General features: G+C 37.3%; 1 protein-coding gene across 5 annotated transcripts; it reads left to right on the top strand.

The window, feature by feature from the left end:
* Positions 1 to 53758: 53758 nt before the first annotated feature.
* TFPI (tissue factor pathway inhibitor) lies at positions 53759 to 136673 on the top strand. Of its 5 annotated transcripts, none has more exons than XM_050899770.1 (12): positions 53759 to 53808; positions 54434 to 54565; positions 70028 to 70139; positions 89290 to 89370; positions 106118 to 106237; positions 113792 to 113992; positions 123196 to 123234; positions 126445 to 126621; positions 127722 to 127793; positions 128279 to 128371; positions 135778 to 135960; positions 136331 to 136673. In XM_050899770.1, exons 5-12 carry the CDS (start codon positions 106123 to 106125, stop codon positions 136441 to 136443), a joined length of 993 nt encoding a protein of 330 aa, XP_050755727.1. In that variant the 5' UTR covers positions 53759 to 53808; positions 54434 to 54565; positions 70028 to 70139; positions 89290 to 89370; positions 106118 to 106122; the 3' UTR covers positions 136444 to 136673. The 5 variants fall into 5 exon arrangements, with proteins under 5 accessions (XP_050755727.1, XP_050755726.1, XP_050755728.1 ...); XM_050899769.1 differs by lacking the exon at positions 53759 to 53808 and adding an exon at positions 54119 to 54175; XM_050899771.1 differs by lacking the exons at positions 53759 to 53808; positions 89290 to 89370 and adding an exon at positions 54119 to 54175.
* Positions 136674 to 144179: the final 7506 nt, after the last annotated feature.

The raw sequence follows: 144179 nt of genomic DNA, 5'->3' as shown, positions 1-144179 counted from the left end.
TTTGTCTCTCTAGGATGAGTAAGCCCTCCTTATCCTAGCACCTGAAATCAGTGGAGTTCTTCAAATTAAGCGACAGCATAATTTAACTGGAAGACTGATGTAGCAGCAGACAGGCAGAGTAAGTTCACTTAAATTGCCATAGATACCTCATAGCTAGAAGTAGGACAGGAAATTGTTATCTGACAGTTATGAACTTGGGCACTTCGTAGTAATGGCACAAGGCTTCTTCAGTGCATTTTGCATAAGATAAAAGGATGATGGTTTTGATGATATTAGCCTTTACTAACTGCAGGGAATTGGTTTGTTTTTTTCATATTTAGAACTGGCAAATCAGTGGAGTAATGCAAGCATTTGCTTTTGGATCAGAGATGGGGAAGGCAAGGGAGATCACCCATAAGGTTTTATTGGCTTAAGGGAGCAACATCTACCACCATTTAAAAAGAACTTGGGTGCTGTTGTAGATGTGCAAAGATATTTTTATTTATTCAAAAGCAGTTCTGCTGTTATGAGTATATGCCAGGAAGATTTGTAGCATTCGGGTCATCAAAGACAAACTGATCAATCAAATGTGTGTAACAAAAAGGGGTAAGAGAACTAAGGTGTCTACAGTCTGTTACAGCGGAATCTCAGGAAAGGTTTTGTGGGAGTTCTGTATAGCTGAGAAATCTTCAATGCTATAGTCTATTTTTCACAGATTCAAAAAGGATTGATCCTAGATAGAGCTCCTTGTAAGAATGTGATCTAGGTTTACATGTGGGCAATTCAAAATTGCAAAGATGGGATATGGGATCCTATTTTTTCAGATTCTTTGATGTGATCCCATTATACTTAACAGGAATCTTGCTGTTGCATATAATAGAATGAATTTGTAGTTGTGATGAAATTTGTGTCAAATTCAAGCTTGTGGCTAATTTTGGTCTATATTGTGAGGATCTCCCAGAGTTTTCTTAAAAAAAAAAAAAGGGGGGGGGGAAGGTGATATATAATTATGGCTATCTTAATGTTTCAGTTTGTGGAGGTTTTTTTACATTTCAGATGTGGATAGGTCTGTGTAAGCTGTACACAAAGAAGTTCTGATGTAGAATGAGATATTTTAATCCTTTGATACCAAGTCAGCTGATTGACAAATTTGGAGCTACTTCCACGATCACAGTAACAAATCTAGAGGGCACAGTGAAACTACTTAAATTGCAGTGAGACTTATAGAATGTGTATGTGTTTTTCCATTGAGTATGAAAATCTCTATTGTCTGCGTTTCATCTCGTATTGGTCATTCTATACACCGAACAGGATTTCTATTTCAGCTTCTAGAGCCTAGGTAAAGAAATGTATGCCACAGCTGTCCATAAACGATTTCATTTGGACTTGTATTGTTTTGGTTGCCAAGAATGGAACTTGCATTGGAAAAAACAGAAGAGTACTGAAGAGAATCGCTTATTTGGTTAGGTTTATTGATGCTGATCCCTTAGGAGGTTTCCTACTTTTTAGCCAAATTCATTTTGTCAGAGATCTATGCACTGTGACCCTATTCTGTCTTGAGTCTGGTTTTGAACTTCAGTGAGCTTTCCTCCAGGTTTATATTGTCTTTGCTTTGCTGACATAGAGCAATCCCATATGTAGTCTAATCCAAATGTCTCATGTGTAGTCTAAATCAAGGGTTCTTTGATCCCTGTTAGTTTTCCAAAATCTAAATGATTTTTCACATAAAATAGTTTCAAAACAAGTGTTGTGTTTAAGAGATTAAGAACAAGGCAAGGCTTATCTTTTCCAGAATATGATTGTTTGTATGGAGCTATGATTCTCTGACCACTCTGCAAAAGCAAGTTGGAAAGAAAATTATGCAAACAGTATGTGTTTACTAACTTACTGCTTGCTTAGGGACTCCTAGGAAAATTCCTTTAACAGAAAAAAGTATTACTTGAGTGAATGTAACCTGTAGTATTCATTTGCCCAAGAGAATGTCTATTGTAAATAAAGGCTAAACAATGTAGTTTTTCTTTATTGTCAATAGATACCTTCTCATCCTTTTTTTATCTTTTATGTTAAAGGAATACTTCAAAAGACTTGAAGTAAAAAAGCTGCTCTTTGCATGTCATGAGCACAAAGTTTTAGTCTGAAAGAAATTTTGAAGGCAAAAGGAACTTAGTCTAGGCATTAATAGAACAGGTTTGGGGTTTTTTCTCCAAAGAAAGTTTAATAGTTTGCAACCTGAAATTGGCTCCTAATTTTTGAGATTTTGAAGTTCCCTACTTGCTTTACGAAGAAACTTAAGCCTTTTTAAGTTGTTGGCTGAGACATGTCTAGATTAATTGTCTCAAAATAAACTGATCAAATAAGATGAAAAACCTGTGATCCACGGTTCTATTTGACTTGAACCTGTGTATTGTAAACTGCAGGAAATGGCTCTAGCTTTCTTGTGGGTCTGTTTTGTTGTATAAGTATATGATGTCTGACCAAAAGATTCTATCCTGGCCTGAGAAAGTCTTTTCCATTTTCCTTATGTGCTCTCAAAATTATTTGATTGAATGAATCAGTATTTTCTGATACAAAGTCAGAGAATTCCCAGGAAACTTTATCTTTTTATCATCCTGAGAATTTTTGTGGGAGATTCCATTACAGCAGGTGTGCTGAAATTGTAGACTGAGGTGACAAGCAAGAAGGTGGCATTGAGGGTTAAATGAGAGAGTGGCTTAATGTGAGGGACAGCTGGAAAAAGGTGGATGAATCTGAGGGAATAGCCAATTGTGAGGTTTGCCACAAGCAATGGGAGGAAAAGCATCTAGCTAAACAATAAAAGTCTAATAATGAAAGATATTTGCATACTACACTTCTGCATGGCACTGTAAAGATGTAAAATGCTGTGTAATTGCTATGACTTATTAATGCATTCATATACTTTTGTAATAGCTCTAGTATTTTCTAATAACAACCAATACATTTATAAATGCATTGTTGGCAAAGCTGTTTTAGTCAACCAACTGCTTCTAAATTTATATAATTTTTGACACATTATTTTAACATGCACTTTAGAGTTTTCTGCGTATAAAAAGCTCCTAATCTCTTTTAAATGGGAGCCTAAGGAATTCAAGCCCAGGAACAAGATTATTTAATGGCTTGCTGAGTTGCTAACACACACTGTTTTATAGCTACTTGAAAGTAGTATGTGATTTGCCTTCTCCTTTATGGGATTGATTACAGTTGTTTTCTTTTGTGGAACTCAAGGTTTAACAACCAGAGCTGTGAATAGGTTATCTTCTTCCAAGGAACCATAACATCAGAAAATGGAAGTTCTTCAAGCAGGATAAGGTCTTTAGTCTGCAGAGACTAACTGGACTTGCTTTACACAGTTCTCTCGATGGAACCTAACGGCCTTGAAATCTGCTTTCCATTTCTCAAGCCTGGCAGGTTTAGCTTGGCACTGCATGCTGCTGTGGCAGCTGCAGAGTTTGCTCTGACTTCCCCAACAGCTTCATGGCAAATTCGCTCTAGTCAAAACTTTGGTCACAGCACAGAGAAAAGAGCCAGCTCTTCAGTATTTTGTTTACCGGTGTGTTAAATTTAAATAAAGATAAATTTAATAACAAAATATTTTGAAATGAAGAAACTGAAACAAAATAATATTTCTATTTTCAACACTAGTGATATTGACATAAGTTTGATGAACACGTTTGCCAGGTGTTTCTGGTAATTTTTGTTTTTGTATTTATTCTTGGTAACTCTGGTAACTCATTTTTGTAACACTTTTTAAATCTTGTTTTTCCTCTGTAATATTTACTGGAAAATGTGGCCCTGTATTTCTAATTTTAATCTCATGGCTAACTCATCCTGTGGTAGAGCAGAACTCTCTCTCTTCCCTGACAGATCTTCTCTTGTAGCAGAATTTATACACACTTTTGGTTTTCTCTTGAGAAATAGATAGATGTTGACTAAAGCCAATTTACAACTAAATTCTTCTTTGGGCTGTGTTTTATGTTTTTTCTGGGGAGAAGGGATAGCAGTGAGTGAACAAAAGCTTAGATACTATCTCATGTTGGATGGTTGGTTTTAAAAGGATCTTAACCTAGAGATTTAAATGGAAGCACAGTATCTGTAGCTTTAAAAGGTGTATTGGAATTGAGGTTTGACTCGTAGCTTGACAATACATAATAGGCTTATCAGAGTTGAATTCAGGAAAAAAATCCAGAAGCTCATGTCTCTCTCTTTAAATGTTTTAAAATATAAGCCCTATTTCTTTTTACATAAAGGTTGAAATGGGAAAATAATTTAGTACAGATGGAAAACTAGATTTTGACCATAGATCAAGATTTATTTTTTTTGTTCCTCCCCCTCTGTTCAAGACACTGAATATTCAACTACATCTGCTACATGATGCTTTGATTGCTCCATTTCAAAATAGGTTAAAAAGGACGTTGGGGAGAATGGGATGTGAAATGTATTCCTAATTATTTCTGAAATGTGAAAAGTAGAAACCATTAGAAAACTCAGCCTATACTTGTCAGCTAGCATGTTAGAGGAAAAGAACAATGCTAAGAAATATTTAAAGTACACATTCTTGGGTTTCTTAATTCTCAAGCTGGTTCACAAAACTGAGAATGATTTTGGGTTGATAGGCATGGCAAAGGTAGGGAGATCTATTCAGCAGCTGTATGCCATTATAAGTTGATAATTCTAGGCAGATTTGTCTAAAGGAACAAAAGGGCTGTGAAGTGCTAATTACACTTAAGGACACCTGCTCACACTCAGATAACTTCAGTATGTTCCCACTTATGCAATGACTCTGTTTCTATCATTTCAGTTGCTGCTATGCAAATGTAGTGAAATAGTGTCAGATAACATTTGATTGCTGTTTAATGCTATCTGACATGATGTCACCTGACGTGATCACCTTTGGGCAAATGAGAATTTTCACTGTTGCTCTTAGCTTCAAAATAAAAATTCATCCTGTGTATGTGCTGTACCTGCCAAGTTCCCTCTTTAATCTGAGTTAATAGTCCCTTTGTATATGGTGCACTAACCATTCCCTTTCAGAGGCATTGAAGATAAAGCCAAAAGTTAATGCATCTAAATTAAATAATGATAATTTTTCAGTGTACAAAAATGACCTTACTGAAATGGGATGAGTAAAAATCCTACTTTAGTATGGTCAACCCCAATTGCTTGCATAGTACCCAGTGGAGGGCTTGGCACCTCAGGATGGGGTCCAAAGAGGCCAGTTATCTGACCAGAGAAGGCTCCTCAGAGCTATCTGTGCAAGGATATAGAAGGGTTTGAAAGCCAGTGCCCCTCTGAGATTTCAGCTCCTCTCCAGTGTCAAGAAAATAGCCTCAACCTCCTGCAAGATTGCCTTACTTGAAGGCTGATACCCTTTCTTCCAAAGAAGGAGTTCTTGAAGTCTGCTTTTGAAGAAGATGGTGTTGGAGGAAGAGCAGTACATTCAGGATTTAAGCACTGTTCCAGAGCAGAGGAGACCTGGCTCCTATACCTGCTAGCGGTGTTCAAACCAACACCTCCTGGCCTCTGGGTAGTGCACTAAGCACAAAGGTCTGAGCATTCTGCCTCAGTGCTGAGCTGGGATAAAGAAGGTGCTGCTTGCTTTCTTTATGCATTTATATCTTAGGAACATTTCTCCCATATATATTACTTTATAAATTGCTTAAAAAATAGGCTGAAGGCAGCCTGAAGGCACTTGGCAGAGCCTTAGCTTCATAACAAATTATTTTTAAGAAAAGAGATGATATTGCAGGTGACTTTAATAAATGTCAGTGAGGGCACAGCATTGTGACAGAGGGGCTTTCAAGCTCTTGAGAAAACTGCTTCACCCTATGGAAATGTCGCTGTAGGGTTCCTGATAATTTTCTGCACTGTGGAGGGATTTGCAGGCAGCTCTCTGGGGCTGAATACCTTTCCTGCCCCAGTTAGTGTAAGCAAAAGCTTTCCTTAGTCACAATTATCATGTTCAGATTGCAGTGTGATGATACTTGGAGCCTCTGGTACACTTGACTATTGCATATGTTTTCACTGATGAATTGGTGGAGAAACTGGTCAGCTTGCAGGTAGGTGGTCTCCAAACACTGCTGTGTGTCACTAGGACCAATTTATCTAGGAAGAAAAGAAACAGTATACAAAGCTTGCTTTGGAGTATTTTGATGCTATTTTTGCAGCATTCCTTCAACTGTTTTTTATATTTCAGGGTCAAGAACATTTAGCTTGTGGCTTTGTGGGCAGAGGCCTCTTTGGCTTTTTGTACAATGCCTTGTGAAATGGTACAATGGTGTGCTGGTTTTGGCTGGGGTAGAGTTAATTTTCTTCATAGTAGCTGGTATGGGGCTATGTTTTGGAGTTGTGCTGGAAACAGTGTTGATAATACAGGGATGTCTTCGTTACTGCTGAGCAGTGCTTACACAGAGTCAAGGCCTTTTCTGCCTCTCACACCGCCCCACCAGCGAGGAGGCTGGGGGTGCACAAGAAGTTGGGAGGGGACACAGCCGGGACAGCTGACCCCAACTGACCAAAGGGATATTCCAGACCGTATGGCGTCATGCTCAGCATATAAAGCTGGGGGAAGAAGAAGGAAGGGGGGGGGGGTATGTTCGGAGTGATGGCGTTTGTCTTCCCAAGTAACCGTTACAGGTGATGGAGCCCTGCTTTCCTGGAGATGGCTGAGCACCTGCCTGCTGATGGGAAGTGGTGAATGAATTCCTTGTTTTGCTTTGCTTGCGTGCGCGGCTTTTGCTTTACCTATTAAACTGTCTTTATCTCAACTCACGAGTTTTCTCACTTTTCCTCTTCCGATTCTCTCCCCCATCCGACCGAGGGAGAGTAAGCGAGTGCCTGTGTGGGGCTTAGTTGCCAGCTGGGGTTAAACCATGACAAATGGTTATCATAAAATGATAAAAAGCACTAGCCATTTTGGAGCCTCAGACTCACTTTATAAATGGAACTGTGAATAATTAGAGCTTTATAAATGGTTTCTCAAGAAAAACAATTGTCAAAAGAATAAATGCAGGGAAGAGCAGTAGAATATTCAAGTGTATGTTTTTCATTTCTTTAGAAGTTATGATTAATGGAGTTAGCCCACAGAATCTTTTCTATCTGTTCCTGGTCTGCAAAAAGCACAAGGAATCAGCGTTGTCTGAAGCCATTTGAATTGTAAGAACTGAACTTTGCATTTTACAAGACAAATGAACTTTACTTTTGAAATTGCTTTCAGTCTGAACTTGTTCTTGTGTTTAGCCACGGACTGCAGTGTCAGGGAAACTGGATATAGTGTTTGCTTCTACAGTGACACAATGAATTTAGTAGAATTAAGTAGAAATTTGATTGGGTATTTCAGTATTAATCACAAACTTACAACTCCTGGTGGTTTTTTCCACTTTTTTCTTCTTGTTCGGTATGCTGAGTAGTTCCCATCGACACTAGCCAGAAATTTGAGTTTCAATTGCTTTTTTTCCCTTAGTGATTTGCTATTGATAGATAAAAATGAAAGAACCATCTTCTTAACTATTTTTTTTTTTAATTTCCAGCTATTCCCAAAAGGCTCAAGGGATTTGATTTAAACTCTGAAAAAAGTGACATTAGGCCAAAAATTTCCATGTTCAACCATGAAGTATAGTTTAGAGAAAGTCAATATACAGTATAAGCTCATGCACAAGCTGAGTAGGAACTTATTTATTTCTCTTCATTAAAATCAAGAAGATACTGTGTTTGTAGTCTTACACTTGATTCAGAGACTGAACTTTCTTCCTGATGAAATCACTGGGATTTGGCAACTATTTGCAGTTTCTTATCCAGCTCTGTAATATTCGGAGCTGTATCAAAGTAATTAAAAATAAATATGTATCCAAGGCTTAAGTGCTGGTATGTATACCTGAGTGCATGCACCTATTCAAAGTGAAAAAGGTAGTTAAAAAACATTCTTTACACAGAATTGTTGTTTATCTTGTACTAGTGTCAGTTTTGTAAATCTTATTATTTCTATAAACTTCAATAAGAATGTGGAGTATTCTGCTACCAGAATGTATTCATCACTTGCTCTGTACACAGATGTTTTCCTCATCACTCAAAAGACAAAAAATTCCGATAACTGGTAGCCCTTTATTCTCAGCTGCAGAAGATCTAAAATATTGTAAGCTGGATACCTGATTGATTTCCCTCTATACTTTGTTGATTTTTGTAAAATAAATATGCTCTTTGGGAAATGTGCTGTCTGCTTACTGCATTTGGAAACAATTATGAATTGCAGCTTATTTTCCTACAAGAAATAAACTTCTCTAAGTGCGTTCAGGTTAGAGTGGTCCTACACCCAGCAGTTTCCAGTTTAAAGAGTCTTTTCTTAGTTTTGGTTTCTAAGCATTGCCTCTTTATATCATTCCCTCAAAGCCCAAAGCCCATGAATTCTGAAAAGAAAACGAATTATTAGAAATGGGTAAAACCCCATAACTTCCACTCCCAAACTCATAAATTCTGTTCTTCCCCATCTTCCTCCAGGATCAATTCTCTCATAGGCCCGATTTTCTGTTTTCATTTTGGCTGCTTTATTCCTTGTGCTCCTAGTTCGTGTGGTTTGCTGACCAAACTGACCCCCAAACCGTTCTGGGTGACATTGCCCAACTCGGACAAAAATGCTGGACCTGATTACCTCAAAGGTCAGCATTCCTCCTTAGTTGATAGAAAGCCCACAAGGCTGAGCTGGCAAGTCCTGTGGCTGTGCAGACACAGACAGGAAAAGGGGCTGTAAAAGTCAAGGGAGAAGACTGAGCCTCTGTCCTCTTCTATGTCCATGAAAAACAAAGCAGTTACTGTCTCTGGTACTGCCCTACTGGTCACACCTCTTGTTCCCTTTACACCAGGATTTCCCACAATTTCCAAAAGTCCAAATCTTGGTTTACCTGTCTTCCTGCAGTATTTAGAGTCAAGACACCACTATTTTTAGCACAGCAGAATTAGAACCAGGTGTAATTTCTGGCTACCACAATACATACTTAGTCCTCTGACCTAGGAAAAAAATGTAGAAAATCATGAGCAGGTAAAAGAAGGCAGCAACTCCTGGCTCAGAGAGACATCCACAGCTGAGAAACTGCAACACTCTTCACTCTCCAACCCCTTGCCGTAGTTTAGGGGAGCTGAGCCACTGCTTTAAATTTTTTCTACTTTTTATTTACGTTTTTTTCTAATCCTTTGCAATGCCGTTTGAATTTTTCTCTACTCCCTAAGGGGTTTTGAGACATAGTTTGAAAAATACTGCTTACCCCCAACTGTTTGGCACTGTGGGAGCAGAGTATCTGCCCTGGGGCTAGCTATGTTCATCTGTCATGGACTTCTGAGATCAGGAAATTGAAAATGTCCTTGAACAGACTCTATGTAGGGGAACACCCACATCAAGAACAGGAAAGAAATCTGGAGGAAAAAAATCAGTTTATCCTGATGGTTGCTGTTGTTTATGTCAAAGGAAAGGAAAGACCAATATTTGTTAAGGACACAAGCTCACAAATGTCTTTTCATGTGAATAGCAAACCAATTTCTTGATTCAATTCTTTCTCCACTTAGTAGGCTATATTTAGGGTATTTCTACTTTTTTTGACCCTTTCCACAACAGTAGTTTTTCAAAAGCCATCTCTCTTCTTTTTTCTTCCTCTGAATTAAATAGAAATTGATTTAGTTTCCAGCATCTCCAGGCATTCCCAGGGCTGACTTTGCATTAACAAGATAGATGTATTATACAGAAGAAACTTTGGAATGAATACAGATGCATGAAACACTTTCTGTAATGTAGGATCCCCTTATGCCTGGAACAGGCTTTTTTTTTTTTTTTTTTTTTTTCCCCAGCCAAACTAATGCTCCTTTAAAATTCTGAAATATTCAGTTAAATAGTCTAATTCTCTCTAGTTTCTGTCTCGGCCTGGGGTCAAAACAGAAATGTTATTGGACTGGCTTTTCTCAAGATACATAACATTCCAGTTTAGTGGACTCATGAAACTTGATAAGATCCATGTGTTTTAATGGGTATCCAAATTAAACCTTAATTCAATATCCTTTAAGTTATGAAAAAAAGTCCTGAAAAAGCTTGTAAGATTCAGAAAAGCATAACCTATATTTTTTTGATTTTTAATTATTCAAGAAGTCTCAGCCTTTCCCCACCCCTCCTCCCCACCCCCCCAATCCCCCTCCAGAAAAGAATATTTAAAAGAGAAACATCTCCCTTTTTGGTATATTCCTCCTCATGTTAATCATGCATGCAAAACTCTTATAAAAATTGTATGAATGAAATCTCCAGTATTGAGTATCCAACTTTTCTCTGATTAACTAAAATGCATGAATTTGTGAGCTATTTATTAGTGTCCGTTGTATGCTGCATGTGTGTTCTAAGAGTTTCTTTTTCAGTGTCTTACTCTTTGGAGCAGATAACACTTTCTTTGTTCTCCCTGTAAAACAGTCTTACTTATACAACGCAGATAAGTCATCCTGTAATATGTATTTTAAGTTTTTTCATTATATAGTGTTCTTAATATAAATCAAAGACAGGTAAGACATCAGTAGATTAATTTTTTTTTTAATAGAAATTGTTGTGCTTCATAGTCCTTTTGATTTGGAGAAAATTAGAAGTTGTAACTGATTCTTTTCCTGACATATCTGAAGTAAGCATTGATTTTGGGGGGAGCTCTCTCTTAAGCTAGCAGTATCATATTGCCCCATCTCTTGAAAATGTTGAAGGTGTTCTGGTATATTCTAGTCTGTCATGAGGAAAATTAAATGCAATTGCCCACTTTGAGGCTTAAGAAATACTATAAGTGAGATTCGACATATGCAGTGGCAGATGTATTTAGGGATAATACTTAGAATAGATGCACTTTCAAAAAAAAGGAAACCTGTGATTTTATCAAGAGTTGGATAAAACTCCACTGGAGTCAACACAATTTTTCTACATAACTCATTGGGACAGAAAGGTCAGGGCTTCGCAGAAGCATTTCAATTTCTTGCATGCCAAGAAAAGCTCAGAGGGACCTTGTTCTGCTCAGTTAGACTTAACGGGTAATGACTAGTTCTCTTGTTTTGCAGCTAGATGTTTGCAGAGCGCACGTATTACAGAAATTTAGTGTTGTAGTGGGATATAAAAGTTATGTAGCACATGATCTATTCCAGGACATCAGTGCTCTCCACAATATGCATAGATACAGTTGATACTTTTCTATAGATATGGTATTTGTGACATGGTAAGTTAGAGATTGAATATGTCTTTACTTCTGGCCTTGCAGAATACGCCCACAATAAAGCGAGGGAAACAAGAGGGTCAGAGCCCTGGGGAGTCCTCTGTAGAAGAGTTGCTGAGAAGCTGTTTTGTTAGCCAGGTGAGAGAAAGCAATGGAGCAGCAAGTGCTAGAAGCAAAGCAAAAGCACTAGAGACTATAGTATTGAAATTCTTCACTACTGCTTGAAAGCATCTGTACATACCTAATACTCATGACAGAAAATACTTGTGAGGATAGTTTCCTCAGAAAAGTAGATTTTGTATCAGTTGTCGTGGTTTAACCCCAGCCAACAGCTAAGCGCCATCCAGCCGCTCCCTCACTCCCCCCTCCGGTGAGAATCGGGAAAGAAGGTAAAACTCGTGGGTTGAGGTAAGAATGGTTTAATAACTAAAGTAAAATAGAATACTAACAATAATAATAATGAAATATAATAATAATAATTGTAATGAAAACAAATATAACAAAAAAAAGAAGGGGGGGGGGAGAAAACGACGAGTGATGCACAATGCAACTGCTCACCACCCGCTGACTGATGCCCGAGCAGCGATCTGCCCCTCCTACCCAGCTCCCCCCAGTTTATATACTGGGCATGATGTTCTATGGTATGGAATAGCCCTTTGGCTAGTTCAGGTCAGCTGCCCCAGCTCTGCTCCCTCCCAGCTTCTTGCACACCTGCTTGCTGGCAGAGCATGGGAAAAGGAAAAATCCTTAGCTTAGGATAAGCACTCCTTAGCAACAACTAAACCATCAGCGTGTTATCAATATTATTCTCACACTAAATCCAAAACACGGCACTGTATCAGCTACTAAGAAGAGAATTAACTCTATTTCAGCCAAAACCAGGACACGGCATAGATCATTTAGACTGAGATCAGTTCTGACATCAATTGGTGTCGGTTTTCCTCTCTCCATACAAGTAGCTTTTCTTTTTTCTGTTGTTGAAAAGCAAAATGCTGGTTTGGGGGATTCAGTTAATGCTGGTACTAAAAGCTTACCATATGGCAAATCTGTCCACTGAATCACAGTTTACATTCCCTGCTGCAGTACTCTCACAATAGATATTTTAAAAATTCAGTATTATGCTGTTATTTGTCCTGAACAACATTTTATTGTATTGTCGTGGTAGTTTAAAAGAAGAGCTGTGCTGTGGATATGTCTTATAATTAATGAAAAGTCTAATTAATTTTTTAGCAGCACAGTAGTAAGAATCTTTCCACAAGCTGCAAAGCAGTCTTAAGCCTTTCTCATTTCAGTACTAGTTAATGGTACTAGTTTTGCAGTACTAAACCTAATGAGTAATAAGCAGCAAGGAATTGAGACTTTTACGAATAAGTAGATCTAAGCCATCTGGTTCCTCAGCCTGGAAGAAAATGAGCATAGAAGACTCCTGAAAAGTATTTATCCTTGAACAGGTTTTTCACAGGAGGCAGGGAGTCTTTGTGCTCTAGAGGCATGAAAGAGAGTTAGAGGTTTTATTATGAAAAATCTCGCAATAAATACGGCTTCTATGTATACTAAATTATTTCAAAACTGTTTACACATAAGTCAATCTCTTGTGGATGCACTGTTTGCTTTAAATCTCCTTGATGGAAATCTTTATATCTTGAGGCCTAAACTCCCACTGTTGTGCTGCAGCCTTATCATTCACAAGGAAGTCTAATGGTGACCAAAACCCAACCTTTTATTTAAAGAAGCAAACATGCAGTTAACACAAGGTAGAAGAAGACAGAACCTTTACACAGCAGAGCAACTTGCTCTTCATTAGTAACATGCAGAGAAATATTCACTATAGTATGTTTCCTTAATTTAACAGAACAGTTTTCCAAGACATAAGTTAAACAGGAGTGCTTTATTGACCATAAAGCTCAGTGTCTGTATCTTAAAAGGGTAAATCTATGATTTATTTATTTATTTATTTATTTTATATCTCTTGGTTCCCATTGCTTCTAAAGTACATTGTTCCTTCATGGTTTTTTTTTTTCCTGAGTATCACTATTGGATATAAAACTTAGGCACAAGAATATCTAAATTAAAGCAAAGTGGGTTTTGAGATGTTTATGGCTTTATGCATCTCTCTGAAATTAGGAATATATACTTAGAAAGTCTGTGCTAGGTTTGAAATGAAATATCAACACTTCAGAGAAACTAGGAATAGCTACTTTACGTAAAAATGAGAAATTCCAGGAAAACGCTTAAAAGATTGGGTTCCAGATCATATCAAGACAGTTGTCAGATATGGCAGTTAATCAAAACAAAAAAATCAGTAAAGCACATATATGGATAGAACTTAAATCACGGTAGGTGATCACATTTGCTCTCTGCCGGTTAGAAAGCTGTTTTCTCTGATTCTCATTTCTTCTATACCTTCTTGTTTGCAAAAAAAATACTCTCTCTTCATTCAAATACTTTTACTGAAAACAATATTTCTGTAAAGTCTTGGACAATGAAACTGGATGGTTTACGTAAACTGGCAAGGGAGGAAAGAGGGAGGAGTTGGAATTTATTTGCTTACAGTGTGTTCAGGTTTGAGTCCTGGGCAGGTGATGTTATGACCTTGCCTTATATCATAGTCCTTGAATATGCTATCAGTAATCAGAAACAAAACATAACTTTAGAATAAGCTACACTTTACAAATCATTATACTCTGTAGGGAGAAGAAAGCCCAAACCATAATCTGCTGTTATTCAATGTTTTTCGATTAGACTTCCATTTACAGGGTTAGTTCATCATTGCAGTCTGGAACCCTAATTTCATAATGTATTGGGCGAGGGGGAGGGCAGAACTGGATGATAAACAGAATTGAGGGTGTTTCTTTTGGCAGCTGCATATTTTCATCTTGAAGACTTTTCAAGTGACCTTTTGATTGTTCTGCTTCTGATCTTGAATCTAAATCCAAGTAATAGAGTAGTAATATATAACATTTGCAATAGTTGTGTCCAAACATTTTAAAATCAAATAATATTAATGTTAATATTGTTCATTTATACATCTGCCATTGAGGCTATATTATGAGAAGTTTGTATGAATCAGTGAAGTAATTCCTGCCAAAGTATTTTTCAGATTAATGTTGAGGAGATGTTCATCTTATTTCAAAGGTTTCAAAGACCAGAAAAGAAAGGATTACACAGAATAGAGGAAAGATTCAAAATTTTGTAAAGGCTTAAAACCCTTTGTTTCCACAGAAACATGATAGTGGTTAGAATACAGCAATCTAGAAAGCAAGGACTGTTAGACTATAAGAAACAAATGAAACTGGAAAGAAGCACAGAATGTAGAACTGATAGTGAAATAATTATGTAGAGCTTAAGTGTAAATTTAGCATACAAGAGTGTCAGTCAAACATTTAGCAATGTAATGTGTGCTTAAACAGGAAAAAATACAGACAGCAGCACAATAATAAACCAACACACTGATTCATGTTATGCTTGTAAGCACTAATTAAATTTGTGTGAACAGCCTGCTTGGGTATCATTATGTACTAAATCATGAATTTGTCTTGTTGAGATAACATGATGACTTCTAGATGCAATAGAACCTAAATAAAGGCTGTGATTCTTCTGTTTGGGGAAAATAAAATCCTCAAGGAGCCTCAGATCCAAACCACTATTCTTAATTGGGTGAGTCTGAAACCAAATAGAAGTGACAGACTATCATTGAATAATTAAAGGTTTGCCTAGAAGTGTAAGGATAGAATTAATGAAAACAAATTACATTCCTTTGTTTTAGAGTGACTTGGGCAGGAATGCTATAGAATAAGGGATAGAGAAAGGAATGAGATGAGTAGAGGTTGTCTGAAATAAGCAACAGAGTTCAGTACAGCTCTCAGAGGACTGTACCAACCCTTTTCCTTTAGATTAGCAGAAGTTGACTAAACATTCAAAACACCGTGCTGGGTTTTAAATTCTCCAGCTGAGAGCACCAGCTTTATCCATGGCCTAGAGGGACTCTGAGCTCTTGGTTCCAACCTCCTAATTTGGGTAATTTAAAATAGGCCTCTAAGTTGAGTGATGTGATTATCCAGTTTTGTTTCACCTTCTGTTTTCCCAGAATCTTCTTCAAAAAATAGCTACTTACTTATCAGTGAGTCAGGTATTTCATAATAATCTCAGGGGGTTTCTTGTGATCTGCTTATGATTTTGTGCAAGGATGCATAAGTAGGTAGGGAATTGTTTTTCATTTCCATGTTTATTTTTTTTAAAGAGAGATCTGTATGGATTTTTGAGGAACTCTACGAGACAGGCGTGTCAGTAGGATTATGACACTGAAGCAAGATCTACGTTAAATAAAAGGAAGATAAATAATTTCTTTTAATTAGACTTTTGAAATTGGATGAGCTTGATTTCCCTTTTTTGGCGGGTGAAAAGCACTGATTTGATCAGAGCATGTAAATAGCAAGATATGCTGCAGGAAAAGATGTATGTGATTAGCATGGCTTCCTCAATTTAAAAGACATAGTGACATGAACCACTTGTATGTCTCTTGTAATATCGCTCCGGATAATCTTCAGGAGAAACATGACATAATGTGAGTGCCAATGTTACGTGTGAGCTGTTAGGAACAAGAGAGCTCTGAGAGCTCTACCTTAAAACACTCAGGAGTAAATTTAGTCATGTAAAAGTTAATGAAAAACATATGCATGAGGATTTGGGTGTGACTTGGCAAACTGTTCATGTATCCATCTATCGAGGATCTTTAATAGAATTTTGATCACTTTCAGTGGAAAATAACAAAGCCGGAGAGTACACTTTCTTGCTTTTCCTAGTTTTTCTCAAGATTTGAAATGTGGCAGGGTAACATGTTGCTGAGACAGCTTACGAATGCATAGCTCCTGAACTCTGAAGATGCACCCAGAAAGCAGAAGGTGGAAATATCAGACATTCACAGCTCAGAGAAATAAAACTTTGCATCTCCCCAGCCTGTAGTGAGATTAGGAGAGAAGAAAAAAAACAGAAAGAAAACAAAAAACCCAAATCTGGAGGTACAGCTCAAAATATACCACAAAAAATGTAAATTTTTCAGTCAACCATTATTTAGTAAACCAAAATCAAGAAAGAGGTAATTAGATATCCTTTTAATATGGGAATGCTAGAGGAGAAACACCACCAAAATAAAATTTTATTCTTTCCAAATAGAATAGACTAACGTATGCTTGTTTCAGGAGTATGGCAGTCATTAATCACTAAAAACCTGTTAGGAAGGGAAGTTTTACTGCCCACCTTAACACAGGGAAAATAAAATATCATAGTGGCAGAGTGCACTAATCCCTCCTTCAGGCACTAATTCGAAACCCACAAGACCAGTTCTTTTCAGTAGGTACCAAAACTTTGAGGTTGAATATCCTTGTATGGTCTATGCTTACTACCTATGTAAGCAATAAATGCATTCATTTTTTTCATGATGGTGTTGCTCCTTAGCATAATCCTGCAAGTAAACAAAATTGAAAGCATGTTTCGAATGAAATTTAAGCCTAAATGTTTATTGACATTTTTCTGTCCTGCATTTATTCAGTGTAAATCCTAAAGAAGCTTTAGAGCAGAGATGTTTAAATTGAAGAGAATTCCAACTTCCAGGCATTTTCCTATGAAATGGTGGTATGTGTTCATGCTGCTGCCCTCTTGATTAGACATGGTTTCAGAAAGATGAAAAAACTTCCCCAAATATCTGATAAAAGAGTATTTCAGTAGAACTGTTGCCAAAAGCAGACGCTAAGGCTATCAAGTGTGAAATGAAAATTAGAAAGTCATTGGACATTGATTTGAATTAACTCATAATGACCTGGTTTATGTTTCTGGTCTCTAGAAAGATGATTAGAACATAAAAACAACTTTCTGTGAAGGACATGGGACTATTAATGAACTAGTCATCCGAACATGAGCAGTAAATGTCTTTAGTTAAGGTCCTCAGAAAACAGTCATCCTGCTAAGATGCTGCACTGGGCACTGGAATGGGATGGAAAGACCAGAAGAGTCTAAAAAGGAAATGCTTCAATTACAGAAGCAAGCACAGTGGCATAACTAAATCAAAAAGCTTTTGCAGCTTTTAAAAGTGTAACTTAACTATAAATACAAGAGAGAAAGCAGCATATGGTATTGTGGATTATATGATCTTGGCACCTCTGCAAACTAACTGAAGGTCAGGTTGTAGGAGAAATGCAATGAAATTCAGTGTTTTTCCGTTTGAAGTGTCTTGGGTGCCCCATATAAACAGTTGTGTTGTCAGTGGAGCTGTAAGAGTTTGTAGGTACTGAAGATCTGTTACGTGATTCTGGTTGACAGAACATTATTCTTTGAAAATACATTGTAGGAAATGAAATGTAAAACCTGAGAATGGTTCTGTGCTCCTGGAAATACCCTCGAGATTTAAAAAGGAAACTGATGTTTATTTATGGGCTACCCCATTGCATTTCTTTAGTTTCATTATCTTTGCATTTTTTTTAAGTTTAGTGGAAAAAAACCCTGAATGTAATCACAATTTAACTCCAAGGGCAAAATGTCTAAACTGGATTCCCCTTTTTCCATAGTGTCCTAGCTTCGAGATGATAATGGTCTCAAATGCAAATGCAACAGTAGAGCATTCAAATGTTGAAATAAACATGTAACACTGATAATTTAGTTGATTTCAGGGTTAGCTGCTTGGAAGCACTATCAGTTGTATTTGTAGCCTCTACTTGGGGGATGTTATCCTATTCATTCTTCAAAAGAGTTCATGAAATCAGATTTGATATAGACCATATATAAGCATTTTAGAATTCCATTGGACTGCTTAATTCTGTGCTAACTCAGTGGATTTTAATGGTGGGTTTTTTTACAGTTTTTGGATAAAATCTATACGTTCCACAAAAAAACCCCAATAAATGTTAAAAAAGCTGTTAAAAGGCTTTTTAAAAAAAAATCCATAATATTGTGAAGAAAAGGTGTTAAGGTATCTGAGCTGTAGTATATTGTAAAGACAAAAATAATAGCTTTTAAAAGCAAGGCAAACTTTTTTTAATAGGATTTTTGCGTTTAGATATTTGGTATTGAATGTGCTGTCACTAGGAATGTCTTTATTTGGGAGAAGAAATGTTTGAAACTGATAGCCAAAAACTCTCTAATTGACCCTTGCTAATTATAATGTTGATTTAACACCTCTGTCATTCTACTTTTGTTTTATTCATGAGTTTTATGGTGGAGACAAGTCTTCAGTGTAAATCTCTCCTTGACTGACAGCCCTTCATCATTTATTCTTTGTGTCTAATTATTGGAGCAGAATAAGAAGTATGAATAGTAAATGATATGAGTTTTAGCTGTGCTGGGATGTGGTCTTGTCTATCCAATAGGCTGTAGTCAGGTAGTTTTGTTTAAGACTTTATATCAACATCATATTAAAAGGACATCTTTTCAGTATGTGGGACCTGATAAAAATGCTTAGTTAGCAACAACAGCTGGAGATTCAATTCCTGTGCACTATACCCCTGAAGACCTTCTGAAAAATTACATCTAGCTCACAATTCCCAGTCAGAGCCTTTAGTGAAGGAGGTGTAAAAATACAGGAGCATTATTGCAGCTTCATTCTACAGTGATTCATTGAATCACCCCTTCCTGTGATCATGGTGTCTTTGATGGTCTAAACAATGTTTTGGAGTTTAGTTGTTATAAAAAGTACCAGGTTTAGAGTGACAGAGAACTTCTGATAGCGGGGAAGCTGGTATCTCCAACTTCATGAGGTCTGTGCACCCAATATGCCTTTAGCACTTGGGGGTAGAATGGAGGGGAATAGGTAATTTTTAAGTGAAAAGGTGGTATATAACAAACATTCAAAATCTGGATTTAGAATGTTTTTACTGAGGTGTTATTTCTCATGCATATCTTCTCCAGGTTCAGATTATGGCTCAGGATGTCTAGCAGAGGTTGACCAATTCATTTGTAACATTCATGTAATATACAACACAGGGAGAAAAACACTGATGTTCTGCAACCAAACAGAGTATCTTTATGAAGTCATTATCAGTTTGGGCCATTATCTTCAGTTCAGAAATAGTGTGCTATACATTCTTTAAATGACTTGCATGAAGTCAGCATTGATGTGCATCAAATGGAGCATTCTGGAATCTTGTGGGATATCTGTCATGAATTAATGCATAGGAATTTAATGTATTTCCATAGATCTTTGAGAAATCCTATGAATTTAATTGTAAGCTTCTCTGAAGAATAGAAGCTAAATGAAAATGCAAGGATATTGTAGAAGGGCTACAAAGAACAATAAATTCCAGAATTTTTTATCACAGGCTGCACATGGATTGTGTTTCCATATATAAGCATTACTGCAAATCTAGAGTTTATCTAATCTGCGGCTCACTTGATCATTTACTGCTTTTTGAGACTTTTTAAAAATGTGTAAGATTTTAGAAATTAAATCTTACATTCAAGACCAGACAAAAATGCATTTGTTTCTGATAAATATGAAAAGAGAACACTGGAATTTTCTTGCTAACACAATTTCTAAATATGTTCTGGCTGATGTCTCTCTCTTAATAATGGCCAAAAGCTTAGAGAGATTCTGATCTCTCAAAGTTGAAATTTGCAACAGTTTAAAAATCTATGCTGTATAATTCCCCACTTCTCTTTCTGTTGATCTTTTTCTCTCTTGAAAGATAATAGAATAATAGTTCAACTCTGTTTCTAATTAGTTTCACTTTCAGATGTTTGTTTAGTAATGCAAGATTGCAAAGTATGAGAAACAAATGCTATCATAGATGCATCTTCGATTGTTTGTTTACATCTTATTTCCCATGGTATTAACTCCTCAGTAAAGGCATCTGTGCTTGCATCTGAAGTTTTATCTAAAGATTTATTATGGCAAAAATTCAAATAGGAGACAAAACCCTAACAACGTACCTTGAAAAGAAGTATTTCGGAAAGGTATATTCTCAGAACCAGGTTTCTGTATTAGTACAGTGACGGGGGTGGCAGGGGAGAGAGGAGGCAATATTGTACTTTGGTTTGAGACCAGTAGAACTGACAATTCCTAGGGGGTCATTGTGCAACATGATGGACCTTTAAAGAAATTCATAGAATTCTCCTGTATTTACTCATATGATATTTATTTATTTATTTGCTTGCAAAAGCTTCTTTAGGTAATTTCCTTGGATATTTATTTTAAAAACATATGGGCAATTTTTTCTTTTAGGGCTGCAGAATTGCATTTAAGTCACTAGCATAATGTTAAAAATAGCAATAAAAAGAAAAAACCCAACGTTTTCCCCTGCCATGCTAGTCAATATTTTTTACTTGGACAAAACTGGAATAAATACTGAAGATTGGCTATGAAATGAGATCTGGGACCTAAAGGTCCTTGCAGTAAAATCTAAATTATGCTCACAAAAACTTCTTTTACTTCTAGAGCTTCTCACAGTGAAATATCTTGTGCCTCCTAACGGATTTTGTCTTGGGAATCTAATCAAGCAACAAAACCATTAAAAAGACCATCAGTTTAAACTGAAAAATTACTGTCTATGCAGAAGCTGAGGCTGGTTTAATTTTAAGAGAAACTGCCTGTTACAGTGAAATAGCTGCAAGATATTTGGAGAGAGCAAAATACAGAATTTCAGCCAGAAAAACAGCTGGCCGCAGCATCAGGTGCATGATATTTCAGAGTTACTGGCACCTCATAGGAAGGGGAGAAGCACTACTTCAGTATGAAATAACAAAGATGTAGCTTTGGAGAATGATTATGACTGATAATACTCCTGATCTGGTCAGTAGACTATTCCGTTATAGATCATGATAAAAAGTAGAGTTTTCTCATTTTACATGCAATAGATCCATTGCCTCAAGATCTTTATTATCTTTCAAGTCTCAGGAGATGCTGTTTGTGTTCCTTAAAGGAGACCTTACCTACACAGCTCCTGCGCAGGGATTCTTGTTTTGTATAAGAGAATTTTTCTATTTAATGTAATAAAATATAACAATTCCTCTGGAAGATTAGGAAAAGTTTCTTTCTTCTTAGATTGGTGCAATACACTGTCTTTAACTTGACACAGGGAAAAAGAGGAGTTGTTTAGTCCAAAGCTATTTGAGCTAGCTATCTGCCAGCTATTTGAGCTACCACAGTGGGGGAAAAAAGGTATACAAACATTTGTCCTTATCTCTTGTTAAATTCTTGTCCATGCAAGTTGCCATTTTCTTTTCAGAAGTCAGATTAAATGTGTAGAACAACAGTTGTAAAAATGTTTTATTTTGGAGGAAAATATAAAGTCCTAAATCAAAACTCTGTAGTTATTTTTAGAATTATTATTACTCTAACAACTTCCTACTTAGCACAGTTATTTTCTGCTGCCTTATGTCTAAAGGAAAGACAAGCAACAAAGAAAGAAGATGTATTACAATGTTGATTGCTGTAGTGGTTTGGGTTTGGGGGTTTTTTTAATCACTCCAGTTCAGAGAAAATGGCTTCTAAGAGTTTCTTACAGCAACTTTAATATGAATAGTGTTTTGCTACAACGTGAAAAAATTAAGAGAAATCATGTTTGTAAAACTGGAAAACATTATTTAATAAAAGCAGCACTTTTACTCAAAACAATTTTCAATACTGAACCTGCCAAATGTAGCCCAGAATTGGGCTGGATGTTTTATACCTCTGTATTAATTCAAAAATGTGTCATCTGAATGATGATAATTTTTTGTGATGGATGATATGGTGATATCATTCTTTTACTTTTGTTTTGCTATTATTTTAGGGAGTGCATTTTACATATTTCTATTTTTTCTGTTTTAAAATAATTCAATTACTCAAGAAACTTAGTCATTGGCAACTGTTATGAGTGACGCATAGCAAATATTTGTAGTGGGAGCATAACATTGATAATAACACATTTCGTATTGTAGTCAAGGAGGGGGTGGGAAGGGACCCTTGAAGGGAAATGTTGCAATGCTAAATGGAAGAATTACCATCCCAGAAAGGATATTAGGAAAAAAAAAAGTAGCCTACGGAGAAAGATATGTCCCAGAAAGCTATATCTTAAAGGTGAGGGACTATCAGACTTAAGCAATAATTGTCAAAAGACAAACACAATTATATTTTAGGAGGGAAATTAAAACTGATAAAAATGGTCTTTTAGTCATAAGATAGAATGGTGTTTCCATGCTTTGACAATGAGGATGAGATTAGAGCTGATGAAGATATTGCTCCTGAACTAAAGGAATACATTAACTCAGTTTTCAGTAAGGGTGATAACATGGAGCACAAGGATGGAGACAAGATAACTAGTGGAAATGGAAATAACCATATCTGAAGAAAACGGAAATTAATTCAGTCATAATAAGTATGAAGGGGAGATAGACAATTTCCATTCTAGAATACTGAAATTGCAATGAAACTGCTCTTTCAAAAAAATATATTAATAAATCTATCAAACTGGATGTAGTATTCGATAATAGGTAGCTAACAAATATACTGAGGTAGGAAACTATTGATCTGTTGTTTTGACTTATAAACCTCTAAGACTATAACATACTCCAAAGAAAAAAAATTTTAAAGACTTTGAGGTTAGGGGATGAAAAGAGAATTACTAAAGGCTGATCACGCAAGACTCTTTATTGTACATTGGGTAGAAAAATAAAAGTATGAAACACATGCCAAGAAAGTTGGTCTGCATTGTTCAGCTGAGATTGACTCTTACATCCAATATCATCAGCATACAAATTTGTAGAAAAAAATTTCATCACCTAGGTAATGCATTCTTTCATGCATACATTCTCCTTAAGGCAATTACTTCTATGTCTTTTAAACTATTTTATACTAAAAAAGAAATAGGGAATTAATATAGGTACATTTACAACTTGTTCTTATGTCTTGCAACTGTAGAACATAACTTAGTTCTACATTTTACCACTGTAACTGTTTAATTATTAAAATAATGTTAATTTTTGCAGGCCTAACTCATATATTTTTCCTTAATCTCCACAGAGGGAATTGCAGTTCTGACAGCTGTGCTTGGGTAGAACTATCTGTAATTATTAATTGCTGTAATATGTATACTTTTTTGGATCCCCATGTCAATTCAGAGTATCAAAAAGATAAATAGTTTGCTGGGGATTTTTGGTGCAACTGTAGTACAAAACATGCAAAAACTATTTTACTTTTTTGTCAAAAAAGGCAGTTCCACTTCCAGAGGGAACAATCAACACACTTATAATACAGAGTCAAGAGCAAGTCAATCACAGTCCTTTAAAATTGAACATAGCTGACTTTTCTGTATGCAAAAGTTATTATAACAAGTATTTTTCCATTTGTTTCCTTCATTTTATGATTAAATGTCACACTTGCTCTGTGTAGGAAGCTTTACTTTTCTTCAGAAAGAGGAAAACAAGGGAACGCCTTTTTCTGAATATATTGCTGGTTTTATACACTCAGAGTTTACAAACACTGATTTTCCTTTAGTTACGCATTACAGCTTTTCTGTTTTAAACAGACTTTTGTGCATTCTCTTTTTCTCAGAAATTAAGAATTTTCTAGTTAGAACAAATCAAATGGGTTTTTAGCCGTCTTATCCTACGCAATTCTCTGCTTACAGATTTTGATACTATCTAAGTTCTCTGACATATATGGTATTTTGACATATCTGTTGTCATGCTTTGACATATATTATTAAACACATGGAGAGTGCTATATCTCCCAGCACATTAATACTTCCCTCAGGTTCTGAAGTAGATCTCATTCCAGAGCTGTTCATTTAACCATAATATTTGCTTTGAGCTGTTGCTTGTTTATCTAAGATGCTTAAACATGTGTCATTGCAGTGAAACATTTTCAGTTGACCTTGAAGTGCATCCATCTTTATAATCTGGCTTTCTAAAGATGTCATGTTTTATTTCTAATTGTGCACAGTAGTAATACAGTTCAAAGATAACCTAAATCTTGAAACCATAAAACTTCTTTTGTGAGCATTCTGCTGCACAACAATGCAAAACTCAGATTGTGATGGGGACACCACCTGGCCATAGTAGATTAATGATATTGTGGTATTGCTTTAGAACTGGCAATTTACTAAAAAGAGGGCTCACAAAGGCCCATAGCTCAGATATGGCAGAACTAAATATTTAATTCCGATGAATAGTTTATGCTAGCTGCAGAGCAATGTTTGTCAAGTAGACTCATTGCAGAATAGAACTGCCAGACACTTCCAGTATATTCACAGCACTTGTATTCATTTCAGTTCAATTAATTTCACAATTTTTATTACCCTTCAGCACCTGCTGTTTTTCAAATGAAAATTTGTTGTTAAGTAATTCATGTCCTCCTGTCTTTCTCTCTGTTCTTCCCCCTCCACAATTGCACAACTTCTCACGTTTTTTTTAATGTAATGTTTTATGTAATTTGTAAGTTATGGATGCGATCTCACATACATGTTAGGGAGAGTCAAGCTGAAGTAGCTACAAAAAATTGTAGTTGCAGCTGTTTGTTCTGTTGTTTACTGTTCGTTTTTAATCTGGTGAAGCTTAACTTAAAAAATGCACAAATTAAAAATCTCTGACAATGAATGCTGTATCATCACTTTCTAGTTCAGAGAGGTACATAAATATTCAAACATCCATTTATGTTCCCTTTAAATTACTATCATGCATTACTTTTTCATTAATGACTCTGCAGTTAAATTTAAAAAGTCAGGTTCATGATTGTTTGATAGAAGGATGTTAACTTCAAGAAAAAAATCAATACATAAACAAGATTATACAATCCCTGTATACCAACCTCCTGATGAAAATGAAATGGCAAATGGTAGTTGTGTTGATTAGCAGTGCTCTCAAACTACGACAGCAGAATGTGTGTGAAAAGGATGAAGATACCATCCACAGGGCAGATGACCAAACAATTTAAAAACATTTTGTCTTTTCTTTCATTCTAAAAGAAACCCAAATTGACACTGAACTGATTTCTGTTCAACAGAGGGGAATCAAGTGAGAAACAGGAGTTTATCTTTTGTTTTGTAACATTTATGCACAGAGGGACATCTAGCCAGAAACAAAAGGTGTTCACAATATCTCTATGAAAAGTAGTGCTGTTAAGCCATGTTTTCATTCAGTCATTTACATAGGATTAATATTCTCAGTGTCTAAACAGCAGGAGGGTATAATGGACACTTCCAGATAATATATAGCAAAATATATACCAACTTATAGAAAGTCAAATTGTAGATGGCGTTACTGATTGAAGAGTTCTAGGAAAAGTTTTGTTTTGTATTTTCCTAATTCCACTGCTCACCACCTAAGTGTCTGTCTTTTGCGGCTATATGTCAGTGTAACTCCACAGATTTTAGTGAATCCAAGCATATTTCCACCAGCCTCATATGGAATGCAGCATCAGATATTCTCCTGAGTTGTCTAGGTATTTGCCACAGTCCTCATGCCAAAATTACTTTTGATGGAAACTGTAGTGAAATAGCTCAAATATCACTAGTGTTTTTCTGCAAACTATGAGAATTAGGAAAAATTATTAAATCTATAGATGTTAATACATGTAGTACTGATATTCCTCCTGAATAATATAATATGAAAATTGAACAAATCATGAAACTGCAGTTGCCTGTTCAACTACCATGAAAATGTGTATCAGGTGAAGAGACTTTGTTGCCTCACTTGTCAGGAGTTATTAGCCCTTGCAGAGAGACTATGGCACCTGCCTAATCTGTTATGCATTTAGTTGTAAAAAAAATGCTGAACAGATAAAGGTTTACCTTCATACTATGGAGAAAAATGGCTGGAGTGTTCTTATAGTATTTATTTTGTTTGTTGCATTTATTACTATTGAATATAAACAACGCAGTATGCTGAGGGGAGGGAATGGGATGTCAATTCCTAGTATACAACATTCAAATTCATCCATGTCATAAGGAGTATGTTAGACTATGTGTAGGCTGAATTTTTTTGTTTTGCAGCTTTATAGAATTAAAATCCATTCCATTTTCTAATACTTTTTAGACACAGCTTTCTGAGTTGTATTCAAGCTATATTATAACACAGATACCCTAAAGAGACTGAGTAAATGTGGAATTGAAGTATGAGAATCTGAGATTGGTTTGTTACGAAGTATTAATGAAAACCAGCTCACTTAAGAATTTGCATATTGTTATACTAGCTTTTTCCCCTACGTAATAGTCTGAATTTGTCATGGGTCAATAGCATATGAAGTCTTTGCTATTGTATGCATGTTCCAAGCATGACAAGTTGGATGAAACATGGTCATATGTGGAATTATGAATCAGTCCCCAAACATCTTCAATTTAAAATGCCTAAGTCAACTTTCAATTTAAGCAATATACTATTTTTTTAATAGTTAGAATTTGAAAAAGGAAATAACATGATACAGTCCAACAATGTACTGTGCATCCTAAGTGGAAGTGCATAGAAAATAAAAATGTGGGTAAAGCCGATATGATGCCGTTTAGATGCCCGTGTTCCATCTCTCCACAACTGTGTGGGTTAGATGGCAATTTTTTTTTCTGATTCAGCTGCTGATTCCTGTGGCTTAAAGTGCGAATTTAATTACAGTTTTTCTCACGTGGATCAGCATGAATCACCAGCATGACTAAATTAACACTTACAGCAGAAATGCTTCAATTATCTACTATGTGAGCTAAATATTTAATAATAATATCTGTCAGTAAAAGAATGGTGTCACCTCACTGTGAATTAGCCAAAGAAAAATGAATATATAGGAGGTTGAATTAGTGAGTACATTCACAGATATAGCTTTGTTTCACAGCATCATATCTGAGCACACAGGGAAAACAATTACTTTTTAAGAAAGTACAAATAAACTGGTAAATGTTAAGACTTAATACATTGAGGATATCAGGTATAATAATTTGCTGGAATAAATGTCAATATGCTTATTCCCTTCTTTGTACCAGAATTATCAGTAAGTAACATCTTAGTGTCCCTTTAAATAAACACAGAGAAGAGGAAACTGATAATTCTTTTCTTAGATAGAAGTAGATAAGAATTTTCCTAGATTATCACCAATGAGATTTAATGATCTGATTCACTGGTCCTGCGCTTATACCAATTACAGTGAAAATGACATGCGTTGAGCACCACTGAAAATCAGCCTATAAGCAACTGAGTTCTGAAAGCATTAAACCTTACTTGGAAACTTTTTGTTTCAAAGGTATTCTTTGTGCTGTGTGTGTGAGAAATTATATCTAGAACCATAAAGTGGGAATGGTTATATGAAAGGCTACAGATCTTAAATGTAATACAACCAAGTTTAAGCTTACTTTAACTTACCTAATGAGTACTAAGATGTTATAGAATTTTTTTTTTAATCATGTCTTGGGGAAATAGAATACATCTTTTAACAAAAGAAAAATTACTCTGACCTGGTTTGCTAATAAATTATACAGTTTTGCTGTTATCTGGTGTCGTGGTTTAACCGCAGCCAGCAACTAAGCACCATGCAGCTGCTTCCCCTTCCCCCCTCCTAGTGGGATGGGGAGGAGGAGAAAAAAAAAGTAAAACTCGTGGGTTGAGATAAGAACAGTTTAATAACTAAAGTAAAATAAAATACACTACTAACTAAGAATAATAATATAATAATAATAATAATTGTAATGAAAAGGAATATAACAAAAACCAGAAATAACACCCAAGAAAAGACAAGTGATGCACAATGCAGTTGCTCACCACCCGCTGATTGATGCCCGAGCAGCGATCCACGCCTCCCGGCCAACTCCCCCCTGTTTATATACTGGGCATGTCGTTCTATGGTATGGAATACCCCTTTGGCTAGTTCAGGTCAGCTGTCCTGGCTATGCTCCCTCCCAGCTTCTTGCACACCTGCTTGCTGGCAGAGCATGGGACACTGAGAAATCCTTAACTTAGGATAAGCGCTACTTAGCAACAACTAAACCATCAGTGTGTTATCAATATTATTCTCACACTAAATCCAAAACACAGCACTGTACCAGCTACTAGGAAGAAAATTCACTCTATCCCAGCCAAAACCAGGACATCTGGCTATAGCTCAGCCATAAAAGCTTTCAATCTACTTTAAGCTATTAAAAAAAGTTGCTATCTTCCAGGCTTGGCAATCAGCCCTGAGATTTAGTGCAACTTTGGGAAGTATCATATGGGGTGGAGATTCTGTAATAACTCTTTAGTCATCTCCCACCTGGTATTTGCTAGTTCTCCAAGGTATTGCATAACGAACAGCACAAATGGAATGGATACATGCAGTCAGGTAGCACAGAAAGTGGCTCCTGGTTACCTTTCAGGGAACAAATATTTTTGTTTTGTTTTTAGGAAAAGTTGCCAAATGGTTGGTTTTCAGAAGGTTGATTCCCTCCCCCCCCCCCCCCCCCCCCCCCCGCTTTGTCTAGGAATGTACTGGAGGTTTCCTATTTAGGGTGGGAGGATATCCCTCACAGTGTCCCTTAGCTCTGTTATGTAGCACTTGACATGAAAGCGTAGTTCAAGGTTTGCCTGAGATTCAAACTCTGAACAAATTGGAGCTGTTGTTTTTGCACTGGGCTTGCATCTGACCCAGCTTCCTCTTCCTTGCTGAATTTATATGGTTGCTGTGTCAGAATGTGACCATAATGTAGTTAGACTAATTGAAAAATTTGGACAATTAGTTCTGTTTACAGCGCAGCAATACTGTGCCATAAAAAGCAGAATCTTGCCCTCTGTATTGCACTGAGATCCCAGCAACAAGCAAGATCTATGATTTTGTAGAAAGCTTGAATGTCTAAACAAAAGTGATGGACTGTATAGACAATCTTTCCAAGGAATATCTCTTCTGCGGTCCAAAGTGGACTGTAAGTACAGATTCAGACACTTTTATTCAGAATTATTAGCTTGTTTCTTGAGTATAGCTATTTGTTTGGAATGTGACTGCACATACATTAAATGTGACACCTAGTAACACATGCCAGTTTCATGTCCCTGCTGATTTTGAACAGCCGTCAGAGACTCAAAGTTATGGGCTAGGTAGTAAAGCGAGAGCTATGTATTATTCCATTGTGAGGCACTTCTGATTCAGTGTGATGACAAGAACATTAAATTAAATTCTCCTCTCATTTTCAGCTTTCTGAACTGCTTGACAAACCTCAGATATTGTTCAGAAAACTGGGATTCAGCAGATAAGGAACTAGTACAACAGAGGAACACGCCAGCAGTTCATTCAAAAAGAAGGTTGGGACAGAGGGTTTCATTATTTTAAGGTATTTGCCTTAAAGATTTTTCTTAGCTCTCAAAGTTGCAGAAAAGGGGCTTATGTTTGAGTTTATCTAAGGTCAAAAACGTCAATTTTGTATGCTTTATTTGCAAGTAGTCTTATTTTCCAACTTGAAGTTTGGTGAGTAACTCCCTTATTTTTTATTGTGCCCACTTCATGCTTTTAATTTTATTTCTGTTTAAAATGCTATGTGGAAACACTGTGATTTATCTGGAAAACTGTGTGGAATACAAACTTGATATTCCAAATTGAGAGGATATTTTTTAAACTAATGAGTATATTTATTTGTGAATGAGTTCAGATTGACTTTACAATATCTGGCATAGTTAAACACAGAATTTCCAAGAAGCACATTGCACCAGTGTCACAAACTATAGTTGTACCCAGGCATCTAAAATTTCTAAAACACACACAAACAATTCTGAATGCTTATGCTCTATAGCAAAAACTTTTTACCTCCATTACAAACATGTGACTTTTATGACTTCTGGGAAAGCTGCTAACATGTATCTGGGAGAAAAATCTGCTCTTTAAAACTGAAGAAAAAAATTGCAAAGGATTTTGAAAGCTTAAGTGCAGCAATATATCAACCAACTTGCCTGCATGGTCCTATTTTGTGAGCAAAGTGAGAAAAAAATAGACCGATATAAACAGAAAGATTGGAATTCTTGTTTATTTCATGCAGAAAGATTGTAGAATCATTTCCAAAAGCAATGTGGGCATAATCCTGTCTATCTTTTGCTGCCAAATAAACTGAGAGACTTACTTCAGTGAGAGATTTCCTTGCATACAACACAGGGCTGAATCTGCAATCATGCAATTTTAGTATAAAAACCAGAGATTTTAATCTTTATATATAAATGGTTAAAGCGAAATGTTTTTTCAGAATGCAACCAAGATAAAATGGGTCATTTTCCCAATTAACTGTAAGGGTCAACAATGAAAATAATCACAAAATTTATGGGATTAAAAAATCAGTATTGTTGCATAGGGCTAGTGTTTTGGAGCTCAGAGGGTCATACCAGCAGGGATTCTGGCATTTGAACTGGTATATATGTTTTGTTGTTATTGAAATACTGTTAAAACCTATGCTTCCTGTATACAACTATATTTTCCAGTTTAGGTGCTTGGAGGTGAATAACAAAGGCTGGGACAATGCTTTTTGTTATCATACACTGTCTTTTTTTAAATCAAAAATTTTCTTTTTGTTATCATAAACAGTATTATATGCTTCAAATAGTGTTTTCTCTGCACATAGGTATTTGCATATGTTATGTAGGTCACAAATGCAAATCATTTTTATTTTGTCATTTTGTTTAGGTTTGAATTCATGTGCACATCCTAATCTCAGAAACCCGTATGTTGTTCTGTGTGCTTAGGCTAGACTTGGACACACACTCTCACTAACTTTATGGGAAAAGTTCAGCTTGAAAGTGACAGCTGGCTCACACGTCAAGCCTTGCCCTTCAGACAGACAGTGTGAACACAACCTTTTGTAACCTCCTGAAAAGGCTGTTTTCACAATCACAGGAAAGAATAAAGACAGCACATTGGAGTATTTTTGTTATATTTTTCTTGTCCAACTCCCACATTAGTCAACAGAAATTTTCCCTTGTGAATAGATGGATTTTTTTTTTTCCCCTCCCTTTTGGATTTGTTTTCTTAACTGTGTGAGTACTGCTCTCTGACTCTGGACTTAGGAGATGTTTCATTTCTTGTTTTAACTCTGGTACCATTTTCAGATAACTGGAATGAATGCTATATCTGCCTATGTACTTATTTAAACAAACACAGTTAACAATATCACAGGCTGATACTTTTTCAGAAATAATACAAATCTATTGGGAAAGCAGTTGCTGTATTGATACATGGGTGAATTTGCTGTATTCGTACTGTATTTTTATTACAGCCACCAGTCTGTCTTGTTCCCTGCTCTTTCTGAACATTTCTCAGGAGTCTGACCTATTCCAGTAATAGAACCTTGTCTGTTGTTGAAGAGTTTTTTGTGACGTGGAAAATGTGGGGGTTTTTATACGTTCTGTCAGCAGTTCAAACTAACGTAACATCTCTTTGTAGCAGAAGGCATTTAAATTTTTAAAAGTTTTGCAGCTCTTATGGCAGAGAAGAATCAGGTTTTCCCTGAAATGGCACAGACGGTAAGTAGGTAAACTTATGGAGTAAACCCGTGGCTGCCTTAAAACAAATAAACAAAGCTGCAAAATGGAGAAGAATTGCATGGTTGCGATGATGAGCCAGTTCAGGGCAGTGTTTCAGTAGTTGTAGATGCAGCCAACTTCTTAAGGCTTTACTCAGGCTTGTAGTTTTTTAATTCTATACCACTTTTCCCGGAAGCCCAGGACAATGCGAACAGTTTGCACACACTAATCCATAAAAATGCTAATATAAAATACTTCTCTGAGTCGCCAAAATGGCACATACACATTTCCACCAGAACCTGTACTAGCTATGCTGTTCTGGGCCTCTGCTGAACAGCAGCTCCTGGCCTCCCTAACTGTGCCAGAGAAGAATGTGTTACTGAGTGCTTCATTTGCAGTGCTAGAATTTAATCTTCGTGGTCTGGCAGCAATATTGTTCAGTCTTGCTGTACACAATGTATGTCTCTTTTAGAAAGAGTCTGTAAATACTTCACTACAGATTCTCATGCCCTGTTGTGAAAGCTGGTCCTTCAGTTTTTTGATATTACTTCTACGTCTTTCATTTAAGTTGAATGATTGCTGCAATCCATTTTTATAATCTTGTGATTTTCTCTGGAGCCAAAGCCCAGAGTTTTCCTTTCTGATCTCTTTGTAGATTGTTCCCCGGATAGTATAATAGTAGTGAATGGTTTTTTCCACAGTTTTTAAAAGGGCGCACTTTAGCTTGGTACATCCATTCAGGTTCCTATTTGTTTCTGTTTACACAAAATCAATTTTTATCCCTTTTCAGCTTTAAAGTAGGCCTAGTCTAACTTGTTAGAGCAACTGCTTAAAGGTAAACTCAGGTTTCTGTATTTATTCACCATATTCTGCCTATATTCTTGCTGGTTCTACAGAGCCCTGCGTGGTGTTGATAAACACCGTATTTTCTTTTCTCAATCTGTTTTGATGCCAAGCCCGTTGCTAGAGTTATGTTCCGTGGATTGATGAGGAAATATTGGTGTCTCTTAAACTTTTTTCCATTTCTTTCATATCTCTCATCTTAGTCTGAACTGGTGTTAGGATCACCCTAACAAAAGACTGCTCTAGGAGTGCTATTGCAGCTCTTCCTCCAAGCCATCAGCCAATGTATTGCCTTAGGCTACTGCTGTGCTAATGTGATTACCTGGCTTCATCTCAGATAGCTCATATGCAATTACTTGTGACATACCTGTAATTCAACATGTAGCTGTACCTGCTGAGATCACTACTCTAAGGCTTTGTGCTGCAGTATCAGCTTAAGGTTGTAAGTTGCATTTTAGGGACTGGTGAAGAAATAAAAAAAGTAAATCTTATTACCATAATAGAAAAGCTATTTTTTTTTAAAAATTTGGGCCATCAGTTTATTGCCTTAGTCGCTGACTTTTTGTTAGTAATCAGGGAAATTTTGTGCTACATTTGTACTTTGTCTGTTTTCAGTGCACATAATGCAGTCATGATTCAGGGTATTGGTTCAATAACAGTATTCAAAATCAGAGACTTCAGAAAAAGCTGAAGAAATAAAGTGAAATATAATTACTGTGCATCTAATCAGTTGTACAGTTCTGTATATGCTGCACCAAAACAAAGAATGGAATAAGTATCTCTTTACCTATGGAGGACATTCTGCAGATGCTTGCAAAACATCCCAAGTATTAGCATGTAAAATTAGCGAGAATAGAAAGACTACAAATAGAGTGGAGCTATCAACCCACAAGTAAAATGCATGATTACTGTAGTTATTTACAAATATATGCAAGTAATTACCCTAATCATAATCTTTTAATTATTTTTAATCAAATTATTTGCTTTTGCCTTCAGAATTTTTTTTAAATAATGGTCTGGTTCTTGGCCTGTGCTCTCAGCTGGTGGTACTCTGTTTCTATTTTTACTTTGTTCTGCTTATAGTAACTGGGTTTGGGTGTGTTTGGGTGTGTGTGGAGAGCTATTACTGGAGAATTGCTTTCCTTGGCATGAATAAATCACAAGTTGACAGGGATGGCTCTCTTGCTTCTCCACAGACTATGATGTTGATACAGGAGAAAAGGTTCTTGAATTTCAAAAATTTCTAGAGAGTTTTGTAACTCTGCTTAACAGGTCAACACTAACTACTAGAGTCTGAATTAGTCTGTGGAGAACATAGAGATCTGGGGAATGGAAAAGTGAAGTACAGGTTTACATTTTCAGTCCTCCTGTTCCCTGCCAAGTGCTCTTTGGCAGAATCTGAGGAGAAGATGCTTTCCTAAAGTTTCCTAGGTCACAGTGCAGCCATTCCTTAGGGATGGCATCTTTAGGGACATCCTTTGTAATAAAATTCTAAACTGTCATGTGGCTATTGTTATTTATGTGTCTTATGACTTTCACACAGATTATTATTGCCTAATTACAATATTTGCAGTTCAGTGCTCTCAAGAAGTGGGCATGGAGTTAAAAATGAATTTATGTACCTTAATGAATCTCTCAACTGTTTTTTAAAATTTCTTTTCAGGGTTTTTTTTGTTTGTTTTTATAAACAGCTGTTTGAGTTGAAACAAGAATATGTGAAGTCAGTACATGAAAGACTTTTATCATAAAGCTTTCGGAGTCCAATTGGCTGAAGTAGGACACAAAAGCTATTTCCCTCTTGGGAGAAATTGAAAGTTCATTCATAAGGGCTATGCTGACTATAGTTCTGCTTCTTTATGAGCTGGTCCTCATCAATCATATTTATTATTAGCAATCCAAGCTGTGCATGTAGTAAATTAACCTCTTTTCAATCCTCTTTCACTAATCTTTTACCACTCTATCCAAATGCATAAAATGAGTATTAAGTAATATAATTCTCAGGCTGAATCCTTACACTTATATGAATATATCCAAAATAAAACTAACTTCTTGGTTATGTTCTGAATAAAGATGCTGATGTCTTAAGTCATACCTCTTCTCACACCATGCCAGAAAATACATTATTTCTGAAAAGAATTAGAAAACAAGTTTGTTTCCATTTCCCACACCATATCACAGGAAGATACAGCTAGCATCTCTCTTTTGAGAGGACTGTTTGATTGCATTGGCATCTGAGCACACCAGATATCCTTTTGGATACCCAGTGGCAATAAAAATAAGATATTCACCTACTTTGAAAGATAAAAAGTAAAAAATAGCTCTCTCAAGTAGTCAGTTTCAATATCTTTTGAAAATATTTCTGTATATCACAGACCTTTGAATTTTTTTTTTTTTTTTTTTTTTTTTTTTGCCTCTAGGTACAAGAGACTCCCTAGGGTGGGTCTTCCACAAGACTCCTACCACCTCTCCTGTCAGTGAAATATGATTTATGATGAAGATAAATGATTACAATAGCATTTGAAACCAAGTCAGTTCTCTCTTTCATGGAAAGCCTTCCTATTCATCAAGTATGCAACCGCGTGTACAATGCTATCAACAACTTTAGTGGAGTTGTTTATCTGCCTAGAATTAGATATAACTCTAAGCGGTTAAATGGAGTGGATTTAAGACTCAAAAATATATATATAAGCCGGTCATACATTGAAATGGCAAAACTGTACATGGGCCTGAGCTATCCAGATCTCCTAATGCTTCCTGCAGCTGCCATTTCACATTTGGATCTGTATAAAAGAATGGCACAGGAACCTTAAATCGGAGATTACTTTCAGCTCCCTTGCAAGCCTCTCTCACTGTGTGACTGAGATTTTGCTTGTCTCTCTTACTTGCACAGATTGATCTCTGACAAAAAGACTGAAAAACATGAGAAACCTTCCCTTTTATTCTCGTAAATGTGACAAAATTCATCTTCTACCCTACCAAGAACGGCTGAGATTACCTGAAACTGTTGAAGGAGCTTTACCTTTCCTCAATACAGCACTACTTTGGGAGCTGCTGAAGGAAATGGTATTCCCTACAAATTGCAAGCCTCTTTTCTCATTATCACAGACAGCAAAGCTTGGCTTACAGAAATCAGCTATGACATGAGGTAACCTTAGCAATGAATTACTGTTTTTCTCATCAGTGAATTTCTGTAATTCTGTACATTTCCTCTGTGTATTTCATGGACAAGGTCATGCCTGTAGGGGGATGAATAAGCAGAAACACTGTGGAACAGCACCCACAGATTTAAATTAAAATTTAAATTAATTTAATCCATACTACCAAGATGGATTAGTCTGAATAGCACATGCACTTGTTTTTTTAGCAGTAGAAGGATGAGAAGGAAACAACTCGTACTTTCCTTTCAGATGCAAAAAACAAGAGGCAGAAAATGAAACTAGCTAATGGGAGATCCAAAACAAATGAAGTCTGGTGGTCCTTAACAACACAGATCATTACCTGCAGAGGCCCATCTTTTTTTGGAGATAGTGTTGAGCTAACAGGACTCCTAATCTAGTATGCCTGTTCTTCTCTGTGCCATATGAAACCAACTTTTAAAGAAAATTCCATGATTAATTATAAGCCCCTTTGCAGCCCAAAACCTAATGTCAATGGCGCACTTTCTTCCTATTTTTGTTTTCAAAGTATAATTATATATGAGGTTGATCAATTCCAGTTTCTAAGTAACTGACATTTAATTTCTTTTGTGTCTTCTGCACAGGGATCAATAGAGCATTCAGCTCTGATAAATGTACCTCTTCAGACATAGGGTGTTCTGAAATTTTGAGCTATATGAGGTATTTTAGACAGCTTGGTTTTTAATAAGCACATTCTGCACAGGAGGAATGTGTCCTTGATTTTAAAAGGATCCATTTTAAAGAAAAAAAATGAAATAGCTGTAAAGAAAGAAACTGTAGAATGCATGGAAGTAATCATAGTTTCATTAATTTGATAAGTTCTTTGAAGGAAGGGAAGATATTCTGTGATTTTTATATTTTAATTAAAATAAGAGAGACCAAGGTCCATCCTTCCTCTTGAGTCTTCTGCCAGCTGTTGAGTTCTGTGAGACCAGTCAAGTTAACCCTTTCCCAGATAGTCAATGACAGCCTTTTGTGTGTGTCTGCATTCAGTCGTACTAAGTTATTGAAGTGGACAGCTGGGGGCAATGATTTAGAATTTGCTTGAACTGCAGAGTTTGCAGCTCACTTAAGAAGTTTTCTGTAAGTGTCCCTGAAACTAAGGTATTTGAAAAATATTCAAATAAAAGAGGCATCAATGCTCCCAAAAGACATCTGCCCTAGTAGTACCCAAACATGTAATGATTCCTATTCAGAAAGATACCATCTGACTCCACACAAATCTGCTGTGTAGTAGCAGTGCTCTAGTAGTACTGCTACTGCCAAACATCATAAATGAACACTATGAAAAACGTCTTAGGTGTGCTACACAGGGCATGTAATTAAACTGTGAAGGCCCAGATTTATTCATGGAAGAAAAACATGCATCAAAGGGTGCTAACTACAAAGACACCATCTCTGACTGAGAATGAGCCTGAGCTACAGTTTGTTGAAGGCAGGAAATGTATTTTGATGCCTCTTGTATGAAAAATGTCATCAGTTGTATCATAGATGGGTATCATATCACAGATGAATACTATTCCAAAAAGCACATTAAATACATTACTGTATTAGGACCAAGTTTTATTTTTCACTTTCCTGCTTTTCATTATAAATGAAGAATGTTACATGACAAGTTTTTATGTCGCATTATCATGCCTAAGGCAGGTAGTGATCTCACTTGCACAAGTCACCACACAAGTCGATAGTGACTCCATTCTTCAGCAGTATAATCTGACTTGTGTTCTGGAATAAATTCATACCCACTTTCTCTGCTATATATACTCAACCTGAAAGTTTCATCATCTCCTTGATAGGTAGCTTCATGTCACTGCTTTTTCTAAATCTGGTAAGTTAAAGAGACCGTTTGATTGAAATTTTATCTCTGCTTACGTCAGTGAAGAATATTTTAGCTGGTAAGTCTGCTTCAAACAGAGTGAGACCTCTAATCTTATTTGCTAATGCAGTGTTTCATACATACAATCAGTTAAACATCTGTTTTTCCAGTTGATTCATTAGCTATCGAATACATGTGTATAGATGCTCTCATTTTCTCCAAAGCTTGAATCACACTCATTCAAAATCTTCAGTTTTCCATAAACAGTTAGCAGGGACAGGTGAATTTGCAACAAGTCTTTACAATAATCCTTTGCTTTTATTCATTCATAGTATGATTTTTTTTTTCGCCAGTCTTTGTTTAGTTGTTTTTCTCTCACCCAAATTTTGGGAATATTTCAATAATGCTTAAGCCAAAAGTAAATGAAAACAAAACATAATTATGCATGGCAAAAGTGACGCATTCAGCAGAGAAATGAACATAGGAAATTTTACAACAGATCACTGCAGAACCAGGGTCCTCATTAACATGTATAGACTCAGGAGATGCCTCTAAGTTTTTGATATGGTAAACTGTATTGCAGTATTTGTATCAGAACTTAAAAATCTGAGAGACTTTCTATATAATGTTGTCCAGATAGTACTGAAAATACCAATAAAGGGTTTGGAAAGCTAAATAAATTTAAAGACAATGTTGATGAAGTATTTAGTAAGCACAGAACTGATAGCCGATAGCTGCTGCTGAGAGGAGTATTCTTAGTCAAAAGTCAAGATCAGTGGTTTCTGTTTCATAGGCTCTAACAAAACCAAGGAGCTAAAATGATCAAATAGAGGAGGAGACTGTGCATTTAGTTAAATTATAGGAGATTTCATGCCCTTACTTATAGAAAGCCAGTGTAAGTTAGACGTAACCAAATTTAAAAGGGATCCAGCAAATCCTGGAAATACAGAGATAATTTTACAGTATAAGTGCATGATTTGAAAGTTGAATATAAGCCTCAGAATCACTTAGTAGTTGTAGATGCAGTCCTAAAGCAATAGGAAAAACTATGCTAAAGTCCAGAGCTAAATATAATTTTGATACATAAATCTCACTCTCAGAGGAATTGCACTTTTTAATTGTTTTTATGCTTGCTTCAAATGAACAGTGGATGATGGATGCTGAGTTTTGTCTTCATATGACACCAAGTAAAAGAGAATGGCTTTGGTGACCTAACAAGAATTCCTCCCATGAGACAAAACATATATTTGTTTATGCTGATTGGAAAAAACCCTGTATTTTAATTTAATAAACACAATTCTCTGATCCTCTTTCTCTTCTTTACTAGAAGATACGATGGTGGGAGAGAAAATTACTTATGCAAACTCTGCTTTTGCTAGACGTAGTATACTTAACATTATAACGTCTGATAACACACAATTTAATGAACGTGAAGTTAAGTAATCTGAGTCGTACTCGGGTAAAGACAGGCTTTTGGAAAACCATAGTAAATTAATTAAGAAAAGCAGTAGAGGCAAAGGATACCTAATCAAATGTAAAGCTGTAACAAGTGATGTTAAATTGCAGGCTGCCATGAATGGCTTTGTCATCTGCAGATCTGCATTAGAAATTTAGGAACAAGAACACCTTATAATAACAGAAATTCAAATGCAAAGGAACAGAGATTTGCCTATAATATAGAGACAACACGCTTTTCATTTCACACTCAAAAACACAAGTAAAACAATTAATAGTATGACACCAGACTCTTTCCAAGAGAGTCACCTAACATTTACAGGTCCATACCCTTGATTAAAACAAGACAGTTGTCATACCACAGGATTAATGTCTTTCACAGGTACCTTCACATTGAAGCCACTGCTGAAGTAGGCAAAAAAAATTCTACTGTATATAGTTTAAATCCTTTACAAGAAGTGATCAGAAGATGCCTGTCTCTGGGACAATTTGTCTTGATTTCCTACATGAATTCCCTTGTATTTCAGGATACTTTTGTGTCTGAGCTCATATGTCTTTGCAGAGTTTTCATGGTTTTCATTATGGTTTAATTTTACTCTCCAGAAAAGTGAAGAGAGGTTCAGCGTGAGCTTTTGGCTTGTTCTTTAGTGATTGTGATTTTTGCTTGATCTTTATGCAAAGTAAAGAAAAAAAGTAGTAGATCTTAAATTTGATGCCAATGATGCCGACGTAAAGTTTAAATTACTCAGATTCAGACCTTGGCTACCACACATTTTCTGTGTGATTTTAGGTGAGACGTTTAACTCTATATTATAGCTCAACTAATAGTCATAGTTCTGTCTCACTGACTTCTAACGGATTTTTGATCAGAATCATATCCTCAGCTGGTCTACTTTAGAGCAGCTTCACTGGAGTAAAAAGAGTCTTCATCATTTGAGGCTATGGCTGGTTCTGCGTTCGTAACTTTCCACTGGAGCAATGATAAAAATACATCCCTTGCTTTGAAGGGGGCAGTAAGATGTCATCCAGCAACATAAAAATTCATCTAAAAATAAGAGACTCTACGTGCATTCACCTTTTCTTTTCATTTTTTCTTCTTTGCATACGAATTTGAGAATGTGCCCATGAGAAATTATCCATTAAAGTTGCTTTCTACTATTTTACAGTAAAATTCTCATTTAAAAAAAATCTTTCCTAAATGAAAGTGCTGTTTTCTGATACCTCTGGTGATGTGGAAATTGGAGCTCGTTTATGCTCTCTCTCATCCCTTCAGCATTCTAGTTATACAAGAGCTAATTTGTGTGGAAATGAGAGAACTGATATTCTAGCCAGCTCATTAGGTGCAATTAAAAGAAAACCATCCCTCAGGGTCAATGAAAATCACTACCAGAGAAATAATTGTTCATGTTAGAAGGCCATCTTCCCTTAAGTATAACAATGTTGTATTGGCGTGTATTTTTCATACACTTCTTGCGGTTCCATTAGAAACAACACACGATGAAAGAACACTCACTTTCTTGAAAGGAACATTTGAATCTAGCCTTCTGTCCTTTCTTTTTAATAGACCCTATCTACCACAGAGTGGAAACCTACATTTAGAAAGTTGATTTTCAAGTGTCACTTATGTAGTTTTGTAATTCAAGATTTTTTTAAATTTTATTTTTAATGTAAATTTCTGTGATAGAAAACAGAATGTTACAGAGTATAGTATAATAGCTGGATGAAGTTAATGACTGTGTATACTTATACTGAAAGATAAAATTTTGCAGTATAGATAGTATTACAAGATATCTAATATAATGATGCTTGAAGTCATTAATCTGAAATGATTCCTCAAAACAAAATTATGAAAGTTATGCTGAGATTAGTTCTTCTGAGACCTGCAACTCTCCTGCTTCTCTTCAATCACAGGAGTATTTTGAAGCACACAAGTGCAGAGGAAGAGCTTATGTGTTTCTGGGTATGCAGATCAATTCACTCCATCCATCCTTGAAGCTCTGACGTGTGCCACAAGAGTGTTTTTTTCTTCTTTTTTCTTAGACATTTAAAAACAGAACAAACATATTTTCATCATTATGTTCAATATAGACTTGCTTGTTACGATATGCTATCAAGTGTTTTGTCCAGTTTCTATTAAATGGGCTGCAGCCATTTCCTCAGGGAGACTGTTTAGAATTTAGCAGATCTCAGTGTTAGTAAAACATTCTTAATGTTCATCCTAAATGTTTCATTTGTTCTGTTTCACCCTACTGCTTCTAAAATTGTCCTCTTAGACCTTTCTCAGTGATAGCCAGTGCTCTTTGGAAAAAAACACTTTTTCTTTTTGTCCTTTTTTTTTTAAATCATACAGAGCATGCTTCTAATTTAAAATTCTTCCCTCCTCCATGTTGTAATCCAGTGTTCCACAAAAGAATGACAGGTAACTCTACAGAACTGAAAAGAATTGCTGTGATATGTTAAATACTGAAGTATAATTACTATCTGAAAGCTACAAGAAAACGTATTTGATCAGTTGCTTCTTTGCAATAAAAGACCCACTCTTTCCAGAACAGCAAGGTGACTTAATTTGGTGTATAATAAAGAAAAACATTTATAAATGACAGATTTTTTTTTTTTCCTATTGATCAAAGTTGCAATTGCTAGAGCAATTAACTTTTTGATCTCCATTAGGGTGCAAGTGAAATCAACAAAAGTTAAAAATGACACAGTGTTATTTTTTTGCAATGAAATGGACTAGCAGTACCTGTCAAGAAGTTTAGCAATGAATCATGCTCTGTTACACATACAGAAATCATTCTGTTCTTTCAAAATGTATGCATGACAAGTACAGAAAATAGTAACATAATATCTTGAGAGAGATACTATATCTGGTGTTCATCTATTAAAACTGAACCAATTGGCCTTCGGATTCTGAACTTTTTCTTCAGGTAAATCAGTTAACAGAATTTTACACAACTTGTGTATGGTCACATTTGACCTCAGTTTGCATTAATCAGTATCACTGTGCAAAAGCTAAGTTATATGATGAATATTTTATAAGGCCAAATATGTATCGTACACATGTGCTGCATAAGTTTACAACAGATTTATCTAGATAAGTGACTTTAAAGGAGCAGTGTGATTAAAAAGAGAATGCTTTTGCCCTATGTTATCCAAGGCAAAGTTATTTGAATTTAATATCCTACTTTTGCTAGTGAGCATGAAGTTTAGTTTCATGGGCTCAGGCTATCACAGATTTTCTCCTTCTAAATCTAAACCTGGGATATCATAGAAACACACAAATTTAAAAATGAGAAAAAAAACCTTCCATGCTCAGGGTAAATATGAATTATGCTCACTCCTATTTTGTTGCTATCAAAAATGGAAATTATTTTTTTCAACTCATTGAATATATAGCCCTCTAGAGTAATATAGCAATATAGTCCACTGTAGGATCTTGTAGGCTCCTGAATCTTCTCATTCTGGCAGCAAATAAAATTTTACATAAACTTATCCTAATTCTTTGCTTAAATCTAGACATATTTCTGTATTCCTAGTCTTATGGGAAGGCATTTCTAGATTATTCTTGCTCTTCTTATTAAAAATTTCTTCTAATTTTAGGTTACCATTTAACCATAGATCATTTATATTCATTTGTTCTTGTGCCAGAAATGTCTATTAGCATAAGTATCTTAAGTAGGTCTAAATCAGTGATTTTCAGAATGAGGAAGAAATGTCAGCAGAATGTCTCATTCTGCTTCTTACATTGTGATTGATAGATAAAAGAGCAACAATATTAACCACCTTTCCTCATGACATGATATCCAACAGGACTGTCCATTATTGTTAACCTATGCATAAAAAAGTTAAACTTCAGCTAATAGGATGTAAAAAAGTTAAGAGCTAAATATACAAATCCTCTTTGAAGATCTAGGAAAAAAATAGTTTTTGAGCCAAACATGTTATGTCACAGCACCTGGGGAAATTTCCTAGTTAAAATCCCTGAAAATACAAATTTCTGTCTGAGTATCACACATAACTTATTTGGAAATATAATGTTGGCAACAGCTCTGATACAAAATCTTTTGTTCCTCAGTTCCTGTGCCAGGATCAGTGATTGCTGATACTATTAAGAAGCCTATGAAAATACTTGCCCTGGAAAGACGTTAAGAGTGACAAAATATTAATGTGAACTTTAGGCAGTGAAGAATACAGAAAAATCAAAAGTTAGCCTTAATAGAACTGGAGCATGGTCTTATGATTTATTCTGTTTCTGTAGATTACTTCCACAAACCTTAACCTAATAACATGCCTTACTTCTCTTCCCCCCGCCCCCAATTTTAGTTCCGTTTTAGAACACAGATGCATGCTCTAATAGACAGAAAATACACACATAGGTATATTTACTTTCTCGTGTAGCCTGACTCTAATGTAATGCTTTTTATAGCTCACTTGGTCTTTTTTACTCCACCCACTTTTTGTTCCATATAACTGTGCTCCCTTCTAGATGTATATAGGCTGGATGAAATTTAATATACACAATAAAGTATTTTGTGTTTATTAAAAGCATTTCAACCAATACACAATTATTTAAAATTCTCAAGGTTATGAACAGTTGGGCAGAAAGTCTTTATGCTACTTATTGGGCTAGGAGCAGGAACTGCCCCTGAGAATTTACAATATGATTTCATGGAAGATTAGGAAATGTCTCTCACTTAGGGTACCCATGGTATCTGAATTCATCATGTCCTCTATAAACTTAATGCAGCTATATCAGTCTTTACGTTGTTATTATCACTCTACAAATGTAGTTGGTGATGTATTTATTACAATATTCATTTTAATTATCCTACCAATATAGTAGAAAAATAGGAAAGTGATATTGTCTTCATTTTGCCAAAAGGAAACCAAAATGCTGAAAGTGTATGTCTTATCCCACACAAAATAATTACGGTCTCAATTAATTAGTCTATGATGTAATCCTGAGTACCACAATAGTAATTTACTCACTGCATTATCTATCATGTTGAAAGAGAAAGAAAGGAGAGACTGAATTTTCTTTGCTTTTGTTTTAAATTAAATAATAGCAGTTTTTCATTAGGAAAAAAGGGATCTTTCCATTGACCATGAATCATGGTCATTGGAGAAGGCTTTAAAAGATGATTCTTATCTTCTAATACCTCATGGAAAATGGGATGGCTACTGCTGTTTTCATACAGCATAAATATAAGTTTACTTTAGCTTCTAGTTAAAGTGGTGCATAGATAAGTACAAAAAATATTTATTAACATGCAGTACTATTAAAGCCAGCATGTTTGCTTTCTAAATGCTAATACAAATCCCTTGACAAAACGCAGAATTTCAGCAATAGTGATAGTATCTCTTGTAAGTTCAGAGATTAAATAGATAATGTACTGCAGTCTAGGCAGAATTTGGTTTTATACTGGATAAGCTATTTTGCACAAAGTTGAACTAGCCATTTGTCCTAGTTTCAAATGATTTGCTTCACTTCAAATGCCTGTCAATAACTGATAATCACTTTCAACAATGAATTTTTCACACAGCATTTTTTCCACCAAATAAATCCAAAGCCATATTAATTTGTACTCATTATAGTACACTTTTCTGCTAATGTCAGAGAGTTAGTTAAGCATTTGAAGTCATACCAGCATTATGGTATATGAAAAGTTGTTCAAAAGGTGTACTCTAACAGACTATCATTCAATCTTTAATTAAAACTCTACAGAAGATACTTTTTTCACTAGTATACTGACGCACAGCCAACTTTTTATGCAAATGTTCCCAAGCTGCATCATCACCAGCTGCTCTTAGTTCCAGCTTATTTCAAAGGGTCTTATATGGAACCAAGAAACAGCTGAAAATCACCAGTTACTAGTGAGCAGAACAAAAGAGATTACTAAATTGGCATGGGCTACGTTGGACAATGAATAGATCACTTATTGCACTCACTTTACACTCACCTTGACTTATATCTTAAGAAACAAGATATATGGAGGCTTTCGTTTCTTACAGAGGATAGTCTGAAATAGTTTCTTTACTGTGTATACACCCTATGTGTTCACATGGGGTGTATAATACTGCCTAATCTAGAATAACTGTGATATTCACTTGCTTGACCTTCTACAGGACATCTAAATTGGTAGATTTACTGCGTATCAGAGATTGCACAATCAAGAGCAGTGCCTTCTCTGGGGGAGTGGTTTCAGTAAGAACCAATAAGGACAAGTCAGCTGATGGAACGAACTCTTAGAAGGTAGCCTCATTCAATCTGAGCATCACTTAAGTAAGGCAAAATTGAAGGGCAAAAAATTGAGGACTATGTTAATGAAGCAATTGTTTATCTCAAGCACTCATGCTATGAAAAACTAATTTCTGGAGAGATGACTTAGTGGATAATTCTGTAACAACTGTGATTTTATCCTTCATATAGCTAGTCTAAATATAACAGGGACTAATAATGACTAAATGGCTATCAATAGCTCCTGTTAAATGAATTGGGCAAGAATGAAGACTGCTGTGAAAACAGTGTGGTTCCCCTGCATCTTCTTCATAGACAGAGGAGTTCTAGTCCTTAAGACTGCCAGTCTACCATTTTTAGAGTATAATTTTCATTGCTGTTTCAAAAGCAAATATGAAAATAGAGAGTTCTATCTCTTCCCTCTTGTAAGTTGTATTTAATGCAAAATTAGATGGCATTGTTTCTATAGCACATACCAAGTAATTCGATGGTAACATTAACTCATGTTTCCCACAGTGAAATGTATGGATGGCACAAGCATTCTCTTCTAACAGAGTAAATTCTCAGAGTAAAAGCAGTAATATTCAAACATGCTGAGAAACAATATGAAAGAGATAATTTGTATTTATTATTCTTACGTGAAATCAATCAAAACTAGCAAACGCAGCAAAACTGGCTTAGTGTCAGTATCATGTAATTGCGAAATGCTTGGTGAACGAAGATACATATTTATTCTCCATTATACTCTAATCAAACTGTTGTGATGGTGAGCTTTGCACGTATGGAAGAGGATAAATACGTTAAAAATGTGTTTTATCCTGGGCCTTTTTGATGTGGCATTGTTAGTATTTTATGAGTAAATAGCCCTTACATTTTAATACTGGTCTGGGTCCTATAGCAGCATTCTTTTACCTTTATTTCCACAATAATTTTTCTACAAGGATATTAACATTAAGATACGTTTCATTAGCATGAAGCTACATAGATTTTCGGCTTTGGAATAATGTGTGTGCTGCTTGAGTTTAGTGGTTTTTTTAACAGTTTGTCACTGTGGTATGTCTTGTATCTAATGGAAACAGAACAACTGTTATGCTCCATCTCAAAATGCTGGAGGCTAACATAGAACTTTGCTGTTTCTAACACTGTTTAAGGATTCATTATATAGCTCTCAAGATACCCACCAGTTCTTAAGAAGCAAAGTGAACATGTTAAGAATATGGGAATCAAACCCGCAATTGGAGAAAGTGTTGGCAACTCCCTTGCTACTGCAGAGGTCATTACTAGTCTTTGCTGCTTTTCTTTGTACTCTATTAGATGTGTAAAAAACACAGGAAAATTACTCTCAAACTGAATAGGAGGCTTGTACTAGGTGTAAACCCAGGTTGGTAATATCATTTTCAGTAAACAGTTGGCCAGGGTGAAAATACTTACATTATGCCACTGGCTAATTGAGCTACGGTGGTGGCCACTCTTTACACTCTTGTGTCTCGAAGTCAGTGATTCTTCAAGGGCGCACAAATACCATCAGGAAAAGGGAGTGAGCACACACTGAGTAAGATTATCTAAAGAAAATAAATGAATAAAGCTCTCAGGGCTCAAATGTGTACTTTGCATGGACAAGAATAACATGGATTTTTTTTGTTTGTTCATATGTTCATACAATCTTTAATACTGGGATTAACATGAATTGATGAATTTTGTCATGCTCTTCACAGCCTGAGTTATGGGAGCTGACACAACGGAGAGTTATACTTGTTTTATGTGGCATACAGGCTTTATGAAGAATGGCATAATATATTTTACTCACATCTCTATAATATGATTGTAAACAAATATAGTTATGAATGTATTCCCTGTGAGGAAAATTTGTATAGAGTCCATAAGGGGAGGATTATTGATTATTGCTAGAGCTGAGAGTAGCAAGTATGTTAAATAAATCGGGAACCCATTATACCAATGCATTACTGCCACAAACACTTGCTTGAATTTTATTTTTTCCTGAATAGTAGATTGTTGCTATCAAGATATTTCTTTTATTGCTTATGCGGTGCTTTCCACTCCTTCACCCTTAGGAACAGCTGCAGAGTCCCCAGGGCAGTACATCGTCTTCTGACCAGGGACAAGGCTGACAGCAGAGGTCTACGACTCTGAGTACGCTTTCTAGGGCTGGGACATGGTGGTGCCAGAAGCAACGATAGGAAGAAATTTCTTCCATCCTCACAGAGTCTTCCTTCTGTCCTGCTCGCTAAAGCAGCCAAAACCAAGGCACAAAGAGGGGACATCTCTCGTCCTGTCTTACAAAGCTATCCACATTGCTCCTCTTGTCCCTCCATAGGGAGGGGAGGGTGTTGGGCCCGTGGCATTGTTACAGGGCTGCCATGCTGGCTTGTGTGCCAACAGGGCGTGAAGACCCTAAGGCAGGGAGCCAAACCCTGACAAGAGGGTCAGCTCTGGGGTTGAGGTTACAAGAGTCTCCATGCATCCCACAAAGCTGAATCTTGTGACACACCCTCACAGGGAAGGGTAGGCAGTGAAGCCGGCTGACAAGAGGGTGCTGATGCCCCACAGACCTGAACCCTTCTTACAGGGAGGTCGAGGTGCTGTTTGCACAAAAAAGGGCTGCCCCGCTGTCCCACAAGCACAAGCATTGTGAAATACCTCCTTTGCAGAGGGCATCCACACTCTGTACAGCACTGCACTGCAGCAGGGCATGAAGCCACAGGATAAGTGTCCCACCCCAGAGATGGCAGTAATATGAACAATCCCCATGTGACTCTCACCCTCCTTACACGGCCATCACTTTCACTAGCCAGCTGAGGGAGCACAAAGACAGGGGGCAGAGAGAGCAGAGCCCCGAGCCCTGTCTGCAGGGAGGTTGCCTGGATCAAGGTAACAAAGGTAACCTCCTCCCAGCCACTCCAAAGTGCCCCGGGGACCAGGATCCCTTTGCTCAACTCACTAGTCACTGATTGTAATGACCCAGCCTCCGTGAGGAGAAGCTGCCCAGCTGCCTTGACAAGAGCTGTGGCTGCAGAATTCAAGTTGGTGTTGAGGCTGGCACTCTGGGCATGTTCAGCTGGGCAAGAAAAGCAGTGGCAGAAGAAGCTTCAGCTCTGCTTACAGGGGGCTTGCTCAGCAAGCACTGGCTCAGCATCATCATGCTGGGGACCCCAGGGCACAGGCCAGTCCCTAAATTACAGGGCAGCCCTGGTCCCAAAGGGCAGAGAAGGCTGCTTTGACCAGATTTAAGGGGTGCTCACACCAAGCAGGCTGCCAGCCAGGCAGGAAGCTGCAGAGACCTGGACCCTCTTTATGGGTAGCTCAGTGTCCACGTGGAGGTGGTCAATGGGCTCTACCTTCCCCCAGAGCAACAGGAATGACTCTCAAAAAAGAGGCAGTGGAGCACAGTAGCAAAGGGCCACCCAAAGAGCCAGGGCCCTAGCCCTGACTACAGGGAGGGTACAGCCTGCTCCCCAGACCTCTGCCCTGTGCGTCAGTGTGCTGCTTTTGGCTGGAATAGAGTTAGTTTTCTTCATAGTAGCCAGTATGGGGCTATGTTTTGGACTGGTGCTGGAAACAGTGTTGATAATACAGGGATGTTTTTGTTATTGCTGAGCAGCGCTTACACACAGTCAAGGCCTTTTCTGCTCCTCACCCCACCCCACCAGCGAGGAGGCTGGGGGTGCACAAGAAGTTGGGAGGGGACACAGCCGGGACAGCTGACCCCAACTGACCAAAGGAATATTCCAGACCATATGACGTCATGCTCAGCATATAAAGCTGGGGGAAGAAGAAGGAAGGGGGGGACATTCAGAGTGATGGCGTTTGTCTTCCCAAGTAACTGTTATGCGTGATGGAGCCCTGCTTTCCTGGAGAAGGCTGAACACTTGCCTGCCGATGGGAAGTGGTGAATGAATTCCTTGTTTTGTTTTGCTTGCATGTGTGGCTTTTGCTTTACCTATTAAACTGTCTTTATCTCAACCAATGAGTTTTCTCACTTTTACCCTTCTGATTCTCTCCCCCATCCCACTGGAAGAGGGGGTGAGCGAGTGGCTGTGTGGGACTTAGTTGCCAGCTGGGGTTAAACCACGACACTCTGAAAGGCCGGGGCAGGATTCTCCTGCCTGTTTACAGGGGGCTGCTCCAAGCACCTCCAGTTCAGCATAGGGGACACACAGCAACCTGCTGACAAAGGGGGGTCACCCTGGCTGCTCGGTGCTAGCACCAAGCCCCCCACAGTGGGAGGCTCCAGCCCACAGCCACAGGACGGGCTGGCCGTCCTGGCTGCAGCACAATGTGTCTTAAGGAGCCCAGGTAGAAACCTTGACCCCGTTGGCAGCGGAGCGGTCGTACCAAGACAAAAAGCAGTACAAAATCCTGGACTGCCCCTGCATGCAGCAGCAGTTCCTCCACCTGCTCCTTATGGGCACAGGGGTCGTTGCTGGCTAAACCAGCAGGCTGCAGCACTGCAGCCCCTGAGCTCTGCTTACAGGGCAATCGAACGGCTGCAGGTTCACAAAGGGCTCCATGATGTGCTACAGACACCTTGCTTACCCGGCTCACACACTGACTGAGCTCCTAGGACAGATGGCTGCGCAGGCAGAGGCTGTGAGGCCCTGATTACAGGGAGGTCCCACTGCCCAAACTATTACGAAGATGCCTAGGTCTGTCCCACAGGAAGAAGGGGCAAGCCTGAACTCCCTCTGTTCAGCCTGCGAGGCAGGACCTATCTGCTAGCACATAGGATTCTTCTCCCGGTGTTGGGAAGCCTCATTTTTCTATACTGCAGTGATTTTGAAACTCAATCAAAAGAAGCTCGCACATGCAGCCAGGCACGTGCATGCATGCAGGCAGCCACAAACACACACACCTAAAAGGCCTTCCCAGCAGAGGAAGAGAAGCCAAGGCAGCCAGCGTCAAGGCACTGATGCTCTTGCCCACAAGCAGGAGGATGAGGTCAGACCTGTGCCCAGGCGGCATGGAGGCTAGGCCGCTCATGGTGCCCACAGGGAGCTCCACAGGTTGCACGCTGGCCAATGCTGCAAAACACCCCACTTCTTACAGGGTGCTCACCCTGGCCACACGGCCAGCAGGCAGGAAGCTATGGGGGTAAGGACTCTACCCTGCTTGCAGGGCAGGCAATGGGTTCCAGAGAGCTCAATGTCCCCCTCCAGTGAGGACAAAGTGACATTCACCCTCCTTACAGGGTTGTCACTCTCCTGAGGCAGCACCTGGAGCAGCAAAGCAAAGGGCCAAAACCAGGCCAAGACCCCAGCCCTGATTATAGGGTGGGTCACCTGGCTCAAAGGCAGGCAGGCCGTCAGTGGGGCCAGCCATGCTCTTATGTGACTCGTGCCCTGATTACGGGCCAGTCCCTGTGCCCCAAGTGCCATTCTCCTTTCTTCTTCTTTTTGCTCTGCTTTCTTACAAATTTTCTTTCTGTCTCAGCCCCATATTTTTTTCTTATTCTGTAAGGATACAAAATAATAAAAATTTTAAGTTGGGAGCTCAAGGCTTACTTTCTCAATTTTTTAGGAATTATTGCTTTTATAATTCAAAATTCTTGTCCCCAGCTGGTCTGAAAAGTCTGATGAGATTGTTTTCTTTCCTTGATACAGCATTATTTTTTTCTAAACTGTTTTAAACAAAGAGGTATGGCCCTTGATTCAGCTCTAATATATTTTACTTAGCACCTAGAGTTAGTAGTCAAGAAAGCTGCTTTGGCATTTCCTGCTGAAATCTTCATCCTGTCTCCTGCTTTGTACACTTACCAGCTTAGACCTGTCCCCTTACACACTAACTTATATTTTCTTTCCCCTTTCCAGCAAAGATTTTCCTCAGCTTTTTGGTCCTACTCATACTGTTCTTCCTTCAAGGGCTACCTGTTCCGTGCTACCCCTTCTCCCAGAGGATTAATTAGATTTCTCATATAATTCTTCAGATCTTTTTGCCCAGTGAATCAGCTGGTATACTCTTTATATCAATTATGTACTAGCTGTCACCCAAATGCTTTTGCAGTCCTCAGATAACTCAGTATTTCCTGCCTAAACACAGTAGTACCACCTCAGTCCTCCTGCTCAAAACATTCTGCTTGCTGCACAGAGGCACCTCAGGGATTCCTGCTCAAACTCCTCTCCTCTCCCTGCTGAGGAAATTCAGGGCTTCCTGCCCAAACCCTTCAGTTCTCCTGACTGACATACCTCAGGGCTTTACCCAAACTCTTCTGCTGTTCTTGCTGAGGTAAACCATAGCTTCCTGCCCAAACCTTTCTGCTGTCCTTCCAGAGATACCTCAGGGCTTCTCACTCAATCTCTTCCACTCTCCTTGCTGAGGTACCTCAGAGCTTTATGCCAAACCTTTCTGTGGTCCTGCTGAGGTACTTCAATGCTTCTTTCTCAAACTCCTCTGCTATGCCTGTTGAGATACCTCAGCTCTTCCCAACAAAACACTGGAACTGCTTTCATCAAACCACCATTTCACCGTGGTGCTGTACCCACTAGGCATCGCAGAGTTTCCTACCTAGATACAGGAATTGTCCTTGCAAAAGTACCTCTGCTCTCCTTGCTGAGGTTCCTCAGGACTTCCCAAACAACCCTTTCTGCTGTCCCTGTTGAGGTACCTCAGTGCTTCCATCTTGAACCCATCTGCTCACCTCGCTGAGGTACTTCAGGACTTCCTGCTTAAACTGCTCTGCTCTGCTTGCTGAGGTAGTTTCCTACCAAAACACAGAGGAATTGTCCCTGCAAAAGTATCTCAAGGCTTCCCGCCCAAACCTTTCTGCTGTCCTTCCTGAGGTACCTCAGGGCTTCCCACTCAAAATCCTCTGCGCTCCTCACTCAGGTGCCTGCTGAAACTGGCTAAGTCCATATGCTGCCCTAGAGGATAGTACAAAAATCTTTGTTTCCTAGTTTCTCGTCATTTTCTTCAACTTTTTCATCAAAATCAGCATTATGCTTCTACTTGGATTTTCAGGCACACATGCAAAGGTCTTCACTCGATCATTTAAGTATGGGAGGTTTCTCCAGACTCAAGACTCTGGCAAGATAATTACTAAACAGTAATTCACTCCAATGCAAGCAAACACAAATGAGTGTAGAGCCTTACAATGTTATCAGCACAACTGCAATTGTATAATTATTCGCTGATCAACAGAAAAAAAATGAGGTTCCAGGGATTATTCCCTCCTTGGTGTGACTTAAGTTAGGATTGTTGGGTGTTATTGAGCCAGTTTTCAACTTTCAGTAGTATGACCCAGCTTTCCTAAAAGTATGATCTCCACTCACCTAGCGGTGTATGCTCTCTGGCACATTCAGCCATTTAAAAAAACCTAAGCATAAATATATGTTTTGTTTTCCCAAATTGAAAATATTTTTATTTGTGAACATGGAAAGCAAAGCCCTTGTTCAGAACCAAATGAACCCGTGAATGTTATCTTGTTTGCAGATTGGATAAGAGGATGTGGGATGAAAGCAGAGAAGGGAGTGGGAAAGGTAATTATCTCCCTCATGTCATCTCAAATATTTTGGAGATCATCCTGAATGGGCAGGAGAAAGAATCAAGCCCAGGGGTAGTGATAAAACTGGAGGAAACAAGAAGTGCTAAACGGAGTTTAAATGTGTAGTTCGAGAACTGGCTGAAATTCATTCTACTGAACGGTATTTAACTACCTCTGGAACATTCCTCCACTGAACTGCTTCTAAGCAGAGCTGGCCTGTAACAGAAAGCAATGACAAAAGGTACTTTGAACATTATAAACAACCACAACACATTGTGAGAATACCACCTATGTAGTGGAGCCAAACTGACTGTAACTATTAAAATAATGAGATGTTATTAGAGCTCTAAGATATGTATGAAATCCAATCATCAGAGTACTTGTATAATTAAGACTTCAGTTATTCATCAGACATTTGAGTGCTGTAGTCCACTGTGCTAAATGGTGTCACCTGAAATGTTTTTGCAAGAAGCAGCTTGTCCCTGTGGCATGGTCAGGATCACACTGCTGTGCTGATTGCTATGTTGATATTCATGTCAGGTGAACTAATTATGGCTCACAGAAACTCAGAGAACTCAGGAGAAAACAATAACATCAGGACAAGTCAAACTGAGCCACGTAAAGTACAGTGTAACTGGTATTGTATTCTTTGTTCTCTGTTCTGTGTAAAATACAACACCTTCCCAGAGGTGTCAAAACATCTAGCAGTCTTATTCTGTCACTTGAAACCTTGATTCTTTGAAAAATAACCCTTAATCCTGCGAGAAAGGGACCTCTGTCTTACCTTTTTTTGCATATTCCATCATTTGGTCCCTTCAATTTGAAGAGCATTACAGCCTACATCTAAGCCAATGCTTCTGTTGACTGGGTAGGTTTTGACTACTGAGCTGTAGTCATTCTTTGCTAGGTGTTAGCCCCCTCAGAGGGAGACGCTTCCAGCCTCTGGAGGAAGATCGGTATTATCAGCCTCCTTGCACCAGATCGCTTGTCTCTGTACGATTTTTGTGACCTTTACTGCTTTGTCTATATTGCTCAGCAAGCAATTTTGCCTATATTGTTCCAGACGACCAGCCCGGTTCGCCCAGAGGGACCTTGAGTCTGAGGAGCTGGGATAAGGCGCGCGGCGCCACCGTTAGGAACCCGCACCGCGAGCAACGGGAAAGAGTAAGGTGCGCAACGCGCCCGTACCGACTCGAAAAGAAGGGCAACTTTCTTAGCACAAGTGGTTCAGTTTAAGCAATCGGGGATCCTCTTAAATTCAGGATCGCCCAGCTGCCTGCTCACGGGTAATTACGGTAACAGGTGAGCGACCGTTAGTCGTGCGAGCCGCAGCGCCGCACGCGGGCTGCGGCCTGGCGCGAGGGGCAGCCGTTGCCCGGCGGGTGCGGCGCGTGGGAGGCTAGGCGGTTGGGGGCAGGTGTGCCGGCAGGCGGGAACGAGCTGACGCGTTCGTACCGCGACTCGCTGTGAAAACCTTTTAGCGGACCCAAAAGGGGGTGCTCTCGGAAATCCTGCATTTAACTTAGGAAAAAAAAGGTTTGTTTTGTGTTTTTAGTGTGGTTTTGTAGCGTTTGGGGTTGTTTGTTTGTTTTTTATTTAATTTAACTTTAAAATGTAGGTTGCTTCAAGTTTAGTAGTCTTCAGGTCAATACAGTCTCACGGAAGGAGCAGGGCCAAATAATGAGTGATTTACCAGTATCGTGATCAACATTTTACTAAGTGTGTAGAAAAAGTAATAGTTTACTTGCATGTTTGAAGCTGTCTAAAAATGTTGTCTTTGCCATTACATTATAGATGCTTTTCAGAAGAGCAGTCCTGCCCATCACTCAACACATGCTAGTGGAGGAGCATCTGAAATACTGGAAGAGTCACAGCTGATAGGCAGATGGAAACCACAGGAACCGCATGTGCTGTGCTCATTTTCAGGTCAGATTTGCATGGAAATGGGGGCTTTCTGAAATAGTGGAAATGTTAGGGTCAACTTACAGTGCCTTTCACTATGCCAGACTTTGTTAGCTGTGTTCACTGACTTAGCTGATGAGCATAGTAAGTATGCAAATTTTTAAATAATTTGGAGATGTGGTGTATGCTGCACCCTGATAGGAGAGAGAGCAGAATTGTGTATGGTTGGGAATAAGTTATTAACAAAGCAATTACAGAAACAATATCTTTGTTCTGCTTTGTACCTCATGAAAGCTGTTAGCTTCTTTGTCGCAGGAGGAGAAGGAAAGGGATGTTTTCATTAGTGGATATAAACAGTAGCTGCCAGCACCACAAAGTGCTGCTTGGGTATTGCAACTAGAACATATGTATTTGCAGGAGAGATAAGGGATGATAAAGGTTAAACAAGTCTGCTCTGTGCATCTCTAGATATCATCACTGTTTGTTATGAATAGATGAGAGTAGCAGCACCTGTTTGCCATATATGTAACAGCTAAATAAACTCCCTGAAGATAAGAAAAAAATGCTTCTGCTTCCACTGGATCTGCTTTGAGTATGAAACCACCTTTTTGTCTAGGTGTTGATATCATGAATTTAAAAAAATAAAAGGAAGCAATAACCCACATGAACATTTGAACAGTTTTAAATATGCTGTCAGGAGCACTTCTAGTATATAAACTAACTTCTGTGTCCATAAACACAATGCTAAAACAGTCTGACCTCAGTCTGGGTTAATGGGAAATGATAGAATGAATGAAAATTTCAGTTATACCATCAGATGCAATATAAGAGGCAGTTTTATTCCCTACCTAGTTCTGGAAGACTGGATGTGAATGGTAAGCACCTTTAACAGAACTGTGCATTGGATGTGGTTAATCATTAGAATGGAACAGAGTATTTATTAGTTTCCAAGACTGGTAGTAAAACCATTAATAGAATATTGACCAGGCAGTGTGTTTAACGCTCAGGATTTTCTTTCCTGTGGCATTAGTAGGTCCCAAGGCAGCCCATGAAAGTCCCTTTCCCTCCAGGCCAGCCTGTGAAAGTCACTGCTTCTAAACTTTCTCTTGTACTATGTGGTTACTGATGATCAAATGACAGACTGATGGAAACACTCCTAAGAGCTTCCCCCAAATGATATGATGGGATTAGATAATGACGCTTAACAGATTTCTGATGGATTCTACTGGACAGAGTTGTTAAAGGATAAGTGTCGCACAGTGGCTGTTCCTTTGTCTTTCCTTATCTCTCTAGGAATAGAATAGGCTGCATAAGCAGTACGTATCTCTTTTCCCTCTGTAAAAATACATACGAATCAATAAACATTGAGTTCATTGCCTCTGACCGACCCTGAATATATGGACTGATCCGTTCTTTCACTCTCCCTTTATGGAGTCTTACTCAGTTGTGACTCTATAGCTTTGCAAATTTAGGTGTCATGGCTTGTTTTCTCCAAAATGTTAGGCATGGCCAGACTCACCAAAACATGGTATTTGTAAAGTAGAAAGACAAGAAAGTATGATTTTACAACAGCTGTTATCAGGCTACATTTTTCTCTTGCTCAGATTTGGCTTTCTTTTTGTATCAGTGACCTTTTCAGAGAAAGGGTCCATGAGCAGTGGAAAGAATTACTTATTCACCAACAGTATCAGCAGTAACTTTATTCAAGAGAAATAGCTATGTAACAGTTGGAGAGCAGAATTTTATGTGTACTTTAAGATATTGCCATGATAATTAATATGAATATTTCAATTTTAGCCTCTCTTGAACTTCTGTACTGTACTGCTTTGCAATTAGCAGACATGATTGTGGTCAGTAAATTCATTTCAGAAGAGATTTCAAACTTCAGTCTGAGATTAGCACATCAGATAGAAGTAAAATCCTCCCAAGTTGCATCTGAATGAATAAATTCAATTTTTACATTTGGTAAAATAATTCTGTATTGAACAGTACCATTTTTGTTCTGTAATTAGTTAGTAGAATGGTTAAACTTTGCAGAGGATTCATTTTCAAGTAGTCTATCTTGGAAATGTGGCCTGTTTTTCTTACAGTTACTTTGATGTTCCCCTACCTAAGTAATGATCTTTCGACTTCAAAATATCTGGTCTTTACATATGTCCCTTTATACGTGCCATGAATAACATCATGAGCCAATCTGAACTTTGAAAAGATGGCACATAATTTATATCTCTTACTTTATATGTTTTCTTAATAAATACACAGTGATTCTGCTGTGTTTTGAGAGCTGTTTGCTGTTGCTGATACAGATTTCTTGATTGAGGAGCTGATGTCTATATATAGGATATGTGTAGGTAGGGTAGCAGGAGAATTGGTGAGAGGAGTATGACTTATGGTTTTTATTGCTAATCATAGTCATGTAGGAACTCTTTAGAATGGGGATATGCAGAAAAGGCAGATGAGAGTTTCAGGATATTTCTGAAAGCAATAAGGGAAAAAAACCCCACTGGTGTAGTTACTGTGCTAGAGGGAAAAGGAAGGTGAGAAAGGCATGTTTCCTGCTCATTTTCAGCTGCAATTAGATTTAAAACACAGGTGTCTTCTTTAAAGATTTTATAGTGGCAGATGAGGACTTGCAAGGTTGAGAATTAGGTGTTAACAAAAGGTAAATGGAGAACTAAGATACCCTGTGAAATAAGGAAACTGAAAATGAAGTTGCTGTTGTGGTGGAACCAGAGCAGCAACTCACTGTCACCAGAAGGGGAGAGTCCCTACTCCTTCCTTCCCTCACACATCCACCTGGATACATGATCATCTCCCCTTTCTCTGAACAAACTTGTTGATTCTTTTACTGAGCATTAGTGAGTTGAGTGAGGACAGAATTGTGCAAAAGAAGGGTGGCTGCAATGGTTGGGAACAGAAGGAGGAAGAAAGATAGGAGGCTGGGAGAGACTAGGACATCCACCTTTTGGAGGTAGAGGGCTTTTAGACTGTAATATGCACTTTAGCTGTAAAATGCAACATCCCCTGAAGAAAATATGCATCGAGTTATCAGGAAGCAGAAAAGGCAGGTTGTTCCACAAGGGAAGAGAAACTGTGAGCCAAGCATGATAGGGCAGGCAAGGGCAGTGACCTCACCTGTACAGTCCCACAGTATGAGAGTAAGGCAAGCAGGGCAGCTGTGGTAATGGCAGCTAGGGTCAGCTAAGAGTCCAGATCATCAGACAAGTCTGTGGTGATGAGGCAGGTGCAAGGTCAAGCTGGGAATTCAGGTCAGCAAGACAGGGTTGTAATCAGGTCTGGAGAGAATACCAAGGGTCAGATACAGCCCAGTGATTGCCAGGTAAGTTGCATAGTGATGAGGTGGGTCTGAGGTCAAGAGAGGTCAGTGGTTGGGTGGGGATCAATGACTGGGCACAGGCATGGCTGCAACACTGCTGCAGTGTAGCTCAGGTGGGCACCAAGGGTTAGAGCTTCACCTTTAAAGCAGCTCCCAAGGGAGAGGGGCAACCCTCCCTGAGGCTTCTATCTCCTGTTTGAAGATCCAAGAATAAAAACTGGTTTCCCAGTACCCATATGTTGTTGGTCCTAAGAAGTTTTGAAACCCTGTGTCAAGAGAGCTGTGATCTTGACTTGTTTGTTGACAATACAAGCTAGGCAAGACTTAAACTCTAGATTCTGATCTATTCATAGCATACAGTAGGAATAATAACTTACCTCAGTTCTGTCCAGTACCAAGCAGCTTCAGGGGACATTGAAAAAGAAAGTAGTGAATGAAATATCCTATCTGAGCTGTCTGCACTGAGAATTTGACAAATGAGATCACTAGTTCTTTTATAATTGGAAAAACAGTGGGAGTTTAGATACAGTTTCAACTTCAGTGTGGATGGCTCAAATCTGGTTGTAGTTACTTTCTTGTTTCCCCTCAACTTCTCAGATGAATGGCTACATATGTGCCAGATGTTTTCTTTTCCCACCCTAAATATATGGGGAAGTACAAAAAAAGTAGCACACTGTCAAAGACAAGTATGATACACAGAATGGGTGAAACGAGAAGGTGTAGTCATTCATGTGAAGTGATATTTGGAAGGGCAGTCAAGCCAGAAAAAGGGTGATTTATAAACAGCCAATTAAATGAGACAATTAAGATGTTAACTTAGTCTCTTCTAGGTCTCTCAAGATGTGTTTATGAACCCTCGGAGGTGTATAGCTACACCAGATTACCATAAACTTTTTAATGCGTGGTGATTGTTTTGACTTATTTAATTCACATAACCAAACTGGCTTTTTTGCAGATATCATACTTAAGCAGGCTGATTTTTGCATTTGACTTTTTAGGGTGTATTTGGAATATGTGGCTGCCAGTTCAGAGTTCACTTATGTGCTAAACTGATAAAACGTGTTACTGAACCAGGTTTCCAACCTATCATAGAATGGTTTGGGTTGGAAGGGACCTTAAAGATCATTTAGTTCCACTCCCCCTGCCATGGGCAGGGACACCTTCCACTAGATGAGGTTGCTCAAAGCCCCATCCAGCCTGGCCTTGAACACTTCCAGGGAGGGGGCATCCACAACTTCTGTGGGCAACCTGTTCCAGTGCCTCACCACCCTCACAGTGAAGAACTTCTTCCTTACATCTCATCTAACTCTACCCTCTTTCAGTTTAAAGCCATTACCCCTTGTCCTATCACTACATGCCCTTGTAAAAAGTCCCTCTCCAGCATTCTTGTAGGCCCCCTTTAGGTACTGGAAGGCTGCTATAAGTTCTCCCTGGAGCTTTCCCTTCTCCAGGCTGAACATCCCCAACTGTCTCAGCCTGTCTTCATGGGGGAGGTGCTCCAGCCCCCTGATCATCTTTGTGGCCCTCCTATAAACATTAACATTTATTTTAATTAAATTTCACTCATATCAAAAGACCCAGACTTATTTATGCCAAAGTGGGTCACATTTTATACAATTGGATTATATGGATGGCCAAATTTAGCTTTATCTACACTGGTTGGTAAAAGATGCTGTTTAAATATATCCAAAATTGCAGGGGAAAGATAGTGCCATTATGAAAAACATTATGACCCAAATTCAGTTTCATACAAGTAGAGGTAAAGTGACACCACAGTAAATAATGCCTAACAGTTGAGGGAGTTCACTATTCAATTTCAAACTTGTTATGTTCTATAGCTCTCCAAAAATTATACATATAGGGTCTTACCCTATGTAGGTAAGGTATGACCAGACCATCCACTGGGTGGTATACTGATTAATTTACTTAACCTCCAAGTTGGGAAACCTTGAAAGATACCTAATGTAAAATGAAACTGTCAAGTTCAGCTGTATCTTTTTGAGTCAGTAGGGCTTGAAGTTTACTCTGGTTTGGAACTGTTTTGTTTTAGTTTTTCTGATTTTAGTGAAAATATTGAGCTAGAATCTCAATTAATTCATATAATACATATAGATCAGTACAAATGTCTGCATTTTGACTCATTGCTGTCTGACTATGGAAAGATTGATCCATGCCACAGCATTCATTAGCACTATACCTGTACAACCTAAGTTTTGAAGTCCTTTCCTAACAACTTCAGTTAATCTAAATGCTGCCAAGTAATGCTCCTCTATCTGATCTAATGACCCATTCATATTACCTTAAGCATTCCCTTTGTAATCAAACTGTTTAATAGAAGTATAATTAAGTATAATTGTGTACATTAACCACAACTTTTCTGATTTGTGCTGTCTATCTTTTACTGGGAAAGCAATGCACTTAGAACTGTTCCTATTCCAAGAAAGTCCACTTTTTTGCAGCTTCTTTAAGCAACCTAAATCAGTTTTAGACTCGCCTCTAGGTTTATAGAAGTTTGTCAAAGGTCAGAAAGTAGTTACTGGACTTTACTATTTCCCCTTCTTGTTTTTCTCAAGAATTACTTTTCTCTACTACTACCAATTTGTAATCCTATTTTTGCCACTAAAATGTGTGACACCAGGTTCAGGAAGACATTAGGAAGCAAAAGTGAATACTTAAGATGCCCTCCAATCCAAACAGATTTCTGAGGAGAGGTGGGCAAATATAGCTGAAGATTTGCCAAAGGAAATAACTAAGTTGTTCATCCTGTGCAGGTTTTCAACTTTTTTTCAGTGTGATGGCCTTGCCAAATTTAATGATATTTGTTTATATTTTCATTTGAAAACTAGGCCTGAAGAAAATGTCCTTTCACGTTTAGAGCAAGAGCCTGCATTAGCTCTGAAACCGCAGCATGGTCTCTATAGAATTCGTATTCCATTTTAAACCTGCCTGTGTATGCTGCCTTACTGCATCTTAATCGTGTCACACTGTATTTAAACTTCTAAATTAGCTACAAGGAAGAGGTTAATGTCTGGAAGATGATGGGGGAGAAAAGAAACCATGGATTATATTTTAATCAAAAGAACACGCTGAGTGAAAAGGTGGTGTACATCTTTGTGAAGAACTTCCGCATAGAGAGTCTTGCTTCTTGTGTGAATTCTACTTCCCATGCAACCTACTTTTTTCTGAAGGTAGCTTAACTTTGCAATTAAAGGAAAGCTAGAATAAATAAATGTCAGTTTCCATACTATTTTTAGCAAATAAACTTCCTGTTCTTTTAGGGACTTAATGTATCAGTCATATAATTTCTTTCTCACTCTTTTCTTGTTAATTAAGGGCTAAATCTAGCTTTCTGTGTTTCGTTCCTTGGGTTTTATAATACACTGAGGGAAAGTGCATCTGTGGCTTGCAGTTTGTTGCAAGAGGAGGGAGAGGCAATTTGATGTTCTGCATGCTTTGACTTTTGTTCTGTAGCTACTTTTCAAATGGATGGAGCTGGATTCAGGGACTAAGGGGTCCCTTCCCCTTCATGTTTTATGTTGGTCAGTTGTTTTACATGACATGCATAAAACTTTGTTCACAAACATTATAAGCATGTAATTATTTATACAAGTTTTTGCTGACATAATTTTTTAACTGTGCCTTATCTTTAAAAAAATTCTAGAACTATTAAAATTGTTTATTTTCTTACTGTAACTTGTTTTCTTAAGTTTCATAATTTTAAAAGGCTGAATAGATCTTGCAAATTAAGTGTAATGTGTTAGCGTTACAGGAAATGGCTCAAGCTATGACTTTTACCATGAAGTATGTTCATAATTGCAAACACTTCAGTTTTTCTATAAATAATCACTAATGTGTAATTATCATGTATTTTTTGAAAACACAAAGTATGGATTCATCTGGTGTTGATTAATATGTTAGCACATGTTAATTATGCTTGACAAAGATTTTGTTCTTTTCCATTATATGTTTGTGGAGAAGCTAGTTAGTTCTGCTTCGTATCAGCAAACTGGGCTGATGCCCAGAGAGCTATTATTAGTAGCTGCATTGTCACAACTTCTACCGAATGGCAAAATTTATGATTATCAGGATGAAATGTGCAACCTGAAAGGGAAATTCTTGGGAAAACATGTTTATGTTTCTTTATAGTTATGCCATATTAATGACAGCTATGTTTTCACAGTTTATATTGTTGTTATTGGGTATTTCCAACAATTAAAAAATACCCTTATATTTTGCAGCTTCAGTCTTGGAAACAGTCTTCGCTATAAGGCATGGCCATATGAGAAAATCTATTGTAATAAATACCTGAGGAAAATACAAATAATGCACTTCAATCTGATTTCTGATTCAGCTACATTGCCCTGAAGTATATCTGCACAAACAGGAGGGCTATCTGTCTTCATGGGTAGCTTTGCTACAGTTACTTTGTGATTGTCACTTTTTTTAAAGAAAAAAATTGTATTTCAGCACCACCTATAGGTATTTAAAAGAAATATATTTAGATCTGTGACCAGGATTAGCAAATGGATTCCATATTTATGGAAAATGAGACTATTTGTGACAATTGCATAGCTGCTGCTGCAAATATTTTAAATTTTCAATCTCGGGTCAAAAAATTGTTATAATAAACTGTTTTATTGAAGAAATATTTAGTATGAAACTCAATGATCAGAGTATTACAGAAGCCTTAATGAGATGCAGTTTTCAAAAATACTGTAAGTTTTGCAAGATTTTGCTCCTTTTTGTGTAACTAAAGGGCTGGGAGACAAATAGAAGGTTTTTCATAGTGTAAAACTTCCTCTTTATTCATAGCTGGATATCCTATATTTTAAGAGGTGTGTTTTTACTGATTAAAAACACAGAGTTGGTGTTCACCCTTAAACTTACGCAAAGGTGGCTGAGAGTTCTAAGTACCTAGTACAATTTTGATCCAGTCTCTCATTTATATGGAATGATTCATATGTTGGCATTGGGCAAGAGTGGTACAATTACTGCCTTTTAAATGAGCAAGATATGAGAACTCAGGTTGCCTAGGTCTTCCAGAGAAAGTATCTCAAAAGTGACAAATGCACGAGTTCTTTGAACAGAAAACGTATTAGTATGCCAGTGCCAACAGAATTTCATTTTAATGTTTTGTGCAGTATCTGGAATTTACATATAGCTTAAACAAGGGTTTTTGTTTGGTTTTCTGTTTATTTGTTTTAATCATAGGTCAGACTGTCTCAGATAAGACACACAAAATGTATACCAAAACCTGAAGCCTTAAAGTACATTACTAGATCTAAGGTAAAAACTATTCAACTGGATTAAATTTTCTATTTTCCTGGAACGGAGAATATCTGATTGGGGGGAAAAAGGGACAACATTTTGTGCTTTGCTTGAGTGAATTTTTAGAAACTAATCTGTGCTGCAGTTTAAATATTGCATATATTATGTTGTTGAATTTCTGTAGCTATACAGGCTGGCTCTTCAGAGTCATTGTCACTCTAAGTTGACCCTAGCACTGGATTTACTTGAGGGGAAGAGAACTTGTCAGAGGCTTTTCTATGACTGCCTTAGTTTTCCAGGCTAGTAATAGTACTAGTGGATTTATGTTCATCCAGTAATGATTGCTGCACTACCACAGTCCAAATACACCCTAAATATGTGAGAGATACACTGTATGTCAAATATAGCTCAGTAATGCCTCCAGCTCCAATTAAGATAGTTCCTTGTCTACTCTGTTCTCTACATAAAGTAAGTAGTGCCACACAGGGTAGGGTGGAAAGACAGTGTCAATCTGTTTGTGGACATAAGGCCCAAGAGGGTGTGGGGTTTTTTTTGCTTTGTTTTGTCAACAGTGCAAGGAAATAATAAATGAAGGGCAAGTAGTTATGCTTATATGGAGAGAATACTTATTGCATGGGCTGTAATTTTATTTTTTGTTTTACGAAACAGAAGCTTCTTGCTGTGTCTGTACAGTTTCTCTGTATAACTGGCTAATAACAGTTCCATGTGCAATTTAGTTTATCAAGTGGAGACCTGTGCATTCTGATTTATTGATAAATGCGGCAGGGGTGGCCTTTGACTGTACTTTGGGCTTTCTAATTTGTATTTCTGAATGTGAAATTATTAATGACCAAATTTTTCTACAGATCTGCACAGTGAATATAGGCTGAGCCATATCCTTGTCATCCCTTAATCTCTTCTGTGAGTTCATTGTCTATTTAACCACACACAAAGGATCAAGCAAATGCCCTTTTTTTTTTTTTTTTTTTCTCCTTCCCTTTCTGGACAGATGTTATTAGTAGCACAGGTCACCCTTAACATGAAGGAAAAAAAAAAAAACCCAACCAAACCCAACTCTGAAAACAAACTCAGAAGAACAACTACCAGCCTGCAAATGGCACTTCTTATCAAAGTGCTCTGAAAATAAGGTCACTATTTTTATCCTTATAAGATAATGGCATACATGTATTTATTACTGTGTTTAAAAAAGACACACCCAATCCCAAACACCCTAAACAAAAAAAATACGGAAGTGGACCAGTGCTATTAAGCAGTACAACACTAGGAATGTGTGTGTGGAAAATAAAAAGAAAAGGTTCCTGACACTCAAAATCGGAGAGTCCTACTGTCTTCATCTGAACTTTTGTATCTCAACTATTTCAGCTAAGAACTTGATTGTAATTTGTATTTAGGTCTCATTAGAGAACCTACAATACAAAGCTGTTGTTAAATAATTCTCCCTTCTAGATAGTGAGGTCAAACTTCATTGTAAGCAGAACACAGCAGGGATTAGATGAAGAAACAGGAAAGCAATGGGAATATTAATTCCTCTGTAATGTAATCTTGTGTCACTGCTAAGTGATCACTGCAAATTGATGCACCTCATCTTTTGGCTTTTCAAAGGCTGTGCTGTTGGCGTTTTCAGTTGCTGTTGCAGTCTGGGATTGGAGGAGTTGAAAAGGCAGCTTGTCATAACCTTTACAGAAGACATGAGCTGCAGCTGGTGAGGCTTAACGACTCTGAGTCTCTAAAAAATACAGCTAAGTAGCTCTGACTTGACTTTGGTTCATACTGTACAGCTTATAGTTCCCAATACTGTTCCATGCATTACCTAGCCAAAGGGATTTTTTCCTACTAGCATGGTATATTATTTCCAGGCTCCAGGAACATGCTTCTGCTCCAGTTTCCACACGAACAATAAAATAAATCTTATACTACCTCACTTCAAAAACATAACAAATTATACCTGTGGTACCACATGATTCAAGCAAGAATTACTTAATCTTTTGTAATCTTTCCACATATTCTCTTATTCCTTGCCTGTTTAACATGTGTCTTGACAAGATTTTATTATATAGTCTGTAAAAATCTTTCTAGTTTTGATCAAGAATGGTGCATCTCAGGTGAGAAAGTGAAAAGATAAATTAATTTCTCTCCTCTTTTAAGATAATTGTCCTGGTTTCAGCTAGGACAGAGTTAATTTTGTTCCTAGTAGCTGGTATAGTGCTGTGTTTTGGATTTAGTAGGAAAATAATGTTGGTAACACACTGATGGTTTTAGTTGTTGCTAAGTAGTGTTTATACTAAGTCAAGGATTTTTCAGCTTCTCATGCCCAGCCAGCAAGAAGGCTGGAGGGGCACAAGAAGCTGGGAGGGGACACTGCCAGGACAGCTGACCCAAACTGGCCAAAGAGCTATTCCATACCATATGACATCATGCCCAGTATATAAACTGGGGGAGTTGGCCGGGAGGCACGGATCGCAGCTCGGGAACTAACTGGGCATCGGTCAATGAGTGGTGAGCAATTGCATTGTGCACCACTTGCTTTGTGTAGTTTAATTCTTTTAGTATTACTATTGTCATATTATCATTATCATTGTTTTTCATTCCTTTCTGTCCTATTAAACTGTCTTTATCTCAACTCACAAGGTTTTTTTCTGATTCTCTCCCCCATCCCTGGGGTGGGGGGAAGTGAGTGAGCGAGCGGCTGTGTGGTGCTTAGTTGCCGGCTGGGGTTAAACCACGACAATAATATTCAAATTTTAAACTGAATATAACAATGAGCTCCATCAAAGGAAATTAAGCCTTTTCTGATTTTTTTTTTTTAAAGTTTGCTACTAAAAAAGCTTAAGGTGAAATGGCGTTCACCTTATGGGAATTGCTTTTTACCCAGAAAAAGTCACAAGGCTTCCAGACACTAGTAATGTGTTCCTCCTTTCACCCAGAAAAATCCAGTGTAACAAGCTGTGTGATTTAAATGAGTAAGCCAGCTAAACAGAGACTAGAACTCAAGGTAGTAAGTGGTGTAACTCAAGAGAAACAAAGACACTTTATTTCCTAAAGGAATCCAGTCAAACTATCACGTGAAAAAGCAGAGTTTTTGTATGAGGGTGGATGGGGATAAAGGAAGAATGGCCAGTATTCTGGGTGATCACAACTGGGCATGGGTTGTATATCGTGCTATTTTGTAAGCTGGTTATTTCCTCACTTTGTGGCGTTCCAGTCAAAGACACCATTTGGCATACAAACAAAAAAGCAGTTATTGCATCTCTAGTAGATTTTAATTTTGATCTTTGGTAGAAGGGTAAAATTTCATTTTATTTAAGTTGGAAACAACTTTATGGAAAAGGCACTGCAGGTTATTATTTGTCATTGCCAACTATTACAAATGTGAGCCAATTTACAGAGGTAAATAGGTGCAGCAGTCTCCATCTCCAACTCTTCCAAGAAATCAACCTTCCTGATAGTCTATTTCTTCGTACTGCCCGCAGCACGTTTCTCTATCCAAAAAATAAGTAGAGAGATCATATTTGGCTTTTGTATTAGCAGATATAAATACCTCAAAGAAATTTGAGAAAGTCTGTTTGTCTTGCTATTTTTATTTGTGCCAGGCAAATAACTGGTTTGAAATCATGTGTTTTCATGTGGAGCAGGTTTCAGCATAAACAGCTTCCAAAATGAGAAGAGGCTTTGGATAACTGTTATACAGTAGCATTTCTTTTATGATCAGTTGAAATATTTCAGAGTGCTACAAACAAAGCAATGCCAGACTGCAGTGGTTTGTTTCTGTGCTATATAGTTCCAAGCTGTGTGGAAAAGTTTCTAAATTCAGGCACTTCCTTTGTTGGTCTCAATATTTCATGGGTGATGGGGAATCCTTGCTTTTTAAGTCTGCCAGGCTTATATAGAAAAGCAGCTTCTCTGGAGTGAAGGTAGCAACTAGAGTGTGCCTACCTTATGTGAGAATGAACTCTTCAGAAAGAGAGAAGGCAGCAAAGGAATTTAGAAGAGTAGGAAAGGATGCTTTTCAGTAATGTTCTTCAAGGGGATGGAGGTGGAGATAGGTCTCCTTTATGCCCAGTGCTTGGATTGGTTTCCTTTCTCCAATGTCTGAACATCTTAATCCTCCTCCAGCTGCACCAAGTAGAGAAGAAAAAGGTAGAAATAAATAAAATGACACAACTCTTCTGCTGGAGTAAGTTGGCAGAGAGCTTCTGTTAGTGCAAGGTTTTTCTGTCAAGTAACTGTTCAAAGGCTTTTCATATTACTAACAGGCATGTTTGGTTTTCATGGTAAAATTTCAATGTCATGTTTTCAGTAAAATTCCTGATTGTGAATCGGCCCTTAGGCTCTGACCCACAGTGAGCTCTGCACTGACTGACCACTGCACCCACACAAAAGCTCATGGGTCTTGTTCTCCAGGGAGAGACAGTCAGATGAGACAAGTTGCAAAAAAAACCAGACAGATTAATTGCTAGAGGGTAGGAGAAAAATAGGATTATTTTGTGATTATCTTGTAATTACCTTCAAGAATCAAGTTACATTAATGAACATTTTTGAATGAACAACAGCTTATCTTCATGTATTTTGCTAATATTGCAGGTGTTACTGATTTTTAATAATGTCTGTTGCTTCCAGCTAAGAAAGCTAAGTTTCAATAGGTCGCCTCTTCATTTATGGATTGCAGTGTTGTATTATAATTGACTTTTTTTAACATGTTATGTGCTTTGAAGATACTTAGTATGTAATTGAGGTTCCAAAATCTGTTTGAATTTTCTGGTTTTGTTTGTTGCTTTGCTAAAACAAATTTGCTGAGAAGTCTAAAGTGTTCCTTAAAATTCCCAAGAAATAACACGTGATAAATATATTCATGTTTAGATTAAGGTTTAAAATGGTATCAGCCAATCCTATCAGCAGTAATTCTCCAGGGTTGCTTTGTGAAGCTGTGGGCTTTGTGTGCAAATAAGGGAGAAGGAAATGGTACTTGAGGCAAAACACTGATGACAAGTTGTTTTAAGATGATCTTATTAAGAAAATAAGACGAAAAGACTCAAAATTATTTTAGATTGTAATGATGAAAGAATGGGGTGAAATTAATGAAAATACAGTGCAAACAATGTAAATTAAGGGCATACACTGCCTTAAATACAATACCCAGTTCACTTACTGTCAATCAGATGGGACACAAGAGCGCAATCAATAAGTTTAAACAAGGAAAAACTTCCTGAAAATAAGAGATCAGAAAGATAACTTCATTCAGTTTAGATAGGAGTAACAAACAGCACAGCAAAAGCATATTGAATGAATGTTATTTAGAGAAGGTCACTAGAGGATTTTCGTTTACCATTTCGTGTTGGAGAAGGATGTAAATACAACCTCAGAGATGAAAGGATGGCAAACAAATTTTATTTGAAAGTAAAACAAGGTTATAAAAGTTATCAAGGTTATTAAGAGCAACCATTTTTTTTTGTCTCAGAGGCAGAGAAGTATATTGACCACAATCCATTCTGTGTCAGGTGAAGGTATTGCATATAGCTGTCACATTTCAGGCAGAGATATTGGTGAGAAAGCAGCAATTTTGGTTGTCTTGACGTACATGTATATCAGAAAAGGGAGGTCTGTAGCACAGCTGGCTACAAAGGGAGCAGAAGCAGTAACAGGATTAGTTTTAGAAATGTTCCAAACATTGTCTTGTCCAGCAGGAGCAACTCAGACCACATAAGGGTTGTGGGGATTGTGTTAAGAGAAAAGATACAAAAAGCTATTATGCAAATGTAGGATGTGGTGGCAGAAATTGCCAGCTTGAGCTAAAGTGTAGGAAATGGATGCTGTGAGCCCTCAGGTTGCATAAGGCAGCCATTGTCTGCCCCACTTTTTGTGTTCCCATTCCATGTTCACCTTAACTTGGCTCCACTCCTGACACCAATGGTTGTCTGTTCATCCTAGACACCTGCACAAAGGTGTCTTTTAGGGCTTTCCTGTCCTGCATTTTCTATGGCAACTCCTGTTCTTTCCCGTTCTTAGAATGTCTCTTGTTTTTCTCTTTTCTCATCCTAACCTTAGTCCAAGGCAGACTGGATGTAAAAGACACTTTTTGGTTGCAAAGTAATTATTAATCCTTTAGAGACATGCACTGGCTTTCAGCTTCCATTTCAGTTCCCTTAAGAATCCTGATCACTTCTTTGCTGTTATACATCTCCTCATCTTTCTGTCATGCATAAGGTACCCTGTGATACAGTTGCTTGTAACTTATGCCAGTCTTTCACCAAAACATGGCTCAAGAGGTATTGGTCCTGCTAACTTCATTTGCTTTGATAGCTTTCATTCTTGCCATCTCTATAGTCATACCTAGATTTCTACATTTCCATTCTTCAGTCCTAACAGTAAATTCAGGCAGAGAGGGAGGCGAAAGGCCACCTGACTTTTGCTAGCTTTGTTACAACTCCTGATGGTTTCTAAACTTGTTCATCACCTAATGCTAGAAATGTAAATATAAAAAAAATGCATACTGAAGACCTCACACAGTTTTAGTAATATCATCACATAACGCTAAAGAAAGATAAAGCTTTAAGTATTCAATACTCTCTCTCTCCTCTGTTACGGCTTCATGTAATGAGTATGACATATACCACAGAGCAATAATTTTTTGCTGCTGTAGACAAACGATACTTTGAAATATTGAAGTACCTAGCTGGAGGAACACACTTCCTTTTCTAGCTTTGGATAAGTTATAATTTTCTGGAGCTTAAATACGAGCTCTTAAGAAGGTTTGAAAGAAAGAAAGAGTTTTCTGTGTTGTGTAAGGAACAACAGTTTATAGATGTTTATCTAATTACTGAGATGAGTTTCCTATTTAATGATTTTTAATTTTTTTTTAACAGAGTTTCAGAATTTTGTTCTGCTGTGGCAGGTGAAAGCCCAGACCTCTTGCGTTGCTGCTGCTGTTACATTTCTAAGTCACAGAACAAAAAGGACAAAATGAAAAGCAGACTGGTAAGTAGACCACTTGCCTGAGACCATTTTCCCTTTTCAGGTAAGGCCCTAATCGCTAAGATATTGGTACTTCTGGCATCTGTCTTTGGTTTCTGGCTTTCTGCATACATTTGATTGTAGAAATCCATTGGTATATTCCCAAGAAAACCTTAAGTTTTAATGGATTGGCATTTTCTGATTGAAAGCTGTTTCATGGTAAATCATCTCTATTTGTACAGAATATTTTCCTTCCCAAATCCATATATGACACTTTAGGTGGTTGTTAATCTGTATGTAGACATGATTTAATAGCCTTGCAGAGAGAGAAGTATAGGTTAGAGAGAGATTCTTTTTTTAAAAAGAACACCATTAATAAGATTACAGTGCGGCACAGCTGCACAAAGCTTTCATCTTGATGCGTAAAGCTTTCATCTTGATGCACAAAGAATGTAAAAGTTTCACGTTTCTTCTAAGTTCTTTTAAGGGCTTTATTTCCTTTTTGCAGTAAGCCCTTTAACTGTATTTGTGTTAAGAAATACTGCAATAGCTGAAATCAAAGTAGGAATGTTTACGAAATGTAGCATTGGTATCTTGTAATATAGCAGTCTTATAACTTCAGATTTGTACTGGGAAAACTATAATCACTATGGAGTTTTAATTATTATAGCTTTCCTTTTCTGTGGTTCTATGGAATCTGCACCCAAGTGAAAGTTGCAGAAGACATTAATATATTTGTCTTCCCTTTCCACAATTGCTTAATAACTCTTTAATGTTTTATTCCAATCCAGGTAAAATGCCTGTCAATAAGTTAGTGAGTCTGTTTTATTGTGTGGGATGTCAGCTGCATCTTGTCAATTAATAGCAGGGGAAAATTCACTCTATCACAGAGCAGCCATTCAGTGGACATTATTTGGGACTGTACTGAATTGAAGTGGTCCAAAATCCCTAGTTCAAGCTGTACTGCTATTTGAGCAGTTGACTTCTGAGGGATTTTTACTTTAGCATGTATAGAAAATGCAGAAACATGACCTAGTTACAATATTATTTTGTAGCTAGCACATTTATCTGGCTCTCTGTTGTATTTTTGGTCGATTGATTTGAAAAATGATTAGGCTTTTGATAGCACTAATAGTGCCAGTCACAATACTCCTAGTAACTTTAATTATTAGCTGGTCATTGGCTGGGGAGGAAATGAGCAAATAAAGATGAGAAACAAAATAATTTGTATTCTAATAACAATCAAAATTATGTTGTCTTTGTCCACCTATAACAGGTTGGGAAGAAATCTCTGATAGCTGACTTCATTACAAGGTTACCTTTTGGGGAACCAAGAGTAGTATATTCTTTTTAGAAATAAGATGCATCTGGTGAGGATAATCAGCCACCAGATGTATTTGTGAAAGTACACTGGACACTCTTCATGATCTTAAGTCTTTAAATCAAGATTAGATACGTATTTCAAAAATGTGTGGCTGGTAATTGAATTTAGTAAAAGAATTAACAAAATTCTGTGGTCAGAATTATACAAAAGGACAAATTAGTGAAAATATTTTTTTCTGTTCTTATAATCTATTAGTCAATAAAGCAACCTTGCGAGTTTCTCCTTGGAGAATGGAAGAGAAAATAAAAGGTGTAGCGCATGTTTCAATTGCAAGCAGAGGAAATATGCTCTTCGGTATTTAGGCATGTCAGTTTTTCTGAGTATACAACAGAATAGAAGGATTCATAAAACCATTTAACAGTGGGAGGGCATAGTAGACTCCTTGGCTCAAAGCCCCAAACTAGGGCTTAATTTGTGAAAGGTATACTTTATTGGGGTTTTAGAGCTCAATCTTGCTTTTGTTTCTGTAGGTGGGTGAAACCTGACTAGCTTTCTTGGTGCAAAGCCAGTTTTTCAGTCTTGTCACTCAGGAAGTGATGGGATTGACGACTAGCTGAGTTTCTCTAGATAGACCTAACTGCTTGTGACTACAGGGGCCTAGCCTTTCAGCAAAAATTATTCACGTGCTTCTGTAATTTTTTCACCTCTATATTTTGGTCATGTTCTTATACAAGGATAGTGAAGACAGACAATACAGTAGTATTACACACCAGAGTACATACATATCTGCCTCCAGAAAATCATTAAGTGACCTCATCAATGACAGCATTGTTTTAGTGACAGTAGTGACAGTGGAAGTTTTTTAAGTATGAGATTATCACACTGTTAAGATTATCAATAAAAAGGAAGAATAAAACACCAGGGAGGAAACGCCTTTATACCTTTTTTTTTCCCAATACCTCAACATTTTTAATGATGACTGTTCGTGTTGACGTTTTCTGTCTGTTGATGTCATCCACTTGCTTTAAATAACTTTTGGGCTTCTGCAGCACTTTTTATATTTGAATAGCAGGTGTGTTTGGTGTTCTGAGTCTTTCACTGTCTCTGCTGATACTGTTGAATTGCTAATGTGGAAAAGGATGATTTGAAACAAAAGCCAAAGTGTGGTACAGCTGATAATACAAGAGAAGAAAACAGAGAGTGTCAATGTGAAGCTGGTGCTGGTGTTTGTATTCCTTTTTCCTATTTTTTTCAGGCTGGAAATTTGTTCCTCCAGGTTTATTCTTTCAGTCTATGCTAGTGGATTTTGCTCAATACTGTAGAGTTCTAAGAAAAGAAATGCAGTAATCTGCTTTAATTTTAAGCCTTCAGTGCTCTTGGTATGACATGCTTACAGATAGCTTTCTGGGATTAGAACTGCCTTTCTTTTGGGCTGTAAGTGGTGGGTGAGACACAAAACGTTTTCTCTGGGTAATGAGCATCTCAGCTGGAACTACTAGTCTCAGGGGTTACAATTATTACTTATTGTCAAAATTTAAATAATTTTTACTTTCCTTTTGACACTTATGTCACTTTACACCATTGTGAAGTTATGAGAGGTATTTGAATAAAGTAGAATCTTCCTACTAACTTGTCTGAGCAAAAATTGAAAGAAGTAACTCCAAAATAACTTTTAAAAGAAATAATTTCTAAAAGTTTTTTCTGTTCTTTTTTAACTTTAGTGTATACATAGAAATAGCGTGTAGTAAACTATGTATTGTTTAGATGGTATGCGATATTCCTGTCAAAGCTTACAGTAGCATTGAAGTCAAATAAATGTTCAGAACTCAAAGGCATAGTCTGTAACACTTTATCTGTAACATATTTATGAATCCTATGTGGAAATCCACGTCATATGGAAATGATATAAGTATGTGTGTTTGTATGTTAGAAGGCAGAAGGTTTGTGTAAATGCACTTTTCAGAATGTGCTTGTAACATTTGATCTGCGTTTTAATCATTGACTGGTTTTCTGGAATTAATGAACTTCCCCCCACAATGAGATGCCATTTAGGACTGAGACTGAAATTAAAGATTACTGGTTTTCAATTTACTTCAACGCTATCTTCAGCACATACACTGCTTACTTAAATACTGAAATATAGAAGTATATGGGGCCAGGCATTAAGTCTTTCTTTAAAATGCCAGCTTTCATTCTTGACCTTGTAATTTCTTTTGTTATAAATTAGCATTAGTGCATAATTTCTGATGTAATTGAGGTAAATCAAGTGCTGAATGTACTTGAAGTGATCAATGATCTGTGGACAAAAAAAAGGCCATTTAAAAAAATTTGGCCCCAATTAGCTGATAGTTTATTGCTTTTCCAAGTATCAAGGTTTTTTATAAGTAATTCAAGTTTCACATTTTGCTCTGGAGTTAATTTCAAAGTCCAGTGACACTGTAGGTAAACCCTGAAGTTAGCAGCATGAGTTGCATTTTAATAAGAAAATTACATTCCAGACACACAAACTGAAACACAGGTTAAAACTCTGCAAGCTGGAACTTTTCAGCTGAACTCTATAAAATAATAATAATGATAAAAGACAAGCTACCCAAAAAGTTCATTCCATGGATGTGAGCTGGAAGAAGTTTTCTCGTTCTGACATGCTTTGTGTTTCCTGAAGAACTACCTTTATTCCAGTTCTAAATATTCCAGGTTTAACTACAGGCTTGTTGTTATCTGTAAGTCTTACAAACTCCTTATTTGCTCACTTTTCTGTGTGTTAATTTCAGTGACTTCTTGGCGGTTTAATGAAAAATTATTGACTCAATAGTTAGAATTATCATGGTCAAATGTAAAAAAATAACGTAAAACTCACCTCAAAGAGTCCAACTATTGTTGCCCAAGTGTTTTCTTATCCCATTGGCTTAAATGTCACTTTTAAACTATAGTTAAATGATACTGTTGGTACCATGTTGTCATTGCTCTTATGAAGTCGTGGTGTATAGTTAAACCAGTTAAACATACTGTATTATATAATCTGAAATTACTTCTATAACAAGGATTGGATTTCCACTGGCACCAATTCAAGCATGTGACATGTTTAAGTGTATTACACATTTTATGAGAAATTTTGGGGAGGATAAACTAACTGTAACAGACTTTTTCCATCTCTAGAGCTTTAATGGAAACAAAGAACAGGAAAGAAAGATTTGTTCTTCCTAGTCAAGTGCTGTAGTCAGTAGTAAGGGGAATTGTCAGAACTATAGAAGGAATTGTTCCTTTTAGTGTAATGAACAATACTGATGCCAGATGATATAAGGAAACATCACTGCAGAACTTCATGTTTTGTAATAGGTGACATTTAGTTATAATAGGTGTTCCTGCAGCATTACATAATAGAGATATAATTTGTTTCTACAGATATTTTCTGTGCTACTGGTATTGTACTGGGATTTATTTCTTCTTTGGACAAAAGTTTCTGCTGTAAATGTCATTATTTGATCTTCTGTCAGAAAAAGATGGGTTTGGAAAGGTATTGAAAAGTCAGTGGAGAAAGGAAGAAACATAAAGATATCTAAGCCATCAAGTTATGCCATTAAAAACTAAAAGAAGAATTAGCAGCCCTTGCTGCTTGTGGCTTTCTTTTAACAGATGAATACAAATGTCTCACACAGCTGAAATGCTGGCTGAGGACACAGTGGCAGTGGGGAGTTAAATGGTCCCTCCAGCACCGAGAATAAAAAGGATGAGGATATTCACCAGCAAGAATCTATGACACTTTTCTAACTGAAACCAGAAATACTCCTCTTCCTCAAACTCTCTAATGCTTAGTTAGGAACAGATGTTGCTGTGGGTGGAGTAGGAAAGGTCCACTGGGGAGCCTGTGCAGGATCAGACCTATGTTATAAACCTTGTACCTCAGTCCAAGACTGAGGAAGAGGAATGTTGGAGCCTTGGCCAGGGAGTAGTCTGTTCTGCTCCTGGTTTGATGTCTCAGCATTAATGAGGCTTGAGAAATGGTAGTTGTATTGTAGAACTCATCATGGCTTTTGGCCTTCTAGGAGCCACAGAAATATTTGATACCACACTCTCTATCTGTAAGCTTGAACACTCTGTCAGCAGGATTTGTCAGTATCTTCCCTTTTCTTAGACTATGGCAAGCAATGGTGTTTCTTTATTCATTGTTTGATGATCACTGGGACTCATTATCTATAACTAAATGCCTAGCAATTAAAACATACCTCTCTCTGATCATAGAAGTGTGTAAGTTGATTCTCAGCCAACAAAGCTCTTACAACACTGATTCGAGGAATTTGCTCTCATTAGTGGTGACAAGCAACAACACATGAGACACTGCTTCATAAATGTGATATTTATTGAAGTTCACAGTATTCTCTACTTAAATTGTGCAAAGGATCCAGCAAAAAGTTAAAGAAAATTACCTTTTAGCTTGGTTGTGTGTCAAGAATGTGGTTCTTCATAACCAGCCAGCAATGTGAGCACACTGTTCAAAACATTCTTTGTAAAAATAACCAGTTAGGGAATGTGCACCTAGTTGTCTGCTCTGCATTGCTGAAATAGAATGTGTATTTGTATAGCCTTGTGGAGTTTGTGGAAATGAACAACATATTATTCCAATGAAACAGAAAATTTCCTAAAGCTCTGTTGCACAGTCTGGGACTGTGTCGTTATGAGCCTCCTTTTTACTTAGCTTGAGAGCTGTGGGTTACAGAAGTTACTTAATTCCTTGGCCATCAGATTGGTCTTTCTCATTAAGCATGCAGAAAGCTGTGCATGTTCTCACCCTCTGCACAGTGACAGAGTTAACTTGCTTTGCTTAAGACTAGCTCCATTTACATCACATTTTGTCTATGAATAAAATTGCTTATTAATGACTTCACTTTGCATATTCCATGCTGATTGAAAGCCTGTGATACAGTTACTACTTCCAAATCCTGTTCATGCAAAGCAGGCCTGTTCTGTACTTTCACAGCATCAGATACTGCTGAAGGGTTAACTTCTTAATTCCTCAGTGGTTATACTTTGTACTTACCCTGATATCAATGGTTATTTTTCTTTTCTAATTTTCTCTCTCTGATTTATTTTGTCTTATAAAACTTTCTATTGTATTACCAGCTAGTATAGCTTGTTCTATAGCTTGTTAAATAACCATATCTTGCTGAAGTTAATCTTAATTAGGTCTGGGTATCCAAAAGTCCTGAATTGATACATAGTTTCTAAAACCTCTTGCATTATTGCTGGAAGCATTGAACACTTAGAGTTCATTTTGAAAATAAGCAACACGAATAAATCAAAATGGATTTTAATTTAATGATACACTTAATCTGCTGCTGCTTAAGATATTCTGCTGCATAACTATTTTTCAATTACATTATTTCTTCTTTTTTTTCTATGGTTGTCTGGAAGTGCCTGTCTTTTCTGCAGTTTACTCAGTGTAACTGATTAAGACCTGACTTACCCCCAACCAAGGAATCTGTATGGCTGTAATTCAGACTTAAAAAACCTGAACAAATAAACAAACAAAAACCAGTAAAAAATTACAATGATTGGGCAGGGGGAGGGGGAGGGCTTAGCAGTCAGAGAAACTTATTCCTCGATCACCTCTTTTTACTTTTCAAAAGTGAGTTGATAGTAATATGAATATAGGCATCCATTGACCTTCTTATTGTGGAAAACAGCAAAATCTTTTATCTGTTGCTTGTCCTAAGAAAATAGGTTATGTCAAACAAAGGTTTTTGGGTATTTTTGCTTTTTGTGCTGCAGCAGCCATGGATAAACAGGGTACCTCATATAAAATAAAGAAGATTCTTTCAGGTATTTATTTCCTCTTCTCCTTCAGATCTAAAACTATGGGTGGGAACAGTTAGCAGAATGACTTTTGCTAACAAGAAAGATGTTTCTCTTTTTAATCGGAACAATAAATCCTCTTTGTCAGCCATGAAATGTGCAGGCAAACAGAGTAGTGACCTGTGGATTGATCCTGCAAAACACAAATGGGTTATATTCCCATTAGCTGCAGTATTCATTTAGAATTTTCTTTCTGTTGTCTTGGATTTAAATGAGCCAAATGCCATCTCACAAGAGGAATTTGCCTAAACGTATACTGCAGACAAAACCTTTTATTCTGTACAGTAGAATTCACTACTGTTAGACTAATAAATGATTGTTTCTTCTTTGAAGCAGTTTTAGTGATTGAACAGAAAAGATAATAGAAAATGTCAGAAGAACTGGTAGATGTTCCATATGTGGCATTTTTGTTTGTGCTTTTAAGAGCCATGAGTTATAATTTGGGGTGGTTTTATAGTCAGTCATGACATCTTGCATGTTTCCTATGGCAGATTCCAAAGATTAAGTATATATAATTGGAAGCATTTGTTAAGATAGACTGCTCTGTGTAGAAAGCATTAACTGTGTTGCAAAGACTTTAATCATAATGCAGAGACAAATTTAGGAGTAAGGGAGATGAATTTTATATAATTTTCTGGTGATAGTGACCAAATGAGTAACCGCTTTATTTCTAAAGAGATACAGAAGTTCCTCTAGAAAGCTTTTAAAAGCAATTAATATATCTTAGAGTGCTCCAGAATTCTAAGTAGACCATTCTGAGTGTAGAGCAAATCTGTGAGTTATTTACTACTGAGGTCTGCTGAGATACCAAGTCATCAGGTTTTAATTTTAGTTTTGTTTTGGTTATGTTTTCAAAGGCTTAAAGCTTATACCAACAGCAGTAATTAAAACATAGTGCCTTATGAGGTTATATTATTTGTGTCATTCCAGAAAAAATGATTGTGCTGTGAATACTGGCTAGAGATTCTGCATACTTCAGACTTTGGGATTAATAGGAACCTCCATATCTACAGAGAAGTTGTACCTCACAAGTTTCTATATGGTCCAGTTTACTGAAACACCTCTGTAATTTAAGATGTTTAATTCCAAGAAGGTAAAGGATATGCAGATGAAAAATTTTAAAGTATTGAGCAAATGCTACAAAGCTGTGATGTTAATGATTTGCATAAAATACTGACCATGCACTGGCACAGCTGAACCCTCCAGAATACCTCCCCACCCTCTAGTGGTTGAGCTGCTTTTCTGAGCAGTGGACTTTAAAATCTGCCAGAGCCGAACACCTGCAGATATTTGCCAGAGGATGTTGGAGTATCTCCATGCCTGTGAGGTGGTAAATATTCAGCGTTCCACTTTAAACTCTGCTTATTTTGGAGGAAGAGAGATACTCTCACAAGTAGCCACTGTAATACCAGAGTACTAGTGTGGTTCTTTCATATTATGTGTACTTTACAAAAATATACTCAGTGGATAAGTGACTTTTTTCCACAGTCATTGCTTAGTACCACACATACAGAATATTTGCTCTGCAACTTACAGGTGGACAACCTTTTAAAGTAAATCTGAAAAAAGAGTTGGGTTTTTTGAATCTTTTTGAAAATCAAAGTACATAAACAGAAAACCTGCATATATCAGTGAGAAAACAAATCACAAATCCTATTTTCATCCAGTAACATACTCTACTCTTTAACTTTAGATGTGTATATTCTAGTAGAGCAGGATTTTTTTACCTAATCATAAAGCTACACTGAGCAGACTGTCCATTTTCAAGTCCATTTTGAAATAAAAGGTAAATTGGTTCTTTCTAGACACTTTGCAGGCATTAGCGTGAAGCATAAAGGTCTATCTGCAAGCTAGGAGGAAAGCTCCAGGCTTCTTGTACTCTGTACAGTCATGTTTATTATTACAGAGCTGCAGTTACTTTCTTTGATTTCAGAGACACAGAGTAGGTTGGTATGCAACAATGAAGGAAGAAATATAATTTTCCCACTTTAATGGTAGTAAAAGCTACCACCTAAGTCACAAATGATTCTGCAAAATCATTAGCAAGTAATCAAACTAAATATTGTGAAGTTTCATTCTTTTTACCAGAGCAGTAATAAATCACCAAGAAACTGTTTTAATGTTTGGTGTTCTAAGTACATGCGCCTTGATATGCCTTATGCCCAGGCAAGGTATTTACTCAATATTTACTGTTCAGTGCCTCCTTAATTCCATAAGCAGGAAGAACTGGTAGCCCATTGTTCACACAGATATTTGGCTTAATCAGTTTTATGCTGTCTATTGTGAGCAAAGGATTGATAGTTGAGAATGAGATTTTGATAAGAAAAGTGAATATTCTCTGTAAAAATCAAAGGACCTTCTTTTGATGATGTGAATCAGCTATGTTTAGCAAAAAGCAATTTAGTTTCAGAAAAAAATGCTGTTCACTGAGAGGGGACCTAATTTAGCATGAATGTTTTTATTTTCAAAAATACTTACAAAAAACCTCCCTAGGGATTCATCTTTAAATAAATGCGTCTCTTGCTTTGAGCAATTGTAATTTCTGGGTTATTTTTTTTCCTTCTGCTTTCCAGCTGGCCTGTCCACCTGCTTACAGTTTGTATCCAAAAAGCACAGTTCAAAAACCAGTAAGATTTTTTTCTGTTTTAAATGGAACAAAACAGTCATAATAACGCCTGTGTTCATTATTTCTAAAATTTTGACATAACCTGCAGGGAAAAAAAAAAATCACATCCTGATCAATAGTACTGATTGAACTAATGGTCTTTGTGCTAAGAAAGAAAATCATATAGTAAAGTCAAAGATGCCTAGGTTGAAAATGATTAATTAAATTATTATATGTTCTTGTGCCTATGTTACAAAGTATTTTTTTCTCATGAAAAACTGATTACTCTGAAGAACACTGATTTGCTTTCTTGTTAAACTTGACCTCATCATCCATTCCCTGCACCACACTAACAGAAATGAAGAAAAACCTTGAATTCTAAAAATGCTGTTGCCTGTTTACACATCACTTTACATCTCTAGAACAAGTGCTGAAAAACTTCATTTTCTTCTTCTTGCATTTCAGTTTATGAAAAATTCTAACCCTCTTCTGGGTCTGTAACCTATTCAACCCTCTTTTATTTACAAAGCTTCCATGTTTCTAACTATTTTTGTCAGTTCAGCAGTAAGGAAACAAAAATAAGAGAAGTGTGTCATTTGTCACACTTCTGATTAAATGATCAGAGTCATACTTTGCGGAGCTGATATATGAAATGGTAGAGCAGCGCACTTACAAGATTTCTGTACTTAGGTGCAAATAGAGATCACCTGGTTCCTTTCTGCAGGATACAAAAGGAGAGAAGTTATTTCTTTAAAGCATAATTGAAATATTTATGCCAATTTAGTCTGCAAAATTAACCTAAAGAGCTTCTGGGAATGATTCACCCTCAAAACTTGAAGTTGTTCTGTCCTGATCAAGTAGGAAGTACACTGCATGCTATTATAGCTCAATCCTTATCAATGCTTCATATGCTATAGACCTGTGACATCTTTCTAAGTACAGAATGATATTGTAATATCCACAGTGTCCAAGAGGAGTGTGTGTTGAATTCTTCGTGTTCAATGTCTTGCAACAATGCTCTTCCCAGTACTTACCTAGAGCTTCTACTCTATACAAGAATCCAGAAGCACAGAACTGCATGTACAGGAGTGGGCATTTAACAAGAAAAGATAATCAACAAAAGTTACTCAGACTTGAAAGCATTCACGTTTTGCATCTGATGTGCCCTTTTTAGTTTTGAATGAACGTTAACCCAACCATACCTGTTGTATGCAAACATTTATGTGTGAAGAGAATCATGATGTGAAACACACATACTAGTTGACTGCTGTATTTCTGCACAGCAGATCAAGGTTGCATCTCAGTTCATAGACAGATGTATTAGAATATAAACAGCCTCTCATTGCTGGAGGTGGTAACCTTTATAGCAAAAAGTGATGCCAGTTAGCTTCCAATTTCACACTTTATTTATTTTGCTGCTTTTCTCAATTGACTTGCTCAACTATCCGTTATGCTTCCTTAGTTGATGTTCCCTTTGCTGAACCAACCTGCTGAGACAAGTGCCAGTCTTCCAGACTCAGTCGGTGTGCCCCATTGAGTTTAATTTTACCAGTGTGAGTCTGGTTGTGGTGCAAATGGTGGCTAAGAAAGATGAACTTGAGATATTTTGCTTTGAAGATTGCACAGACTGGCTGGTTATTTTACTAACACAATTTAGATTCTGACCTATCTGCACAATGGACAAGATCTTACTTCACAACTAGTTTTTGTAAAATGAAACTGGAAGAAACAACAGAATGAACAGAGCCTTCTTAAAGGAAGTTGGTATTCAGAATCTGTCTCTCTGAATATACAGCTTTTCTCTTAATTTTCATTCCTGGCTGAAATCTATGAGGGCAGGGGGGAGGGAGGGAAGGAAGTATGTAATAAAAACCTGGGTTTCCATCAAAAAGATCTGAAATTGGAAATCTTTCAATCAGTCTAATAGTAACATACTTTCTTTTGCATGTAGTTTCCAAGCAAGCTGCTTATTCTATTTGAATAATTGTAGCATTTTTGTATAAGTGGTTTTGTTTGTGGTTTGGTTTTTTTTTTTTATATGATTACAAAGTATTTGAAGGAAAAATTAATTTGGTCGAATTTTATATGAATTTCTAGATATGATGAAAAACCACCATAAACAAGTATCTCGTATCTATGTATCAGTTATTTCTTCAACAAGCAACAAAATTAAAAAATAGTATCAGAGGGAAAAAGTCTGTTGGGGGGGAATATTTAAATGTCTTTAAATACGGTCCAACAGAGTGCTCTGGTGACTGTAAGAAACCTTTGTTCAGCTTACGTTTATTTATTGAGAGGAAACTGTTTCAATGTTTGAGTTATTGCAAGCAGTTTGTATTAAAAGCTTCCTTGAAACATAGGTATAAGCAATTTTATGAGGGTTATTCCGTGAAAGAAATTTATATGCTTCTATTAGAATAGTTATCCAGTGTATTAGAGTAGGGTGTGTGTATTATAGTGTCTTGGCTTTGGGCGGGTTTTGTTACACTGTAGCATAAGGAAGCAAAAAATATCACCCCTGCTATCCTACATGCTGTAAAGAAATCAAATAAGCTGTCAGGCTTCTGCCAGAATCTAGAGGAGATTTGTATGGTGCTGGAAAGAGATTGTAGAGGATCAAAGGAAAATATAGAGTAATTTTTAATCTTCTTTTACCAACAGCACATAAGCTTTATGAAAAATCCTCCTTCTCCATGTGTTTTCTTATTAAAATGGGCTAATTCGGGGAAGGTGGAGAGGGACTTCAACCCTTGACCAGGTTCACAATGATGTTTAATGAAAAAGATGCATTATTAAAAGGCTTCACAAAATCAGCATCAGGAGGAAATCTCATCTGTAAAAAACATACCTCTTGTAGGTTTGGTTCAGAGAAGCATCCAAAAGTGTGATGGTGGGTTTTGATTTTATACTGTCTTTCATAGTAATTATGAAAAAGCTGTTTATATGATCAGAATATTGCAGTGGGAGATTCTTGCCATTTAAAAATTTGCCACCCAGCAAACTAGGATTTTACAGAAATGAAATTTGGATTTTTCCATAGAAGCCACACAGATTTCTATACGTTGTAAATACAACTTTTATGAGTATTCTGAACAATTGTGTTGAACTATGCTGTACTAAGTATGTACTTAGTCCCCATGAAGCACCTATAAATACTGGTTTTTTCTAATGAGTGAAACAGCATCATTACGTTGTTGTCAATCTTCCATAGACTATACTCTCAGTTTCCTATCTAACTTATTCTCTGGTAGTACTATTAGCAAATCTTTCACATGAACTGTCATTAATTAATTTCTATTAAAGAACTATTGTGGATACAGTTTCAGTTGATTCATTCATCCAGTTACTGACCAGACCAACACGTCTGAACTTGCTAGATGAGACAAGAATGCAGCAGTAAGTACCATTTTCTGTAGCAACCTGTTATGTGTTTTTCTTCTTTTAAAAGTACTTTCTTATTCCAGTGTTATTACTTAACATGTTTAGAGTTAGGCACACACTTAAGTGATTTTGGCTGGTCATCATCCCAGATGTTTACTCTTCATTTTGAAAAGATCAAGCCCAAATGGAAAACTCTTGTGAAAGGCATTATGTTCCATTTCCTGTCTCCTGAGACAGACAATCTTGTGAAATATCTGTTTGGTTTTTTGTTGCCTTGTGTGTGCGCTGTGAAACTTACACACAAGAGATGTTTTGAATCCAGCATATTAGTTGAAGTCATTTTGCTACTAAAGAAAGGAACAAATGATATTAGCAGTGAAAAACTTGATGTATAGCAGTCTTCTAAGGTAGCTCTTACCTAATGAGTTTGGAAGGCATCTCCTACCTAGAGCAGTCTCACAGGACCTGTGACAGGCAACTTGTTAGTATCACATCATGAGTTTCAGTATTACAGTGTACAAAATATTCCATGTTCAGCATAGTCTTCTCTTGACTGATTAGCTTTGAAACAGTATGACACTGGACTTTGAACATGCTTTGGTTTTTGCAGTTTGAATCCAGTACTTCCCCCTTTCTTGAAGTACAGACTGATATTTAGACTTCCTAGCTGTGTCTAATCTGGTCATTATTTATTACTTATTCTCTGTTACTGGAAAAAGTAGTAATAATACTGGAAGAATAAGATTTTTTTTCTCACTGCTAGGCAGCATGAACTTTGCTGAAGATGGATTAGTGTTCTGTCATCTGGGAAAGAAATACGAATTCTTCCCAGCTTCTTGGAGAGCAGGAAAGTGGCAAAGGGCAGACAATTGTTCTGTGCCTTCTAGGAGTTATGAACACTGTGTAAATAATTGTCCTCCATTCTCTGGTAAGCATGTGTACTGCAATAACTGTCACACAGGAACAACTGGCTGGTTTTAGTTGTCTAATGACTTCTCATGAGAACACTTTAAGAGCTTGTTGAGCTTAGAGATGTCGTCTCAGATACTGAATAGCAGCTGAAGAGAGCCAAAGCTTATGCGGCATTTCCCAAACAACTTTTGCCCTCTCTGTATCTCCTAGGGAAGCCTTTTCCTCTCCAAATAAACACCTGGCAGGCTGCAAGCCAGTGAGTTGGTGAGGAAGCAGCCAGCCCCAGGGAGTGCAGGTCTCTGTTACAGTAGTTGTTGGTAATGCTTTGTTTCCTTTTTTAGCAGCCCGGTAGGGCTGGGAAACAGGTTTCCTGCTTACGTGCTTGGATTGCCTTCCCATGTCTGGTTTAGACATTAGGAGTCAGCAGGTGATAGAACAGAAATGACAACTGGGGCAAGGATGCTGAGAGCCACTCTTGGCAAGAGGGTATGGCACAGTGTTGAGGTGGGGTGAACAGAAGGAAGCAGGTCTGACACTGCAGCAGCAGGGGCTGAGGGATGGATACAGGTTTGGCATGTCTGGTGGTAAATGCTTCATTACTAGCTGCTCAGACTTCCCAGAACTGGCAGTGGATGGTGGTGTCCTCAGTTGCCATCTCCTTCACTTACTCATACCCTCAAAATACTTCTCTGAAAGCATATTGTGAAACTCCTGTTGTTGTTCCTTATGTCATAGTTTGAGCATCTCCTGTACCTTCTTTATTTATTCCCCAGCCGTATCATAGAGGAGGATTCCACCTGTGAGAAGCTAGCATATTAAAAAAACCAAAATGGCACAGAAGGTGACCTGGGTTCTGTTCATAGGAACATCTATGACTAGTGTGTCTCAGTCAAATTCACCACAGAGAAAATAACTTTAACTTCTATTCATCCTTTGTCAAGACAAAGGAAGTACAGGCATGCTCACAGCTTTCTGAGAAATCAGTAGGAAGTCCAATGAATAGGAAATTCTGCTTGTTTTGTGGTTGCCTATCTAAAACCAGGTTCCATTTAGTTTCATTTTGTTTTATTTAAATGAGAGTTGGAAACAGTTAAATAATACTGTGATAGTATATTTCTAGTTGATAACTTTGGTGCTGATATATTACATTTCAAGGGGTTTTGGAAAAGCCCCTGTAAGAAGTAAGACTCTGACTTTGTAAGCTACAAGCTCAAGTTACTCAATTTTCAAAATTATGAATATGTAGATTGGCGTTTCTCTTACTGTTTAGCTTTCCCTCAAGCTTGTTAAGGCAAAGGGTAGGTGTTTTGTTTTTGGAGTAATTGATCCTTTAAATTCATTGCTTATATGAACCTACCAGGAAAATTATTTTGGAATGTTTTCAGAAATCTTACGTTGATGTTATGTATGCATACATATACATAAATACGTATATAATTCTGGTACTGGTGTGTATGTATATATGTGTGTATATATGTAGTACCAGAATTATGTACACTGTGTATAGATAAAAATATATTCAGAAATAAAACTCTGATCAGAGCAGCAGAAACAAAGAACTAAGAAAGGGCACGTATTTAAATTAAAATAGAAACAGAGTTTTAAAACTTGAATGAAAAACCACTGATAGAAAAGTCTCCCCTGAAAGCATAAATTGTCCTCAGGCCTGAATGCTTCTAAATACTCAACCTATAATAAAACTCACACTGACTTCAACCTGAGCAGGAATGCAACCCTTTAATAATAATGAAGGAATAAAATACATACAAGTATACTTGCCTCCTGTTTCCAGATAAAATACCTAAGCTCTTAGTGCTGCAACAGTGACATCCAGTGACTAAGCCAGTTAGTTCTGGACTTGATCTGCATTTGGAATGAATGCTAAAGGACATGGATGGAAAATGAGGCTTATTTACTAAGATCCTTAGTGAAGCACTGGACTCATTGAAAGAACAAACAGACACTGTGTGAGAATGCAAAACATGATAAATAGCTAATCTAGAAAAATTATATAAATGTTTAGTTAACCCATATCTATTTCAGAATCAGACATTTGCTGAACCAAGTGAGGCATAAATTATTTTAAAACAAGTTCTTTGTCCAGTGAGGCAATTTGTTTAACAAGACTATGCAGCATTTCATACCCTTTTTTGTTATTTAACAATAACAACAGAATTCAGTAGGTAATACTTCTATTATATTTTGCTTCAGATATCATCTACCTCAGATCTAAATGCAGCTGTATGATGGAAAGTTCTTTCAATTTTTGTCAAATTAATGAAATAAAAAGACCAAAAAGAATTAAGAAACCTTACTTGTGTAGGGAAGGTTACAAAATGCTTACCGCCCTTTTATGTAACAAGTCCCTTATTCTGTTTTGGTTGAAGTCAGTGTGAGTTTTATAACGAAATTCATGCCTCATATACCTTCTGGCTCTAAAAATGAGTGACATCTGGTACTGACCTGGCCCCCTCCTTCCTCAGTTATCCAAAAGGTTTTTGATTGGAACTAAGTCTTGAAATCTCCACAGTATTCAAAATGTTACATGGTATGTTCCTTACTTTCTGGTTGTTGTAATCGTACTACAGAAGTAGCTTATCTCAAAAAGGTAGTAATAGGAACTAATTCTTTAGGATTTCAACTTCAAAGCATGCTCCAAGTTGCCTACTTTTTTACTGTTAAGAAATTGATGAATGAAGAAATAAGTATGAGAGTTATGTAAGCTCATAAGCAAAAAGAAATGCACAGGAAAAACTGATTAAAGGAATTGGTAAGGAAACAACTACCCAGCTGAAAACAAGAAATGTGAGTTTGTCACATCTGTCCTTTGGCAAGAGGCAACAGTTTGACCAGTGATACCAGGAAAAGAACAAAAATTTAAGTCTTAGTCACAGTTGCATTGCTTCTCCCCGCTTGTTTTAAGCAGTTTTCAAATTACTAAAAATACTGTGTATTTAAATCCCCTTAATCTCGTATCCACAAAGTAATGTTATATTCTGCTAGTATGCCAATACTGGATTTCTATAGGATAGAAGATAAACAGTGTTCAGCTTAAAGAAAAGAATAATTTTTAAAATAAAAGGAGGACTTTTTTTTTAGTCCTGGATTTGATGGAAGGGTAACTTAAGAATACAGACTTTTTCCAGGAACAAGCACAGCGGCATCAACTGAATGCAGAACCAGTGTACTTTCGCTGGGCAAAACAGAAGTTTAATTTCAAGAGAACCAGTTGCTCAACATAAGGCAACTGGGCTTGTACATCAGAAAGGCAGATGCTGAATGTATTCCTTGCTTCTTCTCAAACAGGTTGGGTAGTTCAGCTGGGGAAACTTTTCAACCAGTAAGAAATTGATCTGATAATCAGTTTCCTCTCATCCATCACTCACTTCCTTTCCTCTTCTCACCCCTAAAAAAAACAAGTTAGGATAATCCACTTATCCAGCTTAACCTTGTTAGCCTTGCTAAATGTTTGACTTTCAAAGCAGAAAACCCCAAGACATCTGTGATAAGATAAATTTGGGTGCAAAGCTCGAGAAACTTGAAGATTCTCTCCCCTTCACAAATTTCTACATTTCTGCCAGTCAACTTCAGTAATATTATGCCTTACTGTATTACTTAAAGGTATTACTACCTTTGAAGTGAGGACAGAAACAAAGCCTGTGTTTTTAGAGTTTCCTCATTGTACTATCTCAGTATTCTGCTGTCAGCAATAACAGTCACCCTCTCTGTTCATTCTAATGTCAGTCTTTAGAAAACACTTGAGATAGCCATGGTTTTTATAGAAGAACAGGAAGTTACAGGAAAGAAGAACAATAAGGGGGAAAAGAGGAGTGTATTATAGAGACAGGTTTTCAAGGGCCAGCTGCTGGGTTCTGATCTTCCTTTCACTGGAGAAGATCCTTCACTTTCACTTCCTTTCATGTATGTTTAGTTGGGTTTTAAATATTAAATGCTATAAAGACCACAATAAAAATAATACAACAGATATAATATAAAACAGTAATAGAGCCATTTGCAAAACTCTTATTAAAAGGAACTTATCTTAAGTTCCTCTTTTAGAATCTGGTTGGAGTTTTGAAGTTGTATGTCATCAACATGTAGATGACCTCAGCTGGAAAAGCAGGCATATACTTCAATGGCCTCAAAAAGATCAGCTGATTTTAAGATAATGTAATACTTAACTACAAAACTGACTACTAATAGTGCAAACGTGGCGTCTGTGATAGGTAGCTGACTATCCCCTCCTGTAAGTGTTTGCTGTAGCATGCCATTGTACATGGGAAACAGCAACTTCCAGTGCTTTCAGAAATTCTGCAACAGCGACAACCTTGCATTGTGTAAGATGATTAGTGTCTGCGCTGAGGAGAAGGCCCTTGGGAGCTTTTGCCCTGTATGGTGACAGTGACTGCTACATCTTAGTTCTGACTGGAAGCTCACTGGGGCAAGCCAACTATGCTGGTGGTATTTTTCCTGTAAGCTTGCTATCTGGTTCCTTATGAGGATTCAGAAATACTCATGTTTTTTCATCTAATTCAAGCACTAAGTAGAAGTATTAAGTTATGATTTAGAAGTATTAAGTTATGATTTAATTTGTTGAAGGCAGGAGACAGGAAGCTCTTGCCTCTATGAAAATTTTTAAAGAACTAAGCAGTGGAAAAATGAAGTGGCATCACTAGGGGGCAACAAAACATCACAAACATCTATGTTAAAGACCAAGCAATGTCACACCCTCTCTGAGAGAGGCATTTGTGTTATGACCTGAAGAACAGCTTGTGTAAGCAAATGCTTTTGTGTTTTTCCAACTGTTACATAGTAAATCTTGCTTCAGGAATGATAGAGCTCAAAAAATAATATATATGTTATATATGCACACACAAAACTTTTCACATAGTTTTGTGCTGCTTTATCTCTGTTCTGGTACAGTAAAACAATAACGAAATTAGACATTTGTGCATCATTTTCATTTCTGAACACCATGTATTTAGCACTATGGTTAAGTATAATATATTCTGCTAAAGCCCATCCATTTTGTACAAATAAAGATGCACGGTATAGGAGAATTTGAATTTGAAGTTCACTGTCTTTCCCTCCATCCCTTTCAGTCTCGGCATGACCACGAACCTAAACTGATGACAGACATTCCAGAAGACAGTGATGCTGCTGCAGTCCTCTGAAGCTATTAGGTTAGTTATTAGCCCTTGTCTTCAATTTTTCTGATGTCTTGCTGGCACTAACAATACTCCCAGTGTAAAACCAGTAATAGCTTGCCACACTGCGGTGGAAACATAGGCTGTGGTAGTACCATGGCAGATGATGGAGACAGGAGGGTGGAGTATCTGATCTAAAGTCACTGGTGTGACTCAAGAAAGAGTCAGTCGTTTTTGACCTGTGGGTTGTAAATATTTTTCAAATCCTAAGACTTTTACCATTAGGATTGTGTGCCGGTTTTGGCTGGGATAGAGTTAATTTTCTTCATAGTAGCTGGTATGGGGCTATGTTTTGGAGTTGTGCTGAAAACAGTGTTGATAATACAGGGATGTTTTCATTATTGCTGAGCAGTGCTTACACAGAGTCAAGGCCTTTTCTGCCTCTCACCCCACCAGCGAGGAGGCTGGGGGTGCACAAGAAGCTGGGAGGGGACACAGCCGGGACAGCTGACCCCAACTGCCCAAAGGGATATTCCAGACTGTATGGCGTCATGCTCAGCATATAAAGCTGGGGGAAGGAGGAGGAAGGGGGGGACGTTCAGAGTGATGGCGTTTGTCTTCCCACGTAACTGTTACGCGTGATGGAGCCCTGCTTTCCTGGAGATGGCTGAACGCCTGCCTGCCGATGGGAAGTGGTGAATGAATTCCTTGTTTTGCTTTGTTTGTGCACACAGCTTTTGCTTTAGCTATTAAGCTGTCTTTATCTCAACCCACGCGTTTCCTCACTTTTCCTCTTCCAATTCTCTCCCCCATCCCGACGCGGGGGGAGTGAGCGAGTGCCTGTGTGGTGCTTGCTTACAGCTGGGATTAAACCATGACAGATTGTTATCCTTGCCTACCTTCTGCAGACCAACAGTCAAGACAGAGCTCCAAGCTAGGGGGTGTTCTGGGCTGGCACGTTCTCTTCTGTTTTTGCTGTCGGAAAAAGTGGAGCTGTCACCAGAAAGACCTCCACAGTGAGAGCTACCAGTTGAGAACATGAAGTTGAAGGATTTTTCCTGTGGTCAGATGGTAGCCTTTTCAAGCAGTGTCTGTTTGTTCATCGGGCTTGTAATGATGCTGACCTCTCGCATAAAGCTTCCTCCATTTTTTTTTTTATTCCCTGATCTCCCAATTTGTGGGTAGCAATTCTGTGCACTGTCAGAAGGCTAAAATCTAATCATCTCAGCTTTGAACTCTCCAGAGCCAAACTACCTTTGAGGACTGCAAGAATTTGTACAAGACATTTTTTTATGGCATCTCTGTTTTAGTTTACTTTAGCTGTACTTTTGTGTATATCTGCTTACGGATACATAGTGAGGTACAGACGTCATGAAAAATGGAGCTGTAATTCAAATTTTTTTTTGGCAGAAATGCAGTATAAACTGTGCTTATGTCAAATTTCTTTATGGAAGTTCTTGGCGATATGAATGATCTGGAATGCATTCAGTAGCACTGGTCTTGTCTACTGTCCTTCAGAGCTTCCTGCTGGGCCTTTTCTGCCCCTCTCCAATCTGTGATGTTCTGGGCGTGTAATCCCTAAGCTATAGAAGAAGAATCATATAAATTCTCTCTGGACTTGCCTTTGACTGTCAAACCTAAGTCATTTCAAAATAGGCCAGCAGAAAGCAGCTTGTAAAGGCGGCTGGAATATTAGGCTTGTACTGCCCTGCTGCATGCCAGTGTAATCTGTGAAAAACAAGCAGAATTTGGTAGCTAGCCTGCTGTAAATGGTCTTTTCTCACACTGACTCAATAATGTGTACAGTTCCTACTATTGCATAACTGGCCAGAGCTTGACTCTATGGGTTGACCTCAGAAATCATGTGAAAAGGTGATCTTCCAAATTGTAATCTTTGTATTGGCAAATGATTCATGTAGCACATGCTATAAATAAACATGAAGAGAGAACACAGTGATAATGTCACATACTCAAAGGTTAGACATTCTCTAAGTAAGGATTCTATGTTCTTCAGAACAGCAACAAAGCTTGACAAAAATAACCACAGTTAGGTGATCTCTTAAAGAGAAGCTAAGTCGGAGAGTTTTGTGATTTGCAAGTTTTACTTTTTGAGAGGTTTCTAGACTCCCATAGGACCTTAGAAAAGTGCTTTTCAGTGACTAGTTTTAGAGCTCACAAATTTCATCTTGCTCATCTCAAAAACCCCTTCTAAAAAGGACTAAAAAATGTTTTTTAGAATTGTAGGGACTTTTTCCACTGTGGACCTTTAACTATTGACAACTGTCTTAAGCTATCAGCAGGTTTTAGGGCAAACCAGAGGTTAGTGTGATTGTCTAGGCCAGGTCATAGCTGAATGGAATTCTTTGATCCTGCTGTTCAAAACAGTTTTGTTTCCATCTTCAAAGCCTGATTCCAGTTTCAACTGAAACCTTTTATATAATAGTTATAATGCAAAGGAGTCCAGAGACTCTCCTGACAACTAAATTGAGGACTGCACGTGGGAACTGGAGAGACACTAACAGAATAGAAAGCAAAAATATTAATCTTAAAATGAAATACTGTTTCCTTTGAATTTTTCTTTTCAATATGTGTTCTTCATGCACATGGTGGCACTTTTACTCTCATCCTGTTTTATTATTTACCAAAGATTTCTTAATCTAACTTTTAATCAAAATAAGGGGTTTCATTCTCTTATATGTTCCCCAGAGTACTTTTCTTTGTATGTGATTCTCAACTTATTTGACCATAAGAAGACAAATGTCTTTTAAAACTCTAGCATTTTCTTTTTTTTATGTCTGTGTGGACTATTTCTCTCAGAATTACTTTATTATATTGCACACCAAATCTGAGTGACTTGAGCGAGATCTTGCGAGAAAAGAAGGAATGATGCTAACATATTACGACACAAACTGTGAAAATTCTTTTTTGCATGTTGATTTTAAAAAAAAATATATTTCTCATTAAAACCAAAAAAAGCCCACTTGAAGTTTTGACCAGGTCTAGTCCCTAGATTCGGAATATATTTGCATGGACTGGTAAATTCAGACCATTCAGCATCCGATATGACTAAAAATAAAGCAGCTCATCTGTAAATGACTTGTAGAGTGAAGCAAGTTTGAAACTATTCATCCACATAGATGCATTCTAAGAAAAGCAAAATGAAGTAGTATGTCATTTTTTGGAAATCTAGTTGATTTTGTTTCTATTGTAAATGTACAGACTGAGATTTCTTTAAATTGTAGTGTCATTTTAGTACATCTGTTTTGGGTTCTCTTACTTGTGACCCTTGAAGAGATCTATGGATAGCACTGATAGATACTAATTCTTAACACACGGGCCCCCAAAATATGTTTTCCAGACAAATGACAGGCTGACCATTTCCATTTAACTGACTTCTGAACTGGGTTGCTCTGTGCTTTAGCTGAGCTAGAAGTTGGTAATTAGTAACTGTATGGTACAACCCCACCCCCAGCATTTAAACTGCCCCTTTACTTTGTGAGTGCTTCTAATCCATTTCAGGACAGTTAATCCATTTGATTATTGACCCAGTTAATAGTCAGTAGACTCAGCTGACTACTGACTTTGCCCTCAAAACTATTACAGTCATTCTTACAGTCAGGAACAACAGACGGATATAAGACTCTGCCAAGAGCACTTCTGTTTGTGTCAGAGACAGTTAACCTGTTAACTATGAGAAACTTTCAATCTGTTTCAGGGTGGTGATGAACAGATGAATATAAATCTTCAATGAAAGTGATTTAACTCACCTGTTTGCCCAGAAATAATTGCAATTAGTTACAGCTACTAACTGTGTAAGTTACTGTTCTTCAGCTGTTAGTTCTGTCGCTGTTGCTGTTTAATTCACTATCTGGGAAATTCTCATCCTGTGTGTCCAGGACTAAGATTCTGGTTGTCTGTCTCTACATCCACAAGTTACAAGGTCTCAGTCTTACAACTACAGTCCCCATCCCTGTCTTCATCCATGGTACTTAATGACGCTTAATTTTAGTTTTAGCACATACTAGCGTGATTTGTAAATAGATGGTATGTTCTAGCTGAAGGCAGAGTAGCCTTTGTAGTACAGCTCCAGATACTGTGATGAATGCAGCCTGCATCTAGAGTGAATAGCATGGCTTTATTTAAGCAGACAAACAAAAAACAATAGTAAACCACAATGTATCTCTCTTAAATGAGCAATGAATATGGCATCCTCATGAGCTCTATCAAAGCCTGCAAGGTACAATGAGTAGAATATCCTACAGACTGTGTCTCATTCTTTAAAAGTGCATTTCATTTTAGCTAGTGTTGTTTAGAAAACAGTTGCTCTAAACTGCAGGCAGATCAGAAAACTTGAAACAGGAAGCATCCCTGCTGCTGCTGCTGCTGCAGATCTCTGACTTCTACCCAGAGTGAATTCATGCGCTCTACAAAAAGCAAGAACGACTAGCTGATTAAGCCACAGGCAGGAGCCTGCTCTAGGAAGATCAGGTTGCAATCCTGCTTTTGTAGCTTTACACCACACCCCTTCAACGTGAATTGGTAGGGGAGGATCGTATTCAGCACTGATTCAGGAATTCTTTCTTTCTTCAAGAACTGTTGCTAGAAGTTTGGTGAGTACTTTGTAACAGACTTTCAGTTTTACATGAGAGATCTTTTTTTTTCTTTAGCTGGCAGAAAGGAGTATCTACCGGTATGTTTTCTTTAGAATGTGGTAGATGCAGCAGTCAGATGTTTAGATTCAAAGTCCAGCCATGAGTGCTGCAAAAAGGGAGACTTTTTTCTCTGTAAATTTGAAACAGTAGGACAATGAATATACTTTTATGATTACTAATACAACTAATTTTTGGTTGTCAGAATCTCAGACTAAGGTATTTTGAGCTCCAAGACAGTTCTTTGAAAGAAAGCCATCCTAAAGGTGAATATGTTAATTTTGCTCAATAGCTGGAGTTTGAAAAAAAGCTCTTGTTTTTTAAAACAATTTCTCCACTACAGTAGCTCCAAGGGAGGCTTGATTCAGGCAGAGTGGTCTGCCAGGCTATTTCAAATCCTTCTAAGGCATGTAACAATTGAAGCAATTAATATTTTGAGAAGTACAAGAACATTATAGGAGAATAAAATTAAGCTGATGCTACTATAAGCCAATTTCACTTACAATGTATATTGAAATTCTCAAGAAACCAAAACCCCTTGAACAATGAGGAGGGTAGTGAATGAGGCTTACAGTGGTGCCAATGTAACAGACAAACACCAACCCCCATTCCCCCGAAAACCCAGAATATTATTGGTGATTTTTGTAATATTTTACTTGGAAGAATTGACATAAACTTCATTTTTAGTAACTGTGTAATGAAAAACAGTGATATTAGCCTGTATTTTAAAAAGAAAAAGCTTGCTAAAATTTCAATGACTATGTTTTAGAAAATCTAAATACAATTTAAATGAGGAAAAGGCACATAACAATGGGAAAAGTGGAGTAGGGAGAACAATAACATTTTGTATGGGGGGAGTATGTGAAAGGTCAATGTGACTCAGTACTCTAGAAATTAGTCATCAAAGTACTTCATGGAAAACATGCAAAGATATAAACCTTCCTTCCTGAATGTCTTATGGACAGACGCAAAGACAGGAAGTCCAGCTGTCAGTATAGATACGAACAGCAAAAGCATGCTGTAGGAATTGCTAGGCACCTACTTGGGAAAAATCATCAGCCTTTTCCCTTTGTAATTTTCTGCTTATTATTTAATTCTACTAGGAGAGAGTTTGTGATTGTCTATGAAGGCAGCAAGTATCTATATCCACAGTAAATTTATCTGGATTATTTTTAGCTGAATTTGAGAATTGTAATCAAGTTTACCTTGTGTGTAATGCACACAGAGCAATGTTGAGGAGGTGAAGATGATTAAAACACATTCTGCTCTGGTCTTTTCTCTTGTGAAATAAGTCCCACATGAAAGGGTTCATTAAAAAGTAGTCATGTGGGCAATTGCTTGATAAATCCATTTCTTTGACATTTTTATAACTTTTATGCTGGAGAATCTCCAAGTATGCTTTACATTGACTTTCAGTAATCTTTATGTTTATCCTTACATTGTGCATTGCATAGTTTGTAATCTGGAGATTTAATGCATTTCAACTGTGTGGTGTAGTTATATGACCTTTAAAGTGCATTTAGCCTTTTAGCACAGTGCCCATATTTACTAATACTGCTAATGAAAACTCAGTTGTTACTCATCTACCTAATATTCTAAATGCAGAATAAGTATAAGTTAAAGTTTTATGATCTTCTTGACTCAGGACAGATAGAACAATTAATGGCATTGAATTTATCTATCCTTCATCTCATCAAAGAGTTAATTTTGAAAGTCTAGTGGTAAAAACTTAAAAATTATGGGTATCTATTTTAGGGTTTTGTGTCAAATCTAAAGGGCAATGAGGGAGAGTGTACAAAAAGGAGGCAGATTTTTCTGTCAGAGAGGAAATTTTAAGAGATTGGGGGAAAAGTGGTCCAAGATACAGTGAGTCTAGGAAACAAAGCAACTGTGTAAAAGAACAAGCTTCCTTACAGGCTTTCAGAGGACATGTCCAGAGCCTTTAATGAGTTTGAAATCTTGCCTCTAGCTAGACCAGATGCACAGTTAGAGAAGGAGAGTTACTGGATTCCAGATCTAGCTTCAAAGACTGTTTGTATGTTTCTCCAGTAACCCTTCTGAGTTAAGTGTGTAAACAGGAGCAGATACTAGCACTCAGATTGTCTGTTCTCCACTGCAGGGGCACTGATATCCTTTATGCTAGTCTTCTGACTCTGTGGATCTTGAATTACTTTTAGGGCAGAGAACACAGATTGCTCTCGTGGATATACCAATGGGATTAGGATCATTTCTGGAAACGAATATTAAATCTCCTCTGGAAAAAAACGACATTGACACTTTTTCACATTCTGGGAAGCTGCTTTAGCATCTATGTTTACTTTAAAGAGGTGATTCTGGCAATAACTCTCTTCTGCATTTTAAAATAAAGTGGTAGCTGCTTGAAGTGCTTTGTAACTGTCATGATTTTGTTGGTGTGCATTCAGTATGTTCTGAGAATGTCTGCCAGAAAGAGTCAGAGCATGTGTACAGGAACAGGAAAAGAAATTTTAAAACCAGAAAATAGAGCATCAGTAGAGCTTAGGAGCCTCAAGAATTACATGACTCTCATATCTCGCAATGTTGGAGCAAACTGTTTAAAATCTGTCTAATTCCAGTACTTACTATTGCTCTTTGTTTGGGCTACGTTCCGAACAGTCATATTTTCTTTCTAAGAACTAGGCGAGGCTGATGGGGTCTTCATATCTAAAGCTCTTCACACTGAAACCAGGGAGAACTGTCTTAAAAAAACAGGGACAAATTACCTACTTCTGTGTGTTTCTCTTATGAAACTGTTTTTACTTTACAATAGGGACAGAGTGCCCCTGGGGACAGAATGAAGCAAAACCATATGGGGAATTGTATAATTCCTTTCCTCTCATAGTTATTTCACAGCAAAATAGACTTATTTTTAGTCCTTTTAATTTTCTCTTACAACTCCTTTGTTCAGTTTCCTTAATTATTTCCTGTTGCTGTTAATACAGCTGTTCATTCTCCATCTTCAGTATTGTTGCCATCTTCCCTGATGTGTGCCGTTCATAACTGATTATACCTCTGAAGTTAACTTGTTAATTTGATTTACTATTTAGTGAAAAAATAAAACTAGGCATTTGAACGTGTTGACCCAGGGTATGATCTGGACAAAAGAAAGTTCAAGCTTCTTCCAGAAAATAGAGCATTCCAAAAGAACTGATTTTAAAACAATTATATTAAAAATAACAATTGCAGCAAGTAAATTAGAAATACAAGTATTATATGAAGGAAATACTTAGCTGGTACAGTTTTTATGAACTTCACAGAAAGGTCTGTAGAAGTGTATTAGCATTTTCTGTAAACATTTTCTACTTTGGCTGAGAAGCAATCTTTTTCTTCTATATTTGTACAGTTCCTAACATAATGAGGTTCTGGACAATGATTTATGCTTTCATCAGTCAGAGAAAAGATAGTGTAGAAAGATGAGGCTGAAGTTTTCTGTGCTCTGAGACTCATCTGATGAATGCAGTAGGTCCACAGAAGCTGGCACTGCCACCAGAATAAGCAGCACTATCTATGCTATGGTGGGAGGTGAAGGGAATACGACCCTTTCTTTTCTATGGCAGCGTTACTTTTTGTTGGTTTTAAGTGATTGCAGGGCGATAATCTGAGGCAGTGTGAATCTGGGGGTATTCCCACTGATGGCAATTATAGCATTTCTAACCTTTGTGATGATCCAAAGCGCGTACATTCATTGCAGTAAAAATATATGTGGTGTCTCCAGCTGAGAAGATCAGTGTGAGCTAAACTTGCTTGACAAAGCAAGGAAACTTGTATTTTGATCTTTGGTATGTGTGCAAAATGTGATCTATGTGATGATGAGGTTATAAAAGGTTAATAGGTATGGTCAAAATCAGTCACAAGATGCATCAGTGTGGCAGGTAGTTTCCTCCTGTGCCTGCCTGTTATGTTTTCAGTAACTGACAGCTTCACTTTAGTGAAATCGAGTAGTTGTGTTTCTGTAGTGTGTACAATGTGAAATTACACACAACTGGGTTGATAAAAAATACACAGCACTGAAATTACTCTCTCCATTAGGAAAGGTTGTGGTACTTTCACTGACCTCTAAATACATGACTATTTGTCAATAAGCACAGATAAGATTCAAAAACACACACTATACTTTTCTAGTCCAAACTGCTACAAAAAAAACAGGCTAGAGGCTTTATAATGCTAATGTTGGGACTGCTATGCTGTGTTCCTAAAACCATAACTAATATTGCTGCTTGTCCGTTTTGCTAGTGGCTTTTGTGCTCTGAGAGTAGCTGCTATTGGGATGCTGAAGGCATTCCCTGTTTGATAATAGGATTGTATGACCTGTATTTTTTCTACGAACAGGTAGTTTCTGTCCAAGTAGTACAAGTTTGAGTGTGCTGGGTTTGGTGTTTTGTTTTTTTAAGATTTATGAAATTATGTAAAATAGTAATTTGGTTTAGTCCACATTTAAAAATATTTTGGTAGGAGCAAAAGAATATTTCCTTTCCCTGTTGAAAGCTATGTCACAATGAAAACAGGTTGTATACCTGGAGTAGAGATTTACCTCAGACTGGGATGTGGCATGTCTGATAGATGCAGTTGCCACATCTAAATAAATGACTGGCTTATTTATTTCTGTTTGATTCAGTCTTCTATGAGGTGGGAACTGAAATTTAAATAATGTTCTCAGTATGTCCTTTATGATAAGCTCACAATGTTGAATCCTGTGCCATGTGTTTTATGTGGGGCTTTTTTCCCTATGGCTAGTAGAAGTAGCTACAAAATCATTAGTCTTTCTCCATAAAGGTATCACTAGTAGTTATATGATTTTATGTAGGCAAATCCAGTGTTCCTGTGAAAAGTGCAGCTATTTTAAAAAATCACCCTTAATTTCAGAGTTTATAATTCACTTGGACTGTTGCATCAGGTGCTCTGCACTGCACGATCAGGGAGTTGGGAAAATTACTTGCAGGCTACTATTGCCAAGGCATACTCTCACCACCTCTCTGCCTCCCAGAATATATCCAGTTGCCAGCTCTTGGGTGATGGATATCATGGATGTGAGGCCCTGACTGAGCCAGGTAAGGAGGAGAACTATATGGAGGAGGAACTTAGGGTCTGGAGCTGTGTCACAAGAGAAGTTGAGTGGAGACAGGATGGCAAAAGTACCCAGTGCCAGGTGTGAGCTGACTAGGAGAAGGGAATAAATAGGTCCTGGAGCTAAGCTGGGAAAATGGAAAACAGTTTTAAAGCACAAGTGAAAGGAGTTGACAAAGGAAAGTGAAAAGGCAAGAGAGGTCTATAGTTATATGAAAAAAGAAGGGTGTTCTTGTGGTAGGCTTATTAATTTGGGGTTTTTTTTGTTTCAATTTCAAAACATAATGAGGCTTTATTTTCAATTTATTTATCAGTTGTGTTTGCAAAGCAGCATTTACAACCTTAATAAAAACAGAACCAAAGTGGGAGTTTAAATCTGAAACAGTGACATCAGGTCATACAACTTTTCATCATAAAAGCTAATGAAGACCTTTGTTTTTCTAAATTTTCACTTCCCAATTTTCGCTTCACTTCCCAGTTTTCACTTGGGAATTTAAGAGACTGGAATAGTGTAGCAGCAAGTCAACATTTATGTTAAGTGATGAAAGGTAGGTAACCAACCAAAATTCTCTTTCATAACAAGAAGGAATTTTGAAGTTCTTGGAGGAATCTGATGGAGTCTCTGGTCTCAGGACTGATACAGACTATTGGGGCTGCTACTGTAGGGCACAGGAGGGAGATAAGTCGAGGGGGGGAATTTCGATAGCTCGTGCTTTCAATCAATAACATTTGCATGCTGACGATCCACAGTAGACTGCCTCCCTTTTTATTAAGTTACTGTGACACTGCAAGGCTTTGCTCTGGCGGAAGTCAGCTTGAATGACAGACCAGCACTGACTCTGGGATTTACAAAGCTAGGGCATGTATCATCATTCTTGTTCAGAGTTTTGTTCAAACATCATTCAGTTTACATCAGAGCAGAGGTGGTAGAATTCATACTTACTTCATTCTTCATGCTTACTCCAGAGTAAATGAGAAAACATGATGCTTCAAACAGCTGCAAAATAGCACATGTAATAAAATACTTTTAAGGGAACTCACTAACTCTGCCAGCTGGGAGACAATGCTACAGGTATGTCTAAATCTTTGTCATACAAGTCCTAGTAGGTAGTACAAGATATCATAGGGCAAATATAATGCCTCTGAAGTACAGTGAACTGAAAAAGGTCTGCTTTTATGTCAGAGGTGCTATAATCCTGTCTAATTAGACCTTTTTATCTTTAATTTTAGGCTGTGCTAAATTCAACCCCTGATTATGCACATCCTATCTCCTGCTATTCATTCCTCTATTTACTTATATCCTTTGCCTTTTTTTTTTTTTTATGTGTACGCTTCCATTTCCTGGGCTGTCAGTGTGAATGAGTCACTTTTACAGTCATTACAATGTCACTTTATGCCATTTTCTAAAGCTGTCTGGTTTTGGCTACTACTGGAAATGCTAGCTTTTATTTTGCTTTTTCCAGTTAGCTAGTTAGAGATAAATACCATGCTGAAGAAATGTTTGCTTCTAAACATTCTGGTAACTATAGAAATTGGTGTTGAAGAGACTGCTAAGTAAAAAAAATAAAATATATATACACACATACACACATAAAAAATCTGGCTCCAGAGGCTGCAAACTGCACGGAGAACACAGCGAGTTTTATACTTGTCTGTCTTTAGCAAAAAAAAATCTTGAGAGCTTTCTTGTATTTCTGTGTTTAGGTGGCAGGATAAAAAAGGCCTAGTTGTAAGACCAGGTAATAAGGATCTATTACTGGGAACTTCCTTGATTGCTTGTGGTCTGCCTTGTCTACCTATATTTCAGCTTGAGGGAAGCTAATGGCATTATTCACAAATGAAAGCATTTAATTAAACCAGTAAATAAATCAGTGCCAATTATTACACATAGACCTTTGATCTCCTTTGTCAAGTAACTTAGATGTTGTCTGTTATAGATATAAAAATGTCTCATTCAAAAGATAGGTAGTTTGGGAGCAGTAGAGTGCCAGTTTCTGAGGTAATGTCTCAGGAATTTATGAAATTTGCATTAATGACACTTTGATGTAGAGAAAAGACAGTATTAATGCTGGACTGGTTCCTGTGTGTCCTAAATTAGAACCCTTCTGGAGTAAGGCTATATTTACTCCCAGAGGTTTTCAGAATTTGGCATAAATAATCAGACCATTTAACATGAATTATTTAAACTCAAAACTTTTCCTATCTTTCCCATGACAGACAGTCCTTCACAAATGTGTGCATTTGATATCTTACTGAGCCAAATGTCATAGAAGTATTTTGAATTGTGCTTTCCATATAAATACAATAAAAAATAAATAGAATGCATTAAAAAAGGAAATAAAATCAATATCATAAGAGGCTTACAGCTTTAAAGTTCTATTCCTGGGCAGCTGAACATTAAATCAGAAAAATTGGACTTTTATAGAGGGTTTCGGTTTTTTAATTGAAAAAGCAATGCCAAGTTCACTTTGATCTTGGATTTCACTCTTCTTTTAGGAATTTTAAGAAAGAATTCAACTACAGAAGGATTTAAGCATCTCAGTACTAAAACCTTCACCCCCTTCATCCTACCTCCACCCATACCTGACACAATGTTCTGGGAGTGTGTGACCTTGGGGGAAGGTTAGCAAGAAGATAAAGGAGATTGTGTTTGGTCACTAGACTTTGCAGTAAGGCAGATATGCAGTTATACACCCTAAATTTTTCCTCTTGGGAAATTGCCCAAGCATCAAGAAGCACTACTTTTGACAAGATACTCTTTTAAGGGAAATGTAGGAGTCGAGTGGAAGAATAGAAATACTGTACCCTGGTAAGATTTTTGTTCTTTGCACAAATGCACTATCTTGTCATCATAATCACAGAGTGACAATTATATACAGTGGCTCATGATATATAAAATTCTATTTTCAAATGAAAAAGAGAATCTTATTGAGGGTTTCCATTTCTGGCTGATTGTTTCCTATATTTTTCTTCTACTTGGGAACAAGCTTTTGGGAATATTGGATGACTGAGTAAAAATGGATTACTAAATTTTGCAATCTAAATCTATACTCTGCAGATTCCTGGAAGAAGGAACCAAAGCCTCAACCTGAGTGATCCAAAAGCAAATTCGAATAGAATTTTCCTGAACTAGTGAGAGTTTTGCCATCACATTTGGAAAAACTCAAATATAGAAAATGAGAGCCCAGGGGCAAACTTGGAATTAGTCCATAGGCAAGAGAGGTTGTGGATAATTTCTGAGTTCATTTATGAAGGGTCACAACTGTGCCAATGATTACAAAGTAAAACTTCTAAGGAAAACAATATGCTTAGAATATTCCCCTTTCCCATGTCATTTCAAAACCTAAAATTGAAAGTGTATTTTGTAATTTTTCATTCCCATGAAGTCACAGGAGCCAGGCAAAGTGTGAAATTTATTACTATCCAGCTAAGTATAAAATCTGAATATTTGATGATATTTCTGCCTAGCTGATGTCAAACTATCACTACCTTTATTTACATTATAATGCTAAGTACTTATTCTTGTGCAGCTTGAAATTTTTTACTTAATATTTCTCCTCAGACCATTTTTCTTAGTTGTGGATTTATTTTAATTTTAGTTAATGTCAAACTAACATCATAACTCAGATTTCTCTCAAATAATAAAGACAATCTTAGATAACTTCAAGTTACCATGTACAGAGTTGTTTTCTTCCTCTTTTAAAGCATGATTGGACTTTTTCTCGGGGTGAATGAAAAGATTTGCTGTAACTATTTCTCTAACCTTTGGATAAAAAAAGTGAAATTCTCCCAAGGCCATGTACCACAAAGCTTTGCATGGAAGAAAATCTGGTATTAGGCCAAATGCATTGTAAGAGGTACTCTGTTTCTGGAAATTATAGAATGGACTATTAAAGCTGAAAAGAAACATTGTTACCTCTATTCACTTTGTGCGGAAATATAGTCAGTAGAACTTCTTTTTAAGATGTTTTCTTGGTTTATTTTGAATTTGTGTTATACTCTTACATGGTATTATTTTGATATGTTAAAAGCTTTGCTTATTACATATGTGATTTATTTCTAGCGTCTGAAGTCTAAGACACTATTTTTGCAGGTAGTGTATAAAAAGATCTATTTCTGTGGATCTTTTGGCATCAAACTTCATCCACTTTCACAGAAGCTGACCAAATTCAGGGCAAACTTCCTGAAGCTGTGACGCTAATGTCAAGGTTGGCTGTTGCCCTTGGTCTGGAACAGTTACTTTGCTTTCAATTTAAGTTATAGTATGTACTGTACTCAGAAAAAGATGGAGAGGGAATATCTGGTTTTTGATTGACTGGAAAACTAAAAATTACCTGAATAATGACAAGAAATGCTGAGAATATCCCAAAGAGAGAACATGCTAATGCTAATGTCCTGTGCTGTAACTCAAAAGTATTCAGTGGATAGCAATGAGCATTTCAGTAAAGACTCTTCCTTTCCTTTAATGGCGTAATATTTTAAAAAGTCAGTGGTGAGATAACATTGGGACAACAGCTGGGAGGAGGATGGCATTAGAAGAAGGAAATAATTAACTAGTACATAATTATCACATATAAACAAGAGACTTCCAAACAGACTGACAAAAAGTAAGGCAAATGAGAGCAGATGGGGTACACAAGTAAATGTAGACAATAGCATTAATGAATGTAATTAAGTCTAATGTCTGGCATGTTAGAGTGAACTGCTAACTGAGAAATCCGTAGCACGGTGCCATTGTTTTTTTCCCTGTGTTTTAGTGATACTGTAGGGATATCCTGCAGTCAGCAAAGCAGCCTGTAAGTAATTCCTCCAGTAGAGGTTGGAGAAAAATTATTTATGGATTATTCACTCTGAATGGAGCAAACAGATCACCAGAAAATTGTCGCTGGGGAAAGGGGAAAAACAATACCTTATTAGATTAAGTTTTAATATGTAAAATAATATAGGAATGTAAAACTGGAGTTCTAGTTAGAAACATGAATAAGGACACTCTTCTGTTTCTTTGAAAAATACCTGAAAGTAAGCGATTGTAGCTCTTGCATGTTTTCTCAGTTTACATAATGTTTCAGAATTTGTAACAAGTTGGTTTCTATTCCAGGAGTAGTTTTTACACCTCTAGTAGAAAGCAACAATTTCTGAATTTGTTCATAGAAGTGAAAAATAGTCTTTGAGAAAAGTTTGTTTAAAAATCATTATTAATAGCACAAAATGAGATCTCAATTATTTTGCCAAACATTTTGCCAAACTTTATGTGGATAAAGGATTTTATATGTCAATGTAGAAATTAAGCCTAAAAATTGAGCTTAGAAGGAATGAAAGACAAATGTATTCTTTTGTTTATTTTGGCAGGAAAGCATTATGATAAAGTTAACACTGTCATATTTTCTGGCTAAAATAGAAATTCCTTTGATCCCATAATTCTGTTCCTTTACAAAAAAAAAAAAAAAAAGACATCTCAGTGTTTTTCACTACAATATATACTGAAGCCTTCTAAAGGGAATTATCAATTTAAAAAATTATCCAAATAATTAGTGCTACTCATGGTCTGGTCTGTAATTTCACCAAGACTTATTTTTAAGAACGCATTTCTTTTTTACTACATATGCTGCAAGTTAGGAAAACACTGAGTATGCGGGAAGGAAAAATTGGTAAGTTGTCAAGAGAGAAATGAAAATTCTGGCTCTGATTTGGTATTGAAGATATAACTGCACCTTCTGACTCTGGCACAGTTCAGAGTGGCTGTGGCAAATTGGTTAATCTCTCTTTGTGCGGATTTCACCTTTCTGAGACATCGTTGCTTGCTAGTGTTTTCTTAGATACCATAGCTATGATTTACTTCAAACTTCATAGGCAAAGATATACCACTCAGAGAAAAGTTTAATCTGTTAAAGATTACTTTTATTAATGTCACCTGCTGCTTCAGCATCATCTCTTTAGCCTTCCTGCTATAAAGCTGTATCCCAAGCACAGTGACAGGTCAGCTCATCTACTCCCATAGCCCTTCCTGCCCTCACTGTTTTAGGTGATGCAGACATGCTATCTTCACAGGCATGTAAACAAAAACACTAAAGACAAAACAGTGTCTGAAGGCTAGGAACTTCCTAGTCCTTAGATCTTTAATTTCTATTAAGTTACTATTAATTAACTTAACCAAAGTTTAGTATTGTACTTTAAGAAAAGAGGATATCTATAGGGAATCTGTCTGTTGGTAGCTAAAGGAGATATTGAGCCTATTCTCTAATGAGAATTCAGAGGTCCTTAAGGAACTTTTTGTTAGTTGGAAAATAGGTACTTCTAAAAAAGTTAAAGCAAGAGTTTTCCAGAGGTACTCTCATAAATGCATGCATAACCTCATGCCATGCCATGGAATAAAAGTGTTTTCTTCATGTGAATGACTATGGTTGCAGTGATCCTATGTGAAAAATAATAGCCCTGCACTTAAGTGTAGTGTTCAATATTAAGTGAGGTATTCAATATTAAAGGTATCTACAAGATACAAAATACTTCTTACAGCAATGAAGCCGAAGTTGCAAAAAGTTCACTGACTGCTGTGAAATGCAACTTACACAAAGTCCAGGAACTTGGTAACTATAAATTGATGAAATCTTTGTTAAAAATAGAATCCTATGTTTGTGGCAATGAATCTAGGGTCTGCAGACAGAGTAAAACTTATTTGGAAGGATTGGACGGGCCAACCAACTATACATTGTGTAAAACTGATCAGGACATTAAAAATACAAAGTGTTACATTTTATATAATTATGTATTCTGGGAGGTGATTTCAACTGTGGCTTAAAATAAAAGTAATAGCAATGCCTCTAATCTGTACTGGAGATGGGATAGGAGACTTGCAATCAGCTGAGCACAACTATAAATCTTGTCTTGTTATTCATTGTGCTTACAATATAATTGTACTAACACAGCTCACATTATTCCCCAAGTTCCCAGTTCGTGTATCTACCCATATGGCTATGCACTACCTTGCTAACGACTTTTGCAGAGCACTCAAGGAATTTAATTGAAGTGTATATTGTCATTTATATGTTATACAGGAAAGATGAAAGGAAGAAAGAAGGGATGTTCCTTACGTTTAACCTTTATCTTGCTGTTTGTCTGTATCACTGGGCATGCAACTTCTGACTTAGATGACAGCGAAGAAGAGGACGTTCTGGGTAAGAGGTTACAAAAAATGACACATAAAACTATCTCAAACAACAAAAACCACTGTTAAAATGCACTGTAGATGTAATTCTGTACTTGAGAATTTTTCTGGGAAACTTTTGAAAGTGGAACTAAGCTAAAAATGCACTCGTTTCTAACTAACAGGGAGATGCTCAGAATTTTGCATTAAGCTCTAGCAAAACTGCCTTCTATAAAGGATTCTGTTTCCCATGCTTTTTGGAACTTCTAATCCTAATCAAACATTGTGTTAGATATCAAGATTATTCCCTTAAAGCTCTGCTTTAGGACCCATGAAAACTTCAATGTTTAGGGAAAAGAACATACAGCTGGTAAACTCAGGTTTTATCTCCCCACACAAATGGAGCAGAAACATGATGAATAACATTGTAGACTGATGTTACTCTGTCCTGTGCACAGCTCTCGAGTCACAGTTAATTTCCAAAGTTTGGTCTAAAGATGATGCAATTACTACCCTAGTTGTTTTTCTGGGCCTTGAAGAAGCATTTTGTATAGCCCCAGGTGATTTAATATTGCTGGATAAATAAAAACTCACCAGTTAGAGATTTTTGTTAAGAAAAATAATGTCAGAAGTGTGACTGTTAGAACTGGGGAGGTTCTCAGATTCTTACCATTGTAAGATCATTGTTTACTTTCACTTCACTGAAATTAAGTAAGGTGGATCAAACTTCTATACTGGATATCATTGTGAAAGATATTTTAATTTCCTCCCAAACAATTTTGAGAAAGCAGATAAGGAAAAAATACATTTTTGGGGCCGTACTAAAATATTCTTCTTTCCCTTGCGAAAATGATTTAAAACTGTGATCTCTTTCTTAAGCTGCAGAGAACTATGCAGTGGATACTTCTCCAATTTGACAGGTCTGATTTTGAAAACTAACTGGGAATGCAGCTAAGGGGAACCTTTTTTTTAATGTTGTCGCTCTACTTGATCTGCCCGTGTCTTGTCCGATTTCCATCCAGATTATTTCTCTCTATAAGACTTTTGCAGCAGTGTTCCTTGAGACAAAAATATTAATTGTGCACAATCATGGCTATACTACAAATGAAGCTAGTGCTTTAGGACCGTGTCACAATTAGTCACCACAATTGAAGATATGTGCTGTTCCGCATTAAGCGTATGTTTAGCATGGTTGTGTAGTCAAGACTGTTTCATACAGAATAAATTTCTTTCTCTTTAACCCTGAAGTACATAAATGCCCTTCTTGTTTGAGGGCAAAGTCGCATTTATCTTTGCTTTGCCCTGCAACTCTAAGTTTTATAAAAATCCTTAGCCTAATCTTGCAGTTCATGAAGGCCAAATTGTCTTGCTTGTTAAAATAATACACTTCATCACCAGAACAAGAAATCTGCTGGATTATTTTTTTTCCCTCTGTTTACTTTGTTTGTGAAAGACAATAAGAAAATACTCTCAAGGAAATTAAATAGTCTTTTTATTGGGCATTATTTTATCACTGGTTATTTTACAGCTAGTTATTTGAGATTGTACAACCAGTAACTGATTTAATATGAGAAACAGTTCTGAACTTTTGGGCTGGTATTCCAAAGTAAAAAACAATCAAATGTGATGCTTAGAAATTAAACTAGGACCCTGTTTTTGTGACTACTGAAGACTCAGTTGCAGTGTTTAAAAAAAAAAAATAAAAATTGCAGTACTCTGTTTCTATAAAATGATTAGATTGTTGGTAATTAAAATTATATTTGTGGTTTCTTAAGAGTGAAATTCTGGTCTCAGTGAATTTAACTGTAGAAATTTTGTAGGCTGCAATTTCAGAGATAGCATTTATTTTCTGAGTTAGATGGTTATAAAACATTGACATATTTTACCCTAGAATTCTATAAATTTCAGGAATTAAAGGATAAAATAAATTGTGTGCATCCATTATTTGTAATGTCATACTTTTGGATCACGTTGGGTACAAGTGCTTTGTGAATCTAAGAGGGTTTTTCTTGTCTGTTAGCATTTAAATTACAGTAATAATCAAAGTTGCAAGCCAAGTCCAATGGGATAAAAAAAGATTCTCAATTTGTTCTCTTCTGGCAAAACCTGTCATTTTTCCACCAATAAGTAAGGGTAATAACAAAAATAAAATAACTAGTTTACGTATATTGTTCAGTAACACCTTATGTGGTTGGGAGCACTTTAGTTGATGTTCCAAAGCCTGAAGAAAGTGACTCACAAGTTGAATGTGCTTTTTCATTCGTATATGAAAGCTTATCAAGAATAAATGTGACTGCTTAAAGAAAGGATAGGAAACACATGGGTAGGAAGAGCACTGAACAGTGTGCGGGTGGGAAGCTGTCACACTGACAAAGATGGAGAAAGAAGAAACAGCTATTCATTAGTGACAAGGTGCTTAGTATTGATACCACTTATCAAAAAGAGACATTTACAAGAAAGCCTGGAGAGATAACAGCATATCTTTATAATTAAGGATAACCACAGTAACTCATATAAGGTTAAGAACCCATAACCTAAGCAAACAAAACCAGAAAGTATTTTACGTAAAAAGTCAGAAATATTCCTCAACAAGTTTTATTTTCCCAATTTAATTTATATAGTTCTGTTCTGAAAAGCAGCTCTGCAATAATATTGTTGTCTTTCATATTTATTGTGCCGTAGGTATAATAAAGAAATTGGTTCACTTTCTGTTTAAAAGGATGTATTTTTAACAACTAGCCCTGCAGATTCTCCTTAAGAGTCTGAAAGTCAAGTTAGTCTTTTATTATGCCTACAGCCAGGGGAAAAAGTATTGTTTTTACTTGGATTAATGTAAGAGGATTAGAGACGTTATTCACCACTTCTGGTTTTGTAGTATTATACTGCTTACTAGTAAAGTGATAAGTGCTTTGTATTGATCATATAAGGTCCATGTGCTCAGGGCTAAAGCATGACTAACTGCAGATTATTAGAGCTCTCACAATGAAATTGCTGCATGTTAGTTAATAGTGGCTGTTCGTGTGTTAAACAGCCATGTCTTGAGTTGCAAAAGTTGCCATGTGACTGACAATAAATGTGAGAATGATTGTGCTGTGTAGGAACAGTCTTGGCCAGTATCCTCTTTCTGACAGTTGCCAAAAGAAAGAAGACTGAAGGAATGGAGGAAGAAGGTAGTGACATAAAATATCTGCGCTAAACTTGTGCTCATTGTGAGCCATTTCATCAGCATTTCTTTGCACTTACCATAAACTATGGAGCGGAAAGATTGTTAAGACAGAGCAGTGGAGGCTTAGTGCCTTCTGTTATGAAAACCTATGTAGTTGATGTAATGAAGCCATGAAATTAAAAAATTGAGGAGGCGGAGCGAGAAGAAGCAGAGGAGAAGAGGTTTTGCTTTGCTTTATTTTGGTGTTAGTATGGCTAGTAATAACTTTTGTGTGATGGTGACCATCAGCTGTAACCATTACTTAATGTATTTCTAGCAAAACAAACTCGATTTTCTTGGTCTAGGGTAGTACAGTCCTATAATTCGATAGATTTTCTAAGACCAGATGCCTAAATTGGATGAATAATAAATATCCAACAGGGCCAGATCCAATGTGGAGGATTAAACTCATTTTCTTTTTAAAATGACAAATGCAACATGCTATACTTAAGAGAATGAATACATTCATAAATATAAGGTGGAAAATAACTGTTGAAGCACCTGTATAACAAGGTTATATTTGCTGGAAAGTAAGTGGAAGTTGCAGAGCATTAAAAAAATAATGCAATGTTGTTGTAAAAAAGGCGAGTAATTCTGTGTTGCATTAAGAAAAAAATAAAGCATAATTATTCCACTCTATTTGGCACCAGTAATGCCTCAGGTAGAGGATTATGTTCAGCTCTGGGCAGCACATTTTAACAGTAATCCAGACCAACAGGAAAAGATCCAAAGGAGAGTTGTAAGAGGGTTAGAAAGCAAGGCCCATAAACTTCTTTCTTCCAATCATTTTATTTAGTATAACGGTAATTAAGAGGAGACAAAAGTCTTCTAAAAGAAAGAAAAAAGGCAGACCAGAGTTGGGCTACTGAAGTGATGCAGTGAGTGCTAGAGGGCTGCTGCACCATGAAGTCTTCAAGCAGCCTGGGAAGGAGCTGAACCTGGAGACACCAAAGACTGAGAGTGCAGGAGGTGGATTGGTGCATGAATGGTGGACCAGAAAATCAAAACAAATTTACTATATATGGTTTTAAATTATTCTGTCTATGCACTGAAGGAAGCACAAAATGATTTAATACAGTAATAAAGAGTATTTAGGCTGTATATTACAATAAAGGCCTGTCTTGCAAGAAGGGTAGTGAAATCCTGGAACTGACTGCTTCAGGTTGCTGAGAATTCTACTTCACTGGAGTTTAAGAACAATTTGGACATCTGTCAGAAAAGGTCTCAAGGTATTTATCCCATAGAGATATGCGAAAACTTGAATGAGAAACTCCATTAAAATTCCTTCCAGTTTTAACTTCCCATGTTTCTAGTGAAGAATATTCACTGATCTGCCTGACAGATATCTTCCCTAAATGTCATATCTTGTGCTCTTCACACAGGAGCTAAAATGTAGTAGGAGCAATTTGTTCCGATGTTCAAGAGCAAAGGAGGAGGCCTTATACTAACAATTAGTTTTCTCAAGGTATATTCCACATGCAAAATGAGTACAGGCAGATTTGTATCCATGCAGATCTACTGGCCAAACACGCTTGCCTTCTCATCTGCTGCTCTAATCTGAGAAGGAAAGCTAATTTTATATCATCTGTGTGAGTTAAGTGATCCCAGGTGTAAAATAATGGCAAAGAATTCTTTCACTGTTCCCAGACACAAGAATGATTCAGTTCCCATGAATCCCTTTGAGACCTCTTTCTTCAGAGTCGCTTAGTTATTGTTCAAAGGTGGAGGGTTTGGCTCCTGGAGGTTTCACAGGGTACAGATTTTAGTCAAAGTATGGTAACTTTCTAGCACTCCTAAGAAAATAAATCTCTAATTGCCAAAAGGTGGGACACATATAGTCATTATGTTTGCAGCAGATGTCAGTACATCTGACAGTGGTAACAGTGTCACTGTGACTGCAGAGGAAAGGCCTTAGGAGGTAAGCAAAACAATGATTTAGTTCTTTAGTCTTGATGGGAAATAGGCTAGGAGTTGAGACCAGAAAGTTCCTAAGATAAACTCTACTAAGCCATTTGTTCATCATCTTTGTGTAGTTTTGCAACTATACTCGCAGACTATTTCTGTTTTGATAGCCCACAACATTGATGTGGCATAATGTAGCAAGCAAAATGAGCTGACATAACCCTATGTCTGAAATTCCAGTAGTTAGGAAACCTAGTAAGTTTTCACAATCTCTTCTAGACTGAACTGGGTCAATGACACAGGTCATGTAGGAGATCTCATTTCTTGTGTGCCAAGAAAATGACATGTTTATAAACCAGCTGCCAGCCCTCACCCCAACCGCATTTGAGTTGGGTCAGTTTCTGTGGAGCTCTGAATGTTTGATTTTACCATTTCAGGAGTTATTCTGAAAGTTACTGAAAACTTTGATGTTTTGAAGGCATTTTTTTCCTATTACTGAGTGGGGGAATTCCAAAGTTTCATTTTGCAATGCAGTATCCTCTCAACTTTTCAAGTTGGGCCTTTTTAACTCCCTTCCAAAGGATTCCCAAACCTGTTGGAAAACTTTAGACCTTTGAGGTCCAACTTGGAATCTCTTCTGACTTCTAAATCCTAATTCTTTGTGGACTCAGGAAGACCCAGATAAGGAAACTGGCAAGAAACAAAATTCAGAAATCTGTTTGGCAAGCTGAGTTCCACAGAAAGTTTACTGAATTTAACGTCTCTTAAAAACGTTTCTTTTAATTCATCCACATTTCCTATTAGACAGTCTTCAATAATATTTTCAAATATATTTTCCTAACTTCAAAATCTGTAAATATAATTTCACTAATGAGGAAACAGTCACAAACTATTTTAGGGACTGAATATTTAATGAGAATTTTGAAATTAGTCATCTTAATCTGTATTTTAACACCAAATTGTTCATTTTTGGAAGATCTAATTGTGTGTTACAATTTTTGTGTTGATGATAATTGTGTAATAAAGGTTGTTAATTTTTCAAGGATTTAAATGCTACAAGTTAAAAGATTTTAGTGCTGAAAATTGTTTCTTTCCTGAAGGTTTAATAGTTATAAGTGGCTCAAATGGAATAAAATTAGGAAACTTCCATTGACCTCAGTATTTATGAGGATGTCTCTCAGCTGTGCATTTCATTTAAAGATTATATAATAAGACCAATTTTATATGTTAAAATTAGATATCCACAGAGCAGGTAGGTAGTAGTTATACCAATTTCCTTTTTACCATGTCATAAAGCCTGATTTTTGTGGATTCTTTTAATTAAAACTGGAAACTTAATCTAGTTAGTAGTAGGAAGCTGTGCAATGATCATGTAAACCCTTGTCCTCATCCTTTTTTTTTTTTTTTTTTCTCCTGTTTCCTGGGCCACTGCAAAGGGCACTGATAGATACTTTTGCATATACATGTTAAGAGACATCAATGTTCTGATTAGCTCTGGGAGAAGGAATGAAAAATTTCAGGTCTGTTCTTCTGGCTGCTATTGCAAGCACACAAGCTCTATAAAGCTTTCAAAATCCTCTAGGGTAAAATAGTTCCTTGGAAAAGCAAAACAGGAAAAGATATTAAACCATATATTGATAAGGGAACAGTATCACAAACTGAATCGTCAGTCAGAATTTCCTTAGACATTGACAGTGTAAAAATTTGCTAGTGTTCTTCTTCACAATATATATGACAATTTTTAGAAAACATTCCCTGACCTAATAATGTATATTGAAAGACCTAGAAATGACATAATTTGAAAAGATACAGGTTTTTTTCACCGTAACTTTCTAGTTGTGTACTTCCTAGCTCTTGAAAGCTCTAATGCAAGAACAGTGAAATCAAAGAAAAGACGACAGTATGATGACCTTTCAATTGTACCCGTTGGGTTTATGTGCCAGTAAAGTGTAATCTGATAGGGGAATGGTGCCCTCTGCAGGGCTGTCTTGCTTAGTTCATCCCACACTGTTTGCTGTGAGACGTCTTTATGAGCTGTGTTCACTATTAGAAGTGCATGGAAGAGAGCACAAGGAACCCTCTTTCTGCCTTTTTTATGCAGGGGTAGTCATTGTGTCTTTGGGAGCTACTAGGATTTTCTCAATGTATTTGTTGTTCAGAATTGCTCACTAGCTCCTGTGACTAAGCCACTATCTGTAGCTATTTAGAGGTTTATGACGAGGAGTTGAAGTTTATAATATGAGCTGTTTTGGTTGAAAATTGAAACCACGCATTTGGTTTAATTGAATGGAATTTGTGTTCCAATGCAGATGATTATTTTCTTTTTACATTCATGTTTAGTGTGTTCAGAGCTTTACAGCCAGATGTTATGCAGTGCCTTTCTAGCCGAAGACGCAAGCAATCTCATTTTGAAGTTTTGCTCTGCAGTGAAGCAAACTAATTTAATAACAGTTATTCTGCTTTTCCTCTGTATTACAGATGCTGCTTTGCCACCACTGAAACTAGGGCATTCAGTCTGTGCCATGAAAGCAGATGAAGGTCCATGCAAAGCAATCCACATGCGCTATTACTTCAATATTCAAAGCAGTGAGTGTGAAATATTTGAATATGGTGGATGCCATGGCAATGAGAACAACTTTCTAACACTGGAAGAATGTCAGAAGAAGTGTGTGGTAACAGGCCAGTACCCATTCTTTTATCCTCCTATCAGCTCTTCATTTGCATCTGTTATTTCTTATCCACAAACCGTATGAATTTTGGAAGTAGAGGCACTCTTCATTTCCTGTTAATACAGTAATGTGATGCCTCTAATTATGTTCCCAAGTATTACACTGTGTTGTAGTCATGTGAATTATTTTACATTGTGCAAGCAACATTCAGGATTTGGAAAGATAAGTGTGACTTTTTTTAGTGGACCTGTGGAATAGATAGACCAATGCATGAAAGCTTATTTTCTGGCTAGAGACCTGTTTTGAATGAGTTCTTAAAGTGAAATTGAGTTTGAGGCTGGGCTAAGCTGGTGGGCAGCACAGATATTCTTTATTGCTTTCAGAGTGTCTAACCTAATTTTTGATCCCAGGTTTCTCCTTCACTTGAGAAACTGATAGAAGCTGTCCAAAATCTTGGACATCTGCTATGATTCAACATAATTAGAACTACAGTAGTAAATAATTATCATTAAAAATGTCAGTTATAGCTATTTGTCATAAAAGATCTGTTTTGTTGAAACCTCATCAATTAATCATTAGAAAGAGGAAAATGAGATCCAAAATATGATACACAGCAGAATATGCAGAAAGTGTCTTGTGAATGCTGTTTTTGCTATTAAAAACAATCCTTGTAATTAACTAAGGCTTTCAGCCTTGTGAAAGTAACCAACTCCTGTTCTCCACAGAAGTGTATGAAAGTTAGAAGATTCTTAAAATCGGAAGTTAATGCCAGTGGAGCTAGAAATTTGACAAGTTCATTTGTCCAGTTTTGCCTGGAGAGGAGAAGATTCCGGGGAGACCTTATAGCAGCCTTCCAGTACTTAAAGGGGGCCTACAGGAAAGATAGGGAGGGACTCTTTATCAGGGCACGTAGTGATAGGACAAGGGGTAGCAGTTTTAAACTGAAAGAGGGTAGATTTAGATCAGAGGTAAGGAAGAAGTTCTTCACCATGAGGATGGTGAGGCACTGGAACAGGTTGCCCACAGAAGTTGTGGGTGTGCCCCCTCCCTGGAAGTGTTCAAGGCCAGGCTGGATGGGGCTTTGAGCAACCTGGTCTAGTGGAAGGTGTCCCTGCCCATGGCAGGGGGGCTTGGAACTAGATGATCTTTAAGGTGCCTTCCAACCCAAACCATTCTATGATTTATGTTTTTAGAGACTGAAGGAATTCAAGTCTTATTGAGAGTTATTATTGACTCTCAAGTCTTATTGAGAGTTTCCTCTGGATACCTAATATGGATCTTGCTTTCATGGGAATTAGATGGAATGTGTCTGGCTGTGTAAACAGGAAGTGATAGAGGGAGATACTGAAGGGGGGGCAATAGAAATAGAAAGAAGATTCTAGAATAAAGAGCTCCTCAAAGGTGTGTGATAACCCTCAGATAGTATACCAACTATGTGGGTTTTTCCCCAAGTGAATTCATATATTGGATATTCGTTTATTTAGACTTTGAGGTAAGATAGAAGGATTCATTCTCAATAGAAGGTACTTTTCAGTCACATATGCCTTGCCCAGCAGCAAAATACGTCATTAAGTGTTACTGAGCTCAAGACAGTTACGCTGGGCAATCCTGCAGTAGAGAACAGTTTACAGGTTATTCTGAGGATGTGCAACACAATCAGATGAAAATTGTTAATCTCTCCTGCCTATTAGACATGTGCCCTGGTAGCACACTAATGCTATGCAGATCTCAGTAGGTGTCACTTTGTTTGCCTATTTTCATAATTTATTCTAGCCCTGGGCCTTTCTATAAAACTGGAAATCTGCTGATGTGCTATAGGCAGTGAGTTGGTTGTAAATTTGTACCTTCTAGGATTAGCATAGGTCACTTTCAAGCACAGCAAGTTTATATATGTTACAAAAAATACTTCCAGAAATTTCAGATGAAAAAATTGATTTCAGAAGCTCCTTTTTGAGTTTTCTGACCCAAACAGACTATATATATGACAAGCTGATTTATAACGTCATGCTTTGTCTGTAATAAATGTAAATGTCTCTGTTACCCACCTCCCATCCCTTCCAGAATTCACATCTATGTAGTATTTAGATCAGGCCTTAAATCTGTTACGTTGTCTGTTTCACAACACATCTGTATTTCCTGATAAAAATTACGATGAATTGTGTCACTAAATTTATTCTAGACATCAAAGTAAGTATCTGTCTCCCATCCCAGTGTCAGAGTAATGGCTGGGGCTGATGTGCACATTACCCTAAGTAATATTTTTATAATATTTGTTAGTTTTAATGCTTCTAATCCTCAGAATCCACAAACATTAATTGATCATACCAATAAGCCAGGTACTGTAAATAAGCAATTTGTTATCTTCCCTTTCACTGACAGAAAAAGAAGATGGTAAGGTAACAGAAAAATAAGTGAAGTCCATAGACTGTGTGACAATCAGAGCAGGGAGTACAGCTCAGGGTGTCTGGCATTTACTTGACTAGTAGGTATAATCTCTTCTTTTCTGTCTGTATGAACTACATAGTCTTGATACTATATTATATAGTCTTAATACCTATTTACACTCCCACAAGGTTGATCAAGTTTTTCAAATAGTTACAGGTGTTTAAAATGAAAGGAAAAATTACTAAAAAGTTTTTGCAGATTCTGTGTTTCTTTATACTACTTTTCAGCTGCCCATATAGGTAGCTGATGTTTCCTTGCAGATGTGTTTATGTAATAGAACAATTTGTTTGAATACAAACCAATGCAACAGCAACACATGTCATTGTCCAGCATAGGCTTTGTGAATTTCTTAAGTCTGTAATTCTGTTCTTTGACTCAGACTTTTCTCCCTCTGTATCCGGTCCAGCCACAGCAAGGGAAAGACTAAGTGACTATATACATTTATTATACGTTTCTAGTATGACAATTTCCAATGGTGTTTACAATTTACAGAGTAAAGCAGGGCTGCTTTCTTACCTACACAAAGTGAGCCAGAATAGTGTGGCTGAGTGGAACAAGGCCTCAATGGGACTGTATGTATAAATAATAACAAAATTTAACCTGAAGTGTTGTACATGAGCACGAAGTTTCACTGATTAGAAAATATTGAAAGAACAGCTAACAGAGGAAAACCCATCCTTCCTAAAAGGTATCCCTGGTCTTGATCCCTTTGATCTTTCCAGTGAGGAGACTGCATGCATTTTATTTACTCACTGTGAATACTAAGTCAAGGCATTATTTACCATTCACACCTATTTTCTGATCTGCTGGCACCACCATGCGTTTCTGTTATTGTACCTGGCACTACAGGCAATCCACTCAAAAGGAAAAAAAACAAAAACCCACAAATATGAACCTTAAATTTTAGAATGAAAGCAGATTTCAGTTATTTTTCTAATCAATTACGTTTTGCTTTCAAACAATTGCATGCTTGTAAAACTATCTCTGTCAGGATGGAAAAAAACACCAAGAAATTTCACTAACAACTTGTCAAAGTGAAAAAGATCAGATCACTCCATTCTTTAAGTGAATGGCAGTTTTTCAGTGCATTTTACTCTAAGGATTAATTTGAAACTTATCTTTTGATGGCTTCTGGCAAGATCCCCTACTGAGCCTCAGAGACTAGATGTGCTCCAGGGAAGAAGTGGCAAGAACCGGTCACAGTCTCACTCTGTTTTCAGGCATCATATATGGGTAAACGTAGTGCTAATGATATTAAAATAAGGTATATCTTGAAATGACATCCCATTGAGGAAAAATTATATGGAAAACTAATTCCTTAGTTACTAAATAACATAATGTAGAATTTCAAGTAAAAAAAAAAAGATAACATAGATGAAAGCATCTTCCTGAATACAAATATCTTGCCCTAAATGCAAGCACACACAAAGTTGATGAAACACTGTCCTACTTGAATCTGAAATGGGTCTTAAGCCAACTCTTACTGAACTGGCTGAGAAGGGAAAGAACCTTTACATCAGTGATTCAGTTTCTTTTCATGTTGAAGTCTCAGATACTACTAGAAGTGCAGATTACTATTTTGGTGCTCATGTACCTGTATTTGTTTCTTTAGAAATCACTTAGGATAAAAGCTGTTTACAATATTGTTCTTTCTCTAGACTATACTATTTGTGTCTTGGATTCTTCATACCCGAGTAAGAAAAATAGATACAAAAGTAGGACAGAATTCTAAGTAATATGTTTTTAAATCTTCATAAGAAACTACTGGATAGGAGCAGACGACAGTTCTTGGCAGAAAATCAAACAAAGCAGAAATTCATTACAGAGGAATGGAAGATCAGGGCTGTGCTTAACCAGTATACAAAACTAACACAAAAATGACATTTTGCTCCTTTTCTACCTCTGATGTTTTGTTCTTTCATTTCTACAAATTGTCCTATCAAAAGTTCTAGCTGTTCATGCTGTTAGGGAACTGAACCCTACAATATTTAAGGAGAGCAAATAGCCTTGTGCTGATTATAGCACAGCTTATAATCAGTAACAGATTCTGGTATCTCTATATCTGGGTCATTTTCTCCAACCAGAATATGCCAGTTTTAGTGCTTGTTAGTAAAGAAGGTAGGGATGTAGTGCTTGAGGCTTAAAAGGTAGGATTTGGTCTTGCTTTCAATTTGGGCTGAAGGTTGCCACCCACCAAACTGGGTGTAAAAGACTTAGATTTAGCGTTTGGTAAGCATCACCCCCATAAAGGTTTACGGCTAAAGAAACTGATGTCCTTCCTCTACTTAATCCAGCCTGGGCAGATTTTTGAGTGTTAATTAATATTACTTATTCTGTGTGGTTATCCAGAAGATGTATCTCTGTCAGAATTGAATTATGATATTTTTGTGACCATTCAAGACAGATTAATATAATTTTAAGGAGTTAAAAATTATTCAAATCATGACATTAATATTTTGCATAGTAATTGTCTGTTTATCTGAAAAATGGCCTTTCTAGACTCAAAATTCTTCCTTTGTCATATGACTTCCATGAGTCATAAGTTTCTATCATGGATTTAACTGATTTCCGCTCCCCCCCCTGCCCCCGGACAACCAGCTTAAAAGTTTCTTTCCATATTTATTAAATTTTCAGCACAGAAATTAATGAAACTTGCTGCTGAACTCCACAGTTAATACGTACATATAAGTTTAAAAAATGAATGCTGGCAATGTCATTCTAAGAGAACAACCTTCCTTAAAAGGCATTTTCTTCAATTATACAGTGTTTTGTTTAGAAAATTGTGATTAATCCTTTTCTAGTTATGGCTCCACAAAGTTTAATGAATACAATCTTTCAAGATAAAAAATGAAAATTTATTTTTCTTGATTAGCATTCAGTGTCAGAAAGACCTGGGATCTAGGATATGAAGATAGCTCTTCTTTTTCTGTGACCAGGCTGGCTTTTGGTACTTTACATCTGGTATCTGGTTTTGGGTTTCAGCTGGACCCACAGCATTTTTGCCATGCTTGGAGCAGGGTTGTTTGCAGGACTGCAGCTGCCAGTATCTCATCCAAAACATGTGACTTCCTAGTAAGCTGGAGTGTTTGTCCTAAATTCCAGTTTAAAGGCTAAGACAGAAGGCTAAACTGAAAAAGGCAGGGTTGATAGATACAGAATTTGGAATGAAAAGTATCCAAAAGTTATGATCAGCTGCCATGAGTGAAGATCTATAAAATTATTTCTTCAATCTAATGTTGCTATTTTGACTAATACTGTTATTTTGATTCTGACATATATGTTGGGTCAATATCTGGAACTGATCTTCTGGACCAAATCCTGTACTGGCATATAATTGACATAACTGCATAGAATAAAACTGAAAGTTATTTAAAATGAGAACTGGCTTAGTGTCTACATCTTGGTACTCAGCCCAAGTACAGTATTTGGTGTATGCATAATAGTGATCCAAGACTCTGCAAGTGTTGAATCTGCTATGAGGAACTGGAGCAATAAAGGCTCATTATTTCTGAATTCTCTGAACGAATAACAGCAGATAAAACGGTTTGGTCGCACACACAGTATGCTGTCGACCGTCAGCCATAAACCAAAGTAAACTAATGAGTTAACCTGCTTTTGCCAACATAATTCAGTAAAAAACCATATAATTCAGTAGATTCTTTTTGTTAAATCTGGCTCTGTCTGTGCAGTCTTGTAGTATATGGTTATATTCCTCTTACTTAATGTTTCCAGTATTTATTACTGCAGGAAGATCACTATTTAGTAACTGTAGAAATCAGACTGAAAAGAGAGTATGAGTGATAGGAAAATTCTTAAAAATAAAGAAAAATCTAAGAGATACTCAGACAATTATCACTGTGAAGAATGTGAAGGTCAAGATTGCTAAAAAAAAAGCTTAAGGGAAGTTATGCGATATATATACAAATTCAGAAGAAATAACGTGAATAGTCAAAGCGTCTGATTTTCCAATGTTAAGCATAAATACAAGAATAAATGAGCCAACATGAGTGAATTGCCAAGCTCCTTAAATTAGAACAACTTTTTAAAATTTTTGAATGAATAAGCCATCAAAGACAGAATTGAGTAACTCCCAGAACTGACTAAATTCCGTGCAAGAGAGTTCAGAGAGCCCAACTACAGGTTGACCGCTCCAAGACTTTCTAAGACAGCGTTCAAATTCAAGATGCCTGGTTCTGACTCAAGTCTCCTAGAAATCAGTGGCTACTTTTAAGAGGAGTTTGCCTATATGCTCCATTGTTTACTGGATATAAGTAGAATCACAAATGTAATCACTAGCACAAAGGTCCTAATTTTCAAGGCAGTGAATATATATCTTAGGCTACTTAAGCTTCTAACATGGGAAAATACCTACTGATAAAAGGTTCTGGACATGACAGCAATTCTAATGTCTATTATTTACACAGCAGATCTACTCAGAAATACAGTTTGTTTACAAAGAAGAAATTAACTCAGCTGTGGATTTGGCTTTTTGACTGAAAGCAGAAGCAAAAAGACACTGTTGACGTGGTAGTAAGATTAAAATATTCTAGGCCTGTATAAACTCACAATAAATTCTTCTTGTTCTGTGCCAGAAGGGTAGAGATCATGTGCCAAAGTATGATTGCTGATTTTGGTCTGAGGGTGACAGCTGAGTGAAATTAGTGAAATGGCCTGATGTGAGTGTCCATGGTTTAGGTCATGGGTTTAAATGCTGAAGGCACAGCCTCCTACTAATAGGAAGCACTGGAAAAATGATATGTCACTCTAAAGTGTATGTCATGTCTTTAAATAATATTTTTTTTAAGGATGCCAGCTGCATTGTCCTGGAGATGGAAGGAAAATGTATCATGACAGAATTTCTACCTGATAGATTCACTTTGAAAATATAACACAGGCATGTTTCCAGAAGAAAAATAAAAAACTGTGGTAGGATTATGGCACACAAGGGCAGTACAGCTAATGCTAAAAGCTTATTGGTCACCAGCAGCACCACTTAAAATAGGAGCCACAGAAGGTATATCACTATATAAAGGATGGTTAGAAACACTTGCTCTGGAATACGAGTGGAGAATAAACTGCTAAAACTCCTTTCAATTTTGGACTGTGAAGAGATTGTTATAAATAGGGGTGGTGGGGGACCTTATTAAAATTACAAATTACAGGAAAGGTGAGGATACAGATGGCTCAAGTATCTTCTGTTACTGCTTCCATAACAAGAAAGGGCACAGCAGCAACTCTACTTTCCAGCAGGAACTGTTTTCAGTCTGAGGGCTTGCTAGTAGGTACCTCCAAGCTGAGACAGGGCACAGCACTCCTGTATCCCCCACCCTCGCCAGCTGGGCAGAGCAACTGTATGTCACACACAAAGTCACAGAGAGGCTGTAGTGATGTCCTTTAGGTGTCTGACTTAGAGGCCTTCTGGGAAACATGGCATGAGAGACTAATGCATGTGATTTAAATTCAGATTAAAGTCTGTACTTGCCTTTGAATTCCCTTTTATTTCATGTTTCAAAGAAGGCTAGACCATGGGTTACACTGAGGCTTTACGAGCAGGTCCCTGGAAGATGTGTATCCACTGAAGCAGGAAGAGCCATCAGCAGTGGAAAGTAGTTGTAATATGCTTCTGCTACTGAACTGCTACTCTTGGCGTGTACTGTAGGGAATTGGTATCTTCTTACAGGGGGCTGTGGTAGCTAAGTAAGATGACCAGGGTCAGGCAAATATATTGCTTCATTACAGTATGATTGCATTTGCTTTCCAAAAGACAACTTCAAGCAAAGCATTAGCTGTACCACTCTATCCCTTCTCTCATATGCAAGAGGTCAGCAAACAAAGGAGACTTTTAGAGAAACTAGCATTTTATAATGCCATTAAGAAAAGCACAAGTACAAAACAAGAATTATGAAGCAATGCAATTAAGATGACTTAGGTGAAGTCCAGAAGCTGCTATCTCATGTGCCTTGCAAAATATCTCTGTAATAGAAAATGTGTAAGCTATCCTTGGCCACTTGCCTCTCTCAGCTGCCGAAAAATTTTCAGCCTTTATTACACATTGGCTGAGCTGGTCTCCCCTTGGACTCCTTTGTAGTTTTATGATTAGGCAGTCTCCTAGAAGGGGAAGAAGGTTTGTTTTCAATTGCTGAAAAGGAATGTGGGGTTGAACTCATATATCCAGCTTCTTGAGAAGTACAATAAAACCCAGGCTGCTCCCTTAAAAATGACAATAGCAACTTCATCGCTGCTAATCATGCACTGAAAGAACAGTGCAAACAAGTTTGTCGTCTATACTGCCCTAAAGATAGCTGGAGATACTTGGCTGAATGGGCTTTAATAGCATAAACAGCATAATGAAAACTTTACTCAGACACTACATAGCATAGCAAAGGGAATTGCGTAGCACGAGAGAGGTCTTTATTGCTAACTGGATCAGCTCCAAAGCTATTAGCAGTATCAGTAGCTACAGCAGATGGGTTAAGTTAAACTGCTAATTAACTAATCTGCTAATCCTCCTCAAAAGAGGAGTAAGATAGTACTTTCCATATCCTCAAGTTTCTAATATAGCAGGTCTTCTCATACAAAGGAAATGATACTTCAGTCCTCCAGAACAAGCTTTTGTGCTACTTCTCTAATAAAGAGAAGAAAGAAGGGGAAGAGGTGCTGTATTCTTCCTCCTCAGTGCTCATTGTCACTGCTAAGCAACCTGGTATCACAGGTGAGACTTAACATGTCTGCTTTTGCTAAATACTTTTCTTTTTATTTATATTGCAGAATTGCCTCTGAAGATGATGTTAGCAAAAATTAAGAAAGGTAAATATGTTTACATAGTAATCTAAGACTCTCATACCACGATAAGGGATTTAGCTTCTTTTGATAAATTCTTTATGTATTGTTCCAAGCTACCTCCGAAGAAAACCAGCAATGTCAGGCTAAAGTGAGTTCTTACTCCTAATCTTCTTCTTCTGTATTCATCAAAGACTTTGAGGACAGTTGTAGTCACTGAAGATGGTAGCTGCAATCTCTTCTCCCCAAAATAAACGCATCATGACGCTTTTTTTCTCTTTCTTCAATAAAGAGAAAAGAAGGCCTCTGCAGAGATTCAAGCATTGTATAATTAGCCATGATGTGGAACTCTTACTGTGTGTTTTGAGAATAATCTAAATGCTTCCTCCACTGTTAGCAAAAATAGAAAAAAATCACTCTGAAACAGAACTTTTCAAGCATTGCCTATGTAGGAGCTAACAGAGGTTAGGGCAGATCCCCTAATTACACATTAAGCAAGGGGGCAAGTTTCCCACTCCTGAAGGGGCAGACTGTTTACAGAAATTTAAATGCCTCATACCCAGACTTCCTAAATAGCCAATGCTTAAGCACTGAGAATCACTTGCCTGAAACACTGTTGGTCTGTTGAGGTAACCTATGTTCCTAACAAGGATATTTAAATTTGACACTTACAGTAGAGCTTGTGAAGACCTACTCCACCCTTCCCCTTTCCACATTAGAGACTTATCTGGATTGGGCCCAATGCTGGTAGCCAGAGTTCCCCGAATACAGACTTGAGTAAATTTCTTCACAAGTCAGCTCCTCTTTCTCTGCTTACCCTCCTTCATCCCTCCTTTCACTTGCTTCCTCTTGAATTGGTGTGCATTTAACTCCTTGCAGAAATACCAATATTTGCACATAGATTTTAAAATAGACTAATTAAATAATTTATCTTTACAGAATGGTATTTGGAATATTTTCATACTGAGATGATGGTTTTCTTTTCCTGTTTTCTACTGTCTTTTCCATTCTTAATGCATAAAAAAAAAAAATCGTGATTCTATGCTATGGAAGTTACTAAAGTTGATTTTCCACAGATGCTGCAGATGTTTGGCACTACTTCCTTTAAGGTCTGACCCTAGTTCCCTGCTTTTAATGACAAAACAGAACATATCCTGTTAAATTCAGCTCGTGGCTATCATCAGCCTCATTACATATTTACTGTTGTTTCCAGTAATGTGGTCTTGAATATTGAGTCTCTGGAGAAAGACATGGCATTTAGAAGTATAATACTAGTTTGTATAGTTAGGATTATATTGCCTTCATGACCTCTCTCTTCAAAAGTGGCTATAAAAGTTAGCTGTGAGCTCAACTTACTTGAACTTCATTTCCTTTTTCTGCAAGAACCATTTTAATATAAGGATTTTCTAAATGAAGAGCAGCTGTTTTTAAGAATCAGTGATAATCCTGTAGGCTACTTTACGTACCCTTATTATTATCCACCTTCCTTTCTCAGTTAATATCTGTCTAATAATCTTTTTCTGTTATTTCACAATATTATATAATGTTTGATGAAAGAATTGTTTCTGTAGCTCCTATTGTCTGTGAGCTCCTAATAGATGGTATATGGAATAGATACCACTCTGGTAGATTCTTGCCTGCTACCTGTCTACATAACTGTCTCATGACCATTCTCAGCTGAAAACATATTGCATGCCTTGCCCATACCTTCCATATTTGTTCGTCTATGTGAACTTAGTTTTGTAAATCTGTGAACATCAGTAGGTGCTGCATTTGAATAGTAAGAAATGTGAAATATCTGAACTGTAGAATATGTATACTTACTGGCAGAGAATGAAATTTGTAGTGATAAATTAAGCTATCCAGGAGTGCTTAAAATAGTTGATTTTGTTACTCCATGTAAGAACATTTTAGTGGTTTAATTTTACATGTGATCTCTGAAAATGACATTTTGCTGTTCATGAAGCTTTATAACAATTGAAATACAAGATATTGACAATTATTTCTTGGAAAAACACTAATTATGAGCTATTATAATGTTTTCTATAAATACATGATTTGCATCAATTGAATTTAATAATATTCTTGTTCTAGCAATGATTTTTAATAGATACTTGGGTAAAATAGATGTAATAGGATTAACTTCTTTACAACTCCATAACCTACTCCAAAAATGTTAGGGACTTCAAAGTAATTGTTCTATAATCATTTTTATTAAAATGGCAGCCCTCTGCATACTGTTTTAGTCTCAATATTCTATTAAGTTTCACAGGTAAGGAAGACCTTTATATGTCACATCTGATATGGTTGTCTTATATGATGGCTAAATACACTTTTCTCTGCAAGTCAGCTTGGTCAAGAATCATATTTCAAAGTATCTGCTAGCAAGAATTTGAGAATACCTCCACATACGTTTCATTATTGTTTCCATTATTTTCTTTTAAGAATATAATTTTGAGAAAAAATTGAATATGGTGAGAAATTGACATTTGGGGATTATTATATGGCTATGTGTTTTTCTTCTCTGCCAGAAGCCATGATATCATGCCTTGATATTCAGTCAAATTACAGTAGTATTCATTCATACAGTAGTATTCATTTGTTAACTTTTTCTTGGTTGAAATTGTAGTTACTGGTTGCAGACTAGGAACTGGGACTGAAAAATGATAGAATAGCTGCTCTGTCTCACAGTTTCCTGTATCCTTTTATAGCAGTAGACTGTCCTAGACAAAATGCATCATTAGATTTTTTTTCTGGTCTTTTTTAAAAGCTGTTTCCTTTTTCCTTCTATTTTAACATTGCTTTCTATATAATTCACACTAACATTTACTAAAACGACTACATAAATGACAAGAATGTGTACTTAGATTCAAATGATCCAGCTGAGATTCAAGTCTTGTCTTAATTCAGAGTAAAAACTAATTTTCATCTTAGAGCTTCAATGCAGGAGGACACTTAAAGGAATCATTATTCCTCATTTTCCAATATATAATTTACTGGCTACTTGAAAAGAGAAAAAAGCAATAAAAATGACCCTATAATGCTCCAGCATAATACTGCAGTGTTATATGTAGAACAAAAGCAGTACAATAAAACAGTAGTTATTTTACAGTTGGTTTTTAGTCCAAAGTTACAGGTTTATTTTATAAGCTTCCTCCAGTTCTATTGTCGTCCTGGAATGTGTGTTGATTTTTTTTTTCTTCCGCTACCCTGTTCATCATTTACCATTGTTCATAGAAAAGCCTGACTTCTGCTTTCATGAGAAAGACCCTGGAATCTGCCGAGGCTATTTTTCCAGGTATTTCTATAACAAAGAGACAAAGTTATGTGAAATATTCAAGTATGGTGGGTGCCTAGGAAACCAGAACAACTTCAAGAATTTGGAAGAATGCCAGACTACCTGCCAAGGCAACTGTAAGTTGTTGTCCTTATTATTCTTAGTTTTATTCTTGTATAAACAGTGTTGTGTTTTGAAGGTATCTTGCATGGAAAAAAAGGCAACTTAGGGTACCCTGAGGTGGCAATAATTTATACCTGAAATTAAGATTAATTATATATTTTTTTTAAAATAAAAATACAAAAATGAAAAATATAAACTAAAAAATCTGATAGGTACTATTAACTTTAATGAATATTACAGGATTCCTACTTGTTTACTTTTCTCATGACAGTTAATCTAAAATCTGCCAGCTGCTTGGCTTTATAATATCATAAAATGCTAATATGTACTTTTTAATCTGTACATCTGAATATACTCTTTTCAAACCAAGTCTTGTAATGAAAAGAGGTGCTGATATAGGAATTTCTGTTTGTACTGTCTCGTTATTGTGCGTTGCTAGCTTCCCACCAAAGAATCATGGGAAACCTGTCCCTCACTTCTGAATGATTTGGCTCTGCAGCTTAGGCTACAAAACAGCCATTCAAACTGACCATAGATCACTCATCCACTTCCTCGTCCTACTAGTTCCTATGAAATGTTCTATATCAGAATATAGTAACCTTCATAACTCCTCTCCCCTTCACAAAGTACTTCATTTTATTCATAGGGCGAATACATTTTCCCACTCAGAGCCTCCAGACCCTTTTGTCTTGCTTGTCTCTAGCGGGCCTTTTTCCAGGACTGTTTCATAATCTGTCATTTTGGCAAGGGGAACTTGAGTTTATTCACATTTAGAATAGGAAAGACTCACTATGGTTCTTTTTTAAAGACTTTTTAAAAGATATACGTATAAAGCCATGTGCTTTTCCCCTACCTTTGCTGAAGCATTTCTTCCTGGGCTCTGATTCCATGTTTACCTTCTGGACTAAAAGTTGCAGAATGCTTTTTTTTTTTCCCTGACTTTAATCTGAAATAACACCTCCATGTAAATATGCATGAATACCCAAGAAGAAAGAGAGGATTAGGGGCCATTGCCATGGTTTAAATAGATGGAAGTTTTTACCTTAGTGATATTGAATCGCTGATACCAATTGTTTTTTGTGTTTTTTTCCTTATTGTTTTCCTTTTGTTCCAGTTGAAGAGCATCCTAACACTGTGAACAGTACTTCCCCAGTAGAAGAACCCAACCAGTTCCCTGGTGTTTTTTGTAAGAATTTGCTTTTGCTGTTTATAGTTATCCTTTTTTAACACAGTCACTCCTTGGCTTGTCCACTTATTCTCCTGTTTATTTGAAGATATGTATGTTAGTTAAAATACATAAGCACAGTGAAGTCAGTAACTTTAAAACTAGCTTCATAGCCATTTTCTTGTCAGTAATACATATTTTGAAAAAGGCTTACAATTGCGAAGGTTAGAATGTCTGCTAGTAATATAAAAATAACATTACTAAACCATGTTTGATTTAAATCTTACACTGGTAAAATTAAAGAAGAAAAAAGAATCCATCCCAAAGTCGCCTCAGCACATCAGTTTCCTATGCCTTTGGGACTTAAAGAAATGCTGCCTTTTAGTGGTATTAATACTGGCATGGAGCAAGTCAAATGGGTACCAATCATAGCTTATTTTCAGAGGTTTGTTGTGTCTAGATAACCTGTCACTTACTGTTTCATCCCTTCTTTTTTTTCCTTTTAGTAAATCTGTTGCCAACTGCTCCAAATGAGAAGTCCAGCACTCTGAACAGTAGTTCCCCAAAGGAGGAGCGCAACCAGTTTCCCATTTTTTTTGGTAAGAATTCACTTTTGCAGTTCTTAGCTCTTGGTCTTTTATATGCGCTCTGGATTGCTTTTCCATTTTGTCATGGTTTAACCCCAGCCAGCAACTAAGCACCACGCAGCCGTTTCCCCCTCCCCTCTCCCAGTGGGGTGAGGAGGAGGAAAGGAAAAACAAAAAGTAAAACTTGTGGGTTGAGATAAGAACAGTTTAATAACTAAAGTAAAATATAATACTAACAATAATAATAATGAAATATTAGAATAATAATAGTAATGAAAAGGAATATAACAAAAAAAAGGAAGGGGGAGGGGGGAGAAAAAAAAACCAGTGATGCACAATGCAATTGCTCACCACCTGCTGACCGATGCCAGAGCCGCGATCCACGCCTCCCGGCCAACTCCTCCTGTTTATATACTGGGCATGACATTCCATGGTATGGAATACCCCTTTGGCTAGTTCAGGTCAGCTGCCCCGGCTCTGCTCCCTCCCAGCTTCTTGCACACCTGCTTGCTGGCAGAGCATGGGAGACTGAAAAGTCCTTGGCTTAAGATAAGCACTACTTAGCAACAACTAAACCATCAGTGTGTTATCAACATCATTCTCACACTAAATCCAAAACACAGCACTGCACCAGCTACTAAGAGGAGAGTTAACTCTGTCCCAGCCGAAACTAGGACACATTTCCACCCATTTTCCAACATATCTGAGATTAAAGAATGGGCTTCCGTCTATGTCAAATGTTTTGATAAGCAGAGAAAGTCAAAGCATAGAAATATATTGCTACTTACAGATCTTCCATAAATATCAGAAAGTGGAAGACTGACCACATCTTGTCCTTTTCTGAAAGTGTGAGCTTCCTGAAGGTCTGATAAATACAAAAATTTGAGGACCAAGAGCAAAAGCAGTGATGCAGAGTTCTTCTATTCAAAATTAATGTTTTTGTGGGGATCTAATTGGCAGCTGATTTAAAGCTCCTTTTACCCATTAAAAAAGGACCATATTTGGATTTTGGAATACGGCACAGTATATTTATCATAATAGATTTTTGTTTTCACTAAGGCTATATTAAACTCAGTTCTTGGTTTGAGTATAATCAAAGTGAGTGCGAATTAATTTTGTGTCTGCTTCAAGGTATTTTTGCACTATGTATTATAATGTAGATGAGAATCTACATTTTACTGTAGAGGGTTAAGTTTTAACAGTTTCTGCAGCTAGACGCTGTCCACTATAGATTGCTGGTACTTGCTCACACTGTAAAGGGTGATTGAATTTGAGGCATGTCATTTTTATGATCCACAGTTGTGCAAGAGGAAACAAGAAACAGTTGGAAAAAGCCTGAGCGTTCTTACCAAGTATTTCTGTTGTTTTTTTCACATTTACACTTACTTGTACTTTTGGGGATTCAGTGATGGCTTACAGATTCATTTGTGTTTTATATGATCTGTAAGATAATGGACAAGTAGGTTAACATTCCTGTGCTCTTTGCGTAGAATGGTATGTCTAATAAAGCTTGAATGTATGTTGTATTCTGTTTTTTTGCTTGCGCTGTGATCCACATGTACTGCTGGGTTGAGGTAAGTTTCTGTGATAGTTCGATTGTTTACCACATACAAAGCATCAATACACTGTTATTAAAATGACTGAGTATAAAACAGGAAAGCTTTCAGCAACTTATTTTGCTGAAAAATATTTGAATGATTGAAGGTCTGGTAATAAGTCTAGGGACATAAGAGCGTACACGTTCCCTGAAGGTTTTTACTCATAATATGAATCCCCAAATCCCCAAAACAACTAATCTATACAAGCAAAAGGGCATGATTCACTATGTTTTCTCAGAGGAAACGGAAGGGTTCTTGGTTGTGTCAGCAATAGTGAATTTTCTCGTAGAGCAGATTTTGGGAGGGAGAGATGAGGGTAAGAGAAAGAGAAGACTTGAAGGTTGGTGGAAGAAAGGGTCAGGGAACAAGGGTAGGTGGAGTCAGTGTAGATGGATGGGTCAGGTAAGAAATGTCACCTTGGAAGGACCAGTGTGTTTCACTGGAAAGTCTGAAGACCCCACAGGTTCTTCCCTACTATATAACCTTTCTCTGTCTTGCACTAGCCTGCCCCGTGCAGCCACCTGCTGCCATTCTGTTTATCAGCCTGTACCTTTCAGGCTGCTGGGCTAAAATTCTGTGCTTTTGTGCAATCCCACTACAGGGGAAGGAAAGGGTAGGGCCAAAACTGACAGCTGATTTCTCCACAGAGATGTGGAGAACATAGCCTCCATTCCTGCTATTACTAGAGGTAGATGTGTAAACTGAAGCTGCAAGGTAGAGCTCTCTCACACAAACATGCACTGTGACTCCCCATGGCCCTCAGTGAGGGACAAGAATCTGGCTGTGCGCATATGAGGTCAGGATGGACTGTTTGGGATGGAGTGGCTGATGCCCATCTTCTCAAGCACAGGCAAAGTAGTTGGTCTGCCACTGTAACATCTATTTTACATGTATATTAGCCTGGCTATGTATCTTCTTTTTTTTTTTTTTTTTAAATACATGACCACTATTAAAAAAAAAAAATCTGCAAGGAGTTATCTCTTCTACAATACCTTACCTCACAATTGAGATGCTATTTCATCTTGATTTCAAGAAAAAACATATTATTGGTGGTATGTATAACTCTGTAATGATATCAGATTAATAGATTTCCAACAAAGTTCTTGATCTTCAGAAAATTAAACTCTTCTATGGCCAAACAGAACAAACTTTTTTTTTCCTGCATATAAACGTGAAACTTCTAGTGCTATCTCTCAGCAATGAACTTTCTGCAGAGAAGGAAGATTGTTCTGTTCTTACTCTGCTGCAAGATCTAAAATAACTTTTATTCTGGGAAAGTTAAGAGAAATTGAAGCCAAGGATCAAACCTTTCATTTTTAGATTATACAAAGTGGCCTATGGTAGGAAATTACGAGTGCTATACTCTGCATTTGATTTGTGAGATCTAAGTGGGATGCAGGATCAAAAGTCAATTTTCAACTCAGCAAATACGGAATGGCACACAGAGGCAGTTCCTGTTTTACTTCTCAAAGTCAGGGCCATATCTTTTGCTGATATAAATTGACACAGTTCTATTCGCTATAGTGGATCTGCATCAATTTATGCCTATAGAGTACTGTCAAGTGCAGATGACTCATTATTTTTGTAATAGCTTGTCTACTTGAAGATTCTTTTATTTTCTCTTTGCTGCAACCAGAAATGAGATACCGAAGTCTGCATATATCAAAAATCTGGCAATAAATCTGAAGCTTCATGAACATCACACACCCGTGTCTAGCGAAAGAGAATGTAGTAAGCATTGTTTCACCAAGATGACTTCAAACTTCTTTTGTACTGTGATCAATGAACAGTTCATTGTCACACAACCCCAGCTAAGCCTAAGGGATAGTGATTATTGTTGCAATGCAGGGTTGGGATTATTTTTGATAAAGATGAGTCTATATCTGAATATGCATGTTTTGGAGATTCTGAAGTATGATCATGTCATCTGTTCACACCACAGAGAGGGGTGTCTGGGATTCAAGAAAAGGCCGTATTATAAGAATTAAATCTTAAACCATACACGTTTAAAGATTGTTTAGGTAGCAGTGAAGGCTAAGATACGATAGTCTTTTTATAGGCAAGAACAATAGCCTTTTTTATCTACTGTTTATTTCATATAATTAGTTTACTGATTTTTTCAGAAACAAAATATCAAATATTGCAGTTTTGGGTCTTATTCTCTCACCAAAACAAAATCAGTCCAAACATCTGCATCATCAAGAAGAAGAAGTAACAGAAAGATAACAGAAAGATCTACACTGTGTTTTGCTGTTGTGAAGCCTGAAACCCATTTGAGAAGCTCCTGCAGAGCTGGTGGCACGAGTTCCGGTTCCCAAGCTCCACTTGAGATGGGTTCCAAGCTCTAATTTCCTTCAAACGTTTTTGATGGAATTGGCGTGTTTCTGAGGAAAAGTTTGTATTTCATTGTATCAGCATTTTCCAGAAGAAAACTTTACACCTGGAAATGTTTGACTAACTCAGCTTGGAGGCTTTCATTTGTCCTTTGCCTGTATGAATTGTAAATTCTTTTTTGCTGTGCCTGTTCATGACCTGACTTATGTCGCATATTTTTGGCAAATACTATACATAGCAAATCCAAGTTTATGAGCTTGCTATTGGATATGTAAAACCTGTTTAAATCAGGTATTTTGGATAAACAGAATAGCATGAACACAAGGGTAAAGCCCGAGTCTTAAGGCTTGTTGCTGTCAATGTAAATAACTGATTGATTTCTGTAGAAATTGCATCAAAGGCCATAGGATGGGCCATGTAGTTGTGTGTATAAAAAAGTTAGAAAGCATTTAATGACATTTATTAATTTTCAGTTTCATATGATCCACTTGATGTTAACATGTAATGAGTTATGTAATGAGTAATGCTACTTGCACTGTGAAAAAAAATTGCTAAAATGTAATCTAAATTGAGAAAAAAAAGTAGAGTTAAAAACAGCATTTCTATCTCAAGTAGTCTCTCAATAAAGTTGATATCTGTAATTCATAGACCTGTAATGACTAGATTAGGGGAAAATAATTCTGATAGTGAGACATGTATTACTATTTTTTTTATTGTTTTCAGTGTGTACCCCTTCCTCTCTGGATAGTTTTGTGGGTTGTGGGATTTGCTTTTTTCTTCTTCTTTTTTCCTTCATAGAAAAAGCAGGAGATAAAACATTTCAACAACTCTCAGAAAAATGAGCTTGTAAAACCAAAACATTTGAGAGGGAAACTCAAGAACAGGCATAATATCTAAACTTACTGTAACATCATATATATAAGTACAGTGTTAGAAGCTGGGGCTGAACAGAGGAAACTTACCTGGATCTGATGCTCCCAGTGACTATGTTAATGTACTGGCTCACAGGCTTGTAGATTGTCCTGCCAATAGAGATGTTGGGCTGGGCATGACACAGTATATATTTTATGTTTACAGTAACTTAAAGTTAACAGGTCTTTTAGTGATCAGTATATTAAAATCAATTCATAATTTTTATGATCCTCAGCAGACAGGAAATTGATAAGTCATTTCATTTTTATTTTAATATACTCTTAGGTTGAAAAAAATGGCTGCTATATGGCAAAACCAAGAGGTTTTCTTCATGGGCTGCTTGCTTATGCGAGTGTAAAGAACATGCAGATATTTTGAAGATGAACAGGAATAGCGTTTGGTATCTGGGGCATTTATCTAGCAATGATCTAGACAAAGAACAATATAATTTTTAGAAAGTACAAGAGGGATTCTGAATAGCATTTGGATGCCGCTCTGCCAGTTGCATTATATGTACGTGGGTAGTCCTTATTTGCCAGTAACCACATCACTGGCTCCATGGCTCCCCTAAAGCTTACAGTCATTGTGAGAACTCCTTCATGAGGAGACTGTGGAGTCTCTCTGGAAAATTCCACATACCAGATAAGTAATTTACATTAAAAAATATATATTTAAATTTTGTTATATCATTAACAAGCCTATGCTGTTTGGCCCTTTCATCACTGGCAAGCCTTTCTGCTTTGTTCTTTTTAGGTTCAGAAATTAACAGGTTAAAATAGGTAAGCATTTTTTTTAATGTTGCTGAACGTATGCTTTGAAAGCTAACATCTTCTCCAGCTAGAGAGAGATTAAATTAGTTCTAGGCACAAGAGTTCTCAGAGTGGTACCAAAAGCATTGCATTAGTTAATTTAACTACCATCTTCATGATAAATAAAACAGTAGATTTAACATAAATTGTATCACATTGTGGGTTCTTACTCTGGATGCAGAGTGAACCTTACTTTTAGAATAATGTCACAGTTATAAAAAGAAATTAAGTAGTGCTTATTTTACAACCTGAAACTAACTTAATCGATCTTGAAAAAACAACTCATGACTCAGTTTTTGCATTTCAGGATTCTTTTTGAATAGTATGATGTTGCTAGCACAGCTTCAAATATATTAATTTCATTTTGCTGTCTTAGCTTTCTGTAAATCACTATTCTATTTCTTTCCCAGCAATTTTTCATACTTTTTCACCATGCCAGTTCAGCTATTTTACTTGTCAGATGAACCTTTTTCAGCAGGTGTAATATGTGTAAGACAGATAAGATATAGCATGTTCTTTTTGGACATTTTCTTGTCAGCCTCTTGTTGCCCAAGTTAATTCATAACTTCTTGCTTTCAGCAACTCATCTGCTTTCCACTTTTGTGACAACAGGATGTCTTCAGCTCTGTTGTAACCAAATTATTCCCTAAAATTTTTACTTGGTTTTTCTTCTGAACCACTTCTACCTGGCTTTGTAACTTCAAGAAGGCCATCTGACTATCTTCATGTTTCCATTTATGCATTCAGATCTCAGCTATCTCAATTCTGCTACTTGAAGGAAAACAGTGCTCCTTTAGGTCCCTCATAACTGATGATATAATGGCTCCCATTCAGTTTCTTGCATCCTGTGCAGCAATTGTATCAGTTCTAATTTTATATATGAGTCACTCCAGGGTGATAGATGATGGAGTTTCTCCGGGTTTGGGAATTCCGGCATGGATTTGCTTCTTGAACTTGTTCCAGTGCCCAGGTACTTTGGATACCTCAGGTTCATCTTCCAGTGTTTCAGTTCTCATACTCTCGCTTGCAGCGACACTGAAGAAACAAACCATCAGCCTACTCCTTGGAATGGTAAAAACCTAATAGCAGCACTAAAGCACCAGCATCTCAGTCACTTTGTGCACTTATTCTTCATGTTCAATCCTTTATTATTCTGCAAGTTACACGCTATTTCTTGATAATTGCTCAGTGTTTTCCAATGGACTGGTTTCTGTTACTTAGGTCAAGCTTTCTGTATTCATATGACAAACCCAATATTGAGGTGTTGAATCTTACATTGGAAATGCTGGGTACTTCTACCTTCTACTTGATTTCAGACTGTCTAGCAGTAATTAGGAAAATTCACTTCATTAATTATCATAAATATTTACCATATTTTTAAAGCTGTCCAAGTTTAATTTATTTCACTTCACTTCCTACAAATACTTCACTTGAAACTTCTCTAATTGAATTTGAATACTATCTCCTATCACAGAAATGGCAATTTTATCACTAAATATATAGGAAACAAACCTTGCTTTCAGGTAAGCTTTGGCTGGCTTTTGGAATTCAAAGAGAGAATAACATTTGCTGTGGTATTTTTTGTAATCATAAAAACCCAGACGCTTATGTAAAGTACCCTGGATTTTCAGGAGGACAGAATTAAATTTGCCAGTAAATGTCATATAAATTTCAAAGTTCTGTGAGCTTCAATCAAATATCAACATAACAGAAAACTGGTAAACTGCAGTGTTGTCTCTAACCTTGTTTTTCTTGATATTTCCAGAACCACCCCTTATCCCTTCTTTGTGCATGACCCCTATGGACAGAGGACTTTGTAGAGCCAAAGAGTTAAGATTTTTCTACAACTACTCAACTGGAAGGTGTCGCCCATTTAGCTACAGTGGTTGTGGTGGGAATGAAAATAATTTCACCTCCAGAAAGTCGTGTTTGAGGATCTGCAAGAAAGGTATGGGAAGCGATACTGCCACAGACTATCATAAGAGGTAAATATTATGCAGGCTGAAACATTCTTGCAACTTTTGGCAGTAAGTATTGGCCTGATAAAATGTAATAGTTGAAAAACTTAGAAAAGTGAAAATGGAAATCAGAAGAGAGACAGAGCTAGAGAGAGAAAGATGGACAGTAAAATACAGTGTACAAGAACAGAAATGAGACAACTTGGCATTGGTCAGGCATATGAAGACTTTAGGTAAGACAATGTTCTTTTTTCTTTTTTTTAAGAATATTTCTTGAAAACAAGACTTGTCTCATTTCTGATAATCTTGGATGTGTTAGTCATACAGCATCTAATCTTACTTTCTTCATTTTACCTTTAGGATTCAATAAAAAAAAAGGTGAAAGAAGATTAATAAAAATCAAGAAGAAAAGAAAGAAACAGTCAGTAAAGGCTCTGGGCGAGGAAATCATCCCTGAAAGAATACAACTCTGATTTTTATGGAAATGCGAAGTAAACTACTATTCACCTGTGAATGAAAGCCTTTAGTGTACACCATTTAAATATATTTACTGTACTGATTATTTTGATTACATATTATTAAGCTGCTTATATTTTTGTTATGTATTTCTCATTCATGTTAATAAACATTACCTTTTACTTTGATAAAGGCTTTTAAACTGTAGTTTGATTGTATATAATTGTCAGAGCTGAAACAGGACAGAACAGAGTGTGTGGGTGTATAACTCATAATGATTAAAAAGTAGACAAGATTCAAATTTACTTTATTACCCCATCATTCTTTTTTGAAATCTATTTTTGTGCTAAAGAAAGCATAATGCTTGTCAAAGAGTAATCACTTGTCAAGCATGATTGCTTCAGTCATAGATTAAAAGATAGGTGTATTGCTATAAAGAGGAAATAGACACTGGGTTTGTTTTAATCAGATTTATTTTAGGTTATGCAAGCTAGATTTAACTCCATCAAAGTGCATATAATTACACTATTGTAAAATGAATGTGAGATCAGAATTAACCCACCAAGAACCATAAAGAGAGTGTTAAAGTTGTAAATGTGTGAAGCAATGTGACAAATATTTGCAAAGATTTAAAAATATATTTGCTGGGATCATTGATTTTTATCCTTGTTACTGAACTAGACTCATGGTTAGCAAGTTAATAATTTCCAGAAATACATATTAAATTTTTACAAAAACCAGAACAAATTCCTTTCATAGAAATAAATACTGTTGCTTTAGAGATAACACTATGCTTACTCTCCAGTTGACTTTGAGGGGTTTTTTGATTGGGTTTTTTTAAGACTGACATGAAACAGTGGTACAGTTCCTGCCCTTCTGCAAGGCACCTCTCTGATCTTGGGTAAATCTTTTATAATGAGACTTTTTCTAAAGGAAAGGAAAAAAAAAAAAAATAAAGAGGTAGTTGGTTTCCTATTAAGGTTTTTAGAAACACCTTGCTGCCTATGAAACAAAAGATAGCAGGATATTTTTTAATCTCTTCCCTATCTTCTTTGATGTTGTAAATTTTTTTTTTTAATGTATCACATTTTCTCTTTATGCTTAAAACTACTGAGGATAGTTACACTGCTGTTTGTGAGAGGTGGTGTGGAAATAAGTAGCTGAAATAGATGTGAGGGGCTCGGACACTACTGCAAGGAGCAAGGACAGCAATGACAGAATAATAAAGATCTGTTGGACTAAGCTGCCTTTGCCTGTGCACTATGAATCGCATGTGTGATTTCAGAAAACCTATGTTTTATCCACCTGATGAACTTTGGACTAAGTCCGCGAAGAGGCTAAGCTTTACTGCTGAAAATGAAAGCATTTATGCATTCTAAATATCTGGGTGAGGAGGTAAGTCACAGATTTTTATACAGAAATTCTATCCAAATCTCTTTTCTGGTGCCTAAGTCCTTTCATGACTCTTCATCTAGGATCTATTAAGTCTGATTTGAAAAATACTCATGGAACTGAAATGTACACTAGAAAATATTGATGTAGAGTCTTGTCGTATAAAATGTATGAGCACCACAGACTTACAATGCAATAACGGTATAAATCAGACAAATGCAGTTCTGACAGGAAACCTATAAACTCCGTAGACTGCTGAAAACTAGTAACGTCAGTTCTCTACACAGAATTGATTTGGTGCATCGTTACCTGCCAGTTTCAGTTCCAGTTTGATATCTTCCCCTTCTAGTTCATCATTTTTATTGACCTTACTCTCCAGGTATCGTCTGTACTCCACACACTAGGAGTTGAGTCTGTAGATGTGGGTTGCACTGCACAGGAGCAGAGCAGTAGGTTAAGTACTTGGACCAGCTGGAATTTGTCATTGCAGACAAGTGGAGAGCCCATGGTTTAAACTGCTCCCAGGCCTTTCCGCTCGTAGCATAGCAACTGCCTTAGCACAGTAGTGTATGTGGCCTCCGAAAGCAGGAGTTGCTTTAGGCACAGTAGGTATGGGAAAGTCAGGGCTTACCAGTGCGCTGAACACTCCACTGATGCCAGAGTTACCCTGCTTCTACACTGACACTAGCTTGTGTCTGCCTGGCTAGGAATGCGGGTCAGCACACAAACATCTGCACCTTTTCTTGTATAAATTTTATGATGAAGGCAGTAAAAATATCTGATCTTTCATTCTTAGTTGTCATAATTTCCTGTGGGCTGCCAGCATTAAAACTTACATAATTGCTAGATCGTGTGATGTACCTCGGAGTGGAGACAGAGCTGAGGTATGTGCAACTTGGTTTCTCCAGTAGCTCAGTGACTCAGTAAGGATATTCTGAGTCTATGGCTTCAGATTAAAGCAAAAAAGAAAGTGTCAAGTGCTGGGTAAGTAACTGTCCTGGTTTCGGCTGGGATAGAGTTACTTTTCTTCCCAGTAGCTGGTACAGTGCTGTGTTTTGGATTTAGTGTGAGAATAATGTTGATAACACACTGATGTTTTAGTTGTTGCCAAGTAGTGTTTATCCTAACTTAAGGATTTTTCTGTTTCCCATGCTCTGCCAGCAAGCAGAAGCTGGGAGGGAGCAGAGCCGGGGCAGCTGACCCCAACTAGCCCAAGGGCTATTCCATACCATAGAACATCATGCCCAGTATATAAACAGCAGGGAGTTGTCTGGGAGGGGCAGATTGCTGCTCTGGCATCGGTCAGCGGGTGGTGAGCAATTGCATTGCGCATCACTGCGGTTTTTGGTTTTTTTTTTCCTTTTTCCCTCCCCTCTTTTTTTTTTTTGTTATATTCCTTTTCATTACTATTATTGTTATTATTTCATTATTATTATTGTTAGTATTCTATTTTACTTTAGTTATTAAACCGTTCTTATCTCAACCCACGAGTTTTACCTTCTTTCCTGATTCTTCTCCCCATCCCACTGGGAGCCACGGGGGGAGTGAGGGAGCAGCTACGTGGTGCTTAGTTGCTGGCTGGGGTTAAACCATGACAGTAACACGTTTGCAACAGCCGCCTTCTGTCACTGATGTCTGACAGATAGGCAGTACTATCCTATAGACCATGTTAAAATCCTTTTACAAAGAAACATGGTATTTCCTAGCATGATTCTGAGGTATTTGACCATGATTCACATTAAACTAAAACATCTAGAGCTTTCATGTAAAAGAGAATGAAACTCATCCTTTAGCAGCAGGAGTGCAACTTTCAGATAACTCCAGTGTTTATATGAATGTGTGTTATTGGTGGCAGTGTTTCTTTAAGGAGAGTTTTTCCTCACCATCAAGCCCAGATAAAGGTGATGAGGACAGAGCTGTTTCTGAGGCAGTGTCCTCTGCCCAGCTGTGACTGCAGCTCTAAACCTGGTGGTGTTTTCAGTTGTGATGGGACCCTGATCAGAGCCTTGCAGGTGTTGGGGGGAAGGGGTTTGTCCATGGTGTTTCCTAAAGCAGTCCCACCAAGAACACTAACAAGGATTTGTAAACTCTCTCAGTTTTATTAGATCATAAACTAGAATGATGAACTTTCTAAAACAGAATATTCTGAATGAGACAATAGATATAAAAGATAGACAGGAATGAACAGATGCATTTGTGCACAGATTGCCTTGTGATCCCTGTGTCATTTCATGGCAGTATCTCTCCTTCAGGCCCCACTCTTGGTCCAGCGACTTGTCCGTGGCTACCTGGATTCAAAACCTACAAAATCCACCCTGGAAGTCTAGGAAAAATTGTTCTTTCTGTCCCTGCAGAAACCTGGCTGCGTGGCTGCTCCTCATTCTTCTAAGTCTCCTGCTTGCTGAGCTCTCTTGCAAACTAACAGGGTCTCCTCACTCAGTGTGCTCAGTTGTTCCCCAGGACTGTGCAGTCTTCTCTTCTTGCAGAATTGCTGTAGCTAGGACAAGACTAACAGGTACTCTCCCATACTCTCCCACCTCCTACTTTTATTATACTAAAGAAACTTCTCGTGCATTCATTTTGTAGTAACAGTGATTAAACAAGTGATCCATTGAGGGATCTTATGTCATTGTTGAGACAGAAAAAGACTTTATAGTTATAGCATCTCAACAGTACCTCTATTTCAATTGACTAAGAAAGCATTACAAACTCATTCATCTTTTAGGCTCATTACTTAGCGCAATGAGAATGAAGACTGGAATGTTGTAGGCTGTATAAAAATTGACCTGATTATAATCAGAGATTTGATCTGAGAGTGCATGCTCTTCTTGGTGTGTATACTAGGTTTGGCCACCATACCAGTTATCCAGCTGTCTTCCTATCGTATTTTTGTATAGCTCTACAGTGCATTGAATTAGTTTTTCCCACAAAAAGTCCAAACTGCAGTGTGATCTGATCTGATCTGATCTTCATCAACGCCACAAGAAGTTTCTTTTGTGCCCTTCTCCTTCGTTCACTACTTTTCATTCCTGTGTCTCCAATATCTGCAGAACAACCAAATGCAAGAGTAAGAAAAAAGGTCTATGCATTTCTCACAGATAATTAAAGGGTGAATGTAGAAGGGGGGATGATTGATCCACAACACAGGGAAAAGAGAGGGAATCAGATGGCAGAATGGTGAAGAGGTCAGACAATGAAGCTATGCTAAGGTGTTACGGTCACTGTACATTTCCACTAGAGTCTGTTCACCCAGTCATTTCATTCCAGAATCTGCCCCGGTGGCTTTGGAGGAAATATGCAGTGTATCGTGAAATTTCTCCCGCTTCGTATGATGGGAGCCAACAAGCCGAAGCAATTTTACAGAGGTTTGATGAGCTTCCACGTATCATCTGACCTGCAATAACTTGGTATGTGCCTTTAGTCCATACAGATGATGAAGCAAAATGTCTTTGAGAAAGAAAGTCTTTTTTCCTCACATTTTTACTGGTATGCCGCCCTCCTCCTTTTTACTTTTGATCCCCTGCTTCTCCTTTCTTTCTAGTTCATTTGAGCCAGCATTTCTCCCTGCATCTCCAATCCATCTACTATTTCAAAACTGAGATATTTATTTACATTTTGAGAAAGTCTTCATCCTTCTAGATTCTACCTTTCAAACATATTAAAGTGGACATAAGGATTACATTTCATGACTGGTTGCTTTCCATGGTATCTCCTCTTGAGAAAGAACCAGGTTCAAGTAAAGTAGAATATACATTTATGGTTATTAAGCATTTACGCATGAGCTCTTAATATTTTATTCATAGGCAATACATTGCCGAACGTGAGGAGTTTCCTTGGTTTTGTTTATCCCGTAATCTCTTTTGAACCTGTAGCAATGCCACATCGCAAGTCACTCGTCAAGGATTTTTTTCACGTGACTATTTTGTCACCGACGGTCCGCGAGTTAGGCATCCCGTCTCGAGGGGAACAAGACACACGGATAAGAAGATATCCTCGGTATTCCCGGTTCCTCGACTCGGCGGGGTACGATCAGGTGCAGGCGCTGGTGGGAGCCGGGCCGCGGGCTGCTGCGGGGCGGGGCGCGGGCGGGCGCGCGCAGCCCGGCCACTGCGCGCCAGGTGGCAGCGCCGCGCCGCGCAGCGGGGCCCCGCGCCGCCCCACGGACCGCCGCGCGGGGGCGCCGCCGGGGCCCACGGCGCAGGTGTGGGGCAGCAGCGCCCGCGGCGACGCCTCGGCAGGCCTGCCCCGCGGGACGGGGGCACTAGCCCCGCTGGTGCAAGGCTCCGCGAGAAAGAGCTTTACGGGGAGTAAGGCCTCTGCAACAAACGGCGTCGGGAAACACGGCGGCTAGCGCCTCCGCTGCCCTGGGCACGGCCGAGGGCCGGCACTGCTGTGCTGTGCTGCCTGTCCGGAAGGAAAATTTGGGAAAAAACGGCCTACCCCGCCGGTCCCTTTATCGTCAGGGGAGAGGCATTTGTCACAACTGCAACGCTAGAGAGAGGGATTCTCAGAGCCGATCATGAGTAGTCCCATTATTTGCAAAACCATACTTATCCTTGAACTTTTCAGATCAGATCAAAATTTGTGATAAGTAGCGGAATGAGGGTGTTTTTTTTTCTTTTATAGTTTTAAGCCTTTTTTGGTTAAAGTACAGTTAGTTGTGCTCATTTAGATCCCTTTTGAACTGCTCACGCCCACGCTGTTGATAATCCAGGGCAGCCTGTATTGGTGTAATTTACAAGCCTTTCAGCCAGAAGGGGTAGCTGAAGTAGCGTGGAGGCCTTCTGTGTCTTTGAAGTGCAAATTACACCAGCTGAGATGTCTCAAATACCTGTAGAGTAGGAGTAAGAAAGTTCCAATGGTAGCTAAATAAGTAGAATATAAGACTTTTGAACTAAAATAAAAAAAACCCCAAACCCCACACAACTCCACTGCATTTGACATGCCAAATCAAACATTGCCTATGTAATAAATCTCTCCAGCTAATTCAGATGCCTGTCTTGAACATGTGCGCTTGGCTGGAATACATGGATTATTTTCTAGGTTACAATGTGTAATGTACCATGTTGTAGTCTATAGCCTAGACATAATTGGTCTACAATAGCGCAACCAGGCTCACTTCTGATGAAATTCCACTACCTGAGGTGACACCATTTATTTCAGAGAAGTTAATTTCCATCACTGTTCAGAATCAGAGCTAATCCCCAGTTTATATCTGTTTACATTGCCTAGAAGTTGAGAGTGCCAGTTCTTAGTTCTTCACTGATTATAAAACTCAAACATTCTCCTGTTGACGCAAGATCCTCAAAGCACCAACATTCACAGGTGCCAAATGAGTATTAAAGTCATATGCCTGCTCTTTTAGTGACTATCTAGAGTGTGATTTCACAATTCATATTATCCGTTGGCCATCTGGATTTAAAGTATTCCTGCTCCTCTTTTCCCTCTTCTGATTTTTCCTGACCCTGGCTTGGGGTTGGGGTTTTTTTGCTTAGTTTTGGGTTTCTTGCTGTTTTCATTTTTGAGGAAAAGATTTTCAATGGCCAGATGAATTCCCTCATCCAGTTCACAACATGTTCCACAAATGTTTCTGCTGGTAAAAAGAGTGGATGAGCAACAGCTAGTGAGAAGCAAGCAGAATACTTTATCTTGTTTCAAGAGCAAATTAAATGGTTATAATTTTGATGAGCACTTACAAAAACACAACCTTTGGGAGGTCCTTATGGCGTTCCATAAGGAGTACTGGTGTTACAGATGTTAATATTATTTGAGCTTAATGCTCCATGAACTCCCCATTTGTTCAGCGTAGTATTGTCATGTGCACACAGCAACTGTCTACTGATTTGGAGAGCACAGATTCTGTCTACAGCACAGGTATCAATTGTACAGAGAACAAGTGATAAATGCTCTCAAACATTTTTAGGTCCTGATACAAAATTCTTTGAAGCTAGTAGAAGGACTGCCATTAATTTTGTTTTGTCTTCAATTATGGCAGTTTTCAAACTGGACAGCTCATCCTTGTGCTTTCAAATCACTGGCATTTAAAAAAATGCATCCTAGAGTTCTGTGCAGCAGTAGTAATATGCCTTTTTTCTACCCTTGATGTTTCAAAGACTTATTTACTTAAACGTGGGTTTTTTCCTTGGGTATAAAACAAAGTGGCACTTTAAGTTATGCACTTGCTTGAATTTGAAAATTTGATTCTGACCTGTAATGCAGTTTTAAATTTGAGGGATAGAAGTGTTTCTCTATAGAGCTTTTCAGCACTTACAGTATGGGACATAATGCAGCCCCTGCAGTTTCTGGCAGCGGTGGGTCAGGTCAATCATATTAAGGAGGAATGCAGCTATTGTATGTTATT

Source organism: Gymnogyps californianus, chromosome 7 (assembly GCF_018139145.2).
Source record: "Gymnogyps californianus isolate 813 chromosome 7, ASM1813914v2, whole genome shotgun sequence".
NCBI lineage: Eukaryota > Metazoa > Chordata > Aves > Accipitriformes > Cathartidae > Gymnogyps > Gymnogyps californianus.
This window is presented reverse-complemented; position numbering and strand designations above follow the sequence as displayed.

Bases quoted from the DNA above. Each gene is read 5' to 3' on its own strand.
- TFPI (XM_050899770.1), top strand. From the start codon at position 106,123: ATGAAAGGAAGAAAGAAGGGATGTTCCTTACGTTTAACCTTTATCTTG. The intron at 127,794-128,278 runs GTAAGAATTTGC...TTTTCCTTTTAG, and splicing joins CCAGTTCCCTGGTGTTTTTT to TAAATCTGTTGCCAACTGCT. The intron at 135,961-136,330 runs GTATGGGAAGCG...TTTTACCTTTAG, and splicing joins TTTGAGGATCTGCAAGAAAG to GATTCAATAAAAAAAAAGGT.